At 37.1% G+C, this 144,179-nt stretch overlaps 9 protein-coding genes and 2 long non-coding RNA genes across 13 annotated transcripts; 6 read left to right on the plus strand and 5 right to left on the minus strand.

Annotated features, from left to right (window-relative positions):
- The first annotated feature begins 14,360 nt into the window (after nt 1-14,360).
- On the plus strand, nt 14,361-16,258 carry LOC110925554. The gene is made up of 4 exons (XR_002584552.2): nt 14,361-15,007; nt 15,098-15,173; nt 15,670-15,744; nt 16,210-16,258. It is a non-coding gene; the product is annotated as an uncharacterized LOC110925554 (long non-coding RNA).
- A 12,885-nt stretch (nt 16,259-29,143) lies between these two features.
- LOC110926339 (protochlorophyllide reductase, chloroplastic) lies at nt 29,144-37,810 on the plus strand. 2 transcript variants are annotated; one of them, XM_035986787.1, is made up of 5 exons: nt 29,144-29,314; nt 29,375-29,473; nt 29,778-31,265; nt 36,862-37,187; nt 37,484-37,810. In XM_035986787.1, exons 3-5 carry the CDS (start codon nt 30,514-30,516, stop codon nt 37,516-37,518), a joined length of 1,113 nt encoding a protein of 370 aa, XP_035842680.1. In that variant the 5' UTR covers nt 29,144-29,314; nt 29,375-29,473; nt 29,778-30,513; the 3' UTR covers nt 37,519-37,810. The 2 variants fall into 2 exon arrangements, with proteins under 2 accessions (XP_035842680.1, XP_022025774.1); XM_022170082.2 differs by lacking the exons at nt 36,862-37,187; nt 37,484-37,810 and having other exon boundaries at nt 29,778-31,716.
- Nucleotides 37,811-37,921: 111 nt separating this feature from the next.
- LOC110926340 (retrovirus-related Pol polyprotein from transposon RE1) lies at nt 37,922-41,219 on the plus strand. Its single transcript, XM_035986175.1, has 2 exons — nt 37,922-40,823; nt 40,896-41,219. The coding sequence occupies exon 1, from the start codon at nt 37,922-37,924 to the stop codon at nt 39,926-39,928; it is 2,007 nt and encodes a 668-aa protein (XP_035842068.1). The 3' UTR covers nt 39,929-40,823; nt 40,896-41,219.
- LOC118479295 (protochlorophyllide reductase, chloroplastic-like) lies at nt 40,383-41,051 on the plus strand. The gene is made up of 2 exons (XM_035986176.1): nt 40,383-40,823; nt 40,896-41,051. The coding sequence occupies exons 1-2, from the start codon at nt 40,383-40,385 to the stop codon at nt 41,049-41,051; spliced, it is 597 nt and encodes a 198-aa protein (XP_035842069.1).
- Nucleotides 41,220-64,044: 22,825 nt separating the features above from the next.
- On the minus strand, nt 64,045-64,827 carry LOC110923876. Its single transcript, XM_022167931.1, has one exon. The coding sequence runs from the start codon at nt 64,825-64,827 to the stop codon at nt 64,045-64,047; it is 783 nt and encodes a 260-aa protein (XP_022023623.1).
- Nucleotides 64,828-65,747: 920 nt separating this feature from the next.
- LOC110922157 lies at nt 65,748-77,726 on the minus strand. Its single transcript, XM_022166470.2, has 3 exons — nt 76,885-77,726; nt 68,819-68,990; nt 65,748-66,389 (listed from the first exon to the last, which is right to left on the minus strand). Exons 1-3 carry the CDS (start codon nt 77,665-77,667, stop codon nt 65,926-65,928), a joined length of 1,419 nt encoding a protein of 472 aa, XP_022022162.1. The 5' UTR covers nt 77,668-77,726; the 3' UTR covers nt 65,748-65,925.
- LOC110922158 (glutathione S-transferase T3-like) lies at nt 70,397-72,034 on the plus strand. Its single transcript, XM_022166472.2, has 2 exons — nt 70,397-71,159; nt 71,244-72,034. Exons 1-2 carry the CDS (start codon nt 70,685-70,687, stop codon nt 71,795-71,797), a joined length of 1,029 nt encoding a protein of 342 aa, XP_022022164.2. The 5' UTR covers nt 70,397-70,684; the 3' UTR covers nt 71,798-72,034.
- Nucleotides 77,727-95,873: 18,147 nt separating the features above from the next.
- On the minus strand, nt 95,874-96,603 carry LOC110923877. Its single transcript, XM_022167932.2, has 2 exons — nt 96,465-96,603; nt 95,874-96,386 (listed from the first exon to the last, which is right to left on the minus strand). Exons 1-2 carry the CDS (start codon nt 96,571-96,573, stop codon nt 95,977-95,979), a joined length of 519 nt encoding a protein of 172 aa, XP_022023624.2. The 5' UTR covers nt 96,574-96,603; the 3' UTR covers nt 95,874-95,976.
- Nucleotides 96,604-97,401: 798 nt separating this feature from the next.
- LOC110923878 lies at nt 97,402-98,357 on the minus strand. The gene is made up of 2 exons (XM_022167933.1): nt 98,040-98,357; nt 97,402-97,959 (listed from the first exon to the last, which is right to left on the minus strand). Exons 1-2 carry the CDS (start codon nt 98,355-98,357, stop codon nt 97,402-97,404), a joined length of 876 nt encoding a protein of 291 aa, XP_022023625.1.
- Nucleotides 98,358-126,283: 27,926 nt separating this feature from the next.
- Nucleotides 126,284-129,659, plus strand: LOC110924084. 2 transcript variants are annotated; one of them, XR_002584266.2, is made up of 6 exons: nt 126,284-126,554; nt 126,623-126,744; nt 128,210-128,294; nt 128,527-128,604; nt 128,937-129,042; nt 129,165-129,659. It is a non-coding gene; the product is annotated as an uncharacterized LOC110924084 (long non-coding RNA). The 2 variants fall into 2 exon arrangements; XR_002584265.2 differs by having other exon boundaries at nt 126,695-126,744.
- A 2,189-nt stretch (nt 129,660-131,848) lies between these two features.
- On the minus strand, nt 131,849-132,259 carry LOC110923879 (auxin-responsive protein SAUR71). Its single transcript, XM_022167934.1, has one exon. The coding sequence runs from the start codon at nt 132,257-132,259 to the stop codon at nt 131,849-131,851; it is 411 nt and encodes a 136-aa protein (XP_022023626.1).
- Nucleotides 132,260-144,179: the final 11,920 nt, after the last annotated feature.

A 144,179-nucleotide genomic window follows, 5' to 3' on the forward strand; every position in this document is an offset into this window, starting at 1 on the left:
GAAAATATCACCCTTTGACAATATCGGCTAATGTTTTGTCGAGTTGCATGATTACAGGAATAAATATCGATTGAATGTTGACATCGCTATTACTTAGCGACTACTAAGGCAAGGTATCAAAACGGGTCAATATATTGATTCGATCCAGGTATGTATAATCGGTCAAATCATCATTAGAACTTGAAGTTCAATGAGGGCTAAACAAGTTAAAAGGAACATTGGGTTATATTTTAAGTAAACCGAATGATTTAAGTTATAGTCATTGTGTTTTGAAAACATAATGGCTATTTAAACAAGAGCCTAGTTTAAAAGTGGAATTTTGGTCAATTATGACACTAAAAGTCTTTTGTTGTAAAGAAAGGATTTAAGATGACCAAAACGCCCTCATAAGCTAAATCGAGCAAACGAGTCTTAAGAGTTGTTTAAAAATAAGTTACATGATCAAGCAAATACTTTGAATAAGTGTAAAAAGTGAAAGGGGTAAATCTTGGGTCAAATGACTCTATATGGGTCTTTGCCGTAAAATGATAGTCCGAGGGATAAAACTCGAAATATATAGATCTCCAAATTAAATCCAACGCACATATAGTTGTGGTGGAATATTACTTGATAAGAAATGTAGGAATAAGATGCTAGATATGAATGAAAGCGATTCCAAGCTTTAAAATGCTTAAATACCCTTAACGGGTCAAAATAAGCATACGAGCGAAAACGGGTTTAAATTGTGTAATAAACCTGTGATTAGAACCTAATATGGTAGATAACCTTAACTTGAAGAAGTGTATGTGATATAAAGATCAAACAAATATGTTTGTTTGATAAAATGCATAAACGGGTTAAAATTCGATAAAAAGGTAACGAGTCGAAGGCTTAGAAGTCTCAAAATTTATTATGTTGGATGTTGGATTTTAACTCCATATGATGGAGAATTAAATTACGGACGCGTAGGAAAAATAATCGGGTAAAACGGATTAAAAACGAGAGAGTTATGCTCTTTTCCGTGAAATCGGGTCATGCTGGGAATGTGCAACAACAGTTTAAGCAACAATCTGTGAAAAAGGGGGCTAGGCGTCACGCGAAGCACCTAGGCGTCATGCGACGCCCCCCAGCTCTGGAAAAATTTTATTTTTTGTTGTTTTGACCCATGGGACTTGTTTAAACTTATTATTTAACTATCAAAACTAACTTTTAAGTTGGTTTTGATCATAGGTGATCACCAAGAGTGCCCGGATGAAGATCAAGCTCGGTGAAGAACCGAACACACGAGATTAAAGCTTCCGCACGGCGTTACCTCGTAACTTTTAAACGACGAACTTATTATATCATGTTGAAAACTTTTAAGTTGTAAAAGTTTTAAATTACTCGTATTTTCTAAGGATACTTAATCGTAATTACATGTTTATTTTTGTTATTTATACGAAAACCTTTAAAATAATAACAAGGGTGTTATAAGTTGGTAATCAGAGCTCAAGGTTAAAAGAATAAAGTGTTCGGTTCAAGGCTTGATCGCAAAATCCGGTAAGTCATTCAATACATTAATGATCTAGCATGTGAAGTGCCGAGAACAACACACGTGGTTATCGTGTAATACACGTTATACCAATAAAAACATTATAGAGTAGATATAGTCAATGAAATTATACGCGTTGATGCGTATAGTAGAAATGCCTTGTATTATAATACGGGCATCCATTAATGTTGAAATTACTAACTGTTGCAAATGTCTTAGTTGAAGGACACTCGCATATGAAGATGACGAGAGTTGAACGAATTGTGGATATGATGATGGAACGGTCCAAGATATGACAAGAAGAGCATACTCATCAAGGACCTAAATCTCATAGTGATCGCAAATAAGTAATGGCAAGAAAGCCCGTTAGGGCAAGCATTTACCAGGTGCACGTTTAAATTATTGCATGAATAGAAATATGCAACAAATACGTAGAAACTGATAGTTGCATATATAGATCGAAAACTTGGAAAAACCTGAATAGAATACCTATTCAGGATATTATTTCCAAGAAAAATAAGTAGAGGTATTACTTACATGGGATGTAATCTGAAAATTATAAAAAGGTCATGTATGCCAGGTGTTGATCGCTTACTCTGGCCAAGTAAGTAGTGAACGCGTGGTATAATGAACTTTCAATGATGGACATATTTACATCCGATGTAGTAAGGACGGGGTGAATGGGACAAATTAAAAAGTACCCAAATGAAACAAATGAACAAAACAGTCGACAATAATGTAAACGCACAGCCGGGTGACGGAAGCGTATTACATCAGAATAATGAGCCCGAGAGAAGGGATAAAGAAACATGTAAAATGATTAAGGTATGCACTGGGAGGGGGTGTACTTACACTCGAACCCAGAGAATGCAAACATGTAAAATGATTAGGATATTCTTTGGGAGGGAGTGTACTTGCACTCGAACCCGGAAAATGCAAATATGCCTCTTAACGGACCGTTTTTGTAAAACGTCAAACTTGAGGACAAAGTCGGAATATAAAAATGAAGTGAGGTCTTAATGCATGCCGGGAGGGTTGCAATAATAACGACTTCGGTACAACACCCGGTTGATGGGTAAGAATTAAACACATGCGTAGACCGAGAAACGGGAACTCGGATGGAAAGTTAAAAGACTCGGGTTTTGAGTCATAACTAAAAGACGACAAGATAATGTAAATAGAAATTTTGAATAAATTATGTTCAACTATTTTAAAGTTGAACGGGTCGAATATAATATCATAACGGACAACATGAGTAAACGCAAGCAGGATAATGGTAGCGTCAAATGCAAAAGAGTAATGAGCCCGGTAATGGGACATAACCAAATAAGAATATATGCAAATCAAATAATAGTAAGCATAAAAAGAACTGGCGCATAAATGACGTAAGAAGTCATAAAGTCGGAAAATTGTCCGAAAGAAAGCAATTGTAGCCACGAAACTACAGACAAGGTTAATGGAACCCAAGCTTGAAACCAAATGATTCTTCAAACAAAACAGGGTGCCTTGACATCAAACATGTATTTTAAGAATGACATGAGCAAGGAATGATCTACGGGATCAACATAACCTTTGGGGTTATAAATAATGGAAAGGTCTAGGAGACTAAAACGACCCACGGGTTATGATTAGAAAGAAATAAATTATGAGGACTCCGCCTTAAAAGGGTGAAAGTCTAATCAAAATAGCCCATAAGGCTAAGTGATAAAACCTACGGGTTAAATACACAAAGCGAGAGGATCAGTTGAGAATCCTCGCATAAAACAAAGACTGTAAAAGAATAAATTTTGAACTGTCAATATCCCGGTATGGATAATTGACAAAAGTTAAAGAGAAGATGCCAAACAAAAACTTCAAGTTTTGGTAAAAAAATAACATAATAAATAATAAATAGCGTTTTTACAAATATAAATTCTCTAGACATATAAATAGTAAGCATGAAAGATATAAGTCTTGACACAAATAGGTGCGAGACGATATATTCAAAAAGTGATACTTTAGAAATAAAAAGTTGATATAAAATTTTTGCATGACGTGACATGATCACGGTAAAAAATGCAATGTGAAGTGGAATCACATTATAACCAGGTGAGCGGTAAAAAGCAACTGGACTAATAAGTCTAGTTAATGAGACCGGTTAAGGTCAGCGTTTCAAATCAAGAAATTTGGTTTGCTTGAAAGCGGTGGATTCGGTGTAACTGAACCGAATAAATAAACTTGAAAACAAAAGAATTTGTTGCTAAAAGTGAAAGATTTCACTAAAGACCTTTAAACGGGTCAAAGTAACGGATTCATAAAGAATTCGAGAGTATATGAAAGTGATGAATATCGCTAAGTTAACTAAACTAGTGGAAATAACGAGATTACGTTATTTCGAGTTGCACTATGTCATATGAGATACGTAGACAATTAGTAACCAAAAGGATATTATCATACTTTTCGGGTAATACCAACAATTGGTTAAAATATAAGCAATGTTCAATTGATTATCGGGATCAAATGCATGGAGTTAAACTCGATAAATCATGTAAGAAAAAGGTTTCGAGGACGAAACCTCTTTAAGGGGGTAGACTTGTAACACCCCGAAAACGGGCTTGGTAATCAAACCCTGTTAATACGAAGAGACGGGTAAAATACCGTTAATGGTAAAATTTAACCCGACGAATATTAGGACTTAAACAATAATCCTAATATTAAAATAAAAAGAGAATAAAAGCTTTTGAGAAACCAAAGCTTATAGGAAGCCCGAGTTAACGGGACTTAAAATAAACCGGGTTATAACTCCCGGGTTAATATATTGGTTTTATAGATTATGAATAATCAAAAGTCATATTTGACTTATGATGTTTCGACCCGACATGCGCGGTTCGGAACAAAAGACAATAATGATAAACCATGTTGTATAGTTAAAAAGAGCTAATAAGGTCATTTAGTCATGCAATGACTAATAAATAACGAGTTTTGAATGATTTACCTTATAAGGTAAATCAATACAATTAATAAGGGTAAAACGGAAATGTGGTCACTCGTTGACGATAACCGTTAGTTTTGAAAGGACACTTTATGGCGTAAGATATAAAGGGGTCAAAATAATCAAGAAATATTGACCATACGGTGTAAACCGGTACAAGTCATGTAGACGAGATAATAATAAATCCATCTCGCAAAAGTAAACGGTCATATAGACCAAACGGGTCAAAAGGTGAAAATATCACCCTTTGACAATATCGGCTAATGTTTTGTCGAGTTGCATGATTACAGGAATAAATATCGATTGAATGTTGACATCTCTATTACTTAGCGGCTACTAAGGCAAGGTATCAAAACGGGTCAATATATTGATTCGAGCCAGGTATGTATAATTGGTCAAATCATCATTAGAACTTGAAGTTCAATGAGGGCTAAACAAGTTAAAAGGAACATTGGGTTATCTTTTAAGTAAACCGAATGATTTAAGTTATAGTCATTGTGTTTTGAAAACATAATGGCTATTTAAACAAGAGCCTAGTTTAAAAGTGGAATTTTGGTCAATTATGACACTAAAAGTCTTTTGTTGTAAAGAAAGGATTTAAGATGACCAAAACGCCCTCATAAGCTAAATCGAGCAAACGAGTCTTAAGAGTTGTTTAAAAATAAGTTACATGATCAAGCAAATACTTTGAATAAGTGAAAAAGTGAAAGGGGTAAATCTTGGGTCAAATGACTCTATATGGGTCTTTGCCGTAAAATGATAGTCCGAGGGATAAAACTCGGAATATATAGATCTCCACATTAAATCCAACGCACATATAGTTGTGGTGGAAGATTACTTGATAAGAAATGTAGGAATAAGATGCTATATATGAATGAAAGCGATTCCAAGCTTTAAAATGCTTAAATACCCTTAACGGGTCAAAATAAGCATACGAGTGAAAACGGGTTTAAATTGTGTAATAAACCTGTGATTAGAACCTAATATGGTAGATAACCTTAACTTGAAGAAGTGTATGTGATATAAAGATCAAACAAATATGTTTGTTTGATAAAATGCATAAACGGGTTAAAATTCGATAAAAAGGTAACGAGTCGAAGGCTTAGAAGTCTCAAAATTTATTATGTTGGATGTTGGATTTTAACTCCATATGATGGAGAATTAAATTACGGACGCGTAGGAAAAAGAATCGGGTAAAACGGATTAAAAACCAGAGAGTTATGTTCGTTTCCGTGAAATCGGGTCATGCTGGGAATGTGCAGCAACCGTTTAAGCAACAATCTGTGAAAAGGGGCTAGGCGTCACGCGACGCCCCCCAGCTCCGGAAAAATTTTATTTTTTGTTGTTTTGACCCATGGGACTTGTTTAAACTTATTATTTAACTATCAAAACTAACTTTTAAGTTGGTTTTGATCATAGGTGATCGCCAAGAGTGCCCGGATGAAGATCAAGCTCGATGAAGAACCGAACACACGAGATTAAAGCTTCCGCACGGCTTTACATCGTAACTTTTAAAGGACGAACTTATTATATTATGTTGAAAACTTTTAAGTTGTAAAAGTTTTAAATTACTCGTATTTTCTAAGGATACTTAATCGTAATTACATGTTTATTTTCGTTATTTATACGAAAACCTTTAAAATAATAACAAGGGTGTTATATCTCGATAAGTAAAGCTCCTTTCGGACCACTGTAGTTGTCAACATGTTGGAGGTATTTCAGAAGTTCGTTGCTCAGATCAACTTCAACCATATCCCCCCAGATGCTTGTTATCAGCCACTTGTTGTTTTCAATTATATTAGTCCTCCGGCGCCTATCTACATATAATCAACTACACAAGGATTATTGAAAGCAAACACCTTCATCCAGCCTTCTTCTTCATATCTAAGCAAATCAGCAGTTAGCTCAGCAGGCTTTCCAATAACAATCAAATGCAACCTCTTTGCGATGGTCAAAAAATGCCCTTGGCAAGGATTGACTACAATACTCTCTGGAAAACGAAGCATTCTGAAAGTCTCACTCAGTACATCAAAAGCAACGATGTTCCTCTCACCTAGTGGATACCAATAATTTGAAACCATAAAATATATGGTTTTATTAGCATAAACTCATGTAGACCATGAATAACCACTTGAACCATAATTATTCACGCTACCGAAATTTATTGTTCTCCATGACTCACGACGTCGTGAGTAAACACGAGCAGTAGCTACATTACGGTAACATCTGATGTTCAACACTTTCAGATCATTGAATTGATCAAAATAAATTCCACCAGTATCAGAGTTTCGATCATGATTGTAATTTAAGTAGTCATCAGACAAAACCTTATAGCGCCTGGTAGTTGAATTCCAAAGAATCAGCTCACAGCAAATGCCTTCATTGCAAACTAACAACAATCCATTAAATGACGATAGAATACATAAGAAGCTAGGGTAGACATTGTTAGGAAAACTTAAGGTTTTGCATCTAACAACATCCAAATTTCCAGCAACTACGTCGTCAACGACAATTGACGTGTCTTTAAAGGAGAGTAGTTTCTTTTGTAGTGAATCTCCACTTCGGAGAGCATACATCATCTGAAATCCATGGCTTGACAGTTCCCTATAAAAATTCTTGGAAAGACATTTCAAACGACCAATATCTTCTACAGAGAGCCTTGTGAAAATTTCGTCAACAATCACTTGAAACCCAATGTTTTCCATTTTGCAGTGAACCAATGCGTCTTTCAAAGTAAAAAAATTGTAATGATATTGATAAACAAAAAACTTTTGAAGATGATTGAGTAGATGGATGAAAACGGTAATGATGAAAACCTCTGCCCAATGTATTTTATATACCCAATGAAGGCGGTTATGACTAAATACATCGTCAAACGAAAGAATATGATGCGACACTCGTTAGGCTTTTAATGCATTTCCATGGGAAAAGTATAAAATAAAACACGTTATTATAATTACAATTAACCTCTTCATTTACCATAAGACGCCTTTACCATAAGACAGAACTGAGTGAGTGACATGCATTAATTGCAAAGTACATATCCCCAGACATTTTGAATTTGAAAGTACCAGCAATTTCATAAACCACTGCTAAGGTATATGTTTGCCAAAGGAAACATCTGCTAAGTTATACTTTCTTGGCGATGGGCAGTAGTTTTCCCTCTTGAATGTGGGCCAGACCTTTGATATTTGAATATAGAGCAGTGGTTTGAAATTAAATGTATTTTAACTCAAATAAAAAATCGCTTCATTTGCAATCATCATTTAGTCATAACTCAGAAAACAAATCTATTCCTTTAAAGGCCAACAATACTATACATACATATTAAACAAATGCTTCTGCAACTCCGGCAGACAAAGATATTGCAAACATCTGTTAGCCAACAACAGATATTGCCAACAGTAGCAAGTCAAACAGCCATTAGATTAGCAGAAGATCACCACTAAACAGATGTTCTCTTTAGGCAGACTTTACCTTTGACAGAGAGTAAAAGTAACAGATGCATCAGTATTTACAATTGAGAGAAGGAAATTCTTCAAAATGCTCTATTAGGCAACAAGAAATGTTGGCAACAGTAGCAAGTCAAACAGTCGTTAGATTAGTAGATGATGATTTAGAGCAGCTGTTCTCTTTTGGCAAACTTTAACTTTGACAGATCTATACACTAACAGAAATTGATACAACATCAACATAATCTAATTAAACTCAGAGACAATTTCACTTCTACATCAAAAGTACCGATCTGCAATAATCAGATGATATTAAAAATTACATAATAATACTTATTCACCTTTATGAGGATTAAAGACTCCACAAACATTATGAGGATTAACAGATCAACAATTACATCGAGTACTGAATAACGAAACTTGAAAATCTAACAACAACACCAAGAAATTTACGAATCTAACAGCAAAAATTTAGTGCTTTTAGCTTAAACTCCATCGAGTACCGAACTTCTCAATTTATATCTTCGACAATCGCCATGAACTCCACGGAAGTACTGAATGCATCACCATCAGGTTTCTGGAAACCTGGTCTCTCATGAACAGACCAAGATGCAGTACATGAAAACACTTCTTCAGCTGTTGAAGAGTAGCCCTATCCTTAATCCTTAACTTTCTTCATAAAGAGCTGCTTTAAACCAAACTTTATGCTTCTTTTAATACAAAAAAGGCAGGAAAGAACATCGCTCTAGTAAGATAAAATCTTATCTTACAGCAGTAGCAGATCCTTTCTTGCATTTAGTAGAAACTACTCTTGGTTCTACATCATCATCATCTGCCCAAAGTTATATATAATCATCATTCTACATCATCATCATCTGCCCAAAGTCATATATAATAATGTAACACCTCGTAAAATCGTGTCCAATGATGTGGTGACACGTGTAATGAACCTTAATAAAGTCAAACGTTGACTTTGAGGGACTAATTTTGTCAAAAATAGAAAACTATGAATATGAAAGGACTGAAAGTGTCAACATGCCTAAACTAGGCCTCTGAGTGACCCTATACAGTGTTCGTATTCTCAAATGAGCCACTTGTTGGACGAGAGGAGCCGTTTGCGTAATTATTTGAAAGTTTGCGCAATAAGGGTTAAAAGTGTCAACATGTTAATTCTCACCTCTGAATGACCCTTTAACAAACCGAGAGCTTCATTATGTTTCATCATATTCTCGGGAATGCCAAATATTGGCTATGCAAGGCTTTTATGCCAAAAAGTGAAGTTACGCGCAAGTTTGAAAGTTAGAGGGATTAAAAGCGTCAATATGTTTAATTATACCTCTGAATGACCTTTTAACGAACCCAAAGCATCGTGATGTATTATAATACTCTCAGGAATGCCTAACATGGACTGGATAAGGCTTCGAAGCTATTAAACGATGATATGCGCAAGTTTGCGCATTAGAGGGACCAAAAGCGTCAACTTTTGAATCTACGCCCCTTGGGGACCTTTTAAGCGAACCGGAGCGTTGTAATAATTGGGAATACATTCGGGGATGCCCATTATGGGCTATGGAAGGCTTGAATATCATTAAACGGCATTTCGCGCTACTTTGCGCAATTAAGGGACTAATTGCGTCAAACTACAAAAGTATGTCGAATCGTTTGATAACGGACCTTCCGGATTATATCCATGAGTTAAACATACCCTATTTATCCTTTGTATAGCTTAGATATAGGCTTAGAGGTGTTTGGTGCGCAAAAATAAACTTTTATGCCATGAAGGGACTAAAAGTGTCAAAAAGTGCACAAGTTTGCACTTTTGCGCATATCTCGCATTCTGAATATCCCCGGACACCCAAAAATTTATGTAAGCACTAAATTATTTTATTTTAGTGTGTGGCATGATAAAATTCCATTCGTCGCGTAATTTGGATCGTTTTTCGCATCCGTTCGTGTTTCGTCGTAATTCGACGGATAACGTTACCGTACGACCAAACGAGCCGATATCCGGCATGTTTTTGAGCATATCTCATGTCCACTATGTTCTAGCATCGTAGTGAAGCCTTGAAATGAGATTAACGGGCCTCAAACAAGTCGGAAATGATATTTATCAAGATCAGGGACTAAAACTGCACATTTTAAAAGATGTTGCTGATCTGTGAAGGCCAGGCGGGCCGCATAAGCCTGTCCCTCAGCTTACGCGGGCCGTGTAAACATGCCCAGCGACAGAAACTCTGTTTTAGCAAACTGTTGATACTTCAGGGGTTGTTTTTGGCAATTTCCTTGTGTAATGACCAAGTTAACACTCCTCCAAGTTATGCCAGCTGCTATAACAGGTGTAAGGACCTGATTAATCCTCCCAAACACATGTCTTAATCCTATAATCATCCCAAAACTATAAATAGGCCATGAACCCATTCCATTCAATTGCTCATTTCCTTTCATTCTTCTCATCCTCTCAATCTGGAGCCTTAGGAGCTGAAGTGGAACGAAATTTTAGTAGAAAAGATAGCATGGACCATTTGTAAGTGCCTTAGCCCACTCACTAGTTCATATTTATGTTCTATCAACCGAAAAGTCAAATATCGAAAATAAACTTTGACTTTCGGTTTATACTCTCATGGTCTAGCTACCGATCGAATTGAAAGTGGGTATAAGACCATTGTTAGGTAGGTGATTAACCCCTGAAAGGGCACCTCCTAATTCCTTCGTTTGCTTAGTTAATTGTCGGGTCAAACCGTTTAGGTAAAAAGTCAAACTTGGCATATTTGTGGGTATTAATTAAACCATAGGTACAGAGGTTATAAATTATATTTTAACACTCTAATAACTTGGTAATGATTATTAGAACATGTCTAAGCTGGTCCAACTCGACAATTTTAAGTTTAGGGTCGGTTCACAACCGAAAATCGCAAAAGCTTGACTTTGCTTTGACTTTTCAGTTCTGGCCCGATTAAACTTGATTCTTCCATGTTTTAAGCTTCCATTAGGACCATATTATTCAGTAGTATAACCCTCTGAAGTTATATTGCATGGTTCCTTGTGGTTTGAATTATACGCTAGTTTCCGCTATTATGCTTATAAACGCCCATTATGCCCTTTTGACATAAGGATGAGATTTTTAGAAATGTGAGAGGACAAAAACCTTTGTTACTGATATATAAGCTTGTCCTGAAAATTTGACATCAGTTCTTGGTCCCAAATAGGAGTTATGCTCGATATCGTAATTAGAAGCTTTTAACTAAGTAAATTGCGATATCTTGTATAAAGCATGTTTAAACTTGGATTTTGACCCAAAACTCATTACCTACTGTTAAGATATTATTTTTAGGGATTGTTGGAGTTATTGATCAGATTATAAACTGATCCTATCATAGAGTTCTTGTATTATTCGGTAAATGACGATAATGCCCTTTTCATGCATAAAATGAGATTTACAAATGATTTGAATGCCAAACCTTTTCCTACTGATTTTATATATTAAATAAATTATTTTGATCATTCAAAACTGATCAAAATCTCAGATTTCCATAAAACCCCTTAATTATCGTCAATTAGCGATTTTTACGCTATTTAGGTGCATAGTATGGTTTTAAACCATAATTAACACCCAAGACTTGTTACCTACTGAATTCTTAAACAAATTTTAATATTATTACAGTAGGTATAAGTCATGAACTCAGACTTCCAAAAATGCCCTTAAAAGCCTATGTGAAATGACTAAAATGCCCTTTTGGGACATAGTTTGGTCATAAATGGTAAATCTCACATATGTATGATATCTTACTGATGTAATGAGATAAAATAAATATTTTTACTGATTAGAAAGGACCAGAACTTCAGTTTGTTATAGAATCTCTTTTATAAGTATTAAAATTACCAAATTGCCCTTACGGGACTTAAAATGGTTTTAAATACTTTTTGGGCATATATGTTGACATCCTACTGATGTATTGACATATTCTATGCATAATAACATATGGAACTTGTATATGATTCATTTGGTTACCCGTTACGCATTTTACGCGTTCGGATCGGTTTATGTAACTAGTTTACGTATGTTTGCCGAAACGGGTTTAACCTTATCATTTTTGTCTCAAAATCCGGAATGTGCTTAGTTTACCCATATTATACAAGTATCCAAACTTGTTGGGTCTAAATAACATTCTATTCCGGTCATCGCTTAATCTAGCGTATCGTACCGCTTTAGATACTTCAAGCAAGCCGGTCTAAGTCTATGACTTAAATAAGACCATTAGCATTCTGAATTTGGTTATATATTACCATCACTCCAGACTAGAGCCACCCAGTAAAAGCTACCTGCATTTAGATAGATTGGATACGACTGAGTTATTTTGCTGTGAATCAAGTATTAGCTCAGGTAAATACTTTAACTTATTTTCCCTTATACGGGCTTGGGATACGGTAGATTAATACCGCTTGGTCGGGTGTGGATCAATCAAATGCCGGATTGTGGCTAGTAAATCCACAAAACCTGTTTTGATACTGTTCTGTTGATGACTTAAACATTGGGGGTTAACGATCGTGTCCTGGATATATCCTTGGCTCATTCATTTGTAAATGGCCACAATAAATGCGCAGGGTGTAGGCATACACCGAAAAGATGCCAATAATAAATTATTACCCACAAGTTGGGGATAACTCCGTTATGGGTTTTAAAAGTGGTGTGTCATTTAATCATGTCTCAGTCTTTGAACTGGGCCCCAGATGTACGGTAAACATGTAATTCAGTATACAAGATTTTTAATAAGAATTGTCCCAAGTTTTAAAAGGTTTTGTGCCTTGTGCACTTAAATCAATTTTCATAAACTCTTTTCAAATGAGTTGGTTAAATTGTATTTACCAGTGAAAACTGACGTATTTTAAAAAGGCTAAGTGGCAGGTACTACTCGTAATAGGCTGGGAGTTGCTCGGAGTCGAAAAAGAGGATCTTGCAAATCCTTAAAGATGCCATAAAGTCTGCAAAGCTTCATTTTAAACATAGTAATGATCCTCCTGTGGATTTGATATTACAGACTCGTCTTTAATAAATACTGTGATTTTTTCAGACATTGAGTTTGTAATAATATTTTTATATTCCTAGACTTCCACTGTGCTATTCTGTGTATGTTGACTATGATGATATCAACTACGTCACGACTCCCCACCGGGCCCACCGATGACATGTGCAAATATTGGGGTGTGACAAATAATCATTTAATCATAAGCAAAAATTATTTTAAATGTACATTTAATAATCATTTCTTTGTGTTTAATTTAACTTTATATTTCTTTTAATACAAACCTATAATAACCCGCAGCTGATTGTATGAATTTCAAACTACTGTGATTAGACTAAAATATAAAGCGAGAATTAAAGTATATCACTTCAAAATTAAAAATTCAAAATTTCAAAATTAGAGTAGCAAAAAAACATACTTTAAACGATGTTGGAACAATGATGCTGGAAACAACCGTAGAACAATCATCATCATCATCTGCTTAGATCATTCACAATCAAATCATTTAGTCATAACTCAGATAAAAAAAACTTTAGTAAAAATCAAAAACAAAAACAAAAACAAACATAATCATATATATCACATTACCATCATCAAGGCAAACCACATATCCCCAAAATTTGTTCTGAAAGTGGGTCAGCGAGAGCTTCCGTTTTCTCTTATCCTTTATGAACAAATGTCGAGTATTGAGAAGAAGGGATTTGAGGGAGAGATACATTAGAAATGTGGTTTGAAAATAAAAAAGAAGAGAATACAAGAATGTAAATATGAAGAGTGAAATGAGAATATAAATCAGTTTATATAAGAAGATGATTGACAAAAGTGAGTGAGTGACATGCATTAATTGAAAATTACATATCCCCATGCATTTTGAATTTCAAATTACCCGCAATTTCAAAACATCTGTGTAACGCTCCGCGTTTTCATAACTTTCCATATTTAGAAACTGTGGTTCATACCTCTATTTTTTGGAAACTTTGTATCTTTGTAATTCGTCGTTTCGTTTTAATCATCGAAAAAAATCCTTATCTTTAATTTAATTCGTTCTTAAATATGGTTATCCATCTATCTTCCGATTATATTTAATTAATTAGATTAATTAGTATTACTATTTAGAAAGCTTATTTTTATTATAATATAGTTAGTCTCGTTAAACTTTAAAGTTAGAAAAGGATACAAACAAACCCGGTTAATTTAATTGTAAAGATCAGTTCTTTTAGAATAAACGTATAACCTAGTTAGGTTGTCAACCATGTTATATAACTTAGCTAATTTATTTAAACCCTTCAAAGGTTAGGGGTTAAAATGGTCTTTCCTAAAAACTGAAAATGCAACAAACCCTAACCTCTTTTATAAACAGCCGTTCCCTCTTATTTCCCTTATCCCTCCCTCTCTCTCGTGAATACATAAAACAAAACAAACACTGAAGTCCTTTTCCCTCTCACACAGCACAAATCAAAGAAACCCCCCCACCCACTCGTTTCTTCTCCGGTGAGACCACCGGCGGAACCGTTGCCGGTATACCGCCCAGCCGCACCCCCTTCTTCTCCGACGCGACACCGCTACCCCCTTCATCTTCTCCGGTCAGATTTACGGCAGACACCATCAACCGCCCCCCTGTTCTTGACTAATTGAACCACCGACTACCACCCCTCTAGTGGTGGCACGCAGCGACGCGAGAGAGAGAGGAGACGAGAGAGAGAAGCAGGTTAGAGATGGAAGTTTAACGGCTGCAACAGTGGTGGCACTCGATAGAACCGTCGGCGACGGCGCCGCCGTGACGGCAGCGGTGGTGTTTCGACTCCGACGAGGCAACTGGTAAACCCTTCACCTTCCTACATTTCGGTTCCTTTCTTTCGATCTAATGTAGGTTAATACTGACAATGTTCCGTTTGTTCGGGTCGAGTCTGGTTCGTGTTTCGACTCAGTTTGGTTTGGATCTTGGCTCAGCTTAGCTCCGATTCAGTTTTGGTTCTCGGTTTGTTTCGACTCACGCAGTTCGGTTCAGATTCGGATCGATTTGGTTCAGATCCGGTTCAGTCGAGTTCAATCGGTAATCCCTCATTTCTTTTCTTTCAGTTGGTTACTACCATTTTCGTTAAATCTGATGAACGGTGGTTTGATTCTTATTTCGGTTCAGCAGGTTCGGTTTGATGCCCGGGTCAAACCTGGTCAAACTTGGTCAACTGAGGTCTCGATGCACTTGGTAGTTCAACGACGTAAATATTCCAATTATATTGTTTTATACCTCTCGTTAACACAAAACCGCTTTATATATATATATATATATTTGTTTTTTTTTGTTATAAAAGAATACATAGAAGTATGTATAATTATATGTTGTTTTGTTGTTGAATTTTGAGATTTATATCGACACTTTGGTTGTCGGGATCGCCCAAAAACAGAGGAAACTCTACCCGTTTTTCGTAAGATCCGTGAAATAAAACGTGTAAATTTTATAAAAACAAAACCTATCAATTCGACTAATTTTTTTTATCTAAAATAGATATAAATGCATAATTATATTTATTTTTGGACAATATATCAACAATACTTTTGAAAGAATTAATTTTAAAATATTACCTAAACTATATAAAATATACGTATTTGTATTTATATATATACAAATTTATATTAACTAGTTACACTTTATATTCCGCTTCAAATCCTCCGTCGTAATCCCGATTACTCATACACCTACGTTTGCCCATATAGGGTGACCTCGGTGTTCCACCCTCCAAATCTTTTACGCTCGTCAACACTTGGATAATCGGAAGACTTAGCAATTATGTGAGTATACTCGAACCCATTTTTACTTTTAACACTTTGGGTGCAACATGTATTCCATATTAAACGCACGTGACACTTGAAACTTATTTGAAACTTACTCTATCCATTTAAACATGAAACATGAAACTTGTGAATCTTGAAACTATTTTGTGCTATGTGAACGTTTAATTCTTGTGTGTAGTTCCGCCTTAACAATAGTAGCGCTATAGGAGTAATGCACCTCCCCGTTAGTCTTTGGGGTATTGTTAGGAGGAGACATATCAACCTCCCGTGAAACTTTGGGTTAGGTACTTTAACGCATTGGGAAACTTGGGCTATCACTTGGACTACGTAAACTAGCATGGTTGAAACTATTTTAATATGTTCGTGTTGGATATGAGTTTTTATTCTATTATGCTATGTAAACAAACTTGTATACTCGCTCTTTGCTTTTGCATTGAAACTCTATTTTAATACATGTTGCAGGTTGACAGTCAAGATGTTGAAGAATCAAGTTAGGATGGCTAGATACCCATTTTAATAATAAACCATGTTTGTTGCAATTTGTCTTTATTTGAATCAATGTATTTGAATTTAGTCATTTATGAAATTTGATTTAATCTATATTGTCACAAATAGTGTTATGATGCTTTTGAGCGATTTGTTCGTCTCACCCCGATGTTTCCGCCATCGGTTGGGGTGTGACAATCTGCTAATGTATACGTTTGCCAAAGTAACCATCTGCTACTTTCTTGTAGATGGGCTGTGCTTTGCCCTTTGGAATGTGGGCCAGACCTTTAACATTTGAATACACAAGGCAGTGCTTTGAAATTAAATTAAATGTATTTTAAAGTGATTTATATATTCAGGTTTATGATGTAAAAATGACATAAGAAAAGCCTTGTTGGACAACCTCTCCAGCTGACACATCAGCTTTTCTTATGTCACTCAGATTTCTCCTTTTATAGAAAGTATATGTGTGTATATATATATATATAGGGTCAGGATTTAGAGAAAACGGTGAAAATTATGAGAACGGAGAGAACGGTTATGGATCGTCATATCAAAACAAGCTATGGACTAGATGACGCGGTGGCGTTTTCGTAAATAACATCACTTTTATTAGTGTGGCGCCCTTCATTAAGGGTAAAAAAGTATTTTGACTTCTCTACACAAAACGCCAAACTCATGAATAAAACGCCATTAAAATTCCCGCGTAACCTACATAGCACACATCATCCTAATCTAAACGCCATTAGATATAAAACACCGAACTTTGTTTTTAAACGATAAAGCTGAACAAACAGTAATTGAAACGACGGGACTTAATTACTAGCATTTATTATAATAAAATCTTGCCTAAAACATCCTATATATACAACATCTCAGACCTTCCATTAGACACACCAAACCCAAAACACCATATTTAATATATACCATTCATCTTAGAAACGCCAAAAACCTAAACATCAAAGATTCCTAAAACAAAACGTTTCTTTGAAATTCAGTTTGGTTGTCGGTAATGTTTCGCTCAATGTGATTTACAAACTCCTTAAGTGAGGATATTGTCCATCTCATTGAGTATAATCTTATTGACTTTATCCTCAACTTCCATCCAATTTATAAACGCCAAAACATACAAAAACCACAAAATTGCAAAAACGTCATTTCTTGGAGATTCAGTTTTGTTCTCAATAAAGTTTAGCTGTATGGGGTGGACAACATTGTTAGGCATCTTTCTTAATTGAGGATTAACAATGTTGTCCATCTCATACAGCAAAACATTATTGAGTTTAGCATGACCAAATTTAGAGGTTTAAGGTACTTTTATTTAGTGACGTTCTTTTTCTCAGTAAAACGCCAAAAAGTTAAAAAAATCAAACATCGTTCCTTGGATATTCAATATTGTTCTACGCGAAGTTTTGCCGAATGGATTGTTAGGTGAGGGGTGTAACTCAATAACATTTTGCTGCATAAGATGGACAAATCTTTAAGAAAAAGAGGCTGATGTCAGACTTATGTCATTTTCTGTGCTTTGTTCTTGATGAATATTTGAATGGCATGAAGAGATAGATGACACTGATGAGTGAGTTAAAGATAAAGATGAACTTCAAACAAAAAAATCATGTCATTTGTGCTTCCAAACGGCGACAAAAAGCTACTTCAAAAACAAAAATACAAAATGGATCATATGAAAGTCAAAACAGCCAATGAAGATGTTTCAAAAGAAGAAAATGACTGATGATAGTGAACATTTGGAAGAAAAAATTGTTTATATATTTTTTTAATTTTCTTTTTCAGTTGATTGTTATATAATAACAACACCATATATAATAAAAACGCCACACAGACAAATGCTTGTGAAAACACCATAATGCTATAAAACGCCCCAAAACTCCCAAACTATAATAAAATTACTTTGGACAAGTATTATAAAAAACTAAAAAAAGTATAAAAAACAAGGTACAAGAGAATAGAACAAAGTGCCATCTTTTTATAAAACCTCATTAAAAATACAAAACACCAAAATCTCGAAAAGGTAACTAGAAACAGTAACTATAAAACAGTAAACTGAAGCGACGGAAACTTTATTATTAACAACATTTATTATATTAAAATCTAAAACGCCAAACTTAAAAGATGGGACGTGTTACAGACTTCAGAGATAAAGCTTATCAAAAACAGTAATTACAAACAGTAACTGAAACGACGAATACTTTATTATAATAATATCCCGCCTAAACTACGCGCCAAAGACATCCTATAAAATGATACATCTCAGCAACTTCCATTTGATCACACCAAAAAAACAAACGCCAATGTTCCTAAATACCACTCACTGTAAAACGCCAAAAATTAAAAAAAAAATCAAAGATGGCTAACATGCTTTCTTGGATATTTAGTATTGTTCTGCATGAAGTTTCACTGTATGGATTCTTAGATGAGGGGACTAACTCAATAAGATTTTGCTGCATGAGATGGATAAATTTTCAAGAAAAAGACACTGATGACAGTCATATGTCATTTTGTGTTCTTTGTTCTTAAAGAAGGCTTGGATGAGGAGAAAAGATCAATGACACTGAAGAGTAAGATGATTATATATATGAAGATAAAGTTGAAGAGCAAAGCGAAAAACCCACCCACACGGCATCGATCTATGTCCCCAACATCCACAAAGCCACCTCAACAAACGAACAAACAAAATAATCAGACTGATGGGTTTGTTAAGTTTTACATAAAAACGCAATATATTTGGTGACTATTCTTGTAGTATTAAAGAAGAGAGAGACTGATGACAGTGAAGATTGTGAAGAGAGATCCGATTAGGATTTTTAATTTATTTTTTTCGCTTCTATTTTCCCCTATGGTTGTAATATAATTTTCCGCTTGTAAAACGCCAAAATACCACAAACAACAAAAATATATAAACGATAATAGAACAATGAGCCATCTTGTATAAAACGCCATTGAATCTAAACGCCGTTGAATCTAAGAACAAACAATAGGCCATCCTAAAAAAGTCCTGGCTATACTTAGTATGGATGAAATCATTTAGAGAGATATTCTGGTCCTTAGGGTTCCAATGGCCGACGATTTGGAAACGCAATAAACGCCAAAATATTAATACAATGAAACCATTAAAACATCAGGTAATTATTGAATTTGGTTGATGCCAAAAAATCTTAAACGCAAAAAATAAAGCAGTATTGTGACACCGAATTGGAAAAGCGGAAGATACAATGACAAAAAAGCCCCTACGTCCTAATTATATCGCACACCACATGTTGGGCCAGGATGTGTTCTCACCGTTCTCACACTTTAGGACGTTTTCTTCCGATCCCGTACCTATATATATATATATATATATATATATATTTACTGTGCATTTTTCTAACATATCTTATAAAAGCATGCAAGCTATTTTGTCTTAAAATATGTGTCAGGAGACACACAAAACTGCATTTAAAGAAAAGGATGGCACAAATATTTTTGTCACAAGTTCTTAACAATAAAAATGACTTATTTTCTTTACCTACTACATTTTGTAAAATAATAATAATAATAATAATAATAATAATAATAATAATAATAATAATAATAATAATAAGGCAAATTGGATTTAAATAATCCCAACTCACTGTTATTGGCCAATAATAATCCCAACTCATTTAATCACTAATAATAATCCGAACTATTCACTTTTGTTTGTAAAATACTCCCAGTTAAAAAAACACTAACTAGGTTAAAAATTTGCTGATGTGGCATCTGATGTGGCCCTTTTAGCTGATGTGTCATATGACGTGGCAGTTGATGTGGCATTTTTGATGACATGGCAGCTGATGTGGCAGTCTACGTGGCATTTTTGATGACGTGGCAGCTGATGTGGCAGTCTACGTGGCATTTTTCGATTACGTGGCAATTGATGTGGCAGGTGACGTGGCAAGCCACATCAGCAAATATTTAACCTAGTAGTGTTTTTTTAACTGTGAGTATTTTACAAACAAAAGTGAATAGTTCGAATTATTATTGGTGATTAAATGAGTTGAGATTATTATTGGCCAATAACAGTGAGTTGAGATTATTTAAATCCAATTTGCCTAATAATAATAATAATAATAATAATAATAATAATAATAATAATAATAATAATAATAATAATAATAATAATAATAATAATAATAATAATAGGGATATGGTAAAAAGTGTCTAAAATGTGAGAAGGGTAAGAAGTGTTTTAAACCATTGGATATTTGATCTAATGGTTGAGATCAATAGGGTATAAAATGTAAATTGTGTTTTAATTAGAAGGACCTTATGTAAAATTAAAGGGCAATAGTGACTTTTCCAACGTTTCAAATATGGTAACCGTTTCAAAATATCCATCAATCTCCTATAAATCAGTGAATTTATGGTAACTGTTTCAAAACCCCCATCAATCTCCTAAAAAATCAGCGAATTTCTCGTACTGAAATAAATTCTTCGATTTCCTTCACAAAAATTTTTTATAACACTATAAAGAACAGTATGTTACATGATAAAACACTATAGGAAGATATAACACTATCTGTTTACTGTAAGACACTATACATAAATAAAACATTGTTGACGGGGGATAAAACACTATGAAAAGGAACAATATATTACATGATAAAACACTATAGGAAGATATAACACTATCTGTTTACTGTAAGACACTATACAGAATAAAACACTATTGATGAGGATAAAACAATATGAAAGGGAACAGTATATTACATGATAAAACACTATAGAAAGATATAACATTATCTGTTTACTGTAAGACACTATACAGAATAAAACACTATTGATGAGGATAAAACACTATGAAAAGGAGATTAAAGATACCTGTACATAATATAACACTATTGATTGGGGAATATAACACTACAACAAGAACTTACCGTAAATAATTAAATGTATAGAACAAATCGAATTCGAATCACATCCCTAATATATCGCCTGATATTTTTGGCAGTTATCTTTGGAAATGAATTAATTGATAAGAATGGACAATTACTAATATACTCTTTTGAATTAATTAAGATAAGGGACACTTGTCATTCCCAAATTATTTCTCACACTTCTCACAAAAGTTGGACTTTTTACAGGATCCTCTACTAATAATAATAATAACAATAACAATAACAATAACAATAACAATAATAACCATCTTGAACTTCAAATTCAGTTCGTATAAAAGAAAACCATACTTTTATAGAGTCATTTTTTTTTTCATATAAATTAACCATGCACTTACCAAATTTATTTGATTAAATAAACCTATAAGCGTAAACCTTTATTTATTAAATTTATGGGTTAGGATATAATAGGAAGTTTATTTGGCTAACAAGGTTAGGAAGTAATCTTGACCATCCATTTAATTAGTCAATGGCTAAGATTAAATGAGAGAAATTGAAAGGAAGAAAAGAGGTGCGTGAGTTTGTTTAGGGGCATTCTAGTCAATCCAAGACAATAGTTTCTCTCTCCTCCAATTCCCCCCGTTTTTTAAACGTTAATAACTCTTTCATACGACATTATTTTTTTTTATAGAAATTGCACCAAAAAAACGAGCGTTTTTTTATCTTTAAAACGAGTATACTATTGCTATATTTTCGAATTTTTTTTGAAAACCCAGTTGCGTAAAACGCAATGGAAAAAAACCCTAAAAATGACATTTTTCTAAAACGCAATGCACAAAAAACACAAAGAAATGTCTTTATTTGTAAAACGCAATGGCCAGAATACACAAAGAAATGTCTTATTTCTAAAACGCAATAGCCTAAAAACACAAAAGAAAGTATACTTTCTAAAACGCAATGGACTGAAAACACATAAAAATGTGTTGTACCTAAAACGCAATGCACCAAAAACACAAACAAATGTCTTATTCCTAAAACACAATGGCCATAAAACACTTAAAATGTCTGTTTTCTAAAACGTAATGGACTGAAAACACATAAAAAAGTGTTTTACCTAAAACGCAATGCACCAAAAACACAAAGAAATTTCTTATTTATAAAATGCAATGGTCAGAAAACACTTAAAAATGTCTCATTTCTAAAACGCAATGGCCTAAAAAAACAAAAGAAAGTGTTCTCTCTAAAACGCAATGGACTGAAAACACCTAAAAATGTGTTTTGCCTAAAACGCAATGACTAAAAACACTTAAAAATGTGTTTTTTTTTCTAAAACGCAATGGCTAGAAAACACATAAAACTCTCTTATTTTTAGAACGCAATTGACACATAAAATTGTCTGTGAATTGTCTGAACCAGAGAGTAGCAAATCAAAAATTGTCTGAATTGTCTACGAATTACTGTTTTCGAAATGAGCCAATTTCTGGAAAATTAATTTTTCTGATTCATTTTTATTAAAGCTCGACCCAAGCCAGGGGCTCTGCCCCTTGGACCCCGCCAGGGGCTGCCGCCCCTTGGACCCTCCTACCAGGGGCGCTGCCCCTGGACCCCCTCTAAGATCGTAAAACGCAATGACTAAATCAAAAACCCAGATCGTAAAAATGAAATTAAAGAATTTCTTACATGGATGGAAGCCGATTTCTTCAACAATTGACGAAATTTGAATGATAGTAACACTTATCAGTGATCGAATCGAACGGATCGAGTGATTATCTTCAAAATCACAGGAAAAAACGAGTTTTTGAATGAAATTAAACTAGGTTTTCTTCAAAAAAAAGCTGAAGAACACGTTGATCGGGTGTTTGAATCATTGATTGATGACAAAAATCGCACTATAATGTAGTGATTATTGAGATAGTAAGTGAAGAAAAGATTGAAGATGGTGGGTTTTGAAAATGGTGGGTTTTGAAGTTACTGGGGAGAAGAAGGAAGAAGGAAGGATACGATTGACTAAGAGCATTCACATCCAACCCACCAGATTTTCACCCAAAATTACACTAAAAAACACTACATTTTCTCTCTTCTTTTCAATTAAATAATACTTTTTTATACCTTTATCATTAACTTTTCTCTCTCCTCCACTCACAACCACTTTCAAAATATATTAAAAAATTATAGGGGGTGAACAGTGTCCCTCCAAATATACATATGAACAGTAACATTTTCTCTCTCCTGCACTCACAACTATTTTTTATACTATTTATATTTTAAAAACAACACACACATATTTAGATTTCTTGGATGTGAATGCTCTAAAATACCATTCCTCTTTATTTTAAATTTTGCCACATGTCATAATTCTATTGCATCCTATCCTTCCTAGCCAAAATAAACTTCCTATTTGATCCTCACCCTTAAATTTATTACATAAAAAACTTTAGATAAAATATTTTTCTTTTAAGTCCCTAAATAATAAATTTCAATTTATTTAGTATTTCAGGAAGCATGCTTAGAATGGTTCGTAAGCGAATAATCTATCACTTGTATTTTTTTAATCCAATACATCTAATCCTTTTGTAATCTATATCTATACTTACTATATAATAAAAGAAACCTGTTTTGGGACATTTGTCATTCTCTCATTTAATTGATTAAAATTATTAATAACACTAATAATAATAATAATATTTAATCTAAATTAATACAAATTTTTATTATTAATAATATTTAATCAAATCTAAAATCTAATTTAATACAAATTTTTATTATTAAAAATATTTAAAAAGGTGTATACGAGGTCTGACTTATTTTCATAGTTAAAATTCATTATATTTAATTCGTGTATTTTTATAGTCTCCAAACTCAGATTACACAATTCAACTTGGTTCTAATTCTGATTTAAGCAAATTCATATTTTTGATATTTTATTATCCTTTTTTTACAAGACTGAACTATAATTTATAGACAATAGGCTATCACAGATAAAGAAATGTTATACATATAAAGTTCTAAAGTAGTTGGGATATCAATTAATTAAACAAAGAGATTGTAAATAAAAAACCTTATAATCATAACATTATTATTATTAGAGTAATTATTATTATTATTAGAGTAAGGCTATTGTAAAAATGAGCTTAACATACTAAACATGAGAAAAGAAGTGAAGGCTATTGTCAAGCACGTATTTTAGTTCCAGAATCTAAATATACATGGGAGGCTTTGATGGTGTGCGGGGAGGATCTCTGCACAAGGCCCACGATTTCGAGAGGCATGTTATTAAGAAAAAAAAATATCCGATACGTACATGTTATTTTTTTTAAATAGTAAACACATACCACTTCCAATATAGGCCCATTTAGAAAATTTTTTTATGGTTTAGAATTTAGCTCACTTAGAATTAGGTTTGTTTAACCCAATACTAATTTGATTTTTTTTAAATAATAACAAAACTTAACGGAATGACACATTTTTCAAGCTCGAACAGGTTATGTGAATTCTCAGAGACACATCTGTAAATATAAATCCGTTAGTTTTTTTAAATATATTTTTTTTTTATTATTTGGTATATAAAATCATATTTATTCAACCCATGTAATACACGGTGGTTTTTAAAAATATAATTTTTTTATTATTTAGTAAACAATATTACATTTACTCAACCCGTGTAATACAATGGTTTTAAAGATATAATTTTTTTATTATTTGGTATATAATATTACATTTATTCAACCGTACAATACATATGGTTCTTATAGATATAACTTATTTTATAATTTAATATATAAAATTACATTTCTTCAACCCGTGCAATAAAGGAGGCTTTTAAAAAAATAATGTTTTATTATTTGGTATAAAAAATTCATTTATTCAACGGGGTTATAACTTAGTTAATTTATAGACTAATTATGTCATGTTTTCACCATCCATAGTATATGACTTCAACTAAAAAATTATTCATTTTAAATAACTAACTAGATCATAAACCATAATTATTTCCAAATTAAATCTTGAATCCTTAATTTCCTATAGATCTAGCATGTCATGGTTCTTAACAATAGATCCTCACCAATCAAACTTTATTATTGAACATGTTAGGATAACACTTTGGAGTGATTCTCCCGCCTACATTAGATACAGCTTGTGTGATTGCTTTGCTACCTAAGGTGAGTAAATCTTTTCAAATCCCCCTTTTTATCATTTAACCATTTTGGGGTGTATCATGTGTTACATTTTTAGTATTACATTTTCACAATTCAATGTGTGCAAATACCAACTTGTGTAGTTTATGTATTATGTGATACTTGTTTGGTTATCATTTGGTCCATTAATTTATGAGACAATTACATATGGATCCATTGACTCGTCCCTTCCCCATTATCATGAGCGGAACCTGACGTTGCCAACACACGAGATCAGCTCCATTTGATTGAGCTCGGATCTTGCAATACAAACCAGCACACCATAATACTGTGCACATTTACATATAGTTGAGCTCGGATCTTGCAACATACATACATTCATTAGAATCATTAGATTATTTGCTGATTGGTTGTTTGAGGTTTGATACATTTACATACAACACATTCAATTACATTTGGTTATATGAACATTTTCTATATACAAAAATAAACTTATCATTTTCATAAAAACAACAAGATTCACTCACCAACCTTTGTTGATCCAAAAATTACTTTTTTTTTACACATGATACAGGTGAACATGAGTGAAGAGGAGATCAACATAGGATTGGGTCTTAGTAACAAGAAATGGACTTATAGTTGATTATCTATTTTATACAATGTCTTTTGTGTATTTGTTTCATTTGGATTATTTGTTATGTGAAACCTTTAACATGGAATTATTGAATATTTAACCATTTAATAGCAAGTCATAATCTTTGGATCAACCAATTATGCTCCGGTCACTTATTCCGCTCCGGATCGGGGTGTGACAACTTGCTATTAAATGGTTAAGTAAGTAAGGTTGTCTCCACATAAAATTTATGGTTAGTGTCTAGCAAAATTATCAAATTAATTAACTATTAATTTTGTTTTATGAGTTTTGATTGATTTGAAGAAGATTATAACAGTAATTATAAGAAAAGTGATCAAATTTTGGAAAACGTAACCTCCTTCAAGTTTCAGGTTCTAGGTTTACACAAAATTAACTAGTTATTTGGATACCACAGAGACATAGTGTTGGAAAATCAGCTAACGCGACAATCAAAATACTCAACATGCCTATATCAAGTCAACCATCTTTAGTCACCCAACCCGTTTTTAGGTTTTGTCATCAACCGAACGCAATCGTAAAGAAAGAACTCAAAACACAGATAAATTGTTTCAGTTAACTAATGCATCAATCTGATTCATAAAGTTTGTCCTACTAATGTATCAGTCTGATTAATAAAGTTTGTCTGAACAAGATCAATATCCAAAACATAACTAATCAAACAAAGTATAAGGGTGAGCGGAGTGGGGCGGTAAACCCACTCAGTACCGCACCCAAATCCACCGCCAACATAGTTTACCGATCAATGTTACCGAAATGGGGGGGGGGATTCGGTGAAGGTTTCCCGAGTCGGTGAGAGGGTGCGAAGGGGGAGAGAGATGGGTGTGTGGTGAGGTCCATTCCTTCTCAACCAATCACACATTTTTCCTTTTTTAAATAGTTTACCTAAACCCCTCCGCCGACGTTTTTGAGCATTAGGTAAACAATTTAGGTGAATTAACGTGACATTGTCTAATTGGGTGAATGGGGAGTTTACCTATTCTAAATAGATAACCACTCCCTTCACCCTAAAACCAATATGAATCGTCCTCATAGAGAACCTAGCTGCTCATGCTTATCGCGTTCAAATCGGCAACCCAAGAGTCCTCGTATTTCTATTGATTTGCGTGCAGCAGCAACCAAGAAGGTTACGCCTTCTTTTCTCGTGCCGTCCAATCCCCATGTTCAACTTCTTATTCCTTTTCAACTGACTCAAAATCCCATGTATCATCTCTTTCCTTGTGGGCTTCAATGAACTTCCTAACTTGTTTACTAGCCCAGCAACGTAGTAGATTAATAAGCCCATATAACCTCCTAATTCCATGTGAGCGTTTATTATGATCCAACAAAAGAAAGAAAACAACAACTAATTAATAACCCATTCAGTGTTTCATTAAATTAACTAGTTTTATACCCGTCGGGTGGAAAGGAAGTTTTATATCGTAACAACATAAGTATTTTTTATTTATTTTAAACAAAAACATACGGACTGTAACTATACGATATTGGATAGATTTTATAATAGATTTTAGTTTATATTTTAATAAATATGGTCATTTGATTTTTTTTTCTAAGCTGATTCGTTTTGACCAGAACCTATTTTGGTCAGAATACCCATCCTAAACCATACCAATATGAACCTTTTTAATTACCTGTTTTGACCCAAATCAAAATTCAAGGAAAGATACAAGATACTAGATGTTTGATATAATGTGCTTTTATCTTAACTACATGTTCACTAGTAAAGTTGATTACGATAGTGATTAGGACACGATCACAATATGGCCCTAACACAATTGAAGTACGTAATAAAGAACAAGGCAGACTTAAAGATAAAAACTCCTTGATGGATATAAATAATCAGAAGTACAAAATCATACTAATTATGGTATTGAACTCTAAAAAAGTATTGCATTTGGATATGTAATGCACTTGTTATACATACACATAGAGGTTATATGTGATATTGGTGGAAGTGGACCCATCTTAAGGGGCCGAGATTAAGCAACTCATACTTTCTTGAGTAAACTTCCAATTTATTTTTTGTGCTTTGTTGTTTTAACGGTTTTACCACAATCCTTGTAGTGTTGTCACGGTCCTCTGGCAGAAGGTTAGTAACTGGTGTAAGACTCTGTTTCTTGTCGCCTTCTCGTTAAGAGACGTTCTCGAGGCTCATAATCACCGCGGTTTGAAAGGTAATGCGAAGATTGTGTACCGCAACGTCGTCATTTTAGCTTGTTGGAGCATTTGGAAAGCTAGGAACAACCTTATCTTCACTGGTAAAGTTGTTAACGTTGACGATATCTTCAGTGAGATCATGTCGGTAGGGTACCTTTGGTATAAAAATAGATGTAAGGGTAGGAACATTTCTTGAGATTCTTGGTGCAAATTTGTAAGTATGTTATTGTGGTTGTGTTTCCGCTTGGTTTTTGAGTTGGCACGTTTTTAATGACGTTTACCATTAAAATAAAAACTTGTTAAGACATAAGGCCGTGGGGTATGGGGCTTGGGTTGGGGCGTGGCCCCTTGGGGCTTGGCTTTTAAGCCGGGCGTGGGGCGGTATGGCCATGCTACTTGGCAGAATCTCATTGGCTCACCCGTCACGTCAGGCGGTTTTTTTAAATTTTGAAATTTAGAATTCAAACGGTCCCCCATCCCTCCATCTTCTCTAACCGCCACCCGGGTCCCCCAAAGGCCTATATATTTTGTAATTTTTAGAAATTATGTAATTTTTAGGATTATGTAATTTTTAAAATTTTAATGAAGTTGTAGGTTTTTTTATAAATGTTGTGTGATTTTTTATAAATTTTTTTGTAATTTTTTTTAAAAAGCTTTTCTGCCACGCGGTGCACCCAACTCAAGCCCAACCCACGTCCCGCCATACCCCGCGGACACGTAACCAGGCAGTGGGGGGGGGGGGCTCCCTTTACACGTGTCACCAAATGCCCAACCCAAGCCCCACCATACCCCATGGTCTAATATCTTTTCATTTTTTTTTTTTGAACGGCCAACAAACTCAATCCCGAGCATTCTCGGGGCACCTACTGGACAAACGGAGTACTCCGAGAGTAACCAGAATCCACCACCAATTCCGGGGAAAACCCGGTAACCCACCCGCGATTGGCCTATATATTTTCATTTAATTTTTAAACATACAAAACATATATCAAGAAATCTAAATAACCATCCGCGATTGGCCACTGAAACGGCAACGTGTCACACCCTTCCCAATAAACCCCATTATTATTATCGTTCTCGACCAAGAGCTTTGTGTTGTATCGACCACAACAAACAAACAGGTTTTAAACTGCGCTTACACATAAACATATCGCTCACTACATTTTCCACATCAAAAAAAAAAAAAAAAAAAAAAAAACTTCAGCTTATCCATGGCTCTTCGAGCAGCTTCCCTTCTTCCATCAGCAATCTCCGTTCACAATGAGGTAACATTTGCATAATTTGATGCTTTTTTATTCTGATTTGTAATGTGAATTGTGAAACAGGGGAAGCTGACATTATCTCTCAAGGATACTTCTTTCAATGGAGCTTTTGTTTCGAAAAATGTCAAATCTGATTTCAGTCCTCTGTTGATCGGAACTAAGGTACTGTATTTGCCTGTAGGAATTTTATCATGCTATGCAGTCGAATTTGGTTGGTATCAGTTTGGTTTATTACCTATAGCAACTTTAAAAGAAAACATAAAATATAAAAAGTAAAGTCGTGATAAGTATTGGACACTCGGTACAAATGAAATTATATGAAAACTAAATAGATTAAACTCATATATTATTTAAGGTATAAGAGGTGACATTGAATTGTGACAGAAAATAATACTATAATGAAACAAAATTAATAAGTATTATAAATAGCATGTTTTCTGTGTTGTACCTGCATTGTTAATTACAGGAGCTTCAAAGGAAGTCACTGTTGGGACCGATTCGTGCACAAACAGCAACTGCGGCTCCATCCGTCAATGAAGCTGCATCGGACAGCAAGAAGACGTTGAGGAAGGGAAATGTGATCATTACGGGTGCATCTTCGGGTCTTGGTTTAGCGACAGCAAAGGCGTTGGCCGAGACTGGAAAATGGCACATAGTTATGGCCTGTAGGAATTTTTTGAAAGCAGAAAATGCTGCGAAATCGATTGGCATTGCTAAAGAGAACTATACTGTTATGCACCTTGACCTTTCGTCTCTCGAAAGTGTTCGCCAGTTTGTGGACACGTTTAGGCGGTCTGGGCGACCGCTGGATGCACTTGTGTGCAATGCCGCGGTGTACTTGCCTACGGCGAAAGAGCCCACTTACACCGCGGAAGGATTTGAACTTAGTGTTGGGACTAACCATCTTGGTCATTTTCTTCTCTCGCGGTTGTTGCTAGATGACCTTAAGAAATCGGATTACCCGCAAAAACGACTCATCATTTAATAGGATTTATTAAAACTGCATACGTACATTTGGTTCATGTTTATCTTGTTTAACTAAGTTTCCTATTTCTTTGGAACTCTCGTGGTTTTATATGACCTTCTGTATGTTCTCTAATTAATTAATAAGAAGAATCTACTTTGGTACCATAATTCTAATGGTATCAGAGCAGGACATACAAAAATCAAAACCTTGAAACAAACTCACAAATCAAACCAACATGACTGGAACAACAGGGGACGGATCGAAATCCGATCCGAAGCCTATTGATCCCTCTTCCCCATTCTATATTCATTCGTCTGACTACCCTAGACAGATGCAAGTCAACGAGAGTCTTACCGATAGCAATTACAGCGATTGGTCTCAGGAGATGATAAATTTTCTTTTTGCCAAGAACAAGATGGGATTTATCGACAGTTCAATTCCAAAACCAGCAAAAACCGATCCGATGTATATGGCATGGATGAGATGTGATGCAATGATCAAGGGTTGGCTTACTACAGCAATGGATAAAGAAATTAGAGGTAGCGTAAAATATGCGAATACGGCTGAAGAAATCTGGAAAGATCTCAAGGAACGGTTCGGGAAAGAAAGCGCACCTAGGGCATACGAACTGAAACAAACCTTAACAATAACACGACAGGAAGGTGCCACCGTCTCCGTGTATTATACAAAGTTAAGGTCACTATGGGATGAAATCGATTCGGTCCTACCGATGCCAAAGTGTACCTGTAGCAACTGCACATGTGAGGTTGGAAAAAGGATGACAGAATTCAAAGAAAAACAATCGTTGTATGAGTTTCTTATGGGTTTGGATCCGGAATTTTCTACAATACGAACCCAGTTATTATCTATGAAGCCGACACCCACGATCCGGGAAGCCTATCGGCTTGTTTCAGAGGATGAACAACAACGCAACCTGGCCATGGGTAAGAAAGCACACGTTGAGGCTGCTGCGTTTCAGGTAGGAGGGTGTTGAAAATAATGAAAGGATCATTCATATACTATATCTTTAATTCTTTGGGCTCATGTTATTGTTGGTCTTTTAAATGAGAATGGGCCCTGGTTGGTTTGCTTGGTGATATATTGGGCCTGTCTTAGGGGTTCTAGTGTTATTGTTTCTGTTCGTTTAATGGGTTGTTTAGTATGTGGCAGGTTGATTAAAGCCCAAGGGTGCTAGATGGAAATATCAAGGGACTTCGATCATCATGTAATAATCTGGTGGACTAGTGTGTAAATTGTTTTTCAGCAGGTTATAAAGAGAAGTACAAGCTGCTAGGGTTAGTTAGTCACTTCAATAATTTCACCCCCAAAGTTTCGTTCATTACCCTCTCTGTTCGTTCAAGGCTACAGATAGTGATGATATGAAGGAGATTCAGTATGAATCTTGTACAAGTGTTGATCAGATCGTGGTGACCTCGGTTCTTATTGTCACGATTATTTCTCTGGTTCTTTGACTTTGATTCTTCTGTATCTTGAGAGAATTTTAGGGTTATTTATTTGTTGTTGTAGAAGATTGAAAGTAGTCTCTCGGTTGTATGTTGTGAGAGATCATCTTCTGATTGTGATAATCATCAGTGGATGATTATCCAGTTGTTCATCCATGTGTTGTTTAATCTCTCATCTGTTAAAGAGAGATTGAGATTCTGAGTATGGTGATCATCAGAGGATGATCATCGTTTGTATTTCTGTATTTTTGTATAAGATCTTACATATGTAAGATCTAGGGTTTGGGGGGTGTTTTTTGGTTTGGGTTAAACAATAAAATTTTCCGTCACTATTTTGTCGCTACGGCTGTGTTGTATTCTGTTTTCGTTCTTGTTCTGGTTCAAACCATTGTTTTTTACATGGTATCAGAGCTATAATGCTCCGATTTATGGTTTTTTCTGCTGTGGTTTTGTTGACTCGGATTTAGTGTTAGAGGTTTTATCTCTAAATGATTTGGGTATTGATAAATGTTCTGGTGATTAAATCAAGATTGTGTGTGTACTTGTTAAAATCTGGTGGAGTCCTGTTCGAACCTGTTAGTTCTTGGTCTCTCTTTATGTTATTCTCAAATGATTCCACGGTTTCTTTTGTTAGAGTTTCTAAACATTTTTTGTTTGATATTTTTTCACTCATTCTTTTGTTTGCTAAATCTGTTTTAATCGTGATTACTCTGTGTTGTAAAACCCTTTGTCATATATATTTGGTTAGTGTGGTGTTACAGATTTTTGTATTGATGGTCTGGGAGTGTTTCATGTTGTTCTTTGGGAGTTTCCGCTGTGAAATAAGTTTTTTTAGATCTGTTTCTTTGATTGTTTGTGTGTTTTTATGTTTGACTGTTTCTTGGAGTGTGTGCAGGAACAAGTTGGTGAGATCTATTGCCTGTTGTTCTTTCTGGTGTTACATAAATCCTAATTAGGGTTTCTTGGAGTTCAAGAAGGAGGTCTGTTGTCTGCTGGTTCTGAAAACCAGGTGTTGTTTGGTTATGGCTTGATCAGTTCCTATAGTTCTTGAAAACTATAGTTCTAATCTTCTTGAAGCATATTGCACCCTCTGTAAGATCTTTCCAGTCTGCTCTTATTTTTATTACTTTGTTGTTGGTTAGTTGAAGTCGGGGTAGTGAGGACCGGCACTTTTGATTGTTTGTTATAGTTAATTCTTGTCTGTTATGTGGTTACTTGTGTGTTGTTTGTTTGTGCTCTTGTTGCTTCTAGTGTTTGCTGTTATTGTCATTTGTTAGATTGTGGCTCCTGAGTAAAGGCATGTCCAGGCACCATAGAGTGATGAACCTGGAATCTTGTCCCTGACTCAGCTTCGCCTTAGAGCTGTTTTTTGTCTGTTGCTTCGGTAATTAGTTATTTGTCTGATAACTTGTGGTCTCTTGATTATATTGTGTTTTTTTTATTTGTTTTTTTTTTTTTGCTTTGTTTTCTAAATGCTAAATTGTTTTTTTTTTTTTAAAAAAAAAAGGGTCCATAAAAGCATTAGTAGAGATCTTATGTTTCTAAACTCCACGTTAGGGTATTCTGTTTTTTTATTGGTGTTTGTGCGATTGTTATTTGTTATGAGAAAGTTCTTATGATTTGACTGCTCAAAGTCTCTTGATGAGAATAATCGAATGTCTATTTGTCATATGAGTTGTATTTGTTTTTTAAAATGTTTTGTGGTTTATGGTAAAAGGGTTAGTTTTGTTCTTTGCACTGATCATGTTATTCTGTTGATGATGTGTGTTAGTCCAGTGCTTGTTGGTCTTGGTTGCATTACATAATAAATTTGTCATTGTTTTTATGTTAGTCTGTTGTTGCTAGTTGCAATAGTGTTTGAAAGTTGATCAACTTAGTGATTCATTACATGCATGTTCTTAAGTCTCGAGTCTATTGCTAGGTTATATTTTGAGTAGAGTTCCTTAAAAAGGGGTTTTTTTTATTTGGTCGTTGGTTTTCACTCGTTTGAAAGAAGATATATGTACTAATTGTCTATATAGCTCTAAAAGTGTTGATACTTTGGTATGTTTGGTCAAGATTTTTTGTTCAAAGGGACAAGTTGATTGAAAAAATATAAGTTTCCCTTGTTGTTTTGTATTATGTTTTTTGTGGTAACAATAACTTGGATTTGTCTTGTTCGGTGTGTTTTAAAATTCTCCAAATTTGGTTAAACCGGAAAACATTCTTTGAGTTTATGAGATTTTAATATTGTTCTTGGTACTCGTGTGAGTGGTTGAAGGAATGTTTTTGCTGTTTGGTTTAGTAGGTGTTTGTTTTGGCTATAATTGTGTTTGATCATTTTTCCATGCGTTGTTTTTAGTCAAAACTGTTTTTGATTGGAGGTTGTTTCTGACTTGTGGTTTGTTGTAATTGTTTAAGGCTGCAATCTTGAATGTTGGTTCAGGGTTATGTGTTTTCTCTTGTGTAAAAGATAGTGTTCCTTGCTTAGAATCATGGATCATGTGATTTTGTCTTGACTGTATGTCTTGTTGCCTCTTATTGTGTGGTTTGAGTGTTTCTAACCATCTGTGTTGTCAAGAGTGTTCTTGGATATGTTGTTCAGCCTTGTTGCAGGTTATGTTGTTGTTTGTCTCAAATACTGCTATGTTGCTGTTTGTTTGCAGTCTTTATGTCTGCCTGTCTTTCATCTTGTTTGTATGGTTAGATGAGATGTGTTGTTTCTGATTGCAAATCGTGTATTTTGTGTTTAATCAGAATTTGTGTGGCTGCATCTTAGTGTCTTGCGTATGTCTCTTTATTCTTAGCCTTGTGTGTGGACATTAAATCATGTGATTTTGTGTTTTTTGTTTAGGCTGGAATTGTTGTCTGATATAGAAGTGTAGAAGTATGTGCTTCTCATATATCAGTGTTGTATGAATCTTGTGATTTGTGCCTGTTGTGATGTTAGCCTTGTATGTTGTCTCTTGCGTAAGAGCTGTGTTTCAGGTTGTATATTTTGCCAGAATCTGTGTTGGCCATTATTGTTGTCTGGTATGATTGGTTATGGTATTCTCATTTCTATCAGACTCGTGTCTTGAATCTTTTGATTCGTTCTTTGTTGTGAAGGTTTAAAGGTTTTGCTTGGTTCAAATGAGTCTTTATGTTCTGTACAAACTTTCTTTTGATATGTACTTGTAAAGTTGTAAAAGTTTTTGATCATGACATATAAATCTTTATTCAAGTTCTTCACATGTATTGTCTTTTAGACTTGGTTCTAAATTCTTAAGGTTGTGAGACCTTATATGTTATCAGATGTGTGTCTGGTTTTTCTGCAATCATATGGTTCTATGTTGTTTAGACCTATATAGCTCTAGGTTTTACTTAGAGTTTCATTGTCATTCTCCCTGTATTCGTTCATCTTGTTGATCTCAGTGTTGAGATCTTGTTGTTTCAGAGATCTTGTGATCTCGATGCTGGTATTACTGTATCGTGTTGTTGATCATTCAACAGATTGTGTTAATCAGTTGAATCTGCTCATTGTGTATTACAGATATCAGTTTGTTTACTTTGGTTGCTTTTTAGGCATATGTGGTTGTGATATTATCTAAGAATCATGTGGTTATTATTGTTTCGTTAGTTCTTGTATGTCTGCTCTACTGATTAATTTTGAGTTTTTTATTTGATCAAAATATGAGTGCTCTCCAGTGTGGTTTTTTATGTGTTAATTGAGAGTTGTATTCGTATGTTCATGTTTAGGACTGTGATTGTAGTGTCTAAGAGTCGTTTTTTTTGTCTGATTGATACAGGGTGAAATATGGATTAAACCATGGTGACTTGTGTGTAATTCTGCGTGTTTCGTCTAGCTTTATTATAGTAGGAAATTGTAATTTCATTCTCTTTTGTCTGTGTCTGTGTTTCTTGAGATTTTAATCTTGTTATCTACTTGCTCTCAGGTTTGTAATAAAGGCAAATAAAATTGATAGTTATATATCTTTGTTCTCTTCAATCTTGATGATAAACATGCTTGCTTCAAGTGTTAAAAAAGGGGAACATCAATTTTTTGAGGAAATGTTGTTTTTCGTTTGTTCAGCACCAAGATTGAGTGGGGATGTTGAGAATGCAAGATTATATTATTATATCAATCTTGGGTTGACAAAATTGTTGTAAGTTGTTAACATTTGAGAGACTAGAGTCAAAATTGTCTGTATGTGAAATGCATATGTAAGTGCTAAACGAGTATAGTTATGGTTAACAGGTATAGTATATGAATGATGGGGGCATGTTGAAAATAATGAAAGGATCATTCATATACTATATCTTTAATTCTTTGGGCTCATGTTATTGTTGGTCTTTTAAATGAGAATGGGCCCTGGTTGGTTTGCTTGGTGATATATTGGGCCTGTCTTAGGGGTTCTAGTGTTATTGTTTCTGTTCGTTTAATGGGTTGTTTAGTATGTGGCAGGTTGATTAAAGCCCAAGGGTGCTAGATGGAAATATCAAGGGACTTCGATCATCATGTAATAATCTGGTGGACTAGTGTGTAAATTGTTTTTCAGCAGGTTATAAAGAGAAGTACAAGCTGCTAGGGTTAGTTAGTCACTTCAATAATTTCACCCCCAAAGTTTCGTTCATTACCCTCTCTGTTCGTTCAAGGCTACAGATAGTGATGATATGAAGGAGATTCAGTATGAATCTTGTACAAGTGTTGATCAGATCGTGGTGACCTCGGTTCTTATTGTCACGATTATTTCTCTGGTTCTTTGACTTTGATTCTTCTGTATCTTGAGAGAATTTTAGGGTTATTTATTTGTTGTTGTAGAAGATTGAAAGTAGTCTCTCGGTTGTATGTTGTGAGAGATCATCTTCTGATTGTGATAATCATCAGTGGATGATTATCCAGTTGTTCATCCATGTGTTGTTTAATCTCTCATCTGTTAAAGAGAGATTGAGATTCTGAGTATGGTGATCATCAGAGGATGATCATCGTTTGTATTTCTGTATTTTTGTATAAGATCTTACATATGTAAGATCTAGGGTTTGGGGGGTGTTTTTTGGTTTGGGTTAAACAATAAAATTTTCCGTCACTATTTTGTCGCTACGGCTGTGTTGTATTCTGTTTTCGTTCTTGTTCTGGTTCAAACCATTGTTTTTTACAGAGGGCAAAACAAAACGGACACTCGCGGGACACGTTTCAAATCAAACCCGGGGCAATCAAAGAAAGGCATTGAGGCGATGGAGACGTGTTCACACTGTGGGAAGACTGGCCACGCTAAATCGGGCTGTTTTGAGCTGGTGGGCTACCCGGAGTGGTGGCCCGGAAAAGCAAAAAGAGAACGCGGGAGGCCCAAGGCTGGGTGCGTGGAAACCGAACCGAACACAGTTGCTGGCTTAAGTGAAGAGCAGTACAAAACACTTTTGAGGCACTTCTCCGAATCGAAGGAACCCATAACACAAGGTGATCATGTCCCTCGAGTCAACATGGCTGGTAAGTTACCCGAAACCGAGGATTGGATCATTGATTCTGGATCAACTGACCACATACTTCATAATTTACGACCTCTTTTTAATGTCACTAAAGATAAAAATGAAACACCTGTGGTCATCCCGAATGGGGATAGCATTTCGGTTGAAGCAAGAGGCGATTGTCATTTGACAAAGGATGTTAAAATCCAAAAAGTTCTCTATATTCCAAACTTCAATTGTAACTTACTTTCAGTAAGCCGACTTGCTAAAGATTTAAATTGCTCAGTGAGTTTTCTTCCAAATTTTTGTTTTATGCAGGGCTTACAGTCGAGGAAACTGATTGGCGTGGGTAAGTGCATAAATGGTCTCTATCGGATGGGCGTGATGGTTGAAGATAGGAAGGCCATGATGTCCAAGACGGATGCTGAAGTGCGGCACAAGCGATTGGGTCACGCATCATATAGTAAACTTTGTCGGGTCGGTTTTCTTGAAAGTATTTCCTTTAATGTTAAAGACAAATTTTGTGATGCTTGTTCCAAGGCCAAGCAAACTCGTTTGCCTTTTCCGAGAAGTTCAATAAAAACTGTTGCATGTTTCGATTTAATTCATTGTGACATTTGGGGCAAGTATCGTAGGCAATCTACTTCACATGCCAATTTTTTCTTAACAATTGTCGACGATTATAGTAGAGCAGTTTGGACGTTTTTAATTAGTCACAAGAACGAAGCAAGTGATTGTTTGATAAATTTTCAAAAGATGGTAAAAACACAGTTTGGAAAATTAATCAAAAGAATCCGTTGTGATAATGGAGGAGAATTTACCTCAAACAAAATGAAAAAATTTTATGGCGAAGAAGGTATCTTGTTGGAGACGACTTGCCCACACACCCCACAACAAAATGGGGTGGTCGAAAGAAAACATCGTCACCTTCTTGAAACAGCCCGGGCACTCATGTTTCAAGCTTGTTTGCCACTAAAATTCTGGGGTGAATGTATCCAAGCTGCCACGTATATAATAAATCGTCTTCCGTCAAAAGTCATCAACAACCGAACCCCCTATGAGATCATTTTTGGCGAAGAACCTGATTATGACCGGATGAAAGTTTTCGGTTGCCTAGCGTACTACTGGAGCACCGAGACAGGGGGAGACAAATTTGCTTATCGGGGAAGACCCGGGGTTTTTATTGGATATCCCTTGGGAACAAAAGGGTACAAGGTCTACGATATCGAGAACGGGAAAATTGTAACATCTCGAGACGTCACTTTTGTGGAGCACAATTTCCCGTTTACCAGAATAAAGTCCATAATAAAAGAAGTCTCTATGTTTGAGCCTCCAGCCTTTGAAGATGAGCCTAACATGCAAGCCCAAGAGAACAATGTTAGGCCAAATGATGATGCAGATAATGCGGCATTAAATGATATTCTTGACATTGTGTCGATGAGTTCTGACCAGCCAGCCAACGCAAGCCCATCTATAGAAACGTCCACTGATGGTAGCGGTTTGGGCCAGACGACACCAGATCAGTCACCTGGCAATTCATCTGACGTTTCAGTTGAGCCAGAAGTAGCAACTTATCTTCGAGAACCAAGAACAAAGGCACCTCCTAAGCGACTAGACGACTTCGAAGTTAAATTGCCTCCGTCTGTTGACCATAAACGCACTACCACAAATCAGTCTTCTTCGACGGTACACCCCCTTGCTCACTATGTTTCTTATGATAAATTCACTAACTCTCATAAAGCTTATCTAACGGCCATTAGTTCCCACAATGAACCGAAAAACTTTAGTGAAGCCATGCAGGATCAACGATGGGTTGATGCTATGCAAAGGGAGATTCAAGCCCTTGAAGCTAATGAGACTTGGTCCCTTGAAGATCTTCCGGAAGGAAAACGTCCAATTGATTCAAAATGGGTTTACAAAGTTAAATACAAACCCAATGGAGAAGTTGAACGCTTCAAGGCACGTCTCGTTGCGAAAGGCTTCACTCAAATGGAGGGGGTAGATTATCATGACACGTTCGCACCGGTGGCTAAACTCGTCACAGTTCGGACACTCTTAGCTGTGGCGGTTAAACGAAATTGGATAACGCATCAACTCGACGTCAACAATGCGTTTCTCCATGGCGATTTGGTGGAAGAAGTTTACATGAGAATACCACAAGGTTTTGCTAAGAAAAATGAAACGAGGGTTTGTCGCCTAAGGAAATCTTTGTATGGCTTAAAGCAAGCTTCTCGAAACTGGTACCAAAAATTTTCCGCTGCACTACTTGAAAACGGGTTTTCACAATCCAAAGCCGATTACTCCTTGTTCACTCACACCAATGGCAATCGATTTGTAGCCATTCTTATATATGTCGATGACGTCATAATTACCGGTGATGATATTGAAAAAATCAACCAAACCAAAGTATTTCTCCAACAAAAATTCAGCATCAAAGATCTCGGGATTCTCAAGTACTTTTTGGGTATTGAGGTTGCAAGAACTGCAGATGGAATGGTCCTTAGTCAACGAAAATATACATTGGATATTCTTGAGGATAGTGGGTTAATCGGGTGTCGACCAAGCTCATTTCCAATGGAACAGAACCTAAAGTTAACAACTTGTGGTGAAAGCGAAAAGGTTGATGCTGGTCGTTATAGGCGAATTGTGGGACGACTCCTATACCTCCAAGCTACGAGACCCGATATTGCTTACACCGTTAATGTGCTAAGTCAATTCGTTTCGGACCCTCGACATGAACCAAATGTACGTATGCAGTTTTAATAAATCCTATTATCATTGTTGGTTCCATAACAGGTACTAGTTCTTACAAACTTTGAAATAATTTAGAGAGTCCTTGTGGTTTTTCAAAATTTTGGATTGGGTCCCTAGCGTTCCAAAAGTACACGGATAGTCCCGGTGGTTTGCACTTTGTAACACATTTAGTCCCCAACTTTTGCCAAAACTACATTGATGGTCCCTGTGGTTTGCACTTTGTAACACATTTAGTCCCTAATGATAATTATAATGACAAGGATAACGATAAAGCTAGCTAGCTATTTAATTATAATTATAAAACGTCAATAACTATCATAATATTCAAACTACAGACCAAATAATAACAAACAAACAAACTAACTTAAAGATACATAAATAATAGATTTCTTTGTGGACAAATGAGTAGATTTATAATTAAGATTAGAGGGTGTCGAGGTGTGCGAGTTAGCTGGTAAAAAGAATGATAAATCAAATAATAATAACTATAATTGATAATAAACTCGGCCTTTCACTCAAAATCTGTTCTTGTGGGTCTGTATTAGGAAACACGAACACGTTGGCTGGAAACGTGCCTCCGAAGGCTAACCTGGGGGACCTGAGAGGGCTAGCCGGGGGGTTAAACGGGCTAAACAGTTCTGTCATGATCGACGGTGGAGAGTTTGACGGTGCTAAGGCCTACAAAGATAGCAAAGTGTGCAATATGCTGACAATGCAGGAGTTCCATAGAAGGTACCATGAAGAATCAGGAATCACCTTCTCGTCCCTGTACCCCGGTTGTATCGCCACAACGGGTCTTTTCAGGGAACACATCCCGTTGTTTCGACTCCTATTTCCGCCATTCCAGAAGTACATAACCAAAGGTTACGTGTCGGAAGAGGAAGCCGGAAAAAGACTCGCTCAGGTCAGTTTACATACAACTTTTAAAACTGGAGGTTATGGTTTTACACTGCTGATATTGAACTTATTTTTGCAGGTTGTAAGCGATTCGAGCCTAACGAAATCGGGTGTGTACTGGAGCTGGAACAAGAACTCGTCTTCATTCGAGAATAGCCTTAGTCAAGAAGCCAGTGACGCGGAGAAAGCTCGAAAGCTGTGGGAGGTAAGTGAAAAGTTGGTTGGTTTGGCTTAGTCAAAGCTCAAAGTAAAAGTCAAACTCAAGAATAGTCTTAGTCAGAATGAAGGATAGTCAAATTGTGTGGTATGGTTGTGTTACTTGCGTATATGTTATGTTGTAACTTGTACGTTACAGTATAACAATGCATTTTTTTATTTTTATGTATTTGTTATGCTTGTGCCATGATCAATTTTGAAGGTAAGGTAACATTGTGAAAATGATTATGAGATATGACAATTTTAAAACTAAATCAAACATTAGTAATTATAAACTATAAATTAGCAACTAAATATTGCTTTATAGAGTTGTACATTATGTACAGGGAGATTTTCAAAAAAAAAGTTGATTTTTCATTTCTACCCCAATGCTTTCCTTCTTTTGCATTTTAACCTTAAGACTTTTTATTTTCATCTTTGGCCCCTTATAAGTTTCATGTTTCACAAATTATTTGTTTTACGCTTCGTTTTAAATTTTGAAAGTTAACATGCCGCAACATGCGTGTGGGGTTCGCCATTTTTTGGTCTATTTTTTTTCCATTTGACAGGTTTGTCGCAACACGTTTATTTTCCCCGTTCGACTTAGTTATTCTTTTCTACGTTTTACGTTTCGGTCTAATTTTTTCGCACTAACACACAACAACGGGCGTGCGTGGTTCAACGATTTTACGTCTGTTTTTCGTTTGTTGTTCTTTTTTTTCCTTTTTTATTTACTATATTTTTACGAAATTTTCCAAAGTTGGGGTCACTAGCAATAGTGTTGCATTAGTGCTACTTGGTACGGTTTTACGAACCTTTTTAGCCTATTAAGTTTTTTACCTATAATTTGTTTCGAGTTTACCCCTATACTTCCTTTACTTAAAAAAAACTATTTTTACGTGCATATTTTTATTTACGTGTCGGTATAAATATGTTTGCTCTATGTTTCAACGTAAATTTTTTCTAGAAAACGATTTAGGTCAAATATAATACTTGTTCATTAAAAAAAATTACGTGCATAATTTTATGTACTATAAATTTGAGTTGGTCTACGTTTCGATTTGGGGGATGAGTCTAGACAAATATAGTATGTATTCATGCGTATTTTATGCATGTTTTGTAAATTTTGTTTCGAACGTGTGGAGTCAAATTGTAGTTTCTTTTTCTATGTATAAGTCGGGTCACATATAAATTTGATTTACATTACCTTTTGATCCAATCGCAATGCTTATATAGGTTACTCCGGGCTCAATTCGATACGTCAAAATGCGTGTTTCCATACGGTTAAAGCATCACACGACGTTTGGACTAATCCATTCGATGTTTGCGATGTTCTCGCGCCGCAACGCGCGCGGATGTTATTACTAGTATTTTATTTCAATAGCATACTTTCTGTGTTATGCTAGTACAACCTAAAAATAAATTAAGAGTTGTAGCATAAAAAACATGCAATAATATGATATGAAAAATAAATAACCTGATTCCTTTGTTTCAAACCGGGACTAGTTTCTTTTGAGGTGTGCAAATATGTTATGTTGCTGTTTATTTCAAGAAAATCAGATTATATAGCTAAGGATATATAAGCATTTTTGCAATAACCAATTAACCGATGGGGAAATATAAACATAAATATCATATATGAGGAAATAACACTTAGGTCAGATCTTGAAGCTGAGCATATGACTACAAGAAGTCTGAAATATACCAAACTTTTAAGCTAACAAAGACCATTTTATCGTATAATTGATCGATGTTGATGTTCGTTTCAATATTCATGTCAAACTAGGAACAGAATTGACCTAATCTAAAGTAAATTGTCTTCGGGTTATCCAACTAGGTTCAACGGTTAGGCTAAATGGTGTGGTTTAACTAGCATTGGTTAGTTAAAGTGTTATGTCACTGCCATGTAGACAGTGAGGCTTTAACTAACTCATCCGTTAACTAACACGACGTGTTTAACAAAAGGTTTAAAAAAGAAATGTGATTGGTTGAATCAAAGGTGGCCCTCACACTTGGAATTGATAACGATTGTTAAGGGCTTGGCGGTGCCCCCTTGGTGCCTCTCTTTGGCTAGCATGGGATGGTGTTAGAAGCATGAACTAGCGTTAAAGGGTTGAGTGGAAGGGGGCGTTCATTCACACCATGTAGCCTTAAGGCTACAGGGTGTGGTATAAAGCCCCTAGGGGCTTTATCATGCCACCTCAACGGCACGTCACGTCACGTCACATAGAGAGCTATAAAGTCCCTCCATTTAACTTGCATACAGTGGTTTAAAGCCCATATTAAACAAAATACAAAAAAATATAAATAAAGAGAAGAGATTTGATTGGTTGAAAAGAGTGAGCCCCACCTTCTTTCCCCTTTAACCGGCGTTAGTGCAATGGAGCTGTAACAACCTACACGTTCGTGCGTGGTTACTACTCGTTATACTCGTTACGCCTAACACCAAGAGATTCGGATCATAATGGAGCTATATCGCATACATCGCTACTTCGCAGTATTTTCGCATATTACGCTTACTTTATCGCTATAATACATCACATCGCACATACTAACACTCACGATGACGTTGAGTGAGGACATATTCTACCCTCCTCGATAGCCGTGATATGTCGCAACGCAGACTTTGAAATATGGATATTTATACGACCCTTTGTGACTAATTATAACAAATATATAATATATAGAAATGTGTGAACAAACCATCGCAACGCTCAACGAACAAAACGAAACATCGAAACGCAATTCGCCGGAGACCACCGATCGAATGACCACTCGATCGAATGGCCATCCGATCGGGTGACCATCCGATCGGGTTGCCATCTGATCCATGGCACTCCATCACCTTCTCCCCTCTTCGCCTATAAATAGCACTTGTCACATCACTTGAACAGTGATGTGACAGCTCTCGTTCGACCAGCACGCTTTTGGACCTTTTCCTCTCGATTCCTCGCGATTCTTGTAAGTTTTCAACTCAAATCTTGTACTTCTTTGATCTACACACACTTCTTCATCTTTTTCACCTTTGAATCTCAACTTTTAACCGTGAAATCAACAGATTTGAGGTGTCCTAGGGTGATGTCATCATGGAGTTCTTATGAACTTCAAGTTTTGATCTCATTCCACCAAGAATAACTCGGATCTGAATGATTTCCACATGACTTCACAACGATTTCGCATAGATCTAAACATTTTTAAGTTAAAAGGATTGAAAGAAGTTTTTCCAACTCTTTTACACTCAATGCACTCAAAACCGATAGAATCGGAGCTCGTTCTGATCTTCTACTCATTCTTAGTGAAGAGTTGGTTTAAAATCTGATTTCTATCTAAGAGACAACTGATCGCGGGTTAAACATTAACAACCATCATGAACAGTTAACTGATTGGACTAGTGTAACACCCCAAAAACGGGTTTGGTAATCAAACCACGTTAATAGTAATGACGGGTAAAATGCCTAACTGGTAAAAAAATTAACCGGTAAATATTAGGAATTTAAATAAATAAGCCTAATAATAAATAAAAAGAGAGAAGACGCTCTGAGAAGACACAGTTTATAAGGAGCCCGAGTTAACGGGACTTAAAAATAAAATGGGTTATAACTCCCCGAGCCCACAAAGGAACTAGGAATAATTAACCTAGTTAGTTATATGTTTGAAAATAATAAAGAAACATGGTTAAATACACTTTTTATATAACTTGTGAATTAGAGGGACTAAAAGGAGCAATTATGAAAGTGTTATAATTAAAAGAAAATTTGAAACCAAAACACACACATGTGTGTGTGTTTGGTCGACATCTACAGGATGTGAAAAGGGGGTTCTTCTTCAAAACCCTAAATCACAAGAAATTGCTCAAAATCAAAGGGGAAATTAAGCTAATAATTGGGGCTTTAACAAAATTCATGATCACCTAAGCTAGGTGATCACAAGGTATGTCAAAATTCGTTGTTTGATTCCATTCAAAATTCTGGATGAACAATTATAATTCGAAATTAGTATTGCATGAATGTTGTTTGAATGAAATTAGAATGAAATAGTGTCTAGGAATAAACCCTATTCATTAGATTGTTGAAATTATGCTCAATACTTGAGAATTCCACAATCACCATTGAAGGTGTTAAGTGGGATTTGTAGAAACATATTAACCACTAGGATTTTGATAGTTATTCTAGTGTAATTTAAATTCCATGAAGTAAATTCAGATTTGTAGATGCTAAATTCGTGTATGTGATGTTTTTAGGGTTTTGATTGCTAAAAAATAGTGTGATAATGTCATAAACATGCTTTAATTGAAAGCTAAATTCAAACAGCTTCTGATCAGAATTTACAGCTGACTTGTATTGCCTGTAACGTGGACAAAACGTGACAAAACATGTGTTTCTTGAGTCTAAAATGTAATTCCAGGAAATATCTTTAAAACCCCACTGGAATTGCATTTTTTCGATGAAAACTGAATGTTTTATGAATTTTTCGGTATCGAAGGTTAAGGCTGCGCTTTCTGGCAGAATTTGCAGCCAATTACGAATGTCATAACTTAATTTAAGAATGGAATTATGATCTCAAATTTTTACTGTAGGTAGCTTCAGGTAATTCCAAAAATCTCCAACTGTAATTCCGTCAATCGGATAAACGAGGAATTTTAAATGAATTTTTTTGTAAGCTGCAGTCAGAAGTGACGAATCTGATTGCAGCTTAGTAAATGAATTTTTACGAATTTTTGGTAAAGAGTTAGATCCTGAAATTTTAACACAAGGCCTAAACCTCCGAGAGGTACATCACATAAAAAAATTATAATTTTTGAAGAATTGTAAACAGGTTAAACAGGTCACAAAAAACAGCCTATTTTCAATGATATGAACTTGCCTAATTAATGTTAAGGCTTGGCTAAACAACTAGTTATGAAACTTGATTGTTGATGTTATAATGCCCACAAGGTGTTTGTTAAAATGCCTAAGTGAATGTTCATATGTTGAAATTATGAATCAAACGCGTAGTTTCCTAGTTCGACTAATTACGTGTGATGTGGGGTAATACAAATTTTAATTATGAAGTCGATTTAGCTTATATGCACATATCATATAATTAAGGGTAGTTAACTTTTGAAAAGTTAAACTAACCATGGACGTAGCCGAATAGTAGTTTTAACATAGAAAATACGTAAGGTGGAATAGTCGTGGTTATAATGAATAATCTAACCACCTTGTGAATGATGATGATAGTTTGACGCTTAACGAGCTAGGTGGAAGCTTGGGGAGAAAGCGGGTCAAATCGAGTCAAGCATAATGGAAAAACGTATTCGAGATGCAAAGTAAGTAAAAGCTTACACCCTTTTTATAAGACATACATTTATTCATAGATTGTAAATATGACAAAATCTATATCCGAAATATGTTTCCGACACGAAATAACACGGATCGGAACATATAAAATGATGAAAATCCTTGGTTAATGGAAAAAGGGATCTAATGGTAAAATCAGAAATGGGTCGGATGGGCGAATTGGTAGTTAAAAACCATGTTTTGTTATGTATGTAAACGTTTGGTCATATAGGCCAAACGAGCCAAATGGTGATGATAACACTATTTGGCAATAACGACTAACATTTGGTTGTCAAGTTATATGTTCACAAGATTGAACAGAAATTGAATAATTGCGTCGCTTTGGAGTAGCGACTAATAAAAGCATGGTATAAAATGAAACGGGTCTATATGTTGACCGAGCCAGATACGCATAAATAAGATATTAGTTATATGCGCGAATTTGGGTCAAATATTTAGTGGAAGCCCGTCATCGTAAATGAGGGGCTAAAGTTGACCAAAACGCCCTTGATGAGTAAAACGGGTAAACGACCCATATGGATCATTTAGGAACTTGCGTTATGTTTATGGAATACAGGTAGATACCTTGAAGGTGGAATTTTGAAATGTGAAAAGAAAAGAGTGGATTATAGACTAAATTGCTTAAAATCCCCTAAACGGGTCAAAACGGACCTATGCGCATAGCTTGCGTGCTAGTTGTGTAATTCATAAGAATTATAAACCCAAGCTAAAGAATTTGTGTTAAATGCATTGGAGCATGTATTTGGTTAGTTAGAAACAAGTTAATGGTTTTAAACTTAAACGGGTCAAAAGTTTTAGTAAAATAGTTTCAGGTCGAAGGCTTGAAATTCTATATTTTTGAGAAGTTAAATATCAGGTTTTAACTCCATATGATGGATAATCAAATTACGAACGCGTAGGAAAAAGAATCGTGTAAAACAGGCAAATAGATTAAAAGTTATGGCCATTTTAAGTTTAGTTTTTGTTAAAAACTTGAGCTGGGCAGAAAATGCAGGTCCAGAAACGGACCTGCTGGAAATTAGTTTCCCCCGCGCCACGCGATGGGATCCAGTAATTGGGGCTCGACACGCGACGATTGTCGCGACACGCGATAGAACAAAGGACTCACGCGGGAGGCACGATTTGGTGTTGGTTTTGATTACAGGTAAACTTTAGTAAGCTTACGGATGAAGATCAAGCTCGTTGAAGGACCGAACACAATCAAGATACAGGCTTCCGCACGGCGTTTCGTTGTCATTTTAAACGACAAACTTATTTATTTTATGTTGTAAACTATTAAGTTGCAAAAGATTAAAATTACTCGTATTTTCTACGGATCCTTAATCGTAATTACATGTTTATTTTCGTTATATATACGAAAACCTTTAAAATAATAACAAGGGTGTTGCAACTAAGGTGATTCCTGTTCAATCGGATAACTTGGGTCATGATGGGGTTTCTATTGTTTAGTGCGCTGTCATACCGTCTCGAGCAAACCGCAAAACTTTTCAAAATAATCAAGTCAAGACGATCAGATTCGTTGGGACGGAATGCCGTCCGATCGGATTGCCATCCGATCAGATTGCACTTGAACTCCCATACTTAGTCAACTTTTCAAAGACCAACTGAATGCCGAACGGATTGCCGTCCAAACGGATTGCCATCCGATCGAACGACCATCCGATTGTTTGACATTAGACTTCAACACTTAAGCATCTTCACAATCTTCAAAGTTCATCAGTAACTATCGGATTGCTATCGGATCGAGTGACAATCCTGCTGTGGACTTGTTCTCACTAAGTGTCCTGCCAATCGGATCGCTATCCGATCGAACGACCGTTCGATCGACGACCTGAAAGGTAGAGATACTTCTCTGTTTTCAAAATTCTACAACGAAAACTTCAAAGCCATCATACAATAACATATCCTTACCAAACGAATGTCAATCCAATCGAATGGCCATCCGATCGGGTGACCATCCAAACGGATTGGCATCTGATCGAATGGCCAACCGATCGGATAGCCATCCGATCGGATTACCATTCGACACTTGGTTCACCCGCTACCGTTTAACGCACTGTTCAACGCTTACGCTATCAATATGTAATCAGGCTAATCTCAAACGCGCTCCCTTCAATCCAACCAAGTTTTGTTTACTTGCTGAACACCGACTGTGAGTATACTCGAACCCATTTTATCGCATTTTGGGTGTAACATACGTTGTTATCAAATCAACTTATCAAAATGAATTATACAATTAAACTGTTTATCACTTGCGAATAACTGTTATGCATATTTACACGTGATGCTAGCTACATACGTGTTTGGACTTATACTCGCAAGGTCCCGCCTTAACTAGTATAGTACTATAGTACCCAACGGGGTCTAGTTAGGATGAATAGCAATCGCAATCGCAGCTCGAGTGACTTAGCTGGTAGTATCGGTCTTATATGTTGAGGTCTCTCGTTTATGTATTTGGTAATTCGCAGCACTTTTAACTATTTACGCTACTCTATCAAACTTGTATACTCGCCAATACTTTTGTATTGACGTTGTTTTAACGTATGTTGCAGGTTTAGTCGCAGTCTACAACAAATCAAGCTAGGAAGTATAGAAACACACCTAAAATCTGGGTTGTCGGATTTGTATTGTTTGAGGGAACATGAAATTCGTGACAGCTTATGTGATTGTATTTGTTTATTAGTATGGGATAATGAACGCACTAAATATTGTCGCAATTTAGTTGTTATGGAATCTCTTGAGCAATCTGATTCGCCTAGTGCCGCGCCCCAATGATTCCGCCATCGGTTGGGGTGTGACAGATTGGTATCAGAGTCATAACTATAGGGAATTAGGCCAGACTTGAGCTAGTACGGGTCGATGTCTTAGAAACGACCTAGTCTATAGTGTAAGTACCAACGTGCCGACTCGTGCGAACCCAGTAGGATTTATACGGGCCTACTTGATACTCTCGTTTGAATCCGCTCAAATTTCGACTTCGTGTGAACACCGCATACTACAACTTCACACGAAGAGCCTTTCCTAAGGCTAAGAATATTACTTAGCCTCTCCTAAGGCCAACACAATACACCTGTTTTCGAAAATACTCGCGTAAGACAACCGAGTGGTCCAGTCGAGATCAGGTGTGAAAACCAAGAACTCTCGATAAGATCGCTCGCTCAGCACATTTTTCTAGCACCAGAGTTTTCCGTTGAGCTAGGAGTGACATCCATAACTCAACGAAAGTCTCCATTTCAAAATCTAGTGGAACTCCCGAATTTATTCGAAGAGCACAACCACAGCTAGGAGCGAAGTTATTAAGTCAGGGGTGAAACCCGTATCTTAATAAACCGTTCCACTCTTTATAAAATGGTTTTCAAAAGCTCTCACCAAGGACTCGGCTATAACGATAACTCGAGCCACATGATGACTAGGAAGACGAATGCCATGAGCTGCATCCTAGTGGAAGCATAAGTCTTCTAGGGCAACGCGCATGCACGAACTTGTTGGGTATAGTTGGGTTACCATGGGCAGTCGACGCCTAAACACCCGAGGCACTCTATCTATTTTTCTAGCTTACGACTCGCCGATTTTACGCTTTATGGAACTCATTTACGCTTATGTGTTTACAATTTAAAACCTTACACTTTACCGATTTCTCGATTTATCGATTTTCGCTCCCTGCTTTATAAACGCACAACTCACACAGCCATCACAATCTAAAACGAAAACCGAATGTTCGCAACAAAACTAATGTCTAATTACTCGCTCTCGCTCTGCATCGCGTCCTCGCGCTATCTTTACAAGCATAAAGGTATAGTTTATACGAACCTATATATGCATATACAACAAATCAATTGTGTGAATAACTTAGGAATTTTGTGTCTCCTATGTGAAATCTACTATATTACTCGCAACAAGTTTTGATCGCTCTCAATCGCATCCCATAACTCAAAAAGTCATTATGATCGAATCTCACTCCAAATCTCTCTCTGTTTAGATGTCTTCAAACGACTCTACCTCGAGACAAACAGCTAGGAGAAGATCCAAACGAAGCGCCTAGAAGAGGATTGCTTCGCTTGTGGCCAAGGAAGTGGCCAATGTCATTCCTCAAATTGTCGCTCAAGTGCACTCTCTCAGCAACTCGAGAACCTCGGAAGACTCTAAGACGGAAGCGCCGCAATCTGCTTTCCTCTACAAACACTTCAAAGCCTGTGACCTGATGGAGTTCACGGGTGAAGGAGGTGTATCCCAGCAACTCCAGTGGTTCGATTCTATCGAAGTTACCCTTCGTCAGAGTGGGTGTCCCGATAGCTTCCGTACTACTTGCGCAATCGGAGTATTTCAATCGCGAGCGATCGACTGGTGGACAGCCGAACGTAACAAACGTGGGATCCCCGTGGCTTATGCTTTCTCTTGGGATGAGCTGAAGGAGCTCATGAATAAAGAGTACTGCCCTCCCCACAAAGTCCAGAAGCCAGAAGACGAATTTTGGGAAATCAAGCAAGTCGAAGGTGACAATAATGGCTACACCGCCAGGTTTAAATAGCTTAGCATAATCTGCCCAAGTCAAGTCAACACTTCAGAAAAAGCCATCACGAAGTACATTCGCGGCTTGCCTGAATGTGTGGGCGATTTTGTCAAAGCTGCAAAACCCGCTACCATCGAAGAAACCTATCGCTTGGCCACAGAAATCAACGACAAACGAGTCTTGGACGGATTCTTCTCCAAGAATCCTGTCAAACAAGCTCAGCAAGCAATCGTCATCGATTCTTCCAACGATTCTTCCAACGATTCTACCGACAATTCTTCAGGTGAGTCCTCGGACGAATCCTCCGATGACAACGCACCGTTTCAGAAAGCTAAGCCCAATCGCAAACGAAAGACCATGAGCCCAAACTCTTCAACAACTGAATTGTCGCAACCTTAACCTCTACAAGCAATTCTAGTTCACTCGAAGTGCGCCTATGACGGAACTCATCCCCTGTGTCTCACGTGTACATATCATCACCCGCCAGAAGCTAACTTCCGCTATTGCGCAAATTGCAACTGGTATGGTCATCTTACCCAGCACTGCCGCACGGGGCCATAGACTTGAGGAATTTCAGCAATAATCGCAGTCTCCATAGAAGTCCTCCACAGCAACATTAGTTATGCTTCCAATGTTGTTGTAATGATGCGATTTTCAAAGTAAATTTCTTTTAACTGTTGAACTTGTTCTATTTCTCGATGCAACGTTGACTCTATCTCTCTCTATGCACTCACACACAAATTATATACTAGCACAATGTACTATATAATGTGTTTTACCCTTACCATGCGTTCTTCAGATAATGTACGATAAACGTGCAAGGATCAAATTAATCACGGGTGCACACGGGATTACTGTGATCAGTGCACGGAGATCGTAAAGAGTTTCAATGACTCTGTAACGTTAAAAGCATGGTTAAGCGTGGTGGATACACCGCTGGTACTTCCTATATATAAGCATCTTGACCATGTCGACACAGTGTGACACCTATTCACGAGGCAGAGGTGTGTGGTCGAAGCATGGTGGATACGCCACTGGTACTTCCTATATATAAGTGCTTCGCCATGCCAACCAATGTCTTGTGAAGAAAGTGCCATACAAGTTGAACATTATTAGACCAAGTATACTATTAAATCTATTTTCGACACACTAAACTTCATCGCAAGGCGTAACAATCTCAATCGCAACCCAAAGCGTGTTATCGCTAGACTTTTCGTAAGTCAAACACGCTCGCTATCGCATTATTGCCGGAATCTATCTCGCAATCTAAATCGCTCGATCGCTTAATGTGTGTTTCGCTAAATCGCTTATTATGAGCATCGTGCTATCGCATATCGTGTGTATCGCTCTATCGCTTGTGTATTGCTCCATCGCTCATCGTGTATTGCTTAACCTTTATTGATATCGCTATCGCTTACTGTTATTTATGTTATCTGTGTTATGTTAACACACATGACCTCGCTTCACGAGACGAAACTGATAGGGATAAAACTGTGACAACTGCCACTTTACGGTAACTTTCTTACACTTAAAATACTCATTTTTAGCTACATTTTTATTCATTTTGAACATCCGAACTGCTTATTTCGTGACATACACTTAGAATACTCAAGGAATACTTACTTAGGATGCATATGAACCATTTTTATTAAGTACATTTGAAACAGTTTAAACAATGCATCGAAACTACTAGAAAAGCACCTAATAAACTAGTATTCTGACGAAAACGCAGAATCCACATAAATCATCTACACGGCATCTTTAGGACTTAGACGAAATTCCAACATCTTATATATATTAAACCCTAACTAGGAATACAAGGGTTTGATTTAAAACCTTTCCGAAGTCCGATAACACTAAAAATTGCCCGAAAAGCACTAAAAGCGATGATTTCAACACTTTTCCGCAGAAATTCTGCAGAAATCAGCTTTCTAATATTTTTACGACATGTAAAAATATTATTTAATATAGAATTCATGTGAGGATACATTCGGGTATCATCCGAGTCAATAACTACATCAATTCACACAAGTTACGCAACTTAGCGTTCAAATAACATCTAACCGAAACAATTCCAAACGAATGTCCGAACAATATCAAATCTTTTTTTAATGGTCATCTAGTGTTAATTGGATCATCATGGTCTAGTAATGATCATTTAACACCCTTTAAACACCTAAACACTTATACTTATAAACTTCCTAAAACAACTACCTAAAGATTCTAACAGTTTTACTAAGTAATTCAAGAAGCAAAAACAAAGGGAACCCCCCCCCCCCAATTCACGGTTGCAACATCCCCCATGTGGGACCCATTTTCTTTCAACTTGTTACCATAATATCTAGATATTTTTCTTCTTGTTACAACTTGATGCAAGTGGTGAAAGATTATCATTGTAGCAACTAGTTACTTATACTTCTAACCTTTTCATTCATACTTTTCACCTTCCATTTTCACAACACCAAAAGCTCCCAAACATACCCCCATTTTCGGCCCATATATACCATCACCACATCTTCATTTTCAAGCTATTTCAAGATGATAAAGAAGCATTTTTATGGAACTTAGGAGGATCTAAGGCAACCACAAGTTGAAGCAAGCATTTCCATCCATCTAAGAGCTTTCAACCATCAAATCTTCATCTTCTTTGCCTTTCATTTTCACCTAGATCATCCCTAGCCAAAAGCTAGAAGTGAGCCTTCTAAATCCTTTATTTTCATACTTGTTTATGTATTTATTGTTTAAAGAACAACTTATAACTAAAACAACAATACAAAATAAGATGAAAATATAAAGAAGCAAAATAATAATCATGATATAAAAGTGTGTTTATGTTGTGATTTATTGATGATTACTTGCATATTTGATATAGTTTTGATGATTAGTATACAAATAACTTGTTAGATGATGTTTAAAAACATAATCTAACAAGTGTACATGAAAATGTTTATGGGTTTTGTTAAACATAAATGTTTAGATGGATGATCATAATCTTTGATGTTGTTAAGGTATGTAAGGTTTTTAACTAAAAATAATACTTTTTACAAAGTTATAAAAAGAAACATACAAGATGGGTTTTTATAAAAAAACTTGTTAAAACTAGAAGTAAAATATGATTTTTGAACTAGTAAACATATATAAAGATCATACCAAAACCCTACATGATTATGAGTTCATCTTGTTAAGTTATGTTATAAATCTCATATGTTTTTATTAAGAAAAATATGATAAGATTAGTGGTGATTTTATAAGAAAAAGATATGTTTTTATTAAACATGGCAAAGTCCATATTTCTAATAAAATATGGCCATGTTTTCTTAAAAATCATAAGTTATAAAAACTATTATTTTTGACAAAATCTTTATTATATTAAAAAGATTTTAAAGAATAGTTTTTATAAAAGCAAAGTTTGATATAAATATATATTTTTGAGAAAATATATATTTAGTTAACTTAACAACTTATGTGCTATGTGTTATTTGTTTTTATTAGTTATATTTATGATAACTAGGAACTTGAATACAATGATACAAATGAACACAATGTACATTTCGACTAAAGTCTTGCAAGACTACATTTAAATACACCTTATAAACAACTTACGGACATTCCGAGTCTTCGAACACAACTTATGGTCAAAACGGACGACGGATGAATCTATAAACATATCGCCATTCCGAGGAGTTACTACGACGTTTAAGCGATCTTTCGACACGAATACATACAAATCACCGACAACGATATCTGGATGTTTTGAAACTTATAAAAACTATTGTGTATTCTTTTAACTAAAAAGCCTATACTTAGTAATTTTTATAAAAATGAAAGAATATATCTTTAACAAATGAGCTTATTTTATAACAAATGGACTATTTTACAAATGGGCTTATTTATAACAAATGGGCTATTTTACAAATGGGCTTATCATCCTAATTGGGCTTAACATAAATACATGGGCTAAGCCCAATATCAAGACTCATGGGCTAAGCCCAAAACCAAACATATGGGCCAAGGCCCAATAACATTAAGCCCAATAACATTTGGGCCCAACACTATTTAGGCCCAACACTATTTAGGCCCAACACTATTGAGGCCCAACACTATTGAGGCCCAACACTATTGAGGCCCAACACTATTTAGGCCCAATACTATTGAGGCCCAACACTATTTAGGCCCAACACTATTTGAGCCCAAATAACATAAATTCTTGGGCTAAGCCCAATGACATATAATTGGTAAAAATCACAATTATACAATTTACTTATACAAAGACACGAAATTAAGAAGACAAGACCCGATGATACAACTCACGAGATACAAGATTACATATATATATATATATATATATATATATATATATATATATATATATATTTGGTGAAATATATATATAACAGTTTAACAATTCATACATCTAATACACAGTTCAACGAACAATAAAGACATGCAAGTCTTACACATATTTAAGACACAAGACTTGTACTCAAGTCATTTACAAAGACCGAAGTGTCTAACAAATATAAGAACATTTGTAGGTCGCAACCTTGTTCAAGACGACCACGCGTAAGATCACAAACACTTATCATTCACGGACGCAATACTGTGAGTTCATGTCCCCTATTCAGTTAAATATTTTACAACTTTACAACTATCGGGGAAAATACATGTTTAACGTATGTTAAAGTTAGGGAATGAAACACCTTAGATCATGTGCGAATTAGGGTTATACATCTAAGCACCATTAATCCAGTTTGGACCTAGGTACATGTGGTTAGATTTAATGGGTTTTGGCGAGCCCCACTCTTGGTCGTGGACCCATACAGAAGAGTGCTTTTGTGTCCTAGTCGATAGGAGTCGACATAAAAATCGTCTAGGGTTGGATTGCTTCCTTTTTCGTCACACATATTAATGTCCTTGAAAAACATTAATGATCAACGATATTATTGACGCTTTACATACTACAACTTACATTTTAAATACATCTTTTACAACTAAAATGCATGAATTCGCCAACTTTTGTTGATGTTTTCCAAACTTAACATGTATTTCAGGGAATTAATGGACCATGTCGGGATTCATAGTCAAGATAACAAGTACCGGAACTCCATGCCATCTTTTGGAGGGTTTACCTATTATATTCCGCCTCCTTGCGGCGATATGATGGTTTAAACCTTAGTAGTTTATTTTCATTTTGATGTATGAAATAATAACACTTTACTTTTATGTTAATGGTTTGTAACTGAAACACTAAACTCGTGATGTAATGTTTTGAAACACTTATGTAATGGCAATGGAGTATGTTTTATTCATATAGTTTGTTCATGTACGTCGATATTTATGCAATGAAAACCATACAGATCACACCTCGCACTTCCGCTATGAGCGGGTGTGACAAAAACATGGTGGATACGCCGCTGGTACTTCCTATATATAAGTGTTTTAGCCGTATTAGCAGACTTTCGTGGAAAAAGGCCATGTGTGGTGGCTTAATGTTAGTTAAAATTTGTTGTGTCATTTAATCTAATCAAATCGCACATTCCCATCGCTTGCAATGCATCGATCGTCGCCTATCGCTTGACGGTTGTCGCTATCGCTCGTCGCCTATCGCTTATCGCTTTACACTTGTCGCCGCCGTCTTCGCTTATTATGTCAGTTTTGTGCTATCAATTATCGGTTACCGCTTATCGCTTGTCGCACTCGCTCGTGTCACTAAACTGAGTTCGAAAACGACTTCATCGCTCAGTTTGCTCAATCTTACTCCTAAAACTTGGTCCGACCCCTTTTCACTTGGACCGAGTTACCGGAATCTATCAGTACTATGTCGGCACACGTGACACTGCCTCACGGGACGGAAGCCATATGGCTAAAGCATGGTGGATACGCCGCTAGTACTTCCTATATATAAATGTTTTAGCCATATTGTCGAACTTTCGTGGGAAGGTGCCATGCGGGGTGTACTTTAAATTTAATACTTCTGACATTATTTAAACCTTTGTGTAAACAAAGCTTTTTCTTACAAAACTTTTTCTAAAATTTAATCAAAACCTTTGTACAAAAACAAGATTTTCTTGTAACGATTCAAGTGAATGCCACGTGACGAGAAAATTTCGTAAAACGAGTTTAATCACCCTAAAATCTTTTAACAACCTAACAAGATCCTTCTCATAGTACTGGTGTGAACATCGATACAGTTTAACGCCGCACTGTGGAAAGATTTTCATAAACAAGTTTTCTCCAAGCCTTTTCGAATTAATCAACTTTTCGAGAATACAAAACACTTTGGATCGCCTTTCATGTGATACCACCTTTTTGTATACGAAACGTCTTACTCGCCGCCATCGCTCAGACTTCGCAACGCTCTCTCTCATCAATCTTCAATCGACCTCCCGCTCTCGCTCGTCGAAATTCAATTGATCCCTCGCTTATATTAACGTTTTAATCACTACTCCCACTCTCATCAACCCTCGCGACCCTTCTTGTGGATTAATTTCGGGACGAAATTTCCTGAAGCAGGGGAGACTGTAACAACCCGCACGTTCGTGCGTGGTTACTACTCGTTATACTCGTTACGCCTAGCACCAAGAGATTCGGATCATAATGGAGCTATATCGCATACATCGCTACTTCGCAGTATTTTCGCATATTACGCTTACTTTATCGCTATAATACATCACATCGCACATACTAACACTCACGATGAAGTGGAGTGAGGACCTATTCTACCCTCCTCGATAGCCGTGATATGTCGCAACGCAAACTTTGAAATGTGGATATTTATACGACCCTTTGTGACTAACTATAACAAATATATAATATAGAAATGTGTGAACAAACCATTGCAATGCTCAACAAGCAAAATGAAACATCGAAACGCAATTCGCCGAAGACCACCGATCGAATGACCACTCGATCGAATGGCCATCCGATCGGGTGACCATCCGATCGGGTTGCCATCCGATCGGGTTGCCATCCGATCGGGTTGCCATCCGATCGGGTTGCCATCCGATCCATGGCACTCCATCACCTTCTCCCCTCTTCACCTATAAATAGCACTTGTCACATCACTTGAACAGTGATGTGACAACTCTCGTTCGACCAGCACGCTTTTGGACCTTTTCCTCTCGATTCCTCACGATTCTTGTAAGTTTTCAACTCAAATCTTGTACTTCTTTCATCTACACACACTTCTTCATCTTTTTCACCTTTGAATCTCAACTTTTAACCGTGAAATCAACAGATTTGAGGTGTCCTAGGGTGATGTCATCATGGAGTTCTTATGAACTTCAAGTTTTGATCTCATTCCACCAAGAATAACTCGGATCTGAATGATTTCCACATGACTTCACAACGATTTCGCATAGATCTAAACATTTTTAAGTTAAAAGGATTGAAAGAAGTTTTTCCAACTTTCTTTCAACTCTTTTACACTCAATGCACTCAAAACCGATAGAATCGGAGCTCGTTCTGATCTTCTACTCATTCTTAGTGAAGAGTTGGTTTAAGATCTGATTTCTATCTAAGAGACAACTGATCGCGGGTTAAACATGAACAACCATCACGAACAGTTAACTGATTGTACTAGGGTGATTCCTGCTCAATCGGATAACTTGGGTCATGATGGGGTTTCTGTTGTTTAGTGCGCTGTCATACCGTCTCGAGCAAACCGCAAAACTTTTCAAAATAATCAAGTCAAGACGATCAGATTCGTTGGGGCGGATTGCCGTCCGATCAGATTACTATCCGATCGGATTGCCATCCGATCGAACTGCAATCCGATCGGATTGCACTTGAACTCCCATACTTAGTCAACTTTTCAAAGACCAACTGATTGTTGAACGGATTGCCGTCTGATCGAACGACCATCCGGTTGGTTGACATTCAACTTCAACACTTAATCATCTTCACAATCTTCAAAGATCATCAGTAACTATCGGATTGCTATCCGATCGAGTGACAATCCTGCTGTGGACTTGTTCTCACTAAGTGTCCTGCCAATCGGATCGCTATCCGATTGAACGTCCGTTCAATTGACGACCTGAAAGGTAGAGATACTTCTCTGTTTTCAAAATGCTACAATGAAAACTTCAAAGCCATCATACACAAACACATCCTTACCAAACGAATGTCAATCCAATCGAATGGCCATCCCATCGGATAGCCATCCGATCGGATTACCATTCGACTCTTGGTTCACCCGCCATCGTTTAACGCACTTTTCAACGCTTACGCTATCAATCTATAATCAGGCTAACTCAGACGCGCTTCCTTTAATCCAACCAAGTTGTGTTTACTTGCCGAACACCGACTGTGAGTATACTCGAACCCTTTTTATCGCATTTTGGGTGTAACATACGTTCTTATCAAATCAACTTATCAAAACGAATTATACAATTAAACTGTTTATCACTTGCGAATAACTGTTATGCATATTTACACGTGATGCTAGCTACATACGTGTTAGGACTTATACTCGCAAGGTCCCACCTTAACTAGTATAGTACTTGATGGGGTCTAGTTAGGATGAAATGCAATCGCAATCGCAGCTCGAGTGACTTAGCGGGTAGTATCGGTCTTATATGTTGAGATATCTCGTTTATGTATTTGGTAATTCGCAGCACTTTTAACTATTTACGCTACTCTATCAAACTTGTATACTCACCAATACTTTTGTATTGACGTTGTTTTAACGTATGTTGCAGGTTTAGTCGCAGTCTACAACAAATCAAGCTAGGAAGTCTAGAAGCGCACCTAAAATCTGGGTTGTCGGATTTGTATTGTTTGAGGGAACATGAAATTCGTGACAGCTTATGTGATTGTATTTGTTTATTAGTATGGGATAATGAACACACTAAATATTGTCGCAATTTAGTTGTTATGGAATCTCTTGAGCAATCTGATTCGCCTAATGCCGCGCCCCGATGATTCCGCCATCGGTTGGGGTGACAGGAGCCCTCCCCATAGCGCCCCCCTTTAGCGCCCAGGGGGTGGCTATGGGGCGCTACAGGGCGTTAACGGCGCTTATGTGGCGAGGCGCTTTATACCACACCCCCTGACCTAATAAAACTTGCTACACATATAATCAATGTGCCACTTTCAAATAATCATATTTATGCATTTTACTGGATGAATTTGATCTTAATCACATAATATAATTAATTAAACACGTAAATGCATGGAACTCACAATTATGTGGTTTTACAAATAAAAATAAAGTGAAATAGAAAATTTATAAATTAGGGGAAATCTATAAAAAATTTAACCGAATTTGGGTACAAGATTCAGCAAACAACCTATATTTTTAGCCATGATCCTAAATAGATGATAGATCAATAACAAGTAGGCCCACTTTCTAGCCCATTTTCTTGTATCCTGAAGAATATTATGGCTCAATTGGAATTCTCTTTCATTGATACCTCAATATAAATACAAGATACAATCCCTTATTTTAGGGAATAAATAAATACAAAGATAATAACATGATTATATCTATATTTACACAAGGGATATTCCATTACACCCCCGCAGTCGAAGCAAGAGGTGGGCGAATGTTGAGACTGGAACGGAAATCATCAAATAATACTCGAGGTAAGCCTTTGGTGAAGATGTCAGCAATCTGTAAACGAGTAGGCGTGTGAAGTATCCGTATGGTACCACGTTGAACATGTTCACGCACAAAATGAATATCAAGTTCTATGTGCTTGGTTCGTTGATGCTGAACCGGATTACTAGATAAGTAGATAGCACTTATATTGTCGCAATATACTAAAGTGGCGGTGGAGAGGGGTCGACGTAACTCGAGAAGGAGGTTACGAAGCCAGCAAACTTCAGTAACGACATTGGCGACTGCTTGGTATTATGCTTCAGCGCTGGAGCGAGAAATGGTAGACTGTCGCTTCGATGACCAGGACAGTAGATTTTGTCCCATATAGACACAATATCCTGAGGTAGAGCGACGTGTATCCGGACAGCCCGCCCAATCAGCATCGGTATAAGCCCGGAGAGAGCTAGCCGCACACGGAGATAGAGAAAGACCATATGTTGTTGTGCCGCGTATGTAACGGATAATACGCTTCAATGCCTGCCAGTGTTCAATGTTAGGATTATGCATATGAATACATATTTGTTGAACGGCATAACTGATATCGGGCCTAGTGAATGTGAGATACTGAAGTGCACCCGCAAGGCTACGATATAATGTGGGGTCATCAAACGGAGCGCTAGATTGAGCACCAAGCTTTGGTTTTGTATCAACAGGGGTGGCGACCGGGTTACAAGTAGACATACCCGCAGGGTTGACAATGTCCAAAGCGTAAGAGTGTTGCGAGAGAAACATCTTATTACCGGTACGAGAAACTGTAATACCCAAGAAGTAGCTGAGTGGTCCAAGATCTTTCATGGCAAATTCAGCCGCGAGGCTGCCTATTAGTCTAACACGTAGTGAATCGGATGAAGTGGTGAGAATAATATCATCTACATATATCAATAGATATGCAATGTCACCGCCATGATGATAAGTGAAAAGAGAGTTGTCACATCCGCTTTGTGTGAACCCCATGGATGTAATGAAATCTGTAAATCGTTGGTACCACGCCCTTGGTGCTTGTTTAAGCCCATAAAGTGACTTTTTAAGAAGACACACATGATCAGGATAGTCTCGGTCTCGAAATCCCATCGGTTGATACATGTACACAGTCTCGGTTAGATTTCCATGTAAAAACGCGTTAGTGACATCCAACTGGTGAATAGACCACGACTGTGTTAGGGCCAATGTTAAAACTGTCCGAATCGTAGCCGGTTTAACAACCGGACTAAAAATTTCCCCACAATCAACACCCACCTCCTGATTTCTACCATCACGGACAAGGCGTGCCTTGTACCTCTCGAGTGTACCATCGGACCTGTATTTGTGGCGAAAGAGCCACATACTACGAATGATATGCATGTCAAGATGTCTCGGAACAAGATCCCAAGTCTTGTTTTTAATTAAGGCATTAAATTCGGTATGCATGGCATTAAACCATTCCGGGTTAGACAAGGCATCTTTGGGAGTTTTGGGTATCGGTACGATAGTAGATGTGGAAAGGTTAAAAATTTGTTTCGGTTTATATATACCTGACATAGCACGGGTATGTATGGTACGAGTAGGGGGTAGAGGTGGAGGGTTCGGAATTAGGCCGGGGTTTGGAGGTGGTGAGATGGGGTCGGGTGACGGGTTAGGCAGTGGGGTGTTTGGAGTGGGGGGCGAGTCTTGAGAGGTGGCAGTTAAGGGATCAGGTTGGGCCAATGAGTGAGTATGGGCTGGGGATTGGGCCGGAGGGGAGGTAGGCATGGGGAAGTGGGCTGTAGGGGAAGTGTTGGTGTGGGAGTGAGAGTGGGCCGAAGAAAGGGGCCGTAGGGGAGTGAGGTGTGTGGGTAGTTGACTGAGGAGAAGAGGGTGGGGTGGGATTATGCGATGGGTTAGGAGGGTCAGGTGGGTCATGAGGGAGGCTCGAATGGGTGAGCTGAAAATATGGATTTATATGGTCATCAAGAAATTGATAGGTTGTTGGTGTTTGTTTGTGAGATTTGTGGAATGGGAAAACGGTTTCATCAAAAAGAACGTGTCGATTAATTGTTATTTTTCGGGTCTTTAGATCAAGGCATTTGTATCCACGGTGATTCGAGGGGTAACCAAGAAACACACAAGGGTAGGAACGGTAGGCTAGTTTGTGAATAGTTGTGTGAGGAATAAGGGGATAGCAAATGTACCCGAACACACGAAGGTGTTCATAGGTGGGAAGACAGTGATATAGACGTTGGGTGGGGGTTTGAAAATTATGAATTTTGGTGGGTATAATATTTAAAAGGTAGGTAGCGGTTTCGAGGGCATGATGCCAAAAATTGGTTGGTATGGATGAGTGAGCCAATAAGGTACGTATAAGGTTATTGATTGTTCGTATTTTTCGTTCGGCTTTAACATTTTGTGAGGACGTATGAGGGCACGAAAAACGGAAGTGCATGCCTTGGTTTTTGCAAAAAGTTTGAAATTGGTGGTTTGCATACTCCCGTCCGTTATCACATTGGAATTGTTTGATTTTGGTGCCAAATTGGGTTTGAATAAAAGTATTAAAGGTTGTGAACATTGTAAAAACATCGGATTTGTGAGCAATGGGGCATGTCCATAAAAAAATAGTGTAATCATCCAAGAATAATACATAATAACGATGACCCCCGTTAGAAAGGATGGGGGATGTCCAAACATCACTATGAATAATATCAAATGGTTTAAGGGTACTGGTATTAGATGCAATAAACGGAAGTCTGGTGTGTTTTCTAAAAATACACGAAGTGCAAACATTATTATTTAAAGATCCACAAGAAATTGAATGAGAAGTTTTTAAATTTTGTAAATTTGCTGGGCCTGGGTGACCAAGTCTTTGATGCCAAATGTCTTGAGATATAGCAGCGTAAGTGGAAGCATTAGTGAGATTGGTGATGTTGGACGGGTTGAGAGTGTAGAGATCCCCCGAGTTATTGCACCGTAGGATGGGTTTCCTGGTCCAGAGGTCCTTCACAGTAAAACCAAATGGATCAAATTCAACAGATAATTGATTATCAGTTGTAAAACGACGAACATATATAAGGTTTTTAACTAGGTTAGGTGCGTATAAGACATTATTGAGTTTAAAAGGTGGCAAAGGTGGGGGAAGGGTGATGTTGCCTTGTCCGTGTACCGGAATGGTTGTGCCATTGCCAACAATGATGTTGCGAATAATGCCAGAATTAAAAATAGATTGGAACTTATCAAATTGAGGAGACATCGTACCTGACGCACCGGTGTCCATGGTCCATGATGAATCATTGTTGTGCAGCGCTAAGTTGTAGAGTGCTTGAGCAATATCGGCCGGGGAATAGCCAGTCATGTAGTTCTGGGCCGCAGGTTGATCAGCTGGCTTTGGGCCTAAAATTCCTTGGGCCGAGTTCGGCTGTGGTGAAGGAGTAACATGGGATGGGCTAGGATTAGAGGGATATGGGCAAGGAGGGGGAGCCCATTGGGCCCAAGTTTGTGCGGACTGTTGAGAGGGATAACCGGCCCACGTTTGTGGTGGAGGGGGCGGCCAGAAGTATGGCGGGTAATAGTTGGGCTATTAGTTGCGTCCACGGCCGTAGGATGATCGGCCGCGGCCACGACCTCGACCATGGCCTCAGCCGCGACCACGTTCGGAGGAGTTATCAAACCAGATATAAGTGCGAGTGTCGGTTTGAGCACGAGCGGGTTGATCCGTGGAGGCATGAAGAGCGGTTCCGGCTGACTGAGCCGACAACTTGGCTTGAGCGTTTTTCCGTTCTTCAACTTGGCAAAGACGAGATCTTGTTTTGAAAAAATCCGGAAGCGGCTGTGTCTGCGGTAATATGAGTGAGATGTTCTCGTATTGATCCGTTAATCCAGTGAGTATTTGTAGAACAAGCTGGTTCTCGGAGACAGTCGACCCGAGACTGGTAAGTTGGTCATGAAGCAGTTTCATGTGTTGACAATATTCGGTCATGGTAGAGAATTGCTCAAGACGGGCGTTGAAAATTTTGTTTTGTATGGTGATGGTGCGGGCCGCTTGATTGTCGAGAAAGAGATTCTTGAGTCGACACCAAGCGTCATATGCAGTGGTATTAGTGATCATAATCGTGTGCATGAGGTCCTGAGAGATGGTAGCATAGATCCATTGTAGAACAATGGAGTCTATGCGTTCCCATGACTCAAGATAGGCATGCTTGGGAGGTTGTTCTTTGTCTTTATCTTTTGCTGTTTCGGTTGAAGAAGATGTGGCAGTGACACGGGGTTTCAAGTGGTCCAACACATCATAGGCTTTGCGATGGAGAATGAATAGCTCAGCCCATGTGTTGTAGTGTTCGGTTTGGCTATCAAGAATCAAAGGAATAAAATTCTTGATGTTGTTGACGGTGACCACCGGGTGAATGGGTGTGTGAGACATGACCGGCCGATGAGAGAGAGGCCGGACGAAGAAAGAAAAAAAACGGCGAGAGAGGCCGGACGAAGAAAGAGAACGGCGAGAGAGGGGGGGGGGCGAAAAAAGTAAGGTTAGGCTCTTGATACCATGAATAATATTATGGCTCAATTGGAATTCTCTTTCATTGATACCTCAATATAAATACAAGATACAATCCCTTATTTTACGGAATAAATAAATACAGAGATAATAACATGATCATATCTATATTTACATAAGGGATATTCCATTATATCAAATTGCTATATACGCATTTAATTTGACTTTTAAGAGGTAAAATGTCTGCAGTTTACGGACTACATCTGCAGACATCTGTAGAAGAAGAGATGGATCAAACCTCAACAGTTTGCAAGAAGAATGTTGTTTGTTTTTTTAACGTACACAAACTTCTAAAATAAACAGGTGGTGGTCTACAGACGGTGGTGGTGGGTGGTGGTGGTGATGATGATGGTAGACGGTGGTAGTGGGTGGGTGGGTGGGTGGTGGTGGTGATGGTGGTAGACGATGGTGGTGGGTGGTGGTGGTGATGGACGGTAGTGGGTGGTGGACGGTGGTGGTGGTGGTGATGGACGGTAGTGGGTGGTGGTGATGGATGGTGGTGGTGAGTGGTGGTGTTTAACCCTCTGCAGACCTTTGAAGATCTTAGAAGTGGTTGGGATAAGTCTGCACCAAGAAGAGCTCGCGCAGATGTTTTTAATGAAACGTCTTCGGAAAAACAAATAGTCTGCGCGTGACAATGTCTGCGCGTCGTCTGCGCGACGCAGACAGAAGAGCCTGCGCAGAACTTTTCAGAAAAAAAAAACAAACTTAAATCATATATCAACAGTAATTAACCCGGCAGTAGATTATCAAAAAAGATATAGCAAACCCCAAACATAAAAGGATAAAGTGAAGTTCAATTCCAATTAATTTGCATGTAATCATGCAAGGTAATGATACATTAAAGATCAATGCACTTATCAAGATTGTCACATATCTTGGACAAATTTAATAGTAACACAGTTCAAATTCAATAGTAAAACAGGTCACAAATTATAGTATTAAAAATGCAACTCTTAAGTTTCAAGCTTTCCCTTCCATTTTAAGACTCTCAAGAAGAATGGTCTTCATTTTAGCAATCAGTTCTTGCATCTGTTCTCTTGAATGTAGAGGTGCGGGGTAAACACAAGCGCAGTCCAACTGTCCATCTCTTACGGTATCAAAAAGACCAATAGATGGACCTATTCCGTGAGCTGAGGCGCACCCAATATAGTCATCTAGTCCAAGTTCACGTTCATGGTCGCTAGAGTTCTCAGTTATGGGATCTTCGAAGGCGCTTACCAATGAAGATCTCAAGGAAGATGAAGGTGTTAAACTAGGATTTTCTATGGCTTTGGACATGAGAAAGTTCAAGTCAGCCATGTCTGAGAAATGCTTACTGTTGTTCTTTGAGTTTTCAAAAGTCATGTACACTTTAGTTGCCAAGTACCATAGGGTTTCTTCTCCTTTCACTTCTTGACTAGTTGAGATTGCGGAGTGATAAAAACCTAAAAGACGTTGCATTTCAACAAATTTCTTATCTTTTCGAAAAATTTTAAGATCACAAAAGTTGAATAATGCATTTTGCACTTTCTGTTATCGTAAAAAAACTATGTTCTGTCAAGCTAGAAGACACTCCTATGTATGAAAGGTTTTATAACCTAAACTTTTTAACTTAGATTCTTACATATTTTATTGTTGAATTATGTGTCATGTGTGATACACAATTGATTTTTTCTTGATGATATTTCTGAAGTCTTTTAATATGAAAAAATAAAACTAAAATCACACCAAAAAGCATAAAACGTATCAAACTTAAAACTTTTCATTAATATGGAATAATGGATTTTAATAATCTCAGTTATTATCCGTTGGTCGGCAATGATCTCAACTTCAAAATTTCTTACTGGCGGTCCCATCTTTTCACATATTGGCCTTCAATTGACCCTGACTAACAGAACCCTAACGTTGTTAGCCTCCGGTCGCCGGAAAAACGTTTTTGGCCGGGAAACTCCACTTTGGCTGGAAAGCTCAACCTTTTCGCCTCAAACCTCTTTGTAACCTTATTACGCACCTTTAGGAACCTTTTCTAGTAAAAAACCCCAATTATTAAGGTCGCCGGAAAAACTCAATTTTCGCCGGAAAACTCAACTTTTTAGCCGCAAAACTCAAAGTTTTCGTCCCAAATCTGTTTGTAACCATAAATCGGACCTTTAGGAACCTTTTTCCGACCAAAAACGTTTTTCCAGCGACCGAAGACTAACGGCGTTAGCAGTGGCGGACCCAAGAATTTTTCCATGGGGGTGCGGAACATTTTTAAAAATTTTAGGCCCCTAGGTATATATGTAAAAAATCTGTTCGTATCGGGTCGGGTCATGTAAAACAAACGAACATCAAACTAAATTTATATAATCATCAAAAACATGTCAAACCTTGTTACAAACATAATTAAAATGTCGACGCCCTACGGGTTTTCATTTTTTTGAAAATCTATCCAAAATATCATCTAAAACTAATTTCTTAAGCAATTCTTTCTCTATATAACATAAGTTCATCGCTCCATAACATAATGTTTTGGGCTTTAATTATTTTGTTGTAGTTTGAAATATTGTTGGGTTTGGTTAATGGGCTAAGACTTAGTGGGCTAGCTAGTTAGGAATTATAAGTGGGTAAATGTATGAGTATTTGGGTTTAGTTAGTTAGGTATTAAAAGTTTTATAATTTAGGTAATATTTTTTTTTTTTTAAAAATAAGAGTTTACTAAAAAAATTTAAAATATAAATTGATAACACTTTTTACCTAAGGGGTGCGGTCGAAAAATTCCAAGGGGTGCGGACGAGATTTTCGGCGGAACTTAGCATTAAATTTTTTTTCCCCGGGGGTGCGCCCGCCCACCTTGGGTTGGGCTTGGGTCCGCCCTTGGGCGTTAGGGTTCTGTTAGTCAGGGTCCATTGAAGGACAATATATGAAAAGATGGGACCGCCAGTGGTAATTTTTAAAGTTGGAACAGTTGCCGACCAACAGTCAATAGCTGGGATTACTAAAATCTATTATTCCTAAATATTAATGTCCAACAACCCGTCGAGAATTCATGTCTCTCATTCAATGAAAAGTTTTCTGCGTAAATTAATTTCAAACAGTTGAAGTCAGTTCATTAAAAGCAACCATATGCTTGTTCTTACAATGTTCGACAAACATATGTAAAGGTATTTATTGAAGAGCTTGTGAAGACTAGTCGTGTGCCACTTTTGGTACAATACTGTCGAGTTTTAAACGGTTATTAGGTTGAGTGGTGTGGTATAAAGCCTCTAGGGGCTTTATAATGCCTCGTCAGCATCAAGTATGCGCCACATAAGCGAGTGGCTTTATCGTTAACTTACACGGTGTGAGATAATGCTCCTTTAAAGCCCTCTTTAAACAATATAAAAGAAAAAGGAAATCAAAAAAAAGGAAAATCTGATTGGTGGGAAAGAATGGGCTTACATGCATAATCCTTTGGCACTCGTTAAATATAAAAGAAAAAGGAAATCAAAAAAAGAAAAATCTGATTGGTGGGAAAGAATGGGCCTACATGCATAATCCTTTGGCACTCGTTAAAGAGATGGAGCCCCTTCCATAGCGCCTAGGAAATGGGGAGAGGGGTGTCATGGAGGCTGATTTGGCAGGGGCGAGAGACCACACTGGGTGGCCTTACTATCTATTTAGTTTATAGCTATGGGCATCATCTAATAACGATTAGTTTAAGGGATTTTTAGTTACAGATGATCTATGTCGAAACCCCAAAATTCCTTTATAATTAATGTAAACTTGTATGATTTTAATATGCTTACAAATTTATTTATGTATCGATGTAGTAATTTATTTTTACATAGTGTTTTAATTTTCTTTTACATAAAACACTATGTGGCATAATACGTATTTATCAAAATCAACTTACCAAATTCATGGGTGGATAGAGATGGTTGGAGATATGGGCGACAATCATTTAGGAAGACCACTCCATACTTCTTTCGATTGCTGTTACTAGGGCGTCGCTTGGAGGAATAGGCTGCAAGTAATGTAGCAGCAACCAAAGCTCCGCACAATTTAATTCCTCTTAACTTGCATCCCTGTCAAATGGACAACTATGTAAAATTAGAAAGCAATATAATTAAGTCGTGGGGAAAGTAACCCAATAATTAGGTTTAGTGGCGCTCACACTATTATTTTTCTCTCTTACACACTCACAACCTTTTAATCTCCTTAAAAACAATTCTCTTTGTCTCTCCTTTGTCCTTTAGCGCCTCACATACTCATTCTTAGGCTGGTTGTTGTGGGGTGGTGCCCTGTGCCACCTCATCCAATACCAGCACCAAACACCAAAACATGATGGTTAAAGGGGGTGCTAAAGGGGGAGGCATCCTATTAACACAAAAGGTGGTGGGGTCTACTACCATCCACTAATCACATGCACACAAATACAAACACATTAATTATTTTTCTTTTATTTAATTTTTTAGTTAAGCCACAACAAACGTTGTTAAAGTTTGGATTAGTTAAAGCCCACTGCCTACGTGACAGTGGCGTGACATAGCGTTAGTACACCTTTTAGTTAAACCACAACATATAGCCTTGTCCACATATGAATTTCATAACCCTCTCTCTTCTTCACTTCACCGTCTATCTCCTACAGAAATACCCAAGAATGAAGTATTGTGGATGATCTTAAGGAAAACCACGTGCTTGACCCACATTTGTACAATTTACAATTGTGGGTTACCACAATTATAAATACTCTTATCGGCCAAGTACACGCTACCCTACCGACCAAGAACCACATGCAAAAAAACATAGTTGAAGTTCGCACAACCTGGGTGCTACAACACCAAGAAATATCGAAACACTAAAAATATTTAAACACTTATTCCAAATTAAAGTTAAGCCTCATCGGAGCGTCCAAATAAGGGTGTTTTTACCCATTTTTAGTTACATATAGAAAAGGAACTGTTGAGGTGGAGGAAAGAGATTGTGAATTAGTTTTTGTTGAAAAACGAGTAAAAATGGTGGTGTGAGAAGGGGAAAGAAGAGAAATGAGAGATCTAGATCAAGTGGTGGAGGGCTTGCATTTCTCTTGAGAGATGCAGGTTCGACTCCCACTTGGTGCAGAGTGAGGCACTGGTGGGCAATGATAGGAGACCCAGGGAAACCTGGGTTGGATCCTTGAGCCAAACGGGTTTTACCGGTACTTTCACTGTCGTGCCTACGGGCGGGTGGGTTACCGGGTTTTCCCCGGAATTGGTGGTGGACTCGGGTTACTCTCGGAGTACTCCGTTTGTCCAGTGGGTGCCCCGAGAGTGCTCGGGATTGAGTTTGTTGGCCGTTCAAAAAAAAAAAAGAGATAAATATTGAGCAAGAGAGAAAAACTCTCTCATTGGTTAGGCATTTGCCATGTGACACCAAAAAACACACCCATTGCAGGTGCTTTAATGTCACAACATTATCCTTCTAGTTAATAGTACCCCTTAGACTAGTGGGTATGGGGGCCGGCTTGGCCCGGCGCCGGACCCCCACACCGCCCCCCTGGTCCGGCTTCCATCAACATCGGCCACCCACAGCCGGGTGGGCCGAGCCTCATTCAAAAAATCCGACCGTTATTAAACGGCTAGTTTAATAAAAAAAAAAAAAATCAATTTCCTTTTAAATAAATACCATAATCCCACACCTTTTTTAAACCAATTTCTCTCATTCTACTCCCATTCTTCTCCATTTCTCATCCTTTTTTATAAAAAAAACTCTATATTTTTTATACCATTCTCTCCCAAACATGAATCCATTCAACCCAAACAACCCCAACCCGAACAACCCCAACCCGAATAATCCAAATCCGAACCAACCTAATTTTTTTTCTAGTCCCGCTTACACTCCGACTATGGATCCTTCGTGGGGGGCTTCGCCATTTCCGTTTTCGGGTTTCCAACAAACACCCAACGCCTTCTCACAAATGTCTCAACTACAACAAGTTCAACAATATCAAGCGCTCCAACAAATCATGCAACGCAACACGTTTGAACAACTACAATCCCAATCGCAACCCCCGGTTCAACTTGAAGATGATGATGAAGAAGTCGTCCCCGAATCACCACCGCAAGAGCTCACGCGCAAAAAAAAGAAAGGTAAGGGAAAGATGGTTGAACCCGAAACCGCGCAAAAACCGAGAGCAAAGGCGAGGCAATGGACGAAAGTAGAAGAGGAGGCGCTAGCTATGGCGTTTACTAAGGCCTCTAATTGCCCGATAGTCGGTATAATTTTTTTTTTTTTCGGTTTCTATTTTTTTTATAAAATTTAATTTTTTTTTTACTAATGCACTATTTTTAAAATTTTAGGAAACAACCAAACGGGTAGTAGTTTTTGGAAGAAGACAACGGATAGGTTTAACGCGATTATGGAGCATGGGGAGGCTCGTGATGTCGAAGCCGTCTCGGGCAAGTGGCGTAAAATGATCAAGGTCATCAACAACTTTAACGCGATTTATAACCAAATTTACCTTAATCCTCCAAGCGGGAGTAACGAGCAAGATATTCTTAACCTTGCTATCGCCAAGTGGGACTCCCAAAATCCAACGCCTTTCCCGCACTTCCGAGCATGGAACGTTGTAAGGAAAGATCAAAAATGGAAGCCGGTTCCAAATGAGGTCGCAACGGCCAAACGCACTAAAACTTCCGAGTCCGGAAGCTATAGTGCGGGAGGCTCCACCGCTCGATGTCAAATTGACATAAACGACGACCCGGAAGATGACGAGGATGCGTTGCCCATTCACGAGTCGGAACGTCCCACCGGGAGGGACAAAGCAAAAAAAGAAGCGGCCGCAAAGCGAAAAGTGTCCGGCTCGAGTGGAGGTGGCGGCTCGAGTGGAGGAAGAGGCGAGAAGGCATCGTAAAAAATGGACGACTTGATAAACGAATTCCGTTCGTTCAAAGAGTTCGCGACCGAAAAGTATAGTCACAAGAAAACCGTGTCGTCCGACTATGCTCGAGCGGAAGATTTTAGGATTATGCGGTTGGATCTCGACTCGGTTCCGGAGGATGAACGTGAGGTTTATCGGAGGATGAAGGAAGAGGTGAAAAAAAAATGGACGTCGTAGGCATTAGGAAACGTAATTTTTTTTTATTTTTTATTTTCGGTTTCTTTTTTATTTTTTAGGAAATGTAATTTTTTTTTTTTTCGGTTTCTTTTTTTTTAGGGAATGTAATTTTTTTTTTTATGGAATGAAATTATTTATGTTGTTTGATGTGGTGTTTTTTAAATTTTATAAACTTTTAATTACCTTGGTTATTAAATTAAACAATAGAAAATTATAAAATAATGAGGTGGGGCCCCATCCTCCATCCCCCTCCATCCCTCATTTGGCTCATCCCCCACGAGCCGTCTACGTGGCGCCTACGTGGAGGCTCATCCCCGTGGGGATGAGCCAAACCATACCCACTAGTCTTAATGATTCATCGCTCTTTATACGGAACCCTTTTTACACTTGTCACATCCATGATGTGCAACAATTTATTGAAAAAATTAGGCTAATGGGTGTGGTCATGATAACCATGACCCTTCACATAGGCGTCATGTCACTCACCTTTAATCCACTATCCAAAACCATTACCTTAAGAGTGTGGTCATAACCCAAACCACTATCCCCTTTATTTTTTTTAATATATTTTTGTCTCAAAAGGTGACCCTTGGTAATCTGGTTTAATCCATGCCAATCACCATGAATCATTGAGAGAGGTGGTGTAGTATTCCATTCGTGTTCCTACGTGGCAAATCATGTTCCAACCATGACCCCCACACCCTTTGGCCTTAGAGCATCCCGATAATGAGGGAGTGAAAAACGACATGTTGGCATGTGACTACGGATGAGCACGGTACCCGTTCGATATCGAACCGGTACGGTACCAGTATTTATCGGTGTTTTACCTGTAAATAGCAGTACCGATACCGAAAAACGGGAAAAGTGGGTATCGGACTACCGGTACCGAATATACCCAATTCGATACCCGATACCAAATGCTCATCCCTACGTGTGACGCACCTTTCTCTTTCTTCCTTCACTCACATACCAAATTTTCATCTAAATAACCACATCCTCTCCCCCCCCCCCCCCCCATAATATGGGTTTTGCATTCATACCGAATAACTAAACTACATTCTTATCTCCTCTATATATGCAACTACTCTCTTTCCTCCATGACTTCTAAAACGTCTAAAAATACATTTATTGTGGTGCTCTTATATTAGGCCACTTGGTATACTCTAACATCCATAGGTGTTAATCCTAGTAGGAATCCGTTAACACTTGTTATACCGTTCCTGAAGGGTGTTAAGAGGTATTAAAAGTTTCACATGTTAAGAAGTTAACTAGGAGAGAGAGTGAGGGAATCAAGCATTGCAAACTTTATACACAAACAACATGCTATATATATATGTATTTTAATTAATTTAAGGGGCATTAATGTGGGGTTAAACCATTTCCTTGTTTTGAGGTGAAGTGAAAGAGAGTCAAGTAGGTGATGTGACGCCTACGTGTAGTTAAGGGGCGTGAAAGTATACCCCATAGCCTTATATCATCCTTCTAATACACAAGGTTGAGGTGTTAAAAAACATATTGAAATATTAACCCTTACCCTTAATTAGGACTATGATAAATTAACAATTTTTTGTTGGATAAAAAAATGAAAATTGTTCAATTAAAAACCGCCTTTTTATAATGGCGAACTAACATACTCCTATATACCCTAATTTGCTCACAGTGGGAATGTGAGATCAGAACCCTTAGCAATTTAGAGCGACTACACCTTAATATACACATTGGTACTATCAGGCTACAACCCTAATTTGCTCATAGTTGGACTAGAACCTTTACATAGATTTGAACCCATACTACTTTGTGAAGATCAAACACCATATCACTAGATCATTAGGTTGATGTTAACCAACTTTCATCAACCACATATAAATAGTTGCGTACATACATGTTCTTTGGTGGGTAATTTTTAACCTATGAAAGTTCGTTTTGGTTGAAGAAAAAAAAAACTTTTTTACCTATGGATCATTTATATTTTGCAGGTTTTACTCTTTATTACTACATTTACTTTCATGTTTCCAAAAAAAAAAAAAAAAAAAAAAAAAAAAAACGAACCAGAATTTTGACTAGATAAGTTAAAAGCTAGACTTAATGACTTTTTCTTCAGAAATGGTGGTTGCAATTTTAATGAAAATTGATAATGGTTTATAAATGCAATATTCATTACATTATAAATTGCAGGTAGAGAAAACTAACAAGTACATAAGTTAGGCATATGAAATCATGAAAGTACCTAAAACTGTTATGTATATATTTATTAGGGAGGCGATTTACTATGAACAGACAAATTAGCTATGTTGCACTCTTGCCATGTGGATGTAGCATTTAAATAATACCATATAAACATGTTATATATTATGTTGTTTATGGTGAATCTAATACATCAAAAAAGCCTGTTTTAGCGGCGGAGCTTAATCAAAAGTTCCACAGGTGCAGAAAGTAATGGGACACAAAACCCTTTTTTTTCTTTAGCGTTATGTTTCGGGTTATATGTCCGTGTTAGTTATTCGATTTGATTCGATTTGATTTGCGCCGGGTCAAACAATAATTACTCCAAATACAATGAAATAATATTCATTCGTTCAAAGGACCTGTTCTTACTCATAAAAAAACTAAATATTGTTTAACAAACAAAAGACCAAAATATTTATAACGATGGGAAAATATGTATAAAGAACTAGAGATTTGAAGGCTTCAAGAAGAACCCCTGAGAACACAGAACATTTTTTCTTCTTCTTTTGAAGTCGAACAACACAGATGGGGCGCCTCTATCCTCACGTATTGTTCTTTTTTTTTTTTGTTTAAATATCTCTCATTCAAGAAAAAAATGAAGACTCAAGTTTCATTTATATAAAAACTAGTTTCAAACTTTTTTTAAACTCACTTCAAATTTAAAAACAATTATAAAAAATTACTAAGAGCCCCGTTCTTCACGTTTTTTTAACTCAATACGAAAATATGTATAAATGTTGTGGACAATAAACTTGGTAGCGGCAGAGAAATTTTAGACAAAATAATTGGCGAGAAGGGACCTATATAATTCTAAAAATTTCAGACAAAAAAATCAGAAAAGTCACACCACTAACTGTTGACGAGGCGGATGCACCTCCTTGCCCCTTAAAAGGTGCACCCATGGATGGTTCAACATATTAAAACCTATATAAGTTTGTAAACTTTCTGTGCATTATTAGTTGTAAGTTGTGCTTTATGAGTTTTTCAAAAAAAAAAAAAAAAAAAAAACTTGATTTTTTAGTTTTAACCCAAAGGTTTGTACCTTTTCTAATTTTAACCCTACATATTTGTTTTTTTAATTTTAACCCAAAACTTTTCATTATTTGCAATTTAACTTCACAACTTTTGTCACTTATACTTTTCATCTTTCACAAATTTTCGTTTTACGTATAGTTCTAAATTTTTCGAGTTAATACGACGCAACGTGCATGTGTGGTTAAACGTTTTTACCTCTATTTTTCAATGTTTGACAGGTTCGTCGCAATACACATATTATAGGTCAAGTCAGTGTTGGTTGTCGATGACGGTTGTGTAACATTAGTACTATTTGACACCGTTTTACGCCCCGCCGCAACGCGGGGTGTGCTTTGGGGGTTTTCAAAGAAAAAATTGTTATGCATATTGTTGTCGTAACGTTGGCTTTGGGGGGTTTCAAAAAAAATGTTTTTTTTTTTTTACTTTTCACCCAAAAGTATTTCAATTTTAACCCAAAACTATTTGTTTTTTTTTACTTTTAACCCAAAATTTTTTATCTTTTGCAATCTATCCTCATAACTTTTTTTACTTTCAACTTTGGTCATTTATAGTTTCCATTTTTCGCAAATTTTTCGCTCTATGCTTGGTTCTAAATTTTGTGACTTAACACATCACAGCTGTGTCTTTGGCTTAACGTTTTTACGTTTCGTTCTAAATTTTGCGAGTTAACACGACGCAACGTGCGTGTGTGGGTGAACGTTTTTACATCGTCTATTTTTATCCCGTTTGACAGGTTTAACATAACGTGTGGGTCGTAGATCGACTTAGTTATAAATAAAGAATCCCCGCCGCATTGCGGCGGGTCGTAATCCTAGTTTATATTACACTGCATGAAACTGAACCCGGCCTATTATTTATTGTGTATAATAAATAATTATTTAAAGAAAACATATTCAAATCATATCTTCTAATGATAATGATAAAAGCGGTGGACGGTTAATCATGCATCATGTGGTGGCATCGATAGCCGAAAGACAAGGGGTACATGCACTAATCGGCCTTTGTCCCGATTGTTGCTGAGTGTTATGTGCCTTATGTCCAAGACTTGATGCAAAACTGCTATCGAGTCGAAGGTCTCACTGGAAGGAACATCTCTATTCCTACGAGGTAGGGGTAAAGTTGTCTACATCTTACCCTCCTCATACGCTACCTAGCTTAACTTTGCTATTGATGGAATTTACTGAGTATAATGACGATGATGATCTTGTAATGATTATGATACAACAATAAACTCTATTTAATACATACTCTCTAATTTATGAATGGAGAGAAAACGATGATACATAGGTATAATAAGAAGATATAATCTTAAAAAAAAAAAGAACCCATAAAACAAGGGCTTTAGCAGTGTGGCAAGAAGCACGATATCAGGCCTATACAGTGACTGGAGTTACACTTGGAGTATGAGAAAGAATAGAAAGAAAATTGTCACCCAAGTGAGTTGATGTGAGTAGAGAGTCCACAATTTGGTGGTTGAGAGAGAGAAGAAAGTAAGAACCTTAAGGCTCTAATACCAACCCTTGTAGAAGTTGGAAATATCAACCCTTACTATATGCACTATGCAGTCATTAAACATACATATTAATTCTAACCACTAACAAGATAGAGTTAGTTAAACTTACAGCCAATAGCTTATGAGTTTCTTCTGCACTCATCTTCAGTCTCACCACCTCTGAACGTCTAGGCGATTTCACATCCTTAAACTTCAAGTTTGTGAGCGTAAGTGAGTTGACCGAGTATGCCACCATGTCCTTCCCATGAGCCCAAAACGTCTTCTTAGCCTTCCCAACAGGAATAAGTTCCTCTATTCCAACGTTACCCTTCTCTTTATACCCTCCCCCCTCCTCCACCATCGCCTCCTTCAACTCCTTAAGCAACGAAACCGCGGTGGTGCGATCGCAGATCCCCGCGTGTAACCTCAACACCAGCACCCATTTCTGGTCAGGTAAGGTGTACACGTTAGCAAACCATAAGTGCAACCCTCCCATGCATGATGAACGGGTTGCAATATCGGTCCACTCGTTAATGTTTATTTCATGCTCTAGGATCGTATGTAGTGGGGACAGGGTTGCATTCGAGTCACGGCTCGTTAGGGTCTTTAGGAGTTCGGATGTTTTCATCTGGTTCATGATGTTGAGACGGATGTGAGGGATTGGAGGGTTCATGATGAAAGAAGTTGAACCTGTTGAGGTGTTTTTGTGTAGCATGTAGTTGAGGATAGGATGGTCATTTTGTAGTTTTTGGAGGGCTTTTTTGAAAAGTGGAATGTTTGGTTCCTTTGAAATTTGGAGAGCTAATGCTGTGATCCCTGTCCCACCAGCCACTGCTTTGCACCAGTTTTGCTCTGTGCCCCCTAACAATCTTGTTTGGCTCTCAGAATGTCTTGGGGCATCACCCATTTCCATGGTTTATGGTGTGAGTATAAAGGTTGGAACAAAGGTTGAAGGAACTGTGTGAGAAAGTAAGCTAAGAGTGGAAGCTACTTATAGGAAGCTATTTTGAACCAAATATCAGAAGTTAGGTTAAATCTTAAATGATAGTAACTCATGTTTTGAACTACTTCCTTATCTTATTATAAGATGGGGGGCCAAAGGTACACCATGTGTTTAGTTGGTTTAGTATATATGCTTTATAGCTTTGATGGCAAATCATTTACCCAAGCCAAAATAAGTTTTATGTAGTGAAAAAGTGTACAACCGACATCACTTTTTTTTTTTTTTAACAACGACTGTCAAGATATCACTTACTTGGTGGTTGGGACTGGGCAACCGCAAGCACGACCGTGAGGCCGGCCCCGGATCAGAACCCACCGGGTTTTTCCACGGAGCGTATAACACCGACTTACGGGACCTCTCCATGTCCACACGGGAAACCATACCGTCGACTGCCACTTAACAGACGTTGCACCACCAAAAGAGCTGAGACTCTCTGACGTAACACACGGTGAGACGAAAAGCCTTGTTGGCTCGGATTCAAACTTGCGACCTCCAAAAGGTGCCTAGTTCTTTTCTTCATTGCCTTTATCACTTCACCAAATGGTGGGGACACAACCGACGCCACTTACAGTAAATTATTGGGATAATCATCAAAATAGGTATGTAGACATCAAAGATTAACAAAATAGGAATTGATTTTCACATTTTTTAGATAGTCAGTAAAAACAACCAATAAGAAGAGGACAAATAAGCAGAGAGGGCTTCTCCCAAACACATACTCTAAAAATCAGCTCCTTCACATCCCATACTCCGATAATCCAATACTTATATATATATATATATATATAGTTGTGAATGATTTAAATTCTCAATGATATCCTGAATTGTAGGAGATATGTATTATAAATTTACAATTTACAAAAGTAGGATACAAGAATGTATAAATTACACAAAGATATTTCTAATATTGAATATTTACAAGTTGTTATCCAACATCCCCCCCCCCCCCAAAGCAAGACGATGGAGTACCCAAACAAAGCAAATAACAAAAATAATTGAATTGAGCACCAGAAGACTTTTGGTGAAAATGTTAGCAACCTGAAGCTTGTTGGAACAAACTTGGTATGCAATTTCCCAGATGCGGCAAGTTCAAGATTAAAGTCATAATCAAGGTCAATGTGTTTGGCTCGTTTGTTAGAAACTAGATTCCGAGTAAAAAGAAAGCACTTTAATTGTCACAAAGGATGGTTGGTCGATTAGGCGGCAAGGCATGAAGTTCGCGCATGAGGTGAGTAATCCAGACAATTTCAGCAATAGTGTTTGTCATTACCCGATATCCAGATTCACAATTAGAGCGAGAAATAGTGGGTTGTTTATGCGCACTCCATGAGATAAGGTTTACGTTTAAGAAACCTTTATGATATCCATAAATAAGTTGATCGACAATTTTCCAAATATCTAGCCCAAGCAGCATCGGAAAAGAAGAGATCTAAGAGTGGGTCTACGATAATAAAGACTAAATGCAAAGGTTCTTTTAAGGTATCGAAGAATCCGCTTCACCTCTTGGTAATGTGAAATTGTAGGAGCATGTAACATAAGAAATGTCAGGTTGAGTAACGGTTATATATTGAAAAGCACCCACAATAGAATGATAGTGAGGGGGACCCGGATACAAATCACCTTCAGAAACAAAAGAAATATTTGTGCTTAAAGGTGTCGAAGCTGGTTTGGAATCCAACATCTTAGCATGTGTAAGTATATCATTAGTGTATTTTGATTAATTTAAAAAGAGCCCATGAGATGTGTAAGTAACTTTAAGCCCAAGAAAGTAGTTAAGCAACCCTAGATCTTTAATGGTAAATATGGTGTTTAGACTAGTGATGAAAGCAGTGAGAACATGATTTTGATTTCCCATCAAGATTAGATCATCCACATAGATTAATAAGCACATGACACAGGAATCTCGTTTAAACACAAAGAGATATGGGTCGGTACGACTACAAACAAAACTGTTGTGAATGAGAAAGTAACTTAGGCGATGAAACCATGCACGAGGGCTTGTTTGAGCCCATATAACACTTTATTTAACTTGCATACATGATTAGAGGATTAGGAGTTGACTGTAGGATCGTGATCTGACCCGAATGAGTCGTTCAGAGGAGTTTTACTCTGTTTCAGGTGCGGAAAACAAGAAACAAAGCTAGAAACAGCTGATTCTTCACTTTAACTACTGATTGTATTGATTAGAATGCAATTACAATCAGTCTTCACATCAGCAGCACTTCGGCGTGGAATACAAGATAATAGCTTACATGACTTCGCTCATGGAGACCTATATATACTATCCTGATTTCGCTCAGAATGACACTTGACCATTTGGAGCGAAATCACCCACATCTGATTTCGCCCGAAATGTCAAGATTACACTTTGGAGCGAAATCTGCTTCTATGAGCGAAATCAGCTGATAAACTCACTAACTCTTCCTATTTTCTCGTAAAACGTGCCCTAATCTATACAATGCAATCTAAGACTCGACACAAGACGAAGTCGACAGATGTATGCACCAACAGACCCCCCCTCAGATGTTGACGAGTCGTTGAGTCTTAGATCATGCCACGTCTTCGCATCTTCAGTTTTGTTCAGTCTCTGGGCTTCTCTCTCTCTATCTTCATCAACAGACTCCCCCTAACAATGTGCTGGTATTTCTTTGTTCTTCAGCAGCATCTGTATCAGGATCGTTTTCTGGCTTTCCATCCCACAACTGTTAATTTCCAAGATCAAAACTTGGCTCTAGTTCTGCTTACGATCGATAGCCTGGCTCATACTTTGTCTTCAGCATCTACAGGAATCAGAAACCTGGCTTTCTTCAATCAGAGTCCACAGGTATCGTAACCTAGCTCTCGTCTAGTTTAGATCTCAGGATCGATTGACCTGGCTCAACTTGACTCCTGCATAAACTCTACCTCAAAGTAAGATTTATACATTTAACAATTTGAATATTAACATATGCACCTAACATCGACTCCCAATATAGACGTATGCACCAACACGCTGATATAATCAGACGACTCCCTCTCATAGTAACTTCCTCTTTGATGAACCAATTGTTGAATTAAAAACATATTTTGTTGTTCAAAACACACTCCCCCTCACAACAATGTCATCATGTTTAGCACTTTGAGACTTTGAAAATCAGCTTTCCAACATCAGTTGTCGAAAATCTTTTTGACCTTTTCAAAAGTTTATGCTAAAACACACACAAAATCTTTTTGGATTTTCTGTAAGAAAGTAAATGCCACCACTTGTAGAATCAAGAAAATGCAGAAATGAAATATTTACAAACAATATTTTTGTGAGTTTGCGTAAGAGGATCATATCAGTTTATGAGACATGTCACGAACACCGTTAAGCTGATTACATTTTAAGTTCTAAACAATTCACCTAGATTGTCAGTATATTTGTCCACTTAAATTTTCACACAAAGTTCAATTGGTTCGAGATACGATGTTAATGTTTTAAACACTTGGACTTATCCGTGTGTCCCACTACTTGAATATACTCCCGTATCCAGATCCCAATATTCAGTCTTACAGGTGAGTATACCACAGGTGAGTATACCACAGATGATATCTGTCAGGGGTTAAAATGCGAGGGCCGTGAGAGCTCAGGTCGATACTTCCGTATACGCAAAGAGATGACGGCTTCGACTTTTCGGTGTGTCCGCTTTAGAGGATCTTTTGATTACAACAGCAACGACTATCAATTTTATTATTTCATCGACATGCTGAGGGTGTAGCTGTGTTTCAAGCATTTGCCGAAAGCATTATCCGGGGACTAGGTCAGTATTTCCATACAGCAGAAGTCCTGGGATAATACCCCAGATATCACTGAGCATAAAGACCTAGTATCTCAGAATAAGGGACCTTTCAAACAAGATTTCAGGGGTTACCTATATATTCAAGAAGTTGTTAACCCACAAAACAAGCAAGTTTGAAATTTTTAGGTTTATATCTCGTCACAATTTACTAAATGTATAAAAACCTACTGGCATATCCGCAGTGAGATTGTTTATCACATTTTACATTACAATTCTTTAGCATGTTGTGACAGTCCACTGATGTACTATCATTTCCTCTTTTCACAACAAAACTCATTTTACTTTTTATCATGTTTTTTTTTTATTTTTCAAATTTTCTAATGTTTTTGGATTTTATGAAAATTATTTTCTACTCCCCCTAAAATGCAAACACATTAAAGAAAAATTGAAAACTATCTAAACGCTTGACCCACTTGAACACAAAACTAACTGTACAGAAACTTGACAACTGACATCGAATTGCATCAATTCGCCATCCACTAATGCGTAAACAATCCAAGCTCCCCCTTTCAACAAACCATTTTCTCATTTAGATTTCAAAACACTTAAGTTTGTTTTAATCAAAATGATTTTTCCGGAAAATGAATTTGTATTTACCACTTGTATATTATCCACTTGTTAAGTACGGGGATATGGTTCATCATCTCTGTCCTTTACGCATATGTAGTAAATCAAGTACAACTTAATGTCCCTGATTTACCGTTTTGCAATCAAGCAACCTCTATACCACTTGTAAGAATAACCACTTGAAGGTATAATCAAATAATACCAATTGTAGGAATGTTACGTCTACATGAATCATTTTACCAATCAGGATGCCGATTCCTGCTTCTTACTTATCAACCTGGAAGCTCTGGCTTAGTCCTTTAACCTGTAAACATTCAAACATTTTTCAAATTCATTCAACTCTCATAAAACATGAATGATGCCGATTCCTGATCCACGATATAAACTTGGGATCTCTGGCATAGTCCTAAGACTTCAAGGGAAACAAACTTCCATCCAAGTCTTCTCAGACTTGATGGCTTTCAATTCTTGCGCAGTGGGGTTGTATGTTGCCTTTTTAGTTGCATAAAAGTCTTTAACCCCCTTTGCTTTCCCATTAAGCATTTTCCCAAAAATTTTCTTAACATTCCCATTGAATGTTTTCTCGACATCAAACTTAGTTTTCTCTGTGTAAAACTGATTCGAGATATCAACTTTACCAACTTTCTGTTTAACCTCTTCAAATTTCAGTGATGGAAACTCTTCATCATTCACTGAAATTTTCACTTCAACCTGTGGCTCTTCTGGCTTTGTGGAACCAGATTCATCGCCAACTTTCTCATCAACCTTTTTAACAACCCACACTTGGTTGTCTTTCTCTCTCTTTTTGTAAAAATTCTTTTTAGAACACTCACCAACCTCATAAGTTGAGTTTTCAAAAATCTTAAATTTCTCGATTGGTGGTTCAACATCAACAACTTTTTCTTTCAACTTTTTAGAAACTCCCTGTTTTGTTTTGGCATTTTTCGGACAATTCCATGCAATGTGACCAGCTTCATTGCATTTGTAACAGGTTCGAGTTTCCTTTGAATGAAACACTCCAGTCCCATTCTTCTTCTTTTCTGCAAGAAACTCTTGATTTGAATGTCTCCAGAACGGTTTCTTCTGTTCTTCTTCAGCACTTCCTCCTGAAACAAATTCTGTTTTTGTTTTAGAATTTTTCTCATTTTTATAGTTTTCTAGTGGAATAAAGCCTAAACCTTTCTTTTTGTAGCTACGATTTTGGTTAGGTTTCTTTTGAAAACCAAAACCAGAATTGTAACCCTTTTTCTTGTTTAACCGTTGTTGAACTCTTGAAGTGTATTTTTTAGGTTTTCCAGTAAGATTTAAATCTTTTATTTCAGAAATATTAATTTCTGTCATTTTGAAAACCTTTTTGATCATTTCAAAACGAACACTTCTTATTGGAAACTCTTTGTCAGAATATAATTTGTCCGAATCATTTAAAGTGTATGCAACTTCAAATGTTTCATCATCCAAATTTGCCTTTGATAACAAAAATTCTTTACTGTAAGACCGTTTAACCGATGACTTTGGACTGTTGACAGACGAATTTGACCCTCCAGACTCAGACTTTGACTCGGACTCCTCATCAGTATCCAACACCTGATCGACCACCTTTTTGATTAACTCAGACTCATGATCAGTGTCAGACGAGGTAAACGTGACGTCAATGTTTTCTGGTAATTCATCAGTTGTGTCGGTTTTTAGCTTTATATTAACTGCTTTTTCAAGTTGTTCCTCGTTTGGTTTTCTAGGAAAATATCCTTCCCAAATTGGAGGCGGACACTTGTTATAGCTAACAGTCGGTTTCTTACCAGTATCCTTTTTCTTCGTCTTTTCATCTTGAAAAGCTTCCATACCTGCAACAGTTGGGTAAATATGATCAATGAGATAATCAGAACTAGAATAACTTTGTAGTAAACGTCTAATTCTCTCATTCTCAATCTTTTCTGTCTCCAACTCTTGCTTCCACTTAGCACTCTCTTCGAAGTAAAAGTTTATAGCTTTCTGCTTTGACATCATCACAGCATTCATCATCGTTAGTGCCTGTTCTCTTTCAGAATTTGTCTTTTGAAGACCAGTTACTGTTTTGTTTAAGACATCATATGATTCTTTTACATAGTTGAGATTGAACAGCAACTGCTCCTTCTTCTTTTCATACTCAGCAATTATATCGTCTTTTGCTGCACATTCCTTGCATGCTTCCAAATACTTCATGCAAGGCTTGATGACTTCAACAATCTTTTCAACTTCGATTGTTTTCACCACTTCAATCACCTTTTTTGCTTCAGTCACACTTTCAGCTACCTTCACTTTCTCAGTCTCAACCATCTCCTCAGCAACACTTTCAACGTTCTCATTCTGAACAACATCTTCAGTTTTCATTTGTTGTTTTTCTTTAGCAGCTCGTTTCTCCTTCAGTTTCTCCATGCGATCTGCAAAATAGAAATGAAAACTTTCAGGAGAAAGATGAGATTTTGCAATGTTAATATGCTTTTCTTCCTCATCATCACTACTGCTATCATCTGGAGGTGACTGATCAAACTGTACAGATTTTTCAGAACTAACATCTGATAAACCAGAATCAGATGGTATTTGATCAAAGACAACTTCTTTTTTCTGTGCTAACCTCATTTTGTACACTCTCATCTGAACTCTGTAAGCTTTCATCAGCACTTTCTGAACTTTCATCAGAAACAACAGACTCTTTCTCCACACTCTTCACAGTCTCACCAATAGACTTCATCCATGTGGCAAACATGTCTGGTTCTCTAACAATCTTAGCGATGAAGGCTTTGTATTCTCCTTTTTCATCAACAAACATATCCCAGCTGAAGCCTTCAGGTAGCCTTTCATCATCTTGATCGACTATACATGCTTTGCTTTCAGGTGATATGTAGTTGTTCCAGTTGAAATCTACCAAACACGCTCTCTTGGAATCCTCAATCTTCCTACCATGAGCCGTCTGTGATTCTTGCTGTTGACCAACCTGTTGATAAATGGCTTTCTGGTAGTAATCATCTTTTCCAAACGGATTCTGAGCACCACTAGCTTCCCTGTTCTTGCACTCTCGCTTGAAATGGCCTTTCTCCCTGCATCGAAAACAAGTAACTTTAGATTTGTCAAAACCTAAAGTAGATACATGAGCATCGAGAAAGTCATTTCTCCCAGTAATAAGCTTGAACTTTTCAGCCCGTCTGAGAACACTTGCTAGACACCATTTGATATCCATCAATTCCATCTCTTCGGCATCTATTTGATCGTAATCCTCCTTTGTGAGCATAGGATTTCCGATACGACCAGCAACTAGACCTTCATATTATAGCAACACTGAACCAAGTAAAGCCATGTGGTCTTTCGCAGTTTCTTCGGAAAAACTTTGACCCTCGGAAGATTCAAAGCGATGTTGCACTGAATCACATAACCATTTCCAGTTTTAGTGCTCTGAGAATGAAAACTTGTATTTGACTCTTTCGGATTGACACTTGGAAATGATGAGAATCCACTGCTGCTTTTGTTTGAACCCTGATCAGCCTTTTCCGTTGAATCCCCAGCACTAAATGCAGTTTGTATTTTCGGACTTCTCTCAGCTTCTGGAACCAGAACACTACCTTTGTAGTACATCTTTACGTCCTGTTGACCACTTGGACTGTTCATCCTAGCGATTTTCTGCTGTTCCAAATCCTGACTTTTGATTTTTTCAATAAACTGAGAAATCGTTAGCCCATCATAAACACCTGTATTCTTCAGAATCATCAAATACGTTCCCCACTCTTTCTGTGGTAACGCATCGGCTAACTTGTCTACCCACTCTTCACGATCTTTTGTAATACTCAGCATTGACATTGATCGCACTAGGTGGCAGTATCATTCTATCGGTTTCTTCGTATCTTCTCCCAGTAAGCTGCTGAACAAATCAAACTCTTTCTTGAGCAGCGCTTTTTTGCTCTTAATCATATTCTCACTACCCTCGAACTTAACACGAAGAGCATCCCAGATTGACTTTGAAGTCTTGTCATGCTGTAGCAGAATGAAGATGTGTTCTTTGATGGCTTGTTGAAGCAAACTGGTCATCATCTTTTCGGCTTTGTACATGTTCCGTTCTTGATCAGTAAACTCTGATAGATCTTTGATAACCTGCAAATCTGTTCGAGGCAGCACATATTTCTTCAGTATACATTCCCACGACCTAAGATGATTTGCCTGAACCCAGTTTTCGAATCAGTCTTTCCACCCGTAGTATTCTTCGATACTCATCAGTTTTGGGGGCTTTTGGGTGGTTCCCGTCTCATTTTCTAAATTCATGGTTTGTGCAATGACAGTTGGAGCTGACGGTGTAGCGGACGCGTTATAGAACTCGGTATCCATGATTTGTCAACACGTTGTTCACAAACAGTAACTTTGGAGCGAAATTAACAGCTTATCAGTTTGAAGCGAAATCCCAGAAAACCCTTAGAAGCGAAATCACTGATATTGCACAAAGGAGCGAAATCAGGAGTGCACAGGAGGGAAATCAAGGGTTTTGGACACCCTGGAGCAAAATCTGATATAGTTGCAGCCCTGAGCGAAATCAGATCTTAATCTGGAGCGAAATCCCTCAATTTATGTGACCCAGGAGCGAAATCAGAACTGAGATTGGAGCGAAATCAGCAAGTCTTGGCAACCAGGAGCGAAATCAGGATGAATTATGAGCGAAATCAGACAAGTTCAGTTCGAGCGAAATCATGTCCGAGGTCAATTTGGTCCATTTTTAATCCGATTTTAGATGTGTAACTTTCAGGGATTTGTCTATGTCCAATTATCTAAAGTCTGAGAAATTTTGATGAGGTTTTGTCCGTTAAAACTCGTTCTGGTGAAGAAAGAAGGTGTAGAAGTAAGAAAACTTGATGGATTCTAGCTAATCTCTGTAGAACTCCTCCTCCTGTGCTCTGATACCACTTGTAGGATCGTGATCTGACCCGAATGAGTCGTTCAGAGGAGTTTTACTCTGTTTCAGGTGCGGAAAACAAGAAACAAAGCTAGAAACAGCCGATTCTTCACTTTAACTACTGATTGTATTGATTAGAACGCAATTACAATCAGTCTTCACACCAGTAGCACTTTGGCGTGGAATACAAGATAATAGCTTACATGATTTCGCTCATGGAGACCTATATATGTGGTCTTTCGCAGTTTCTTCAGAAAAACTTTGACCCTCTGGAAGAGTCAAATGGATGTTGCACTGAATCACATAACCATTTCCAGTTTTAGTGCTCTGAGAATGAAAACTTGTATTTGACTCTTTCGGATTGACACTTGGAAATGATGAGAATCCGCTGCTGCTTTTGTTTGAACCCTGATCAGCTTTTTCCGTTGAATCCCCAGCACTAAATGCAGTTTGTATTTTCGGACTTCTCTCAGCTTCTGGAACCGGAACACTACCTTTGTAGTACATCTTTACGTCCGGTTGACCACTTGGACTGTTCATCCTAGCGATTTTCTGCTGTTCCAAATCCTGACTTTTGATTTTTTCAATAAACTGAGAAATCGTTAGCCTATCATAAACACCTGTATTCTTCAGAATCATCAAATACGTTCCCCACTCTTTCTGTGGTAACGCATCGGCTAACTTGTCTACCCACTCTTCACGATCTTTTGTAATACTCAGCATTGACATTGATCGCACTAGGTGGCAGTATCGTTCTATCGGCTTCTTCGTATCTTCTCCCGGTAAGCTGCTGAACAAATCAAACTCTTTCTTGAGCAGCGCCTTTTTGCTCTTAATCATATTCTCACTACCCTCGAACTTAACACGAAGAGCATCCCAGATTGACTTTGAAGTCTTGTCATGCTGTAGCAGAATGAAGATGTCTTCTTTGATGGCTTGTTGAAGCAAACTAGTCATCATCTTTTCGGCTTTGTACATGTTCCGTTCTTGATCAGTAAACTCTGATAGATCTTTGATAACCTGCAAATCTGTTCGAGGCAGCACATATTTCTTCAGTATACATTCCCACGACCTAAGATGATTTGCCTGAACCCAGTTTTCGAATCAGTCTTTCCACCCGTAGTATTCTTCGATACTCATCAGTTTTGGGGGCTTTTGGGTGGTTCCCGTCTCATTTTCTAAATTCATGGTTTGTGCAATGACAGTTGGAGCTGACGGTGTAGCGGACGCGTTATAGAACTCGGTATCCATGATTTGTCAACACGTTGTTCACAAACAGTAACTTTGGAGCGAAATTAACAGCTCATCAGTTTGAAGCGAAATCCCAGAAAACCCTTAGAAGCGAAATCACTGATATTGCACACAGGAGCGAAATCAAGGGTTTTGGACACCCTGGAGCAAAATCTGATATAGTTGCAGCCTTGAGCGAAATCAGATCTTAATCTGGAGCGAAATCCCTCAATTTATGTGACCCAGGAGAGAAATCAAAACTGAGATTGGAGCGAAATCAGCAAGTCTTGGCAACCAGGAGCGAAATCAGGATGAATTATGAGCGAAATCAGACAAGTTCAGTTCGAGCGAAATCATGTCCGAGGTCAATTTGGTCCATTTTTAATCCGATTTTAGATGTGTAACTTTCAGGGATTTGTCTATGTCCAATTATCTAAAGTCTAAGAAATTTTGAGCAGGTTTTGTCCGTTAAAACTCGTTCTGGTGAAGAAATAAGGTGTAGAAGTAAGAAAACTTGATGGATTCTAGCTAATCTCTGTAGAACTCCTCCTCCTGTGCTCTGATACCACTTGTAGGATCGTGATCTGACCCGAATGAGTCGTTCAGAGGAGTTTTACTCTGTTTCAGGTGCGGAAAACAAGAAACAAAGCTAGAAACAGCTGATTCTTCACTTTAACTACTGATTGTATTGATTAGAATGCAATTACAATCAGTCTTCACACCAGTAGCACTTTGGCGTGGAATACAAGATAATAGCTTACATGATTTCGCTCATGGAGACCTATATATGTGGTCTTTCGCAGTTTCTTCAGAAAAACTTTGACCCTCTGGAAGATTCAAAGGGATGTTGCACTGAATCACATAACCATTTCCAGTTTTAGTGCTCTGAGAATGAAAACTTGTATTTGACTCTTTCGGATTGACACTTGGAAATGATGAGAATCCACTGCTGCTTTTGTTTGAACCCTGATCAGCTTTTTCCGTTGAATCCCCAGCACTAAATGCAGTTTGTATTTTCGGACTTCTCTCAGCTTCTGGAACCGGAACACTACCTTTGTAGTACATCTTTACGTCCGGTTGACCACTTGGACTGTTCATCCTAGCGATTTTCTGCTGTTCCAAATCCTGACTTTTGATTTTTTCAATAAAATGAGAAATCGTTAGCCCATCATAAACACCTGTATTCTTCAGAATCATCAAATACGTTCCCCACTCTTTCTGTGGTAACGCATCGGCTAACTTGTCTACCCACTCTTCACGATCTTTTGTAATACTCAGCATTGACATTGATCGCACTAGGTGGCAATATCGTTCTATCGGCTTCTTCGTATCTTCTCCCGGTAAGCTGCTGAACAAATCAAACTCTTTCTTGAGCAGCGCCTTTTTGCTCTTAATCATATTCTCACTACCCTCGAACTTAACACGAAGAGCATCCCTGATTGACTTTGAAGTCTTGTCATGCTGTAGCAGAATGAAGATGTCTTCTTTGATGGCTTGTTGAAGCAAACTAGTCATCATCTTTTCGGCTTTGTACATGTTCCGTTCTTGATCAGTAAACTCTGATAGATCTTTGATAACCTGCAAATCTGTTCGAGGCAGCACATATTTCTTCAGTATACATTCCCACGACCTAAGATGATTTGACTGAACCCAGTTTTCGAATCAGTCTTTCCACCCGTAGTATTCTTCGATACTCATCAGTTTTGGGGGCTTTTGGGTGGTTCCCGTCTCATTTTCTAAATTCATGGTTTGTGCAATGACAGTTGGAGCTGACGGTGTAGCGGACGCGTTATAGAACTCGGTATCCATGATTTGTCAACACGTTGTTCACAAACAGTAACTTTGGAGCGAAATTAACAGCTTATCAGTTTGAAGCGAAATCCCAGAAAACCCTTAGAAGCGAAATCACTGATATTGCACACAGGAGCGAAATCAGGAGTGCACAGGAGCGAAATCAAGGGTTTTGGACACCCTGGAGCAAAATCTGATATAGTTGCAGCCCTGAGCGAAATCAGATCTTAATCTGGAGCGAAATCCCTCAATTTATGTGACCCAGGAGCGAAATCAAAACTGAGATTGGAGCGAAATCAGCAAGTCTTGGCAACCAGGAGCGAAATCAGGATGAATTATGAGCGAAATCAGACAAGTTCAGTTCGAGCGAAATCATGTCCGAGGTCAATTTGGTCCATTTTTAATCCGATTTTAGATGTGTAACTTTCAGGGATTTGTCTATGTCCAATTATCTAAAGTCTGAGAAATTTTGATGAGGTTTTGTCCGTTAAAACTCGTTCTGGTGAAGAAAGAAGGTGTAGAAGTAAGAAAACTTGATGGATTCTAGCTAATCTCTGTAGAACTCCTCCTCCTGTGCTCTGATACTACTTGTAGGATCGTGATCTGACCCGAATGAGTCGTTCAGAGGAGTTTTACTCTGTTTCAGGTGCGGAAAACAAGAAACAAAGCTAGAAATAGCTGATTCTTCACTTTAACTACTGATTGTATTGATTAGAATGCAATTACAATCAGTCTTCACACCAGTAGCACTTTGGCGTGGAATACAAGATAATAGCTTACATGATTTCTCTCATGGAGACCTATATATACTACCCTGATTTCGCTCAGAATGACACTTGACCATTTGGAGCGAAATCACCCACATCTGATTTTGCCCGAAATGTCAAGATTACACTTTGGAGCGAAATCTGCTTCTATGAGCGAAATCAGCTGATAAACTCACTAACTCTTCCTATTTTCTCGTAAAACGTGCCCTGATCTATACAATGCAATCTAAGACTCGATACAAGACGAAGTCGACAGATGTATGCACCAACATTGACAAACCCTGGTGCTTGTTCAATATAGACACATTCAGTAAGATTTCCATGTAAAATGGCATTGCTGACATCCAACTGATGATGTTTCCATTTGTTAATTACAACTAAGGAAAGAACTAAACGAACCATAGTAGTTTTGACAATGGGAATGTGTGAGAATAATCTAACTCTGTGATCTGGCTAAAATATTTAGCCACTAGACGAGCTTTGTATCGTTCAATAGTGCCATATGAATGACACTTTGTATGATAGATCCATTTAGAGCCAATAATATTGCGATTAGCTGGTCGAAGAACCAATGTTCGTGTGTTGTTGCGATGAAATGCATTAAGCTCACATTGTATGGCAAGAATCCATTTCTCATGCTTGGAAGTGGTTTTGAATGTTTTTGGATCAGAGACAACTAATAAAACCTGATGAAGAGGAAGGGTAACAGTATGAGATAAATTTGTAAGATGACAGATTTTAAAAATGCTAGATTTGGCATGAGCGACCATAAGGTGAGTGGAGATTGGTGGTGGTGGAGGAGATGTCAAGTGAAGTAGTAGGTGGAGGATTTGGTTTGGTTTGCACATGCGAAGTATGGGGTATGGCACGAAGAATACTGGGTGAAGGACTTGGTTTAGTTTGCACATGCAAACCAAATAGGAGGCTTTGGGACAAAATGATTAAGCAACCAAAGCTTCATGCTTGGTGTGTATAACATATAAGCCATATTAAAGGCAACCCTTGGCTAGCACCTGTTTGGTTTGATGATTCTAAATTGAAAAACAGGTTTTATGAGAACAAAACATCCACATTATTATCTTTAGTTAGTTTACTTACTAAATAATATTTTTAGTAAGGTTAGGAACCACCAAAGCATTATCTAAATCAAGAAAGCCGAATAGGTTCATAATACCCGTGTGAGAAACCGAAAGAGGTTTTCCATTACCAAAGAGAATTTTTTCATTACCTTCAGGTGGATTAGGATTCAAAGTGGGATCCGGTTTGGTGGTCATGTGGTTGGTTGCACCCAAATTGACAACATACCAACCGGTCCACGAGTGTTAACACAACATTGGGCAAGAAAAGCATGACCAAGTTTTCATTCGAAGGTGTGACAGTGGTGGCATAAGTAGCAATGTTGGGACATGCATTCATATGATATCCCTGGTTCCTGCAAATTTGGCCATGAGGCGGCCTTTGAGAATCATTATATGGTCGATCTGTAGACCAAGTATCATGGTGTGGAGGCCGATAGTGACAAAGGTAGGAACATATGAGCCAGCGGGTTAGGAGCTTTACGACGAGTATGCAACAGTGGGTGATATAGGACCATGTAGGGCTTTGATGAAAAGCTCACGACTCTTAGCCTGTGCCAATAAATCAGGAAAATACGGAATAGGTCTAGAGGAATGTATAGATGTTCAAAACGCTTCAAATGACAGACTTGATCCACAAAGAAATAAAGGGAGTTGTCTGTTGCCTAAATAGGATGTCCGATGGCAGTGAGTTGATCACAAAGAAACTTAAAGGAACGACTGAATTTCACAACTAATTTGTCACCTTAAGTGTTAATCGAAGTTGATCTCGAAGATTCTGAACCCGTTCAATCGAGGAGTTGCTATAAGCGGCTTCAATAGCAATTTACATATCACGAGACGTGGTGAGGCCCACAACAACAGAACCAGCCTCCTCCATAAACGAGACATTAAAAAGGATGATGAAGCGCTGATTAGCGGCACACCACGAGGCAAGATCAGGATTGATAGTTTGTTTATCTCCGTTTGTTAAGACCGAAGGTCTTGTAGCTTTAGAGCCACCAACATGATCAAGTAAATTTTGATATGTGAGGAGGGGAATCATTTGACTTCTCTAATATAGATAAATTGAAGATGAAAGTTTAATGGCAAGCATATGAACAATGGGTAAAGGATCATGAGTTGATGAGGAGGAAGCGATGAAGAAGTAGGGGGAATATCGATGTATTGAAGAAGAAAAAGAGAAAAAAGGTAGAAGACGGGATCAGTTAGAAAGAGAGGGGAATATGGAGAAAGGCTGGGGGAGATCAACCACACAAGGCTAATACCATGAATGAGGTGAATTCTCAATGATCTCCTCAATTATTGGAGATATGTATTTATAAATTACATTTTACAAAAGTAAGATACAAGAATGTATAAATTACACAAGGATATTTCTAATACTGAATATTTACAAGCTGTTATCTAATAATCTGACTTGAAACTAATGTAAATTTCAATACCAATCCGGCCCCTTCATATCCCACATTCTAATAATCCGAGTCCTTTATAGCCAACTTGAAACTAATGTAAAAGTCAATGCCAATAGATCAACTCCTCCATAGCCAACACTCTGATAATCCGACTCTTCCATATCCCACACTCTGATAATCCAACTCTAGCCAACCTTTGATGATCTGGCTCCTCCATAGCTAACATATATAAAAGTCAATGACTATTTGAACAGATGTAAATGTTATCAATGACTATTTTATTAATTTTTGAGGTCCACTTGCTTATCTCGATGATTTTTTCCCAATATTATTTGTCTGTAAAAAGGGTTGTTATTCATATCCAGAAGTACAATTTAGCAAAATCATATGGTTCGTGACTGAAATCATGATCAGTTGGGATAAAAAGAAAGTTTTACTTCTGTAATTTTAAAATAAGAAAAGGCTTAGCCAACGTGATCATCCATCACATTTCATGTTCATTTTAGGGGCTGAAGCTCTTTGTGAAAGTTTTGAAGACATAAGCGAAGACGGGCACCCGCGGTAGAGCACCCAAACAAAACAAACAAAATACATATTACACATATGCAAAAGCACCACAAACCTGATCAATATATGAGTACTAAACATGCTAGTTGTTAATTAGAAGAACAATCAGACAAAGTGGGCAGGGCCGGCCCAACAGTGTATTGACCCAAGGTTAGCGCTTAGGGTCTTCATTGGACAAGTAATTTTTATATGTATGCATAAGAGTATTAATTTGATTGCATTGGCATTGGCATTTACGATTGATGTAGTTTACTGGTAATTAGTTTGTTGAGTAAACTTCCGTTTTGCTCCCTGTTGTTTGGTCACTTTAACGGTTTTGCCCCAACCTTTAAAAATAGTCATTTTCCTCCAATAGTTTGCTATGGTTTTTCCATTTTGCTCCCACAGACAATTTAGATGGAGTTAGAGGTGGGGAGCAGAATGGAAAAACCACAGCAAACTATTGGAGGAAAATGACTATTTTTAAAGGTTTGAGGCAAAACCGTTAAAGTGACCAAACCACAGGGAGCAAAACGGAAGTTTACTCTTTATTATTTTAGGATCGTTTACGTCCTAGCGGTGCGGCGATGCTTTTGTAATGAAGCAAGCGCTTAAAGATTACAAAAACCAAGATAAACATGACTTTCCTCATGTTGAGGCGTGGGAGGTCGTTAGAACAAATCAAAAATGGTCGCCGGTACCATTGTTGGGTGAAGATAGCTCCGGCTCGAGTCAAAAAAGAAAGTCGTCGGATTCGGGAAATTATAAAGCGGATAAACCTAGTGCCGAAGTCTCGAGCGATCTTCCCGACATGAACGAGGATCCCTCGCCAAGAAGACAAAAGAGAAAGGAGAAAAAGGACAAAGGACCGTCTTCAACAAACGAAGATCCAAGAGATATGAGATATAACTGGTAGATTCGAAGAATACAAGGTCATGAAGAAAGAGTTGATGGATATTAAAAGGTTACGAGAAGAAAAATACATGACGTTGGCGGATGAGCAACGCGAGGCGTTGCGACAAACTATGTTCGACTAGGAGTTAGAGACGTTTAACCGGCCTCACGACAATGTTCACCCTTCGATGTTGGAAATCACACTCGCTAGAAAACGTGAGATCGCAAAAAAAATATGAGTGGCCTTGTCATTTTTAGTTTTTTTTTTGTTGTTGTGTTGTTTTATTAATATTTTTTTAACTTAGATTTTAATGTAATGGTTTTTTTTTATTTATAAAAGTTTGATGTTTTATTTGTTTTATCTTAACACATAAGTTAAAAAAAATAAAAAATAAAAAAAATAGTTTACCTATTCCAAAGTGTTTAACCACCGCCAACGTTTTTGAGGAATAGGTAAACAAAATAGGTAAAATGGCGTGGCACTGTTTGATTTGATTGAGTGATTTGAAAATTTACCTAATGAAAGTGTTTAACCACTCCCTTCACCCTTAACAGCCAAAATTATCGGTAAAACACTAGTTTGAAGTCTTTCTCTTTGTTTAAATATGTATTTTGTTAACTGTTTGTTGTATAGCTTATCCCAAAAAAAGCATTTTATTAATTTTAATTAAAAAAAAACCGAACGTGTCCGTACAATTAATTCATCGATAGACCTTGTTTGCAAAGGATTAATTACGTTACGGAACAAAGTAGTGAGGAAAAACATGATACCAAGCAGGGGCGGACCGACGTTCATGGGTGGGTGGGCGGGCGCACCCCTTGAAAAAAAAAGATTTAGGGGCTGTTTGACAACTTCTGAATGAATAAGTGCTGAATGAATAAGAGGTCTGAACCAGTAAGAGTTCTGAACCAGTAAGTGCTGAACCAGTTTAAGTCTGTTTGGTTGGATCTCTGAATGACTGTGGACAATGACGATTTTACCCTTCTGAATTATTTCTTGCTGGGTATAATGTATCTGTTTGGTCATAACTCCTAATAATGAAAAATTATTAAAGAAAAAAAAATACAAACCATCATAGAAAATCCAAATTACACATAAATCCTTCTTGAAAACATACTAATCCAAGTAGAAATTAATAATTCGCGTACAATTTGGGTTTTAAGCATTTGACATTAATTGAGTAGCTATCTCGTCACGCAAAGTAGTCATATATTCAATGCCTTGTGAGCCCCATTCCATGTCGTGAACAAACTGGCCATCACTTTCCTCCTGTTGCATTTCTCCAAAAAAGTGTTCTCGTTGTACTCCACAAATAACTGATCATGAATATTCCATTTCCTTATAAAGTTATGGATGGCGAAACACGCAATCACTATGTCTCTTTGTATTGGAAATGAAAAGGGGGCCATTTGTTTTAGGATTGGGAATCTTGCCTTCAAAACACCATATGCGCGTTCAATCACATTTCTGAGTTGTGCGTGAGCATGGTTGAACTTTTCTTCCTTAGTCAATGCACGTTGTCGTCGAAAATCGGCTAACCAATATCTCGTATTACGGTAGGGAGTCATAAACCCACGAGTGTTGGTGTATGCGGCATCGCAAAGGTAATATTTTTCTACAAATGTTAGTATCAAAACTATTAAATAAAGAACTAGACAAACAATTACATCAAATTTAAGGAAAGGTTAAAAACCTGGTGGGGGGAAATAAAAGCCGGAACTCGGATTAAATGCAACTTCTTTCAAAACACGTGAATCATGTGCAATACCCTCCCATCCGGCCCATACGAACGTGAATATCATATCAAAATTACAGATTCCTAATACATTTTGAAAGCATTCACCCTTTCCTCTTCCCCTGTAACGAGTCTGTTGATCACCAGGTACGACTGCATGTACAAGAGTTCCATCTAACGCACCTATTGCTCCAGGAAATATTTGTTTTATCCTTCTATGGTTTTCTGAAGCATTCGCGATTGGATTAGAAGATGTTGGAATTATAAGTTCTCTTGCGAAATTCATCATCGCAATTAAGACCTCATGAAAACATCTATGAGTTGTTTCTGTTGAGTGTTGAAACCTTTGCTTAACCATTCGAAATCGCTCATTATGTCCTATGACAATAAAAAACATAGCCATCTTTTCTTCAAAGGTTATTGACCTACTACTCTGCAACCAATTTCTTTGCTTAAAATGATTGCACAATAGTACATACACTTCACGTGACATGCGCATCATCTCATGACATTGTGTAGAAGTGCCATGCAACAATTCTTGTGTGTACTCATGACCGGTCAATGCCGAATTCAGATCTCTTATCCTTTCATGATTGGTCAATACCGAGGCTAATTGTAGCCAATGCCAACAAAGCATCAAGAAAAGCATAATCTCCTCATCCGAGTCCATAGGCTACCTATCACCCAAAATAATCAAGACAATAGAATCCAAAATAACATTGCATGAACATAGAATTCAAATAACATTCCAAAACATAGCATACAAAGTTTAGCATCTAATACAGACTTTAGCATTCAACAAGACAAATACAAACATAGCTTAAAGTTTAGCTATAAAAAACACATACTACCATAGCTCAAAGTTTAGCTATCAAAACGCAACTAGAACACAATATTAAAATAATCCATACTTCGCTCCCGCGTTCTTAACCCACATTTCACAAGTGTGCGGCTTAAGTTCTAACCACACTTTCCTCAAATCAGCACTTTCACCAAAAAGCAAAAGTGCCGTTTGATGTTTCGCATCAAATTCTTCCCATCCCAAAGTCTCAAGCTTCTCCATGCATGCATGTATATCATTAGACTGGTTGTGTTTCTTAAGCAACATGTTTGCCACCTTCCTTATATCCTCCCCAACTTCCATGAGATGTGCATTGAATGTTTGCTTCCCTTTTTTAGACCGACCCGGTGACTCATAATTAACACCTTCAGTTGATGATTTTCGTTTTTGTTTAGACCGATCAGAAGACTCTTCACTAGCCCCATGTTCCATTTGAGTGCCATCAATGTCCACAGGAGCAATTTGATCAATCATTTCCATAGAAGGATGAGGAATTGTAGAAGATGGCCCCCAACTATCAAAACCATTTGAAGTAGATCCTTCAAACAATTGAATACACAAGTCGGGATAATCAAGTGGCACTCTTCTCAACTTTTCTACGAATTTGTTGGACTATGTGGAAAAAAAACTAAGAATTACTATGAGGTTATTGAAATATGTGTATATATATATATGTATATATAAAGAAATACCTTGATCTCAAGTTGCCATTCCTCTTCCGTTAAGTTAAAGGTGTTTGTTTGAGGGTTATAAACATTTCCAGTTTTGTTCTTAAGCTTTGACCAAGCTGCAAATTTTGATTTCAAGTAATCATAGCGATTCTTCATTTGTTTTTGATCCACTATAAAATCATTTTCTATTTTCAAATTTTCAGCAACTCTCTTCCATGAAATTGCTTTCAGGCTACTACCCTCACGTCCATGAAGTGCAATTTCATGAACACATGATTCGAGAAAGGTTTTACCGACTCCTTCTTGCTTCCAATTAATCCTAGTCTTTTTGTCAGCCATTTCTTTAGTAGAATCTACAATTTGCTAAAAAAACAACTCTAATTAAATAATTAAATTCTAGTTAAACAACTACTGAAAATCAAGACTCTTTGGTGATCAAACTGTCTATACATCAAATAATAAATCAAACTGTCTTACATCAAATAATAAATCAAACTATCTATACATCAAATAATAAACTCTCTGGTGATCAAACTGTCTATACATCAAACTGTGTATATCATTTTGAAAATAAAGCAAACTATCTATACACCAAATAATAAATGAGTAGAAAATGAAATCATAATTGTAATAAATGATTGATATAAATGAAAAACGTTAAAGCATTGAGAAATTGATATTTTTAATGAAAGAAAAAAAACTTTAATGCCATTAAATGCTGCACTTTCCCATTGGTTTATTCATTCAACCACCACCGGTTTCAAGACTTTGTGCAAGACCAAAGTGCAATTAATTGAAACAATTCAAGACTTTGTGCAAGACCAAAGTGCAATTAATTGAAACAATAAGATACTAACAGCAAAAAAAACCCCAAATTGAAAAAAAAACGATGTGACTCAAATCTCATTGTCCTAGTACAGGCCCTAATGTGCTCATATTATTACAATCAGCGAGTTATCAACTGGTTCGATTTGTTGTTTGGTTGTGCGAGTTTGAAGGATGGTGATGGTTGGGATCTTTTTCCAGCTCCGAAGAGGGGGGTTTCGGTGGTGGTTGGTGGGTAAGAGGGTGAGAGATGAACTTGCAATCAACTGAACTCACACAACCAAACCACAAATCAGCTGTTAAAATCACAGACGAACTCGCACAACCAACATGGCGTATACGAAATCGAAGAACAAAGATTACTGAGGTGATGTCGTGGTCACAATCAAATTTAATCCAAATACAACTAAATAGATAGTGGTAAGTGGGTATCGAACACAGGGAGTTTGTGGAAAATGTGTTATTTCTAAATTACCTAAATTTAACTAATTGTAATAAGAGTGAATTCAAGAATTGGATTGTTTGATTTTAAAACTTAGGAATGCTAAGCTAATTGCAAAAATGAAAATTTAGTTGTAAACAATTGAGAGACAAATGACCATCTTTAGTTTCCAGTTTGTTTCAACGGTTGTACTATCCTCCACTAGAAAGAATCACATAGACATGATTCATGTAAGATTACTTGTTGTGATAAAAGGGAACGAAGTACTCAGATTCCTAGAACGTGAGGTTGTTACCGATGATCAATCAACCCTTACCCAAGCCTAACTATACCCATGATATCTCGATTTCCAACGGCACGAAGAACGTATGATTTCAAGATAGGATAAAACAAGATTCAACAATTTACAAGCAAATAATAAAACACCATAGTAAACAAAACATAAATAAGTTTACCATTCTAGAAATAGGGAATCACAATACAACCGTCTTAACAACCTTCAACTAAAGATGATCATAAAGAAACTAGCCACTCATGGCTTGAACAAATATTGTAGCAAAATAAGATAAAATTGTTCAACACAATCACCACAAACCAAGTCTAAATGAGAGATAGATGATAAGATATGTTTTTCTCACTCCAAGTCTCTAAAAATACTTAAGAACTCGTCCCTTAGCAGGTAGTAACCGATTCCTAATCATAAGTCCTCATAAATTCCATAAAAATGGCAATTTAATGAAGGAGTTACATGTTTGGTTCCAGTCGGAGCCGTAACCTACGGCTCTCCGCCATAGGTTACAGCGGTCAGCGAGGTCATACGAATCAACAGGGAGCCGTAACCTACGGCCACCTGCCGTAGGTTACGGCGAGAAGTGAATCTTACGGCCGGGAGCTCCTGTCTTACGGCTGGTCTTTTTGGCACTTGGTGGGAGGCGTAACCTACGGCAGGGAGCCGTAGGTTACGGTGCTGTATGTTATGCTTTTCTTTGTTTGCTTCGTTACAAGTGGAATTTGCATTTCTTGTTTCCATGATCATTTAGCATCCATCCAAACTTCATATTATCCAACTTTTATGCACTTTAACACCTGCAAATACCAACGCACCGTAGTTATCAAATTCCCGCAATTAACCGAATAAAGCATGAGATGTGCACATATTTAGCCTTTTAAGGGTTGTCCTATGGACCACCCATCAATTACATACATCAACAACATCAACAAAATCAGTTGTTAAAGTGATTAGAACATACCTTTGATGCTTCCTTTGTAACAGATTGTTGTAGATTTGCAAAGGAAAAAAACCCTAGGGAAGGAGGCGCATGATGAGTAGAAAAGGGGAGAAAAGTGGTGTGGGGTTTTTAGGGTATTTGGTGGAAAGTTTGGCGGTCAGACTCCTTTCAATGTATGACTGGGTCAGAGACCAATAAGAGGCTGGGTAAGTTTTAAGAGGGATGAAACAAACAATCTGACATCTGACTCAGTCTGACATGGGGTATTAAGAGGCTAATAAGATGCAAACAAACAGGGCCTTAGTGTATTTTTTAAGCAAAAAACCTGACCGCACCCCTTAAAATTTTTCAGTCGCACCCCTTGAATTGTCTGATGTAGAGTGGCGGAGAGAAAGTGGGAATGGTTTGCTCAAATTTTTTTTCCGGCTATTGTATAGTTGCAGAGCCTTTTGAGAAGTAGAAGATAAAATGATGAAGATGATAGCTATAAAGCTATAGATTCTACCTACTAAAAAGAAAAATTTCCTTTCATGTCTTTCATGTTATGTCATCTCTTTTTCCTAAATTAAAAACATAAAAAACTAAAATAATAATAAAGAAGAAACTTTAAATCAGTAAACTGAATGGGAAAATAGCCAAAATGGCCAAGAATGGGTCAACTTTTCCAAACTAGCCAACTCAAACGTCTTGGGGAGACGTTTGAAACATGTGCAAACGTCTTGGCGGCTGACCAACCAAAAATTGCCACGTGTCCCAGACAGCTCAGACGTCTTAACGTCTTGGCTGAGATGTTTCAGACGGCTGCTTGAGACGTTTTCAAAGTTGAGCCAAGAAGCTGATACTTTTGCATGGCTTGAGACGTTTGAAGCCGTCTTGAGACGCCTCAACACGGCTTCAGACGTCAGAAATTATATTTTAATATTGAGAAGTTTGAGACGTTTCATTAAATGATTGAGACGTTTGAGACGTTTCACGGTCTCCAAAGTTGTTTTTAAATAATATAGTAGGTAACTAGTATATAAATACAATATAAGTTGAAGTTATAACAGCTTCGGACGGAGGATAAACTGATTAAGATGTTTGGGTTATACACGAGTGGTGCGCGTTTGAATCTCACTAAGGGCCGGTTCTTTAAAGAAGACCCCTTTTTTCATATATTTTTTAGTTTTTGCTTATGTTTGCTTTAAATAATATAGTTTAATATAAGGAGTATACAAAAACAATATAAGTTGAAGTTATATCAGCTCCGGACAGAGGATAAACTGGTTAAGACGTTTGGGTTATACACGAGTGGCGCGCGTTCGAATCTCACTAAGGGCCGATTCTTTAAAGAAGACCCCCTTTTTCATATTTTTTAGTTTTTCAATATGTTTGTTTTAAATAATATAGTTTAATTTAAGGAGTATATAAATACAATATAAGTTGAAGTTATATCAGCTCCGGACGGAGGATAAACTGGTTAAGACGTTTGGGTTATACACGAGTGGCGCGGGTTCGAATCTTACTAATGGCCGGTTCTTTAAAGAACACCTTTTTTTCATAATTTTTAAGTTTTTGAATTTAGATGTTTTGTTAATCTTTTTTTTAATTTAAATGTTTTTTTTTCTTTTTATATTTTCTTTTTTTTAATTTATTGTTTAGTATGTATTTTATTTTTTTATTTCTTTTTTTAATGTTTTATTACGTTTTTTAAAAAGTTTTAAGACGTTTCATTAAAAGGTTAAGACGTTTGAGACGTTTCTCGTTTTCCAAAGCTCTTTTTAAGATGTTTGAGACGTTTCCCGTTTTCCAAAGCTCTTTTTAAGATGTTTGAGACGTTTCCCGTTTTCAAAAGCTCTTTTTAAGACGTTTGAGACGTTTCCCGTTTTCCAAAGCTCTTTTTAAGTCGTTTAATTCAAACCTTGAGACGTTTGAGACGTTTCCCAGTTTTCAAAGTTATTTTCAAGACGTTTGAAACCTCTTTTTAAGTCGTTCACAATTTTCGACCCTGTTATACACAACGTTTTCTTGTTCACCATATTTTCTACCCCATTGGTGTTCACAACTTCAAAAAATGGGCAGACCCCCGGATTCAACAAATGGTTCTAAGAAGTCATCTACAACGGGTCTAAGAAGTCATCTACAACGGACACAGATCTTCTCCATTTTAATGGGATGAGATCGGATATCCCCTTCTACGTGCTCTGCGGGGTCGATCGGGTTCAAGAACTCATCTACAACGGACACGTGAAGGGTTAAACGGGTTGTTCGGGTCCTGACGGTTCTACCCATTTTGGGTGGTTGATGAGAGTTTGGCTAACACAATGGGCTCTCACCAATGTGTTTGCCAGGTCCTCTAACATCACCCAGCCGTAGAACCGCAGAACCAAATGTGAACAACCCGTTACATATCACCTAGGCCAAAATAAATGTGGGTTGATGGAACTTACCATTTCACGACCCATATTTATTCCTAGGTGTTTCGATGCAAATTCCTGAATCAAAATCCGGATCTCCTACCCCATTTTAAATTTATGGAAGTAGCGGTTTGGTGTATTCTAGTTCAGATGATTATATTTGTAACCGTGTCATGTTTTTTATGTACTTTGTATTCAATGATAATAAAGTTATAAATTTTACTAATTTACGTTTTAATTCTTGCTTAATCCAGTATAATTCAATGTTTAAAGACGTTATAACAGCCTACTAAATGTTAAGACGTTTCAACAGGCAATTTCCCTAAATGTTAAGACGTTAGAATTTGTAAAGTTATATTAAATTTAAATTAAATATTCATTTAACCAACCCCACTATATATACCCCTAATCCTAAACACACAGAAACACACACGCCGTTCTTGTTATTCTACTTTCTTTGTTCATCTTTCTTCTACACCCAGAAACACACAACCACACATGGCTGCTTCCTCGTGGACGGAAGTTGAGGACATAGCATTGGTGGAGGCTTGGGAGGAGGTGTATATCAATCCTCCTCGTCGAGGGCAGGGGGGTCTATGGGTCCGGGTGCAACAATATTTTGCACAACTCCGTGGTCCGGACCACGGCCGTACCGTTGATGCCTTATCTTCAAGGTTTTGGGTAATACGGTTGGAATCTAAGAAGTTCGAGAGTTACTACAAGTCTGCGGAGAATTCATCCGAGGGCCTTAGCGAGGACGACATCAAGGCGGTTGCCCTCATAAACTTCCGCCACGATGAAGGACATGATTTCGAACATGTCTCGCAGTGGGAAACGATTAGGGGTTGGATTTAGATCTTCGTTTTTTAATGTAATGTTGTTTTTTTTCTTTTGTATATATTTGTTTTTTTAAATTTAATGTTTAGTATGTATTTCCTTTTTTTTAATATAATGTTTTATATTTTCTTTAACGGGGTTGGGATTTAAAACGGTATAAATAAACTTAACTATTTAAAACTTGAACCTTAAATTATAAACTATAAATTATAAATATATATTTCTTTTGTTAAAAACGTCATTATTTGTTTTATAAAGGACCATAAATAAATATATAAAGGACCATAAATAAATATATATTTTGTTTTATAAAGTCTAGGGTTCATTTGGTCAATTTCTTGAACTTATACTCCAGGGACTGAAATTGATATTTTATAAACTTATATTAACTATAGATACTAACCGTGTTAGTGTTTATATAAGAGTTTCTTTTTAAAACAATAACTCAGTTAAGATTTCTTAGCTGAGTAGGGACCAAACTGGTAAAGTTGGAAACATTTTATTACAGGGACCAAAAATGTAATTTTTAAATCAGATCTTAAAAAGGGGGTCTTCTTTAAAGAACCGGCCCTTGGTGAGAATCGAACGCGCGCCACTGTTGTATAACCCAAACGTCCTAACCAGTTTATCCTCCGTCCGGAGCTGTTAAAACTTGAACTTATATTATATTTATATACTCCTTATATTAAACTAGAGTTAGGATCCTGCAAAAAAGGCCTAAAGTATGAGAAAGGTAAATGTAAAATATTTTTCTTAATTTGGACTGAATTGAAAATTATAGGGGTAATAAAGTCTTTATATCCATTCAAAATAGGAAACTGTAAATCAAAATACCTATAATTCCGATCTCTCTCTCCAATTGATCGTACAGTTTCTCTCTCTCTCTACAATTTCAAAACCCTAATGCCGCTAAACCTCCATATCTCGACTTCATCTCTATAATCGATCGAACAGCAGCGACGACGAGCGGCAGCGGCGACGGCGAGCGACGAGCGGCGACGAGCGGCGACGGCGAGCGGCAGCGGTGACGGCGAGCGGGCAGCGGCAGTGGTTGTGCGGATCGGCAGCGGTGGTGCAGCAGTGGTGGTGCCGGAAGTGCCAGTGGTGGTGCCGGAAGTGGAGAAGATGGTACAGAGGTGTTATTTTTTTCTTTACTGAATGGTGTTATATCTTGTACTGAATGGTGTTATATCTTGTACTAAATGGTATTATTTTTGTACTGAATGGTGTTATTTTTGTACTGAATGGTGTTTTTTTTATTTACTACTGAATGGTGTTATTTTTGTGCTGAATGGTGTTATTTTTGTACTGAATGGTGTTATTTTTGTACTGAATGATTTTTTTTATCTACTGCTGAATGGTGTTATTTTTGTGCTGAGTGTTATTTTTTGTGCTGAATGGTGTTATTTTTGTACTGAATGGTGTTATTTTTGTACTGAATGGTGTTTTTTTTATTTACAGCTGAATGGTATTATTTTTGTGCTGAATGGTGTTATTTTTGTACTGAATGGTGTTATATTCTTGTACTGAATGGTGTTTTTTTTATTTACTGCTGGATGGTGTTATTTTTGTGTTGAATGGTGTTATTTTTTGTGCTGAATGGTGTTATATTTTCTGAATTGTGTTATATTTAAAACACCATGTATGAACATGCTCTGAATGGTGTTATATTTATGGACGGTTATAAGTCCTAAAATCCAGGTTTTTCTCTCTCCAAATCCTTAAATCAAGGATTACCATATTTGAATTTGTTAATGCATTTACAATTATACCCTTTTCAATTAATTTAGATCTAATGGTTGAGATTCTTTCTTACCTTTCTTACACTTTTGGTCTTTTTTACAATAACTCCACCCTATTAAACTATATTATTTAAAACAAAAAATATCAAAAACTTAAAAATCTGAAAAAAGAAGGGGGTTATTAAAGAACCAGCCCTTAGTGAGAATCGAACGCGCGCCACTCTTGTATAACCCAAACGTCCTAACCAGTTTATCCTCCGTCCGGAGCTGTTATAACTTGAACTTATATTATATTTATATACTCCTTATATTAAACTATATTATTTAAAACAGAAAATATCAAAAACTTAAAAATCTGAAAAAGAAGGGGGTTATTAACGAACCGGCCCTTAGTGAGAATCGAACAAGCGCCACTCTTGTATAACCCAAACGTCCTAACCAGTTTATCCTCCGTCCAAAGCTGATATAACTTGAAGTTATATTATATTTATATACTCCTTATATTAAACTATATTATTTAAAACAAAAAATATCAAAAACTTAAAAATCTGAAAAAGGTGGGGGGTTATTAAAGAGAACCGGCCCTTAGTGAAAATCGATTTGGAACATTGATTCAACATGTCCTCGTCTTCTACCTCTGGTCTAATTCGAAGACCTAAACTCTTCAAGGTCGATTTGGATGGAAATGTGTACTGTCATCACGACATTCTTGCGGTTCTTCGAGTAGCTGGACTTAAAAGTGAAAGACATGGTGAAGAATTTTACGGGTGTTCTCACTGGCCTGTAAGTTCGATTTGGTGTTTTGTAGATAGTCCATTGCAATTTCCTTATAGTTGTTGTGTTTTGTAGAGAGGTGATTGCAAATTCTTCTTGTGGAAAGAAGATGTTGATAAGATGTTCGTTGAACGTTCATACGGCACCTCAACTCCAGTGACGTTTAAAGACCCGAAGAGAACAAGAACTTGAAAGCAATGAGATTTGACACAAAGACGAAGTCGAAGAAACCATATGTGCTAAGCTTTTTAATTGCAATTGCAATATTGTTGTATTTGTGGAATTAGTATGTATTGAACTGCTATCGTATTTAGTGTTTGTAACCATTTGTAAGCACTTGTTATGAAATGGAATTTGAAACTAGACCAAAATGGCCAATGTTTGAACCAAAATTGACAAACTGTGTAAAACAAAATTGGCCAAACTATCTAAAAAAGGGGGTCTTCTTTTAAAACGATACAACATAACTTTAATATAATTTTAATAAAATTAACAAAGTTATTACATCCTAAAAACGATACAAGATAAAAATAAAATCCTAAAAACGCTAGCTAAATATAATTTTTCAAGGATTCAAACACTGAAATGTGTTCAAAATCCTCGTCATAAATTATTGCGTAGTCTAGCAGGGCTTCTTCAATCACCTCTTCTTCAGCCAGGTTATTGTGCCGATCTATTTTTTAACGTTCTTGTACCTTCCTAAGAAACAACCACATTTGAAGCGTAGGAAAGCACACCGAGTGTTGAGGTCATTCGCGCTACGGGTCGTTTGTTGCACGTGAATGCAGAAATAGTTCATAACTTGACCCCAGAACGCGGGACCGGAAATTGTGTAGGAGACGGCAATAGCAATGTCTTCTTCGTCGGTCCAAGAAGGATCCATGATTTTGTTAACAAATTTCAAGTTTGAGGTTAAATTGTGATTGGATGTGGTTAAATGGCAAGAATGCCTATGCCATTTTATAGTGGGTTCATTGATCACTATTCATTAAACTAATAAAATAAATTAAAAACAAGTATTTTATTGCATAAACTAGACAACATTTGGACGGGGTAAACACCGCCAAAAATACAGTTTTTCTGCAATGAATTGTCTGTACGACAAAAATGTTTTACAAATGTCTCCAGTTATATTTATTGATTTATCCGTAACCAGATGCTCCATAAGCATACACAGGTAGACTGCTTCATTCCCTGTGATTGTTGTGTTAGATACCACGTAGTTGTCATTGAGCTCGGCACAGATACATTTTTCTGGTTTTCCCGTTTTTTTCCAATATTGCAAATGCACTAGTAATGCTCCTAAGTAAACTTTAACCTTCGTCAAATGGGGGAGAATAACGTTTCTATATTTATTGCCGACACAAACATCTTCGCACGGGTAATACACCAACTCCTGTGACGATAACTCTAGTCGAGCTAGGAGCCATTCGTTATTTTCTAACGGTAACGGAAATAAGACGTAATCCACTTCGAAGAAAGAAGGAAATGGGTGTAATTTGCCATTGGCATATTTAACAACGGTTTTAGGAGTAGAATCTAACAACGTTTCATAAAATTGTGGTGGAAGAATTGTCCACCGCAAGTTTAACAACGGATCCCTTTGAATCTTTCTATTCCTCTAAGCCATTAGCCTTTCCACCCATCCTTCAATATGTTGTATAAGTTGTAATTTAAATTAATTAATAACGGGAAAAAAATTGTAGATTTAATAAAAATATTAGGAAGAATAATTAACTGTTGAGGTTAGGTAGCCGCCACAGCGAAAACCTAATAGAGTCCCCCAAAATTTTTTGTCCAACTCTATTGATCTTGTGAAAACTGCTGAATAACAGAACGACGCATCCCCATTTCTGTAGAATGTTTCCATGTCTTTTGACCAGTTCTCACTTTCGTCGTCTGGAATTGCCCATGTACCAGCCCGGTGGAGGTGAAAACTTTGTCGATTGTGTACAAAGTGCCTTTGTTCTGAATCATTTCGTTGTGGAAGTTCAGAAGAACTTTCACCCTTGGAAGTTCTCCATTTTTTGAGAATCCAAGATGATGATTTGTTTGCTGGTTGAGAGCAGTATACATCATTTTTATTTTTTTCAGACATTTTTGCGTGCTCCAGAAATGTACTCAAATACTATACTTAAAGGGAAGAATTGTTATTGGGATCCCATTGTTATTTATTAAAAAAAAATTTGATAAATGAGAATTTTCGTCAATACGTTTCAGCATGCAGAGACGTTTCGGACACGTGGCATTCATGCAGAGACGTTTCCGCACATTTTAAGACGTTTCAGGACATTTTAAGACGTTTCAGTACATTTAAGACATTTCACGAGATTTAAGACGTCTTAGGGTTTGACACGTGGCATTTTAAGACGTTTAAGACCTTTGTTTCTGACATTTAAGACGTTTCCCACATACTTGAGACGTTACACAGAATCTTGAGACGTTTCAGACATTCAAAGCGTTTGATGAACGGCACGTGTTCCAGTTTGGGTCCCCGTGTAGCCATCGCGTGACACGTGTCGCGGAACATGTTTTGACTTTGAGAGTATGGGTTCATGTGTTTCATTTCCACCGGCAAACGTCTTCGGGACCACGTTCTCTCCTTTAGGACCACCATGAAGAAAGATCCGACGACCATTGAAGATCCGAAGAAATACCCGACGACCAAAGACCCGACCCGCGTTGTAGACCAGACCACGTTGATTTCTGCTACCGAACTACCACGTTGCTCGTTGACTGACAATGGATCCAAATTACTACGGTTTCCCACCATTGGGTGGTCAAGAGCACATGCAACCTCCTGATCATGTCATGCAAGACGTTGGAGAAAATCTTCTCCCATGTGTAGCGGTGATACTTTATGTCTTTTCTTTCCTTTATTATAGTGTTTTAGTATTTTAGTATATATACTATTGTTTTTTTTGTTTCATTTGTTACTTTACAAGGCCCAAAAGATCAAAGTTCGTCAAAAATGGAATATAGTAAAGACTATGAACAAAAGAATGACGACACCTATTGAATCCAAGATTAGGCAGACATGTTTTGGGCCTTATTTAGATATTAAGGGGCTGTTTGATAGTCTCTTAATGACCATTCAGATGCTACCTCTTAATGGTTTAAAACCTCTAAATGAATAAGAGGTAACCTCAGGTCTGAATGGTTAAGAGGTAACCTCTGAATTGTTAAATCATCATATGTCACATTCTTCTACCTTCTCATTGGTAAAATTCTTAATGGTTCCATTAAGAGGTAGCCTCTTAATGACCATTCAGAGGCTACGAAACAGAGGATAAGTGTGTTATGTGTGATAGTCTACTCTTACTCGGTGTTGCACAATTACAAGTGCATAGACCTACACCCAGATTAGGGATTACATATCGCCTAGGCCAAGAAATTTTAATGTTTACCCCGAAATAATTTTGTCTAATAACGGGGTTATGGTTTGGGTCCACTAACTGGACCCCGATTGACCACCCTGACTCATTTAAAAACCGACATTTCCAGGGCCGTGAACGTATTGCTTTCAAACGAATCAGAGATATGTTTGAAGGTCCGATGCGATATAGTGACGAAGATTGCACAAGGATATGTCTACTGATGCTTTTGGGTCAAGGGTTTTTAGGGTTGCAGGATTTAAATGCAATCGATATTAAACTGTTACACCTGGTGGATAATCTGAATGAGTTTAACCAATATCCATGGGGTAATTATTTTTGGGAGAGCACGTATACGAACGTGTATGATATGCACGTTCGTCAAAAGGAAGACGCGAAGGGTTTTTCGTTAGATGGATTTGTTTGGCCTTTTAAGGTACCTGGGAAATCGTATATATTTTTTATATTTTATATTTTAAGTGTAATGTTCGTTTTAATTTGTATACTAATATCTGGTAAAAATGTTAATGCATTTACAGATGTGGATTCTAGAGGTATTTCCGGAATTCAAACACAGGAGGGGGTATTTCAATGCTCAGACCATTCCGAGATTTTTAGGATGGAAAGAAGGACAAAAGCTGATGAAGGGTAGTGTTGATGGCATCTTAGCGAATGCAATAAAGGTAAATTGCTATTTTATAAAATTTTATAATTTTAAATAATTATATTTATAAAAAATTATAAAAACCGATAACTGTTAAAACTATAAAATTAAAAAATTATAAAAATAAATTTTCATACCGTTAACAGTTTCAACCTTTATTACTTTCAAATTATAATTTTATAAATTATAAAATTATAAAAACAATTTTAAAATTTTTTATAAAATTTCAACCTTTTTTTTAACATTTTTTTTGTAAAATGTTTAGTTTCAATCTATTTTATAATTTTAAAAAATAATATTTATAAAAAATTATGAAAACCGATAAAATTATAAAATTATAAAATAAAAACTGTTAAAATTATAAAATTAAAAAATTATAAAAATAAAATTTCCAACCGTTAACAGTTTGAAACCTTTGTTAGTTTCAAATGATAATTTTATAAAGTATAAAATTTAAAAAACAAATTCAACGTTTTAACAGTTTAAACCTTTATTAGTTTTTAGCATTTTTTTGTAAAATGTTTCGTTTTGAATTTGTTAGAGACGTGAATATAAACCGCTAAACTTCATACTACCAATTATGTTTGAGGCCGAGACACAGTGGTATACTTCAAGCTCGGATTATTTGGACCTTGAACGTCAAATTTTTATTCCTGCTATGGCGACTGAATTACCCCCTCCAATTCATAATCCAATCGGCCTGAGTTAAAACTGCGGCTAGCCACAGAAGGACTACATTGCCAACTTGTTCGGCGATGATGAGTTCAGGTGCCTCAAACGCACGGATTTGCACCTGAAATACCGGTTTCCCCGCATGATATTCCGTTAAAGACGGCTGACTTGCAACGGGATGCTGGTCCCGGTCAGTTTTCATCAGGATTTTATTCTGAAGACCGGCTTGTCTCTAAATTTCAGTCAATGATGTTCTCAAACAACCGGGCGTTGACTGACATGCTCAAGTCGGAGTTGTTGCAAACTTTTCGTATGGCTCCGGTTAATACTCCAAGCCACATACGAACACCGATGGACCAATCGCAAAAAGAAGATGATAATGTATTCATTCAAAAAACCCGTTTATTTGGTTATAAAAATCTAAAAAATAAATTTATTTGAAAATGTTTCTAACATTTTTTTAAAATTTGTAGGCGGCAGCTGATTCCTATTTTAACTTCGATAAGGAAGTGTATCATGTGTCTGCAAATCCCGAAAATGTTACGGAAGAAGCCGTAAGTTTGGCCTGCGTATATGTTTATTTTTGTTATCCATGTACGTTTTGTTAATTTACCTCTTAAATAATGTAATTGTAGAATGAGGATCCGGAGATGATGAAACTGAGGCGGTCCGAAAGGCTTGTGAAGCCCGCCAAGGCTGTGCTATCACCGTTTGTAGTTTACAAAAACCTCAAGCAGAAGCCAAAAAAGATAGCAAACGATGAAGATAATTTATTTCAAAAGATAAAAAATTGGGCACCAACTAGCGGCGTTAGACAACTAACACTCACAGCAGGCGGCTATGTTGGTCCTGATTTCTGGGCGGCCTTGCTAGGCACTGACGGGACTGGCTGGTTAAGCAATGAGGTAAGCAGTATAAATTTAATTGGTTAATACTAAATATACTATAGTTTCCTATAAAATTTCACTAAAATTGTCCAAACTTATGACAACACCTTTTTGGATGGATGCTACACATGTATCATTCAAGAAATCCATCCGACCATTGGTCCATTTTACCCCCGTATTTCCAGATGCATTCTCAAACTTTGGATCAGAAGTTCGAAGGTTACTTCAACGGGGTTGTAGATCCTTTTCCTCCGATATTTAGCGTTGACGAGATGTATGTACCGTTATTTATACCATCAATTCACTGGTTTTTAGGAGTTTTCAACCTGGTTAACCAGACCCTCACTATTTACGACAGGTAAAAATTTATAAACGCTGATTATTTAATAGTTTTACTTAACGGTCTCTCAAAAGGTATGACTTTTAATCAATGCTTGTTTTATTTTTTTGGTAGCTTGATGGGCATGCGAGAATTGGAAAAAGGAAGAACGGAAGTGGTTTGCCACATAAATTTTGTTTTTGACCATTGGCTTCGTTTGCATGGTTCCTATGACAACAAACCTTTACCGTTAAAGTATACGTTTGAAATAGTATATGCAGATGACGTGCCACAGCAGTCAGGACCATTAGGGGACTGTGGGGTTTGGGTTTGTATATTTCTAGACGGGTTGATTAACAAAAAAACCACTAAATGATGTTGAAGACACAAGCATAACGGCTGCAAGGATGAGGCGCCATATGTTGATACTTTTCTACAACTCGCTTATTCCTAAACAATTAGTCAACGAGATAGAAGAGGACGATATTGAATGTATTCAATGATTTGTCAACGAGATAGAAGAGGACGATATTTTATAAAACAAAATTATTTGTATATATATTTCGAATATTATATTTTATATTAATTTTTATTGTGAACATGTGTGTATATATATGTGTGCCCTCACTATGTCAATAATGCCACACCGGATGTCTTACTCAAACATTCCTCATTCCATGCAACGCACCATTTGGATAAACCAAAATGATTGGTTTGAACATTGGTCGCCAAATATTCTAGAGTTTTACTATGACGGCGATACTCCAACTTGCTACGCAACCTACATGAGTAAAACACCTCTCGGAAAAGAATGGTGGGGCTGATTACTTGGATTTTGTGGAAACGGATTTATTCAGGAAACGGTACCTTCGAAATACCTTTCATGTTAATGATAGTGTTTTTTTTGTCAAACGTTTACCATATTTTTCTCAGCATATCAATGCATGGTGTAACAAGCTTATGTATCAACGGGAGCTTCACAGACGGTTAAGGGCGATGTTGTCAAATGATTATCGGTGGACAGTTGTCCCGCCTACTTTTTTTAACATGATAATAGAACAAAATAGAGAGGCCTACGGATATGGAGACGGTTCAAAAGAATTTTTTCCTCCCTTTTGGGACGTTGATACGGTACATTGTGAAATATGATTATTCGGAATGTACGCTTTTTATAAATTTGCAGACCTTTACTTTTTTACACCAACAATTGACAATGAAATAATAGACTTGTACGTTTTTTAATAAATTTAAAAAAATATTGATTTTTTTAAAAATTTGTTTTATAAAAAAATATTCATTTTTTAAAAAATTTGTAACTTTAAAAAAAATTCCCTGAAAATAATACCTTTTCCGGGGCTTATTTACGTTTCAATTTTTTGCAGATTTACATGCCCGTAGCGCACAACGAAAACCACTGGTTACTTCAAAAAATAAATATGCGTTCGCTTAAAATATATGCTTATTTTCCCGATAACTGTAACCTAAGTAATTGCGGAGAAGGATTTTGCATACACAGGAAAATACATCAAATTCTTTTAGAATTTGAATCTCCATTCGTATGGTTTCTGGGACGTATATCATACTGGCAACAATCAGGGAAAGATGGTGTAGAAGCCTTAGAGTATTGCGGGGATGTTGTGTGGCCTGACCACGGAGCTCATATTGGTCGAAACTCAGGTGTTATCATATATATGCTATTGGAAAATCTAGTTTACAACCGTTCATTAACATGGAACGAAGTAAACATGCAGGATACTTGTGTTAGATATAGACGCTACATGGCTGATGAACTCTACGCCGGGCGCTACACACCAAGTAATTTTTGAAGGCTGGACGTACGCATTGTAAAATTTAATTCTTATATAAATTAAAAGTACTAATTACTATTGCAGTTACAGAATTTGTTACATGATTTTCCTAACTAAAACATAAAAAAACTAAGCTATTATTAAAAGTCTGCTAAATTATAAGATGGAAAAATGTCATCCGTTGGACTCTGGGTTTCTGTCTCTTTCCCTTTTCCTTTTCCTTTTCCTTTGCCTGATGATTTACGTGAACGAATCTGTGATTGCATTGGATCTAAACAAACGTCACGAACATGTTCGTATGTTTGACACCGCGAACAATATACCAGAACAGGTTCTTCCCCACGAGACAAGATTTGGGTGTTTTCTTTTGGACGACCAGATTGACATTTTGTAATATGCGAGGGTAATACACTGCCAAGGCCTTCTGGTATCACCAATTCAGACCTATGAGGCAGAGGATTAATCGATTCTTCATACGTTTTTTTGTATACTTCGTTTGAATAACACGAGAATGTATAATGACTGCAGTCAGGTTCACCCAAAAATCTTGAAACAGCAATCACATGCCCACAAGGTAGACCAGAAACTTGCCAGACACGGCAACTGCACGAATGATTCAAAAAATCAACTACACCCCTTTTCCCACCGTCTTCAACAACAAAACTGTTTACCCGGATGCCTGCAACAGTCCAGGTTCTAGACCCTTCAATTTTCTTTAAAATTTTCTTCTGTGCCCACTGAGTCAGTGAATGGCTCTCCTGCATGCCCTGCAGTCGACGATCATAAAACCATTTTTGTATAGACTCGCGGAAGAATTCGATAAGTTGCGTTATCGGCATCTTACGCGAGAATCTAGACAAAGAGTTAATAGACTCCGCACTATTAGATGTCATATAGTGGTATCGATTGCCGGGACAATGAGCTCTTGCCCATCTACCAAACCCAATATTTGTTAAAACCTGGCGTATTCTAGGAACGGCAAGACACAAAGCATTGAATGACTCGTTAAAGTCAGAAATCCGATAAGATTTACATGTCTTCCACCATAGTGCCTCGTACTCGTTTTTTTAGACGACGACAAATGTAAATTCATCATTAAATGATGACAACACAACCCGTGGTACACACGTGGAAACATGTTTCTAACACCTACATGTATAGAATTCGCCCTATACGAAATGATCACCATATCTGCTATTTCACCAACACAGTCTCTAAGCTTTGAGAGAAACCATGCCCAAGATTCACCATCCTATGATTTTCCAATTCCATAAGCAATTGGTAAAATCTGATTATTTCCATCCATGCCCACTGCTAAAAACAACGTCCCTTTAAATTCACCCTTTAGGTGTGCCGCGTCAATGATAACGACCGGTCTTAGATTAAATATAAAGCTACGAATCTGAAAATTAATGAAAACAAAATAAGATCAAAACCCATGTTACTTTAAAAAAAATAAGAGCAAGTACAAAAGAAAAGGTGTATATTACCGCAGCACCTAAAACAACAAAAACCATTTCAAAACGACTCTGCTCATCAACCAAGATGTGAGTAACGCTTCCAGGATTTGCAAGCTTCAAGTTGTAACAGTATATTGGTAGTTCGGCAAAAGAGTCTCGGGTTGTTCCTTGTAGAAGTTCAAGTGCATGGCTTTTACCACGCCAAGCTTGAAGGTTTGTTATCTCAACCTCGAACCTTTGTCTAAAATCTTTGACAATCTTTTTCGCTCGATATATCCTACCACTGTCTTTATTTGTTCCTTTAAAAAGTGTGTGACACCTGTATCACTGCAACCATCAAACAAATACCAAATCAATGAAATATCGTGTTTCATACTTGGAATTTGTAAAAATATGTGTATCGTTTGCATATATCAATTCTTGTTCGATTTCGGGCTTTAAATCGCTTTCTGGAAGGTTATACGCGATCTGATGCGTAAAGATAACCAGTTTAATGCAACAAACACTCCGGAACAGTGACATAGGCATAACATACCTTAAATAACCTTTACATAACTTAGAAATAAGTTTTGGATGGTTTGGTATGCCGAAATCTAGTTTATTCGTTTACAGGGACTAAATTCGACAAACTGCGAAAGTATGTCAATTTGTACAGTAACAAACATTCCGGAACTTGATCATAAGTTAAACATACCCTAAATATCCTTTACATAGCTTAGAAATAGGCTTTGAGGGGTTCAGTATGCTAAAATAAACTTATTTGATCAATAGAGACTAAAAGCGTTAAAAGTTCATAAGTTTGCATTTTCGCACATATCTTACGTCCTGAATATATCCGACATCCAAAAATTTATGTAATCATTAAAATATTTTATTTTAGTGATTGGCATGATAAAGTTCCATTCGTCACGTAATTTGGATCGTTTTTGTGTTCATTACGATTTCTGTCGTAATTAACCGAACAACACAACCGTACGACCAAACGAACGGACATCTGAGATATTTTTGAGCATATTTTAAGTTCCCTATACTTTAAGTTTATTTTAGAGCCTTGAAATAGGGTTAACGGGGCTTAAAAGTGCAAAAAAATCACGTTTTACAAGTGCAGGGACCATTTTTTTAAATTTCTGGCAGATACATTGAACTTGGTCCACTTTTGAGATTTGATGGTTTTAACCCATGGTTTTGCAATACCATGGGCTAATATTCAATGGTTTTTATTATACCATGGACTCATTCTAGGGGCTCCCATGGTTTTACAAAACCATGGGCACATGTGTATGGTTAAGATTAAAGCACGTTATTCGACGAACGATCTTAACGGTTCCATGAAATCTATAAATACCCATCCATTCTCATTTGCAAAACCCACATTTGAATCTGATTTTGTCCCTCTAAGTTGGACTTCATACTTCATACCTGAGGGTAAATCGGATCAAATCTTGCGGGGACCTTCTGTAAGTATTCTTTCGTGCTTTTCTTTCGTTTTAGCGTTAAAGTCAAATTGTGTTTGACTTTCTGCATTGACCAGTTTATGGGCAATACGAAGTTTGTTTGAACTTCATAACGTGATCGTAATCACGATGGTTATAGTCCCTAGTGACTATACCTACTGATTACCACGTTATCTAGGCTCAGTGACGAGTCGTAGTTTCGGCCAAAATTCGTATTCTTGCGTATTTTGTAACCAAACTACTTTTGGGTATCAAGACCCTTTGTCTTGATACCAAACCTGTTTTTAAACTTTGTTAAACATGTTTTAACATGTTTAACTCGTCACTTTTAGATTTATGCTTGTTTAGGGTCGTAAAGGTAAGCGATCTAATCAATCGCTTATACTTACGAACCCCATCCATTTGGTCGATCATTAGGATCCGACCAAACACTTTAGGTGACCATAGTTGTATAGGGAATAACCTTCCGAGGTTATACCTTATGGTCACTTCGTTTAAGTAGTTGTATGATAGGTAGTTTATATGCCTTAGGAAAATTACCAAAATACCCTTTTTGCGCCAAAATTCATTTTAAGCATAAGTAACATAACTTTTGACATCTAAACTGATTTGACAACAATATTAAACATGTTAAGGCATATCTTACTTGTCATAGGGCTAGTTAGGCGGTCCGAACTCGTTTTACGCGAACGACGCGTTAAAGTAGCGTAAGCTACCTAAACGGGTCGTAATGGGTCATAAGCACTTAGGTTAGGTTTCATTTTAGTATGTGGGCTTTGTTAAACCATATCATATGAGTTCCAATACTCATTTGGTTTATGAAACCTCATACTATCTGATCTTCCGAGTTAGGTCCGGTTATTAATGTAGTTACCTATATTAGGTGTCGTTTGATTTCCGTGATCCCTCAAGCTTTGCTTGGTTGTTAGTCAAGACTTCTAAGCACCCTCAAGTGAGTACATAGTACCCCTCTTTTACTGTTTTTCAAACATTTTGGGGTGAAACACATGTGCCTACTTGTTACTTTCATGCTTTTCATGTTTTCATATCATATACTTGCTATGTTCATTAGTACACTATTAGTACATGATTTCATTATGTTTTATGCTATGTATGTCCTTTCAGTGCATACTTAGTACATTGTTTACATTACATTTTGCTGCACATGCTCATCCAGCATATGGACACATTGAACTACATTTTGAACCGTTGTAACTATTTGACTATGTGAACCGTTTGTAACCATTGAATTATGTGAACCATTTGTAACTGTTGAACCGTGTGAACCGTTTGTATCTGTTGATTGACATTTGACATAGACATTTTGATATTGATATACACATTCCATGTACTACATTTTGACATAAACATTTTGACATGGTTTTCACAAAGACATTTGACAAATGGGTTAGACATGGGCAATTTACATTGGTGGTTTGGTTGGGTAAGTGATTTAAGTAACGAGGCGTGTGTAACATGGTACAAGCATGGTGGATACGCCGCCGGTACTTCCTATATATAAGTGCTTGTATTATATTACATGTCGTAGCGTTATTTAAATCATTCAATTTGGACTTATACATTTTATACAAATAACATATTTTTCACAAGACATTATTTTACAAATAACTTATTCTTATACAAACTCATTTTTACTTGGTTATTCATTTAACCTTACATTATTCTTTTAAATATACATATCTATCATCGCTTTTCAAATGATTTATAAAACAAAACATTTTACAAGGATCATGACTGACTTTTGTTAAACAACTTTTTCTAAACTTATAAGTCATGCATCCTAAATCAATAAAACCTATGTACTCGCCGGCATTTTTATGCTGACGTACCTATTTTCACATGTGTTTCAGGTACAATAGTTGATGATATTTGATGATGATATTGATGCATGCTCACATAGGATTGGACGAGGCCTTAGTGACATTAAAAGATGCAAGACTAGTTAACTATGTTATATTTTCTTTGTTGATAAGACATTGTAATACATTTAATTCAATAAAACGAAATTGTTTAATCCATGGTTGTGAAACAATGATTCTGTTACAACACTCCCCGACGTTTCCGCCACGATTTGTTGTTTTACGTGGTCGGGGTGTGACAAAGTGACCCAAAACCTTTGGGTTAGCCTGACGGAAATGTGGGTGTGTTTGCGTCTTCGAACAAGTGTGTCTATCGTTCATATGTTTAACAAACCATAAACTACCACAAGGAATAGCATATGCCTTAAATCGCCATTCACAACCATCACCCATGCATGAAACTTCATACCGTGTCTTAGATGATGTATCAACTTTAAACTCGAAATGCTCTAACAAACATTTCTTTCCCAACTCAAGCTTCATCTCTTCTTTGTTATTGAATATATGACCGGCCTCAAACACTATAGATGAAGAAGCTGATTCGTTGTTAGACGTGGATGATTTTTCTAAATTATTTTCTAAAATAGGACACTCATCGTTTAAAACATCAACACTTTCTTTGACTGAAATATTTAGATCTGGAGTTTTGAAGTTGTTTAAAGAAGAAACACCAGAGGAACCAACATCAGACTCTTGAATAACATATAATTTATATAATTCAAAAGGATTCTGCATCGCCAAATCAAAAAAAAAAAAATCTAACATCTCGATCATTAATTATATCGATCGGATCAGTAAACGTAGAGATCCGGTATGACAACCGTGTAATGTTTGGAGTATCACACATCTTAGAAACATAGTTTACAAAACTATTATATGAATGATATGTTTCAACTTCTAAACCGCGTCTCCTTGAATCGCCATCAGTAACATACTCAATGTTTCCGTTAATGACATCCCACTTCCCCCAGTATAAACAACAAACTTCACCCTCATGTTGTGAGACAATTACTAAAAACAAACAAACTTTTTGAATCTTAAATAAGGGATCCATCTAAATAAATGCAACAAACGTGTTAAAATAAAAAAAACGTCTTAAATTGCTAATAAAATGTCTTAAAGTCGTACAAAACGTCTTAAAATCGTACAAACCGTTTTGAATACGTACAACAAACGTCTTATCCGGCTCGAGCTGATGTAGCCGGCTAAATAGAGTTAAATGGCTCAAGCCGTCCGGAAACATCTCAAGCCGTCTGGATAAATGGCCAGCCATAACGAAACGTCTCAAGCCGTCTGAAACGTCTCAGCCAAGACGTCCAGACGTCTTACTTTTCTGTTGGACACGTGGCAGCTTTTGGTTGGTGAGCCGCCAAGACGTTTGCACATGTTTCAAACGTCTCCCCAAGACGTTTGAGTTGACTAGTTTGGAAAAGTTGACCCATTCTTGGCCATTTTGGCTATTTTCCCAAATTGAATTCTTAGGCTAGGGGGTATGGGGTTCGTCTCCACCCCGTCGAGGAACGACGACGGCCGTTAAACCGTGCCCCCCCACGTCCCGTCCTCACCGTCGAGATCTTGCCGTTTGCGACGAACCAATTATGGTGGGCCCCAGTCAAATTCGCCGCCACCGCCGTCGGGAACTACAACCACCACCACCACAAATTCGCCGCCAGCACCGCCGGGAACTCAAACCGTAGCCGTTTTATGGTGGTTTTTTTCCAATCTTGCAGATTTGATGAAAGAGATGACTTTTTATGGTGGTTTTTTTCTTCTGGAAGTACAAAGATTTTAGAGAGAGAGTGAAGAGGATGATGGAGATGAAGAAGTTCTGTAAATGAAAGGTGGATTACATTTTAGAGAGAGAGTGTGAAAGAGGTTTTGACTGGAAGCACAAAGATTTTTATTATTGTTTTTTTTGTTGGTGTAGTATATTTGTTAAATGAAAATATTATTTATAAGTTTAATTTATTTTAAGTTTATCTTTTTTTTTTAAGTTTATGTAATGTCTTTAAAAAAAAATAGAAGATAAAAAAAAAACATAAAAGTGGTGGGGAGGACTATGACTAGGATCATTCTCCATACCCTCTAGTTTTGTGGGTTGGACCATCATTAGGAGGACTATGACGTGGCGCCTATGTGACGGATCATCTTCCCTTGGAGGACTATCACCATACCCTCTTACCTTACTTAACATGTTTTACAATTATTGATTTATTTAATTTAAATAAGTTCTAGTAAAAGGTTATCAACTCAACTAATTTGGTCCATCATAATTCATATATGATAATAATTAAACAGAATGAACAGTGGTAACATAATAATTTAAAATTAGGGTTAAGAGATGAGTAAATGGTATCGGGTGTAGGTTTCGATCTCAAATTTACTAAACCGGTATCTTTTCGGTACCGGTTCTACACAGATATTCGGTTTTTACCCTCAAATACCGGTGTCGTACCAGTACTCACCGATACCGAACCGTACCATAATGAACAGTAGTGATTTATTATTAAATTATAATTATAATTAGAATTATTTAAAATTAGAATTAAGAGATGAGCAAATGGTATCGGGTATAGGTACCGGTCTCAAATTTACCAAACCGGTGTATTTTTGGTACCGGTTCTGCACAGGTATTCACCGGTTTTTACCCTCAAATACCGGTGCCGTACCAGTACCGACCGGTACCGAACCGTACCATACTAGGTATATTCGATACCGGTACCCACTTTTGGGGATTTTGGTAACGGTATTTTCGGTACCGGTTGGTACCGAGCTCATTAAATCCTGTAGCAACGCAGCAATGCAAGTAATTGCACCGTTTAGATTACTTTTCAAACACACAGTAAGTAAACTGTATTTCGTTTGAATGAGGTTTTATATACACAATAACTTATTTTGCTTACTTTTTTGTTTTTTTCTGTAATGAAGGAATTGTAGCATGTAAAATTAACTTAAATATTTAGAATATTTATGAGCAAATTGTATCAAATCCTGTAAACGAACCGGTATCGTATCGGTGCCAAATTTAATATACTAAATCATTTTCGGTACCAATTTAGTACCCACCTTTTGGCGTTTTCAGAATCGTTACTTTAGGTTCGACACCGGTCTAGCACCATATTTAATTTGTTTTGGAATTCTTTTATTGCTTTTATAATAAAATAACTGTATTAAATTTATTGTATATGATTTTTTAACAAGTATTGATACGAACCGATAATAGTACCAAAGAGAGGAAGAAGAAGCTTGAAGCATTTTTCGTAATAACTATATTGACCAACTTCTCATAATGACCCACCTTTTTCTAAGTTAACGGAGAACGTTACCATCTAGTGATAGACAACTGACGGTTACAAATTTATTAATTTGTGTGCTCTTTGTGAACTATCCGAACCCGATCCAACCCGAATAAAACCACACTTTTTTTTTAATACTCAGTGGTAGACAACCGACAACTACAAATTTCCGCCCTCCATGAAAAAAATTTCTAGATCCGCCACTGATACCAAGTGATTCTTTATCTTCCAAACGTAACTAATATGTTTTTGAAAAATATGTTGGAACCAGGATTTAGTGACTATTGATTGGTGTTTTGGCGACTATTTAGTCTCGAGCCCAATCAGCAGCTACTACCAGCCAAGCTAAGGATTGAGAATTACTAAAATCGTCCATGAGTACGTTAACGTTACGTTTTAACTGAATCAGTGATTTTGATTAATATGACAACAAAAATAAAACCTCAGTGATCCAATAACAAAAAGGTTTATTTTTAGACTGAAGTGACAAAAGTGACTAAACTCGGGGACGATTTTGACATTTAACTCTAGATAAATATACATAGATATAGATGTTCTTACGATCTCATATTTTATGTGTATTGCGGCCATGTTCCTAAAATCTAACTGCATGCATGTTTAATATATAAAAGGTAATCTCCATGTTCAATATAAGGAGTTAAATATTGCAAATATTAATAATACTAATTAATAATAGATCGAAATCGACGAACATACAAATTAATTAACATATTCGTTTTAGTCCTGTAACATATTCAAGAGACGTTGACATGCAAAAAGCTTATCCTTTGACACCAAGTGCATGTATTATAAATATTGATCACATGCAATGTCAAGCTGTAATAAATTTGAGAACGTGCCAAAACTTCGTACTAATTTATTTGTGTTGATAGTTAGAAAGAATGAAGTTATTTTATAAAAAGCATAGTGATTTAACTAATTTGCATAGTATTAAATAAAAAGTGAACAAAAAAGCATTGCAGATGTTAATATCTTTAGTGTCGTGGTTGATGTTGCGTGATACTCTGATTTTATATTTTATTTTTTATAGAAAATGAACTTTGTGAAAACATTTTCTTTTATTATAGAAATAAATGTTTCTTTAACATGACAAAAACGTTGATATCGTTGTGTACTTACTTGTATTTACTAGTGACGGTGACAATATATAGATTGGGTGGTATACTGTACTACCTGTAACAGGGTTTTCGTAATACCCCAACCTCTTGTGAATAATAACTTCTTTTGAACGTTTAGAGCTTGTATAAGGCTTTTTTGGGTAAATTTCAAGACATAAAATATGTATAAATAAAGGTTTCCATTATATTTATATGTTTTATGCCAAAAATATGAATCGAAAACCCCTATCTATACCCGAACTCGAACCATACCCGGCAAATACCCGACCAATACCCGAACCCTACCGGATCAATACCCGAACCCTACCCGGACCCGGAAATAGGGTATTCTAATATTCAGGTATTGAAAACCCGAACCCGAGTACACATGGTATAGATTTTATGTCCAATACCCCGAAAAGTCATAACCCGGTCATACCCGTACCCGGATATATGCCCGAACCCAGGTATTAGAAAAACCCGGTTTGAACACCTCTAGTTCAGTGTGTTCTCAACCAGCCCAATTTCCTTGGTGAAAGTTTGGCCCATGGCCCACAACCCAATGTCTAGATATAGTAATAAGTAAACCCTTAGAAACTAATGGACCAGTCACATAGCACGTAATGGGTTATTTAGGATACTAGTATAACATTAAGGTTCAATTTTTTTAGGGTAAATTACATTTTTCGTCCTTTATGTTTGCATCGGATTTCAATGGATGCCCTTTAACTTTAATAATTACGGTCACAATCCTTTATTTGAAAAACTCGTTACATCTTAGGTCCTTTATCACTAACCAGATTAAAATTTTGAGTTAAATCTAGTTACTTGAGGGTATTATAGTAATTTAATGTTTTTATCTAAATGTCCTCTAATAAACAAAAGAAAAAAAAAGCATATATAATCTACAACCTTATTTCATTCTCTTTGAACTCTCTCTCTCTCTCTCTCTCTCTCTCTCTCTCTCTCTCTCTCTCTCAAATTAAAAAAACCAGTCAACTATTCCCCAAATCCACTGCCGCCACTGCCTATGACGTGACCACCACCATCATCGATTCTGGCGAGAGAGAAGTGATCGTTCTTGGCCTGTGAAGACAGATCTGATCGTTCTTACCGGAACTAAACAGTGAACCTCTGTTCTATAGATCTGATGTGGCCATTTCGTGATATGTTCGAGAGAGAGAGAGAGAGAGAGAGAGAGAGAGAGAGAGAGAGAGAGAGAGAGAGAGAGAAGTGATCGGTCTTGGCACGTGCAGACAGATCTGGTTGTTCTTGGTCGGAAATAAACAACGAACCTCTGTTGTTATAGAACTCTGATTTGTTTGCAGATATTTTTGGTTGAATTTCTTAAAGGTATAATAATTTTAGATGTTTTGTTTCACTTGATTTTGAAACTTTCTTTTATTATCGGTTGAATTCACTACTAGAAAATAGGCCTATTGTAACTTTTTAGAAGTAACATTTTTCAAATGAGTTGCATTTGCCTCTAATGTAACTACGTTGAATATAAAGGTTGCATTAGAAGATCTAATGCAACCTTTATATTATAAAGTTACAATAGCATATTAAATTTGTAACCTTTATAATTAAAAGTTGCAAAGTTACTAAAAATTGCAACCTTTTTCTTAATGACATATAACTTTTGTGCCATTAATTTAGGTTTTTAATGACACTTTACATATGACATATGTACTTAGCACACACTTTAAGTGGCGTTTACTTTTTTGTGCCACTAATATAGGTTTTTAATGACAATATACATATGTCACTAAAAAAATTTGAACACTTCTTTTTATAAAAGATTTGGAAAACCTTCTAAGAGTATTCACATCACCTCTATTATTTCCTACCTTATTATTTTACCAAAAATATATTTTTTTTCAAAATTTACCTCTTATTTTAAAAAGTCCTCCACATTTTATTATTTTTCTTTCTATATATATAACCATATATATATGTGTGTCTTTCGGATAGATTGATATGCTATAGGGTGTGGTCATGACCCTCATGACCACCATGCTTCTCTACGTAAGTGCCATGTCACCCACCTCTAATGCACAATCAAAAACCAGTACCCTAAGGGTCTGTTTGGTATGGGGTAATGGAATGGACGAGGTAATGGAATGGATGAGGGAATGCAATGGATCGTTACCATTCCATGTCTTGTTTGGTTACCATGTGAATGGAATGAATTATTATTGTGTATTGTTCGGTAGGCAAGAAAAACGGAGTAATAAAATTAGCGGTGAGTGGTGGTGGTGGTCGGTGGTAGTGATTGTGGGTGGTTATAGGTAGCGGTGGTGGGTGTCGGCGGCGGCGATGGGTGGTGGTGGCGGCGGCAAGTGGTGGTGCGGTGGTGACGACGAGTGGTGGTGGTGGTGACAAGGTGGCCGTTGGTGGTGGGTGACAGCAAAGGTGGCGGTTCGTGACGGCGACGGTTGGTGGTGGCGTCAACGATGGTGGTGGGTGGTGGCGGCGAGTGGCGTTGGCGGTTGGTCGCAGCTGTGGGTGATAACGACGGCGGCTGTCGGGGTGAGGTGGTGGCGGGTGGCGGCAATGGCGTCGGCGGTGGTGGGTGGTGGGTTGTGGCGAAGGTCGTGGGTTGTGGTGTTCTTGATGAATGGTGCAAGAGGGGATGAAATGGAAAAAAAAAACATGGGGGGTGGAAGGAATGATTTTGAGGGAATGGAATGCCTTTTGGAATAGGTGATTCCATTCCATTGACCAACCAAACACTCTTTTCTTCATTCCCTCGTAATCACTCATTTCATTTCACCTCTCATTCCTGCATACCAAACACTACCTAAGGGTGTGGTCATGACCCAAACCACTATCCCCTTATTTATTTTAATTTATCTTTGTCTAAAAAAAAAGAAATGATTACTTGAAAAATAGAAAGGAGGACCATGGTTGCCATGGTTTTATCCATCCATTTATGTTGCTACGTGACTAATAATGTCACAACCATAACCCCAAACCCTTTAGCCATTAGAAATAAAAAAAAAAATATTGAATGAGATTTGGGGGTATTGTTGAATTTAATAAACTTTGAATGAAATGTGTGAGTGCTAAAATAAAATGTCCAGCCCCAAATTTTTATTCCCTCCCAAAAATTCCATTCGCTCAAATTTCATTCCTCCTAAAATAACCCTAACTTCTACATTGCCCCCTTTCTTTACTCCTTACCCCAATCGAGTTACAAATCAGTTACTAGTTTCACCCCTGAAGACGATGAGTAGCATAGGAAGAGGGTACACAATCTACCATATACAACTTTTATTTTGCCTGATGGTAGGGATTTTCAGATCGATTACACCGCTAAAGCCATTGACAACAGCGGCAACATCGTCGGGGTTATTGTAGGTTTTCTATGTTGATTACAACTTCTAACTTAATGGATTTACTGTTATTGTTGAATGATTTGTAGATTTTAGGGAGTAGAGAAGCAGATTGCATTCAACATGATGTTTCTTGGATCTAATGGTAGAAATTTTTTTAGGTGCATCGCCATTCTGTTCAAGTAGCTCCCCAAATTACAGATTCAGTCAGGTATTTCTTGCTAACTGTTAATATATATTTTTTTTTAAAACCAACCATTTTTTATAATCATATTGGTCAGTTAAAAAAGATATTCTTATTCCAATAGATATAAATATATTAGAATAAAATTAATTTTAATACAAGTAAGCTTTAGCGTGCAAACTGTATGAAGTGAAGGAAAAATCCACGCGGTGGTATTTTCGAAATTACTTTAAATAGAGGTGTTACGTAAAACCAAAATTGTACTAGAAATATTTGTTGCTACAGAGTAATTATTTGTTGAATAGTGTAATTATCAGTATTACTAAAATGCTAGTGTCCTTTTTTTTCATTAACTTTGTACACTTGGTGCGCTAAGGTAGTGATTGGTATGCATGAATGGGAGACGGAGTGAAAGAGATCATTGTGAGGGAATAAAAAGAGTATTTGAGGGAATAAAAAGAGTGTTTGCCTGTTTGGTTGGTCAATAAAATGGAATCGCCCATTACACAAAACGTCGGCCACCGCCGCCATCATTCAATCCCCCTCCCCCGATTGTTTTTCATTTCATTCCCTCTTTCACTCTTCATCAACAACACCAAAACCCACCACCGTCGGCCACTGCCGCCGCCGTCACCACCACCACCACTCACCACCTCCCCCACTTCCATGAACACCACCATCGCTACTGCCCACCATCGTTGTCGCCACCACCCACCGCCTCTGCCGGCACCCACCGCCTCTGCGTCCACCTACCACCACCACCTTCACGAACACCACCACTACCGTCACCCACCCACTACCTCCGCTGCCCACCATCCCTGCCACCCACCACCATCGTCACCCACCAACACCACCCACCCACCCACCGCCTCTACCGCCCCCTACCGCCTCTGCCGCTACATAATAGATTTGTCCACTTCTTTTTTCATAGCTTGAAATCGTTCTGTTACCTCGTCGTCATCAAACTAGATCTGAAACCAAACCTATGTGGTCGTATTTTTTTAGGGGAATCCTTTGTATAAAAACGAAAAAAGTAACAATGCGAATACATGGTTGAGCCGTGTGCAAAAAAAGAAAACCCTAAATTCACAGGACCCTTGTTCGAATCTGATTAGCCCTAAATTCAGCTCTTGAGCTTCTTTTGTCTCTTGTTCGATTACAGTCCCTTCGTTTTCTTTTGATTGCAGCCTATTTACGTCACTGCCCAATTACAGATTTCATCAATCGTTCCTCTTAACTCTTTTTGGTCTTCTGTTCAAGTAGCTCCCCAAATTACAGATTCAGTTAGTTATTTCTTGCTAACTGTTGATATATATTTTTATTTGATAAGATTATTGGGTTTAGTGGGCAAACTTATTAATTACTTAGGCGTGTTTCGTTCTTCTAGAAATAATATCTCCCAAGGGACTATGTATATGCCATTTATCATATACTAGACTGAGGTGCTTTTCCCATCCCAAGGGACTATGTATATGATTTCCCTATTTTGCAGGATGCTCTTTCTACTCCAGCATGCACCATCATCAGGTCTTATATCCCTGAAGCTTCTTTTTCAATTCTCATTGGATCTTGGTTAGGTGAGTTCAATGGAATTTATTTAACAATGTGTAGATTCTTATCCATAAATATATAGTTTCATTGAATGTTAATAAATTTAGTCAACGTGAGTTAGGAAGTTAAGAAGACAGAGATGCTATTGTTAGCCCATAATGTGTTATAGTTTAGATTTTCATTTATACATGTGCTTCTTGCATCCTAGTTTATATATAAGTTGAGTAAATTTGTTAACTGTCGTTAAATTCGTTGCAGAAATTCGTATTGGCGGAGGTGGGTTGGTCGTTGTATTGTATTCCGACTGGGGAGTATACCTGGATCTATTGTGAATAGGTATTTGTAGCTAGACATATACTGAAATAATCTATATATAAAACAAGTTTTATGTCCTGACGAGTTTTTTTGCACCTATATATTGAAATAATCTATATATATGATTTCCCCTTTTGCACCTTTTGTTAGTTTTTTTGCACCATTTTCTTTTGTTCATTACTTCATAAAGAGTATGCTATATAAATGGTGATTTTTATACCTATATAATATTGGTAGTTTTGTATAATAATGAATTGTGTATCTTGTATGGCCAAGTTGGTGTGTGTTGTGCCATGATCTATTGTTGCATACACTTCTGCATCCAAAATAATTTGACCCATTTACTTTTTCAGGTAGATGAAGCTCAGTAGCAGTGGCGTGTTCCGTTTACTAAAACGGAAAACAAGCTGAAAGTCAAGTTTAATAAACGATAAAAAAAGTGAACCTAGATGAAATCAGGTGAGTAGTGTCTTGTAATGTTTTTATATTGGGTTAACCCATAGCCTATTTAAGATCCACCCATAACATGATTTCAAGTATAAAAAGTTATTTTCACAATATTTATATTTATAATATTGAAGGAACAAATGAAGAACTACAAGCCTACAGAGGATGACAATGCTACGGTAGATCCTTTTTTGGTTGTAATGAATAAAGAAAACTATAGATATCGCCGACTTTATGGTAGAGGCGTTACAAATACCTTAGTGAAAAAGGTAGATGGTGCTTGCACATCATACATGATTCCGGAAGGGCTGATGGAATCATTTAAAGCGAACGTTGAAGTTGAGAAAAACCAGTTGTTGGAAATGCGTAAAGAAATTGAAGAAGATCATGAAAGAAAAAAGGCTGAGCTGGAAGCTATGCAAAAAGACATTGACAGCCAACGACAAAACTTGGAAGCTATGATGCAGAAAGTTATGAAGCGACTGCCTGTTGGAGATCGAGATGAGTAGAATGTTTCAATTTCTTTTTATTATTGTATTGAAACTTTGTGTTGACCACTTTGTTATTTAAGTTTGAACAAGTACGTTAAAGTACACTATTTCTCTATCAATGATATTTGTTCTAGTGTATTTGCGGTTCAATGTACATCGAATAATAGCAATAAAATCTATCGTACAAAGTTGCATTTGGATATAAAAAGTTGCATTTGTTGTAACTAAAATTCGTAAAAAAATGTTGCATTTAGTGTAAAAAAGGTTGCATTTTCCTAATAAAAAGAAAATAATAGTTGCATTACCTCTAAAAAAGGTTACATTTTTGTAACTAAACCATATTGAAGGTTGCATTTACGTGTATAAAAAGTTGCATTTGAATGAAAAAAAGGTTACATTTTTGTAACTAAAATATAAAAAAAAAGTTGCATTTGAGTGTTATAAAAGTTGCAAAGAAAAAAAGTTGCATTTGTGTACTAAAAGCAACAGTTAAGAAAAAGTTGCATTAGACCCTAAAAAAGTTGCAATAGATCTAATGCAACTGCTTCTAATGTAGCCCCCAATAAAAAGTTGCATTAGGCCTAATGCAACTTTTTCAAGACTTAATGCAACATTTTTTAGGGGTTACCCTAGCTTCATTTTCTTGTAGTGATTGAATCGGCAATTTGTCGATTTGATTATTTGAATTTTGTTATAAATTGTTTTGCCTTTTGGTCTGGTTGAGTTGGAGGATAATTGGACTTTGATTGTCGATTATTAAGTTTTTTGTGTGTAATTTGATAGGATTGATGTGGCCTCATCTGTAAACATACATTTATATGTATATGAGTCTGTGAATTGAAAGGAAAGTGTAATAAGAGCAGATGAGACGGTGTTACCTCAGGATAAGGTGGGTGGGCGCTGTTACCGGAGAAGGGGGAGTTGCGTGGTGTTCCAATGGGGCGAAGGACTCCATGGCTTTCGTTTGATTTGGATGAGAATGAAAGATGCGAAGTGGATGATGGACGGAGCTTTATTTTGGGCATATATGATGACATTTGTAATTTCGTCCTGATCAGGTACAAATTTTGAGGCAATGAAATGTTGGCGGTGGGGGAGTGGCAAGGGTTGGTGGCTGGATTTGGTGGTTGGTTGGAGAGGAAGGAGGGAGAGAGCTAGTTGATATAGATAGGGGTAAAATGACATAAATGCCCTCACATGAGGTGCACATGATCTGACTTAACATAAAATTTTAACTTGGTTAGTGCAAAATGACGAAATGTGTAATGAGTTTTGCAAATAAAGGATTGTAACTGTAATTATGAAAGTTAAAGGCTATCCATTGCAATCCGGTACAAACATAAAGGACGAAAAGTGTAATTTACCCTTTTTTTTAACGACAAGATGACTAGAGTTAGGATGGATTTTGATAATGTTATAATATAATTTTTGTTTGTAAATTTGAAATCTTGTAATTTAATTGACGAATTTTTACAAATTATTATAAAATTTAATTATCAAGAATATTATACATTGTGCACATGTGATGTCTCACATTTTGAGTTTGCTATTTGAAAGTAAATGTTTGTAGATGTGTAGATAATAATATTTATTTCTTCTATTTTGTCGTAATTAATGCTTTGTTGTTACATATATATCTACAGTTGTCGATCAAGAAGTAACTTATTTACCAACTTTCCTCCTGTCGTTAAATTGGCAACAAGATTATTATTAATTGAAATAAATACTATATTGTATATCAATATAATTTACATATGCATGTTGCATATATTTTTAATAATCACTTTAACCATTCACCAAATGCATGTTTTCCTCTATAATTTAAAGCAGGTGAACAAACACAAATATATTCTTTTCAGAATATAAGTAGATACTTTTCATCTTCGATCTGTAATTTAAAACTGATCAAGCTATGATTATATATTCTGAATATTTAAATTTCGAACAATATGAAATATATATATATATAACAAGCATCATGAATATTTAAATTTCGAACAATATGAAATTTATATATATAACAAGCATCATGTTTGTTCCTTGCATTTTGTTTATCGTTTCTGTATAATATTCTTATGTCGAATTCTAAACTACAACAATTGAATCATTATGTAGTGATCTAACTTTATGAAACTGCTCCTTACACAACTTAATAATGTTGTTTGTGCATGTATTAATGTATTATAGAAAGTTTGTTACAAAGATATTAGCTACAACTATATCCATTCACAGATTCACTCCAGTGTACATTTGAAATCCATGTATGATTTATATATTTGAAACTTATGGTCTAAATGAAGTTGCATAACACAACTTGTCTCATTCAGTTACCCTTGTTTGATCTCTTCAACCAAGTATTTTAAATCAAACTTTCCACTGTTGCATTTCACAGCACTTACAACCTCTAAGAACACATTGACGCTACACGGGACCACCAGCCTATCTTTCTGTTCGAACCCAAATTCATCGGCCGTCTTCTCTAATAATATCTGGAAGAGGGGGTGCGAAAGATGAGACGTGTGGACCACAAACCGTAGTCTCTCCTCTCCAACATACAGTGCAATACATCCTCTTGGGGTGCGTGTGCGTGTGTGTGATCGATGTTGTTGCTTGTTGTCAGCATGAACACTACTCGACAAACACTCGTAACAAGATGACTGAGCAGAACTATCACTGATGCAGCCAACATTGATCTTGTTGGCCAATTTCTTGACAAACCCAATTTTCTTGCCCAACATTTTGTAGAGTGAAGAATGTGTTTAATTATAACTTGCTTAGTTCTAAAAAAGAACCCAAGTGTGAGTTTGTGTAATGTGGGAGTGGAAGTGATGCTATATAAAATGAGGAAAGCTTACCTTCTCAGACTTTTTAAATAATTTAGGTCTATGATTCTATGTGCAAATGTATCGTCTTTATGTGCTTTATACATATTATATACTTGAATGGCAACTAGCTGACTGAAAACAAATGCAAATAGGTAAACATATACCAAAGAAACAAAAAGTAAGGATGTACCGAAGATTCTTTCCAACTACGCTTCATAAAGTATAAGTAAGTACATCTATGTGCATAATTTTACATGTTATTATCTTACATATACATGGTTGAGATGATTAAGTTTAAAAAATTGTAGGTTTTATAATTCGTGTAGACCTGGATATCTTTCTTAATCATGTTGAAATCGTCTTCAGATTGAAATATATCAAAAAAATAACCGAATTATTAATAAAGAATAACAAAACGAATATGCAAAACATGTTGTTAAAACCAGGTATCAGAATTAGACCAAATTAACTTCTTGATATAGGTGGAGGACCATTACAATACCATGATCTTGTTGAGATGTTGATAATCCTTCCGAGAGAGTATAACTGTTAGCAGTTATAATTGTCGGTAGTTGAACAGTTACATCAAGAAAACCATTAGTAGAAACTCTATCAACAATAACTTAATTAATGTTTGTGATCAAGTTACTACTAATGATGACCAAGTTGCCACTAACTAACTTGGCACTTAGCGAGACCCGAACTAGGGGCTCTGACCCTTGGACCCTGCATGAGGCATTACCCTCGAACCCCCACCAAGGGTCACAACGTTCTTGGAACCCCTGTCAAGGGGGCACTGCCCTCTTAAACCACCCGAGTTTGTTAGTTTTTAAAATCATAATAATCTCTAACATGCGTGTAGTACTCCACACCTCCTAACTTGTATTGATGTAGAATATAACTTTATTTTGGATTTAAGTAAATGCAGATAAACGTAATAGGTATGCTGATAATAAAATCACTATAGAAAAACATCATAGATTTTATTTGAGCATATTCATGCTAATTTAAATAATAATGCAACTAAACCTACATGTAGTTATTAGCATACCTATTATTTGTAAGTAGTATGATAGTGTTGGAATTAAACACTTGAGCCGAAGCTGCAATACATGGCTTGTTGCCTAGAGTTGCGGGTTGCTTTAAGTCAAGGTTCTTCATGTGTATCACGGCTAAAATAGAGAGATGCGATTGGAAGTCAAGCGAGATGCGAACGATGAAGAAAGGCGTGAGCCGCGAATGAGCAGGATGCGAGTCACGACTGGAATGTAGTTGAAGCTAAGATGCGGCTCGAGCCAAGTCGAAGATGAGATGCGGCTGGGGCTGAGTTGAAATTGGGATGTGGTTGAAGGTGAGTTACGACTTTTGAAGTTATTGAGCTGAAGCTTGTAGTTGCAGGATAAGTTTGTTTAATTGACTAAGTTTTCGAGTCGGAGTCCAAATTATATTAGGATATAACTTATCTATTTGTTATCTCCTAGTGATTAAGCATTTAAGTTGGTTTAGAGTTTCCTTTTTTAGCAAGGTAGGGAAGTTGTATAAATAGCCATGTTGGGGGTATAGGTATAAGGTACCCTTATGATCAATTAATTTGAAGTTCTTATTAATAAAAAGATTTGCACAAGTTGTTCAACTATCTGAGTTTGAGATCCAAGCTTGGGGTTGGGTATCATGTGTCTCTAATTCAACAAGTGGTATTAGAGCTTGGTGAAGCTCATGTCCTTTATCAAAGGCTGAAGTCCAAGATTGATGAAGACGGTCATCCACTAAAGAAGTCAGATTACATATGTGTGTTTATGTTGAAGTTGAAGAGATTTTGTGTGGATGAAGGAGAAGCCAATAAAAGGAGAAAAAACCGCGTGAAGGTGTGTGACAAATCGAACATCAAGATATGTGGGACAAGATAGAGATCAAGACCAATAAGAGATCAAGCTGAGGAAAGAACGATCAAGAATATCAAGGAAGAGGTGCGATGGTTGATTTCAAGTAGTTTGACGTGTCAAGAAACTTAACAACAGGAACTACTACACATAGTGTACTTACATAAGTTCGTATTTGCAAAGGGAAATACTTGTATGAGGTTGTTAATGGGTTAGGAAAAATACAACCAAGAACCGATACGAATGAGGCCATACATAGGTGGAAGATCATGATTGGAAAATCGATGTTCATCTTAAAGATCACGGTGGAAGAAGAGATGCTTGAGTACATACATGACCAAGCATCCCCGAAGGAGGCTTAGGATGCACTTGTGGTGCTATTCTCCAAGAAGAACGATACAAGTTACAACTCTTAGAAAACAGGTTATTGTTAGTCAGCTTTAAGGATACGATGATACCACTATATTTCAAAAAAGGTGAAAACGTTTCAAATAATAATTTGGATGAACAAGTCAGCATCAGTGAATCAAGAATGAAAAGAACCATCATCCATGATCCAAAACTAGAATTCCGCAGTGTCACACCCCGATTTTCCACGTGTCACCGATGGGCCCGGTGGGGGATTACCGTGACGTAGTTGGCAACAATATAGTCAAACCACACAATATATGAATGCACAGCGGAAGCAAAAGATAAAAATATGTTACAATCCGAATATAAAGTAATATCAAGTATTACAACGGAAGGTAATGGATCCACAGGCGGATCTTAAAAATATAAACGTTGTCCAACAGACTTTAGACGCCTAGAACTTGCAAGATTCCTTATTAACGTCCTGAGCAGCTTCCAGCCTATTACCTTATACCTGTCACTTAGACTTTTGAAAATACGTCAGTTTTCACTGGTAAATACGCTCAACTGACTCATTTGAAAAGTGTTTAAGAAAATTGATTTAGATGTACCAGGCACAAAATATTTTGACACTTTACTAAAATGCACAGAGGCAAAATTAGTCTTTTATACTTGGGACAAACTATATCTCATGTGATCAGTTTTACATAACTTGCTCTACATACGGGGCCCGATTCTATGCCGGTTCATGATTAACCGACACACCACTATTCCCTTATTGGGAATCCCTTATTGGGTATAATTAATTAATAAACATATGGCATCTGTCAGGTGTATGCCTACACCCCGTGCTTAGGTCGTGGCCATTGCATTTAATGAGTCAAGGATATCCAGGACACGGTCGCATTAATCCCCAATGTTTCAGTCAAGCAATACGAATTTAAACAGGTTATTTGGATTTCCCGACTTATGGTCTTTGGAATCCCATACCTGACCATGCGGTATTTATATTACCGTATCCCAAGCCCGTAATAGGGAAAATAAGTTAAGAGTATTTACCTGAGCTAGCTCCTGTCTTAAATAGCAAGAATAATAACTCAGCCGTATTCACTTAAGTAAGCGTAGGTACAATTTACCGGAAGGCTCTAGTCTGGAACGATGGTATAAATAACCAATTAGGATGCTAACGGGTCTTTAATTAAGCCCATGCTTAGATCGGTTAGTCTTAAAGATTTGTTACGGTTTAATCGCGTGAAAGGCGAAAACCGTGAATGGAGTGTGATTTTGACCCAACAAGTTTGAAGACTTGTTTCATATGGGTATAATAATCATACTCTGGATTTTGGGGTTAAAACATATAGTTTGACCCGTTTCGGCTAAATTATGTAAACTAGTTACATAAGCCGAACCGTGCGCGCAAAGGACGCAACGGGTATCCGTTAGAGTCCTACACTGTTTTCCTAAGCCAATATAGTTTAAAGAGGTTGTGGTATCAGTAGGATACCTTCCATAGTGCCCGTAACGAGTTTAAGTTTAATAATATGCCCCGAATGGGTATTTCGGTCTTTTTAAAGATTATTAAGGAGGTTTTAGAGTTCTACAGGGAATCTGAGTTTCCCGATCAGTTTATAAAGTCTAAAATACTTTATTTATTATTTAAAATCAGTAGCAACTGGAATCGGGTCAAAAGACCTTATAGAACTCGATTTATGGCCGAAAAGGGCATATTCGGTATTTACCGAACCGTAGCCATAACCGCAGGTTATGAGCAAGGTAAAAATAATTAAAAATCTTTAAAAATCCCAAAATATTAGTTCACATCAGTGAGTAAAAGGTTTGGTGTCGAAATCCGGGTTTAGATAGGCGTTATGCTAATTGCGCTATTTAATTACTAAAGTTTCGCAATTTTGCGCTAATTGGCATAACTCTTATTCTGGACCTCGGATTGACATGAAATTTTAGGGACATGCTTAGAATTCAGTAATCAAGGTCATGATCCATTCACATGTCCGAAAATCTCGTTTAAATTTATAAAGGGCGTTACGGTCAACTTTTAAGTAATTAACGGAAATGCGTAAAAGACTCGGACAAACAACGAACCGGTCACAGAGGTTTATACCATCATGTAACCTGGTCCTAAGAGAGTCCTAAGGCATGTCTAAATCGATCTTTAACGGGTCAGAACTGAAGTCAATGCAAAAGTCAAACTTTTGCGACTTTCGGTTCCGAACCGGGTCAATATCGTAAATGGTCGGATCAAACGAGTTTAGACTTGTTCCTATACTTATTATCATGTTTTATGATCATCAAAACAGGTTTCATAGTATCTATATTACAGATTATGTACAAAATCGCAAAATGGCTTTCTGTTGACTTTTTAGGCGCACGTTTGACTCGATATTCGAACTAGTTAGAGTGGTGATCAGGGGGAACCCTTTTGAGGGTTTATTACCCACATAAATACCAACACATAACTACTTTTGATTCGACAATTTACTGGACCATTCGTGATTTATCGCAAAGTCAATCGTTAGTTACGACGGATTGACTTTTGGGCTAAAACTATGGAAAAACTAAACCACAAAGGGTTAGGCAACTTACAGAAGCTTATGCACGACTTAGAAAGTTAGAAGAACAGCTTGAGAGCTCCAGGAATGATCAGGAGATGTGTTTTGAGTTATGATTCATTTGTGAACTTAACATGGCCTTTTATAGTAAAGTTTTCACCACAACTCTTTGACACACAAGTCCCCCAACTAACCACAACCTTCCAACATGTGTTCCTGATGTGTGTAAAATGCAACATATAAAACACATCAATTAAGGCATAAAACTAACCCTTTTTAAGTACTAATGTTGGAAAAAGAGTGTTTTTGTCTTCCTTTTGTATTTTCAGGATGAAATGAGCTAAAAATCACAAAAGAAGCAAAAAGACCACTAATTCTACCATAAATACAAGAAAAGGAACAAAAGTGGACTGCCCGGACCCTCAACGGCACCTCCCAAAAACAAAGAGAAGAAAACAGAGTCTGAACACGCCCCGTGTCCAGCGAACACGGGGGCGTGCCCAGGAAGCAGCAGAAAAGACAAACCAGTAGAAGCTTCCATTGCTCACCACGGGGCCGTGCCCAGCGGGCACGGGGGCGTGTTGAAAGTACAGCAGGCGCATTAATTGTAATTCGCAATTACAATTAATGAAGAGAGAGAGTGTCAGACGGGCACGGGGCCGTGTCCAGTGGACACTGGGCCGTGTCCAGCGTTCTGTCCAGCCTATAAATAGAGGAGCTTGGTTTCATTCTCCCTCATCCCTTGGCACACCACCTCTCTCACACCTCATCCACCACCCACCACCACCATATCACCATCATCCACCACCATCATCCATTGTCCATCGTAGAGTGTGTGAGTCGTCTCGGGATCCAAGATTGATCGTAAGAGTTCTTGACAATCAAGGCCATGTTTGCCTAAGTCTCTTACATCACTTGGTGAAGACAAGTGTTTAGTATAATACTTTTTATTTTTAATCTTTTGCACTTTTTATTTGGTTTTGTATTAATGACTTTAATAACTAGTTACTTATGTTGAAGGTGATCTTTCCTTATCGTTTGTCCGTGGTGTCTTGGCATTATTTTACTGTCTATATAAAATAAAAGATTTTCACCATTCATATCTCCACGGTCTATATGGAGGTATGTTGGCTACCTGGTCGGGGGTTAAGGGAACGGTTTGGTAAAGGTCTTGCCCTTGTTCAGCGTTTAGAGGTCCTGCTTGGGACCTGGGTCAAATTTAGTAGGATCTCCTTCAATGCCCATAGGTATTGGATGGCGGGGATCCAAACTCTTTGACCCCCTCATAAGTTAACTACTATTAATACTATAACCCGGCTATTTAGGACTGTATCCCTGCTGACTCAGACTACTTAGCCGAGGGTAACGTCACCGCCAAAAGCGGGGCCTACCATAATTTGCATTAATAACTTAATTCATTATCTTTCAATAATCCGACCCTTTAGGATTGTATCCTTGCTGACTCAAACTACTGGGTTGAGGGTAACGTCGCCTTCAAAAGAGGGGCCTACTACAATAACTAAGATAATCTCTTAAACAAGTGCAAAAGTGCAAAAATAATCAAAGGTTATACTAATACACGTGTCGGATCCAAGTGATTCATCTTGTCTATCTGTTTTTATTTTATTTTATTTTTCAGCATTTAGTTAGTTTTTTATTTTTCTTAGTTTAAAACATTTTTCTAACTTTTTTGATTTGGTTAGACGTTGAGGATAAACCGGTATTAAAAGCTCTTGTGTCCTTGGACGACCTCGGTATCTTACCAACACTATACTACGTCCACGATGGGTGCACTTGCCCATATGTGTGTTTAGTGTTAGTGAATATCGTGTTTTATAAATTTAAAACTTGGTTAAAAGTGTAAAAAGGGCTTAATTATTTATTAAAAACATATACACACTGACACGCATCAAGTTTTTGGCGCCGTTGCCGGGGACACAAGGATTTTAAGAAAGCTTAAAATCGACGGCCTAATCAGTTTTTCAAAACTTTTTTTTAAAACGCGCGCATTTTTCTGCATTTTAGTTTAGTTTGCATTTACAGTAGCCTGAACACGGGGCCGTGCTCGCTGAACACGCCCCCGTGCTGCATATTTTTAGTTAGATACCCAGATACAGAGTCTGAACACGGGGCCGTGCTCGCTGAACACGCCCCCGTGTCCAACGTGACCAGTAACTTTAATTAAAACGCCCAGATACAGACCCTGAACACGGGGCCGTGTTCACTCAACACGGGGCCGTGTCCAGCTTCTGTTTCCGTCTTATTTTTGTTTTCTGGTCCCGAGACTCAGTTGTGGTCTGTTGAGTGATTCTTATGGATCAATACTCAAGAGGTTACAACTACACCTATGATGAGGATGATTATAGAGGTAATTATTGCACTAATTGTCGTAATGCACGCTCGGTTCAATATAGTACTTCATATCAACCATCCAATTCATACAACCATTATGAGGAGCCCAGGTACGAGCCATCAACTTCATACACATCCTATGAAGACCCAAGGTATGAACCTCCTTCCTCATACTCATATTTTGATGAACCAAGGTATGAACCTTCATACTCATACTTTGAGGACTCAAGATATGAGCCACCACCTTCATATTCTTATTATGAGGAACCATGGCATGAACAACCCACCTCATATAAGTACTATGAAGATCAAAGTTTCGACCCTTATCCATCATACACTTACAATGAAGAACAATGGTGCGAACCATCTACTTCATATGAGTACTATGAGGAACCAAGGATCGAACAACCGGATTCAAGCTTTGAGGATCCAAATTCTTTCAATCTCACCGAAGTAACTAATAGGATATTAGAACACATTAAAACTATCGAACGTTGCATGAAAGAATCTCGCGCAAGGGAAAAGGAATCCCGCGCAAGAGAAGAATTAAAAAATGATAATAACGTAGAGATAGTTGAAAGTGTAAAAATGGAAGAACAAGAAAGTGAAAAACAGACACATGAGTTAAACAACGAAAATGGTGAGTCCGATAATGTTAAAATTCAAGAAGAGTCTAATTTTGAGGAAATTATTCTCTTGTCACCTACTTTCGAAAATCATTGTTTAATAACCCCTCATGCCAAGTTTTTAAAAGAGTTAAACACTAATGCTAAAATCAATGACTTAGTAAGTGTTAAGTTAACTAATGATCAAACCTCGCTAATAAAAGAAGATCCTTTTGAAATTAACATCACACCGGTTCCATGTTTCTTTCAAAATTCGTTTATTAGCAATATCACTATTGATAAAGATCTTTGTGTTAACATAATGCCTAACTACATTTTTGAAAAGCTAAGTATTAGTGATTATACTCCACTTCAAATACCCATTTTTCTATCCGACCGAAAAGTAGTGAAATCAATCGGTGTAGTTGAAGATGTTTTGGTTCAAACGAATCAAATGGTAATCCCAACCGACTTCGTCATTTTAGATGATGCCCCCCTAGTCTTGGGAAAACCTTTTGTACAAACTCACAAAGCTTTGAAAAACCGGAAATTCAACAATCTACCTCTTCAATTAGGGGCATTCAAAAGGAGCATAGATCTTGAGCGCTCAATGAAATATCCTTTTGGCAATAATGACCCCCTAATTGAAGATGAAGCTGAGCCACCCGATACAACCAACGAAGAAGACCACTTTGTCGATGAAGAGGTAGCCATAGAACAAACTTTAAAGTTCTTGATCTAGACGAGCCACAAAATAAGGTGTCTCCTAAAGACCCACCCATTGAGCTCAAAGAACTCCCTAAAGGTTTGGAATATGCTTTTCTAGGCAAAGAAGGTAGTTTACCTGTAATTATTTCGTCTAAATTAACTAGCAAAGAAAAAGAAAAATTAGTTAACCTACTTAAAAAACACAAAAATGCGATCGCTTGGAAGCTTGTAGATATTAAAGGAATAAGTCCTTCCATGTGCACGCACAAAATTTTAATGAATGATGACTACAAAACGGTGATTCAACCACAACGAAGAGTGAACCCCAATGTTCAAGAAGTGGTTAAAAATGAAGTCATCAAACTACTCGACGCTGGACTAATCTACCCTATCTCCGATAGCCCGTGGGTAAGTCCCGTCCAAGTAGTCCCAAAGAAAGGAGGTATGACGGTAATAACTAACGAGAAAAATGAATTAATACCCACGAGAACCGTCACAGGATGGAGAGTCTGTATAGATTATAGGAGATTAAATGAAGCAACAAGGAAAGACCACTTTCCTTTACCATTCATTGATCAAATGTTAGAAAGATTATCCGGTCATAAATTTTATTGTTTCTTAGATGGTTTTTCAGGTTACTTCCAAATACCGATAGCACCAGAAGACCAAGAGAAAACAACTTTCACATGCCCCTACGGAACTTTTGCATATCGACGCATGCCATTCGGTCTATGTAATGCACCTGCAACATTCCAACGTTGTATGGTCGCCATTTTCCATGATATGATTGAAAAAACCATGGAAGTCTTCATGGATGACTTTTCCATCTTTGGAGACTCATATGATCAATGCCTCGATAATCTTGAACGAATGCTATCCCGATGTGAGGAAACTAACCTCGCCCTTAACTGGGAAAAATGCCATTTCATGGTAACAGAGGGAATAGTACTCGGGCATAAAATCTCAAGCGAAGGAATGGAAGTTGATCGAGCAAAAATAGAGACTATTTCTCGATTACCTCCTCCATCCTCCGTGAGAGCAATCAGAAGTTTCCTAGGGCATGCCGGATTCTATAGAAGGTTTATCAAGGACTTTTCGAAAATTTCAAGACCTCTAACAAAATTGCTTGAAAAAGATGCACCCTTCATCTTTGACAAGGAATGCAATCAAGCATTTCTAACCCACAAGGAAATGCTAGTCAATGCACCTATCATGATAGCACCTGATTGGAAATTTCCTTTCGAAATCATGTGCGATGCAAGCGACTTTGCTGTTGGAGCAGTCTTGGGACAAAGAAAAGAAAAACATTTCCACCCAATTTATTATGCTAGTAAAACTCTAAATGATGCACAAGAAAATTATACAACTACAGAAAAAGAGTTACTAGCGGTGGTATTTGCTTTTGATAAATTTCGTTCTTATCTTGTTCTTTCTAAAACAATAGTTTATACAGACCATGCAGCCATCAGGTACCTCTTCAAGAAGCAAGACGCAAAACCCCGTTTGATAAGGTGGATTCTACTCCTCCAAGAATTCGACATTGAAATCAAGGACAAAAGAGGAGCAGAAAACACTGCTGCGGATCATCTCTCACGCTTAGAAGACCCAGCTTTGGAGAAAACCAGGGACGAGCAAATCAACGAAAAATTTCCCACGGAGTCCCTGGAAATGATGGAAAGCAGACAAGAACCATGGTATGCCGACTACGCTAATTTCTTAGCCAGTGGTATAGTCACCAAAGGATGGCCACATCATCAAAGAAAAAAGTTCTTTGCTGATGTAAAGCATTACTTTTGGGAAGACCCCTATCTTTTCAAAATGTGTGCCGACCAACTCATCCGAAGGTGTGTCCATGGTAATGAAGCACGAAGAATACTCCGTCATTGTCATGAAGGTCCATACGGAGGACATCATGGTGCCGCAAGTACCGCAAGAAAGGTATTTGATTCGGGATTTTACTGGCCGACCATTTACAAGGATGCACAAAACCTTGTAAAGACATGTGATGCCTGCCAAAGAACAGGTAATATTTCTTCCAAAAATGAAATGCCTCAAAGTGGCATTCTCGTTTGTGAAATCTTTGATGTGTGGGGACTCGATTTCATGGGACCCTTCCCACCTTCAAAGGGAAACAAATATATACTTGTGGCAGTCGATTACTTGTCTAAATGGGCAGAGGCCGAGGCTCTTCCAACAAATGATGGAAGAGTAGTGGTAAAATTCCTGAAAAAGTTGTTCTCTCGTTTCGGGACACCAAAAGCATTAATAAGTGATAGAGGTACCCATTTTTGCAATCATCAACTCGAAAAAATATTAACAAGGTATGGGGTCTATCACCGGGTCTCAACAGCATATCATCCTCAAACAAATGGGCAAGCCGAAGTGACTAATCGAGGTTTAAAACGAATACTTGAGAAAACCGTAGGAATAAATAAAAAAGAATGGGCCGACAAACTAGACGACGCTTTATGGGCTTTTCGAACCGCTTATAAAACCACTATAGGCACAACCCCATATAAACTCGTCTATGGAAAAAGTTGTCACTTGCCAGTAGAAATCGCTCACAAAGCCTACTGGGCAATAAAAAACGTAAACTTAGACTTAGAAGTTGCCGGTAAAAATCGATTTTGTCAAATAAACGAATTAGAAGAACTTAGGAATTATGCATATTCTAACTCCGAAATTTATAAAGAAAAGATGAAAAATTTGCATGATAAATATATTAAATCTAATGAATTTCGGGTTGGAGACCAAGTTCTATTGTTTAATTCGCGACTTCGATTGTTTCCTAGTAAGTTAAAGTCTAGGTGGTCGGGACCTTTTTCAGTCACCCATGTTTTTCCACACGGTGCAGTAGAAATTAAAACTCGAAATGGGACACCATTCAAGGTCAATGGCCAACGGCTGAAACTCTACAGAGGATCCATTGAGGATGAGGAAGAGGAAATCGCACTTCAAACGGTCAACGAATAAACTCATATCCGACATGTTACAGGTAAGTATACGTTCAAAACCAGAAAAATCATCTAACCATTTTTCGGAAATAAGGGGCATGCACACGAACACGTAAAAAAAAAAAAAAAAAAAAAAAAAAAAAAAAAAAAAACTAAAACTTCACCCGGCACGGGGCCGTGTCCGCTGGGCACGGGGCCGTGTCGAGGCGACTGTCGGGATAAAACCCTCTTTTTCTATCAGTTACACCATTCCACACGCCCCGTTTCGCCGAAAACTCTCTGGTTAGAGGCGATTTTCTGCAGATTTCGAACGTCACCACCGAACCTAACGACATCAAGGTATGATTCTATCCTTCTTAGTAGTTAGATTAGTTACTTGCATGGAGTTAAAACATCAAAAATTGGGGGAAATCTAG

Source organism: Helianthus annuus, chromosome 17 (assembly GCF_002127325.2).
Source record: "Helianthus annuus cultivar XRQ/B chromosome 17, HanXRQr2.0-SUNRISE, whole genome shotgun sequence".
Lineage (NCBI taxonomy): Eukaryota > Viridiplantae > Streptophyta > Magnoliopsida > Asterales > Asteraceae > Helianthus > Helianthus annuus.

Excerpts from the sequence above, each read along its gene's own strand:
- LOC110923878 (XM_022167933.1), bottom strand. The coding sequence starts at position 98,357 with ATGGCTGACAAAAAGACTAGGATTAATTGGAAGCAAGAAGGAGTCGGT. Across the intron at positions 97,960-98,039 it reads AATGGCAACTTGAGATCAAG|TCCAACAAATTCGTAGAAAA; the intron begins GTATTTCTTTAT and ends TTTTCCACATAG.
- LOC118479295 (XM_035986176.1), top strand. The coding sequence starts at position 40,383 with ATGATAAATCAAATAATAATAACTATAATTGATAATAAACTCGGCCTT. Across the intron at positions 40,824-40,895 it reads CCGGAAAAAGACTCGCTCAG|GTTGTAAGCGATTCGAGCCT; the intron begins GTCAGTTTACAT and ends TTATTTTTGCAG.
- LOC110923876 (XM_022167931.1), bottom strand. The coding sequence starts at position 64,827 with ATGTCTCACACACCCATTCACCCGGTGGTCACCGTCAACAACATCAAG.
- LOC110926340 (XM_035986175.1), top strand. The coding sequence starts at position 37,922 with ATGGTAAAAACACAGTTTGGAAAATTAATCAAAAGAATCCGTTGTGAT.
- LOC110922157 (XM_022166470.2), bottom strand. The coding sequence starts at position 77,667 with ATGGAAATGGGTGATGCCCCAAGACATTCTGAGAGCCAAACAAGATTG. Across the intron at positions 68,991-76,884 it reads AAACTCATAAGCTATTGGCT|GGATGCAAGTTAAGAGGAAT; the intron begins GTAAGTTTAACT and ends TCCATTTGACAG. Across the intron at positions 66,390-68,818 it reads TCTATCCACCCATGAATTTG|GTTTTTATCACTCCGCAATC; the intron begins GTAAGTTGATTT and ends AACGTCTTTTAG.
- LOC110923877 (XM_022167932.2), bottom strand. The coding sequence starts at position 96,573 with ATGATATTCACGTTCGTATGGGCCGGATGGGAGGGTATTGCACATGAT. Across the intron at positions 96,387-96,464 it reads CTTTTATTTCCCCCCACCAG|AAAAATATTACCTTTGCGAT; the intron begins GTTTTTAACCTT and ends TAACATTTGTAG.
- LOC110926339 (XM_035986787.1), top strand. The coding sequence starts at position 30,514 with ATGACTGGAACAACAGGGGACGGATCGAAATCCGATCCGAAGCCTATT. Across the intron at positions 31,266-36,861 it reads GCTGCGTTTCAGGTAGGAGG|GCAAAACAAAACGGACACTC; the intron begins GTGTTGAAAATA and ends TTTTTACAGAGG. Across the intron at positions 37,188-37,483 it reads CCCTCGAGTCAACATGGCTG|GGCTTACAGTCGAGGAAACT; the intron begins GTAAGTTACCCG and ends TGTTTTATGCAG.
- LOC110922158 (XM_022166472.2), top strand. The coding sequence starts at position 70,685 with ATGAATCCATTCAACCCAAACAACCCCAACCCGAACAACCCCAACCCG. Across the intron at positions 71,160-71,243 it reads CTCTAATTGCCCGATAGTCG|GAAACAACCAAACGGGTAGT; the intron begins GTATAATTTTTT and ends TTAAAATTTTAG.
- LOC110923879 (XM_022167934.1), bottom strand. The coding sequence starts at position 132,259 with ATGTTGGGCAAGAAAATTGGGTTTGTCAAGAAATTGGCCAACAAGATC.